Source organism: Panthera leo, chromosome D1, assembly GCF_018350215.1.
Source record: "Panthera leo isolate Ple1 chromosome D1, P.leo_Ple1_pat1.1, whole genome shotgun sequence".
NCBI lineage: Eukaryota > Metazoa > Chordata > Mammalia > Carnivora > Felidae > Panthera > Panthera leo.
In genome coordinates this window covers 55,483,863-55,603,354 of record NC_056688.1, presented here as the reverse complement: position 1 = coordinate 55,603,354, position 119,492 = coordinate 55,483,863, and the positions used below count along the sequence as shown (strand labels likewise).

At 38.4% G+C, this 119,492-nt stretch overlaps 1 protein-coding gene and 1 long non-coding RNA gene across 12 annotated transcripts; one reads left to right on the top strand and one right to left on the bottom strand.

The window, feature by feature from the left end:
• Positions 1-20,857: 20,857 nt before the first annotated feature.
• On the bottom strand, positions 20,858-27,171 carry LOC122200911. Its single transcript, XR_006193985.1, has 3 exons — positions 26,783-27,171; positions 23,011-23,135; positions 20,858-21,677 (listed from the first exon to the last, which is right to left on the bottom strand). It is a non-coding gene; the product is annotated as an uncharacterized LOC122200911 (long non-coding RNA).
• Positions 27,172-27,341: 170 nt separating this feature from the next.
• On the top strand, positions 27,342-114,449 carry EMSY (EMSY transcriptional repressor, BRCA2 interacting). Of its 11 annotated transcripts, none has more exons than XM_042903868.1 (22): positions 27,344-27,635; positions 29,365-29,473; positions 35,394-35,493; positions 37,084-37,158; positions 38,520-38,561; positions 42,094-42,269; positions 43,869-44,018; positions 46,665-46,924; positions 55,650-55,926; positions 67,020-67,274; positions 78,486-78,635; positions 81,206-81,376; positions 87,912-88,048; positions 90,443-90,616; positions 92,442-92,640; positions 98,814-98,978; positions 100,685-100,840; positions 101,889-101,930; positions 104,336-104,535; positions 106,422-106,985; positions 107,964-108,464; positions 112,390-114,449. In XM_042903868.1, the coding sequence occupies exons 2-22, from the start codon at positions 29,404-29,406 to the stop codon at positions 112,582-112,584; spliced, it is 4,059 nt and encodes a 1,352-aa protein (XP_042759802.1). In that variant the 5' UTR covers positions 27,344-27,635; positions 29,365-29,403; the 3' UTR covers positions 112,585-114,449. The 11 variants fall into 11 exon arrangements, with proteins under 11 accessions (XP_042759811.1, XP_042759809.1, XP_042759802.1 ...); XM_042903867.1 differs by having other exon boundaries at positions 27,346-27,635; positions 43,866-44,018; XM_042903870.1 differs by having other exon boundaries at positions 27,353-27,635; positions 43,866-44,018; positions 104,384-104,535.
• Positions 114,450-119,492: the final 5,043 nt, after the last annotated feature.

Below are 119,492 nucleotides of genomic sequence, written 5' to 3'. Positions count from 1 at the left end.
AGTTAGCTCTGTCAGGAAGCGGAAGAAACAGCACTCCAGACTGAGGGAACAGCACAGGCAAATGCATGGAATTCTGAAAGGAAGGGTGGTCTAGGCGTCACAATGAAATCAAGTGAGGTATGGGATGTGAGCATGAACAAAAGAAAAATCACTGGGTCCCGGCTCTGAAACCCAGTCATGGACATTGCTGTTTCACTGTTCTCTTTGTTGGCTAGGTCACCTTGGCCTCTGTCCCTCAATCAGAGCGAAATCCCATACTAGCCCTTCCTCCAGCGAGGCTGAGCCTAACCCCCAGCCAGGAGAGCCAACGGCGAAGGAACAGGGAACCACAACAGCCATCAGATGCAAAGAGGCTGGGGCTGGAAAATGCTGGTCACAGCCACACTTCCCCAACTCAGGGGAAAGTTCTACCCGGGATGTAGCAACGACACCAACATCTGGAGCGTGATGGCAAAGCCCCAAAGCCCCTTGGCATGGTCACGTGCTAAGTTTCTCTCCTCTCCTCCTTCGTCCAGAAGAAGCCAGCATCTTCTTTTATGAGTGCTGCCGTCAGAATGGCTTGGAAGGCTTGGAGCTGCAGCTGGACTTAAGGCATGGCCATGGGCCCACCCCAGGGGCTCATATTTTCTCAGTCTTTCCATTTTTCATTGTAGATTGGTTTTTATTGTGCAAATAATATAGTGATAAGAACGGAAACCCCAAAAATAAGAGAACGGGGAAGGAACACCTGCTCACAGGTTATCTTTTTCCATTTCTCCTTGCCCTTTCCTGCTGATGTCTGTTCGTGTGAATGTGTGGGTTTTGTTTTGGTTTGGGTTTTTTTGGCTGCTTTCATCGCTGATACAATTACATATTCTATTTTTTATTGCTCAGAACTGTATCGTACAGCTTTTTCCATTTTGCTACTTATTGCCAACTCCTGGTGTCCACACAGGCTTGGCCCAGTTTCCCCAAGACTGAAGAAAGATGCCTGGGGCATGAATAAGGGATGCCCCATACATAACATTATCAGCATCGACAACTGGCATCATGGTGCAGAGGAAAAATATTGACTGCCGTGTCATCACATAGAAATTGACTGCAGTCTCAAAGCCAGGTGGCCTGAGCAGATCACTGCATCTCTCTGAGCCTCAGGTCCTTGCCTGAAAAATAAGGATTGTACTTAATACCACCTCATAGGACTGCTGGGAGCATGTAATGGGATACCAAAAGGGAAATGCCCAATCAATGGTAGCTCCCCTTCCTGAACGTTTGCTGGGGCTGACCTAGGGTCCACTCTGCTTTCACCCTTCCTCTCTTGACCACATTGGACCTTCTCCCCTTCCCTGAGCCCACCAGGCCTCCTGCACTAGCCCATCTAAATTCAGACAGACATACCGTATTTCTTATGCATTGGACAAATACACCATCTTTTACTTAAGCATTCTCCTTTGATGGGAACATTGGTTGTTTTCCAATTTTTCACTGTTTCCATAATTATGCAACAAACACCTTAATGAGTATTGCTCACTTGATCCTTTATAAAAAGTGATCCGTTGGGAACAATCCCCAGGAATCAGGATCACTAGGACAGAGGTTAGAGTCATTTTAATGGTTTCTTTTTTTTTTTTAATTTTTTTTTAACGTTTATTTATTTTTGAGACAGAGAGAGAGACAGAGCATGAACGGGGGAGGGTCAGAGAGAGGGAGACACAGAATCTGAAACAGGCTCCAGGTTCTGAGCCATCAGCCCAGAGCCCGACGCGGGGCTTGAACTCACGGACCGCGAGATCGTGACCTGAGGTGAAGTCGGACACTTAACCGACTGAGCCACCCAGGCGCCCCTCATTTTAATGGTTTCTGATACGCATTTCCAAATTATTTTTCAGAAGGTTTGTACCTATTATTTTGCCACCAACTCGAGGGAGAGGACCACTTGGACTACATTATAGGTTGTTGGGCTCTTCAAAAACTGTTGGTCCTGCTTTATTTCCCACTATTTTCTCCCCCAACATCTCTCCCATACTGCAGTTACACGGGACAACTCATTATTTTCACCCCCAAAATTATATCCCCATGCCTTTGTACTTTCTATTATTCTCTATCACCCTGGCCAGAGAATATTCTTCCCTTAACATGCCCTCTCACCATAGAGCTCACCCTTTATGGAACTGGGAGCTTTCATACTATCTTCAAGACCCAGCTTAAATACCCCTTTGTCCGTGAACTAATTCCAATTCTCCCACGCAGAGTTAGTCACTCCTGCTGGAGGGACCTTTGGCATCCAAGTGCTCACCAAGAAAGTCATTCTCTAACCCCAGCTACATGCCCAAATCTGTATGATTCTCTCTCTCCCCCTTTCACTCTCTGCACCAGGCAGTTACCAGCTTATGCGAATTGATAATCTAATCATACTGCTGGATCCACTTATCTCTCTCTCATTGCCATCACCATTGGCCATAACCTCTCATCAGGATTCCTGCAATAGTCTCCTAAAATAAAATAATAATAATAAAAGAGTAATATGTACATGGTTCAAAAGTCAAAATTTCTTGGACCATCTGGGTAGCTCAGTTGATTAAGTGTCTGACTTTGGCTCAGGTCATGATCTCACGGCTCTTGAGTTTGAGCCCCACGTTGGGCTCTGTGCTGACAGCTCGGAGCCTGGAGCAGGCTTGAGATTCTGTGTCTCCCTCTCTGCCCCTCCCCCGCTCACACCCTGTCTCTCTCTCTCTCTCTCTCTCAAAAATAAACTTAAAAAAAATTAAAATAATAAAGAAGTCAAAATTTCTCCAAGGCTTGTAAGTAGATTCCTGTCCCATCTGTCCCCACCCCAAGCCCTGCTCCTCACACTCAACTAGCCACTTTCACTTCTTCCAGCTTTTGGTATTTATTTTCATTCTCCAAATAATCCTCCAACAGCCTATACTGCCGTTTTGTGATTTTTTTTAAGTTTATTTATTTTAAGAGAAAGAGAGAGAGAGCGTGAGCAGGGGAGCGGCAGAGAGAGAAGAGAGAGAATCCCAAGCAGGCTCTGTGCTGTCAGTGAGGCATCCAACATGGGGCTCTATCCCACAAACCGTGAGATCATGACCTGAGTTGAAACCAAGAGTCAGACACTCAACTGACTGAGCCACCCAGGAGTCCCTGTTTTGTGATTTTTAAGTTCAGACATTACCTACTGACTTTGAGAAATGGAAGATTTCTCTAATACGACCTCCCTGCCCCATCTTCTGATATAATTGTATCAGTTTTGGGTTAAATCATTATATGGTGCTTACATATTATGACCAGAAGTACCATTAAAAATATTTGCCCACTTCCAGGACTGTTGTTTCTCCTGGTGAGGTCAGAGCCTGCTGGGGGAAGGCAGAACACTTGGGGAAGGGGCTGATGTGGGGGAGGTGATGCAGGCCAGCCATTGGCTGGAAGCCTGGTGTCTCTGGATGGTTCCCATATAGGGCTGGCTCCCTGGGCCCAGGGAGGTATAGCAAGCAAGGCTGAGGTCAACCTTTGGGGGAGCCAAAGGCAATGCCCAGGAGGGGCTGGAGGCTGCTGGTTGGCACAAGTACTCACTGATCCAAAGAGATGCTGGCCTTTCCAGCAGGTTTCTGGAGCCCCTGGCTATGCCATATATTGTCTCTTTAGTTGCTCGATCCTGGGAAGGTTCAGGAAGTTCTAAGCTGGGGAGCTAGGGCAATTGGAACTGTAGCAATGGGGTACTCAGGGAGCTTGGGGGTAGTTACTATTTATTAACCAGTATAGAAAAATGACAACAACCCATAAAGTCTAATATAACTAATACAGCCCTGTTGGTCCTGATTATGACTATGTAAATATCATTCACAGCCAGGTAATGTAGGGCTTGGTGATTATATTTCCATTTTTGTTAACATTTTAGTTTTTCCTAGAGTTTCCTCATTGTTTTCTTTTGCTTAGTTTCAATGTACTTATCACTAAATCATCTCCCAAACTCTTTGATAGAATAATATGATCACCAAAGCCATCAAATAATCTCTTAATTCCAGCTTTATCTCAGGCACTGTGCTAAGCACTGGGGACTCAACCGTGAACAAGATAAGACATGGTCCCTGCTTCCATTGAGTTTATAGTCTAGCAAGGGATCAGATATAAGTAATTATAGCTGCTTTAAGTGTCACAATGGGAGAAGAATGGATTCTAACTCTCATCCAGTTAGAGACAGGAAAGATCAGACCTGAAAACTTGATAGAAACTATTCACTCAGGCAGCATACATTTACTGAAGTTTTCTTACATGCCAGGACATGTTCTAAATTCTGAGAACACAGCACCAAACAATACAGACAAGGCCTCTCCCTTCCTTGAGCTTACATTCTAGTGAGGCAAGACAGATACTAAACACAGAAGATACTTTTCAACAGAAACAAGACCTATAAAACAAACAGGGTGGCTTGATGGGGAATGACTAGGGCAGGAGGTCAGGGAGATTAAGATATTTTAGGCAGATTGACAAGGTCACCAAACATCTCTCTGAGAAGGTGACATCTGATCTGATATCTATAGTCAACTATGTGAAAAGCAAGGAAAGACATGTTCCAGGCAGAGGGAACAGTATCTGCAAGATTGGAGGGGGAGAAAGAGCATAAAGTTTCAGAGCAGAATTGAAAGGAGTTCCATATTGGGGGCGTCTGGGTGGCTCAGTTCGTTAAGCATCCAACTTTGGCTCAGGTCATGATCTCACAATTCATGGGTTCAAGCCCCACATGGGGCTCTGTACTGACAGCTCAGAGCCTGGAGCCTGCTTTGGATTCTGTGTCTCTGTCTCTCTCCCTTTCCCCCACTCACGCTCTGTCCCTTTCTGTCTCTCAAAAATAAATAAATATTAAAAAAAAAGAAAAAGAAAGTAGTTCCGTATGGCTGGAACATACAGGGCAAGGGACAGTTGCTAGAAATAAGAGAATGGATGTAAGCTACAGAATGGGAGCCCTACCACCCTTAATAATATTATTGTTGATAAAAATCCCCACTCTTCAGTGATTTGTCTATCTTAAGATACATTCCCACATTCTTTGCTCTTTGTAGTATTATAGGACATAAGGAAACTTGAAAATTACATTTTTAAAGACTCTTTTGCCAGATGGAAAGTGTGGCAGGAGACTGAAGGATGTGTGGTGGGAAGAAGCTGTTGCTTTGTCTTGCTTTTTGGTGGTGTGTCCAACAGCAGCACCAAGCACAGGCTCTTGGGTTCCTTCTCAGAAGTAGCACCCCTAACAGATCAGTACCTACTGTGGGCTGGCCTTTACCCAGGGTAGCAGCACCTTTGTAACCTCCTTTTTTGTCTTCTAACTCTTCTAAGCCTTTTTTTTCTTGGGCTACTCCCATCTGCCCAACATCTCTGTAAACAATTGTCTGATTTAAATCCCTTTCTTCTTGAAATGATCCAGAGTAGGGGGCACCTGGGTCACTCAGTCAGTTGAGCGTCCGACTCTTGATCTCCGCTCAGGTCATGATCTCATGGTTCCTGAGATTGAGCCCTGCATTGGGCTCTGTGCTGAGTGTGGAGCCTGCTTGGTATTCTCTCTCTCTGCCCCCTCTCCTCCCCCTCTCCTCTTTCAGAATAAATAAATAAACTTAAAAAAAAAAAAAAGAGAAAGATCTAGAGTAGTGCTGTCCTATAGAATGTTCTGTGATGACAGAAATGTCCTAACATGCTGGCCAAAACAGTGCCTTCTAACCATATGTGGCTACTGAGCTCTCGAAATGTGGCTAGTGTGACTAAGGAACTGACTTTTTAATTATGTTTAATTTTAATAATTTAAATGTAAATAGCCATGTGTGGTTAACGGCTACTGTACCAAACAGTACATATCTAAAATCATCTGTTTTTCATATCATGGGACACTGACTGATACAGTAGTTGATATGGAAAGTAACTGTGGGAAACTGATCCTCAAAGAGAGAACCCTAGGACCGTTATATGACCTGATTGCCTGGAATTCAGCAGTGACCTCAATGCCAGTAGAAAATAGGATACCGTGTCAGGGAAGAGCCCCAACCTCATGGAAGATGGCAAAGAGTAACAGGACTCCAGGTTGCCTTGCCACACTCTATAGGTGCTGAAAGTAGACAACAAGATTCAGCAGACTGGAGAAAGACAGTTTATTTCACAGCACCACCAACAGCAGGGGCAACACCATGGTACGGCTGGTCTCCTAGCCCTCAAGTCCCATGGGGGCAATGCAACAGGCCCAGATGGCAGCTATGTAATGTGGTTACAACCCATGTAATGTGGTGGCACCATAGCTGAGGAATCCTGAGCCAAGGGCTCAGAACCTTTTATAACAAGCAGTCAACAGGCCAGTCTCCTTCTCCTGGGGAGTGAATAGTTATACACTAGTCATGCTGTGATCACCTTGACCTACTTGATTGTCTTTGAGACTAGTTATAGAAATGACTCCGGGTCAGGGCATGGTTAAGACTTATAGTTTGGCACACTCAACAAGGGCACTTGGAGTCTCTGGTGGACTGCCTCTCCCAATAACTAGTAATCCATGGAATGCAACAGCAAAAGGCAAAAGAGTTACTTAGAAAGTATCACCTGTGGATGCCTGGGATGGTATGTTTATCAAAAAGCAAGTCTTTGGGGGATCAAGTTGCTGCTGAAATGGACTGTTATGGTAGGAAGTTTGACTACAAAGATTCTGAGAGGGATTGGCTGCTTCTGACTGCACTGGAGGACTTATTGGAAGAAAATGACAAGTTCAGAATTCGAAACTCTCAAGTTCTATGCACAGTCCAAGAATCTGAGAGTTTCTACTATAGCTCTAAAATATTTTTTAAACCTATTATAGCTTCAGGACTAATATAATTGAACATCACACCCAAGCTTTGATACTGTTGCGGCAGAATTATAATGTTAGTAGGATTCACAAGTTCCTAAATTTCTTAGATGAAAGTTAAGGCATGAATGGGGAAAAATGGGACCCTGGAACTTGGAATAGAGACACTTGGTTTGACACAGACAAACAGGAGAATCTGAATGCCTAAATCTTTGAGATGCAGACAAATAAAAGAAGCCTATGGGTCTTTTTTCTATCTACCTAATTTCTTGGGGAAACATGGAAGTATCATCAAGGTTTTTTTTTTTTAAAAAAAACCTCACATACAGAAGTGTGTGTGTGTGTGTGTGTGTGTGTGTGTGTGTGGGTGTTGACAGAGAAAGAGAGGGAGAGCAGAGAGCAAGCACATATGTGTGTAAAGGCACCTGTACCCAACTAAGCCCATTCGGCACCTCCATGTTTGAAGACAGAATATAAAAATTCAAAGCTCTTTCCAAGTCAAATGAATCTAGGGTCCCTATGTCCTCCAAATCACTTTGACTCCATGTCCAGCCCTGCCTGTTAGTATACTAAAGGCAGAGAAGGTCCATGTAGAAACACAAAATTCTCAATCATAAATCTGACAGCCTTAGATGCATTCATAGTCTCTTGCCAAGTCCAATTCCAATCTTCGTCTTGGGGGCCTACATTTCCCTCTACCATTTGTCCCACACTTTTATTGTTTGTTTATTGAAATGCTCCACTTGCTGGAAGTCTCCCAAAGAAGTAAGTCATCATGCGGTTTTGTTGTGATTGGGATTTGGGGGGTACAGAGGGAGGGATGGTGAATGATTCTGTGGTGCTGTTTGGAACTCCACACAACACCCATGGCAACTTCACTGGAAACGGCAGAACTTCCCTCCATTGATAAGACTTCAGTGTAGTGATAATGCTTTAACACTCTATATATCTGAAGCTAGAGCAGTGAATACATTGGGGGACCCTGCTCTCTACTCACGGTCTTATAATCTAGTGGTAAAGATAAAGTAAAAGACAGTTATAATCCAGCAACAACAGAAATGCAATGGAAGAAATAAGTGCTTTGGAAGTGCAGTGGAAGAAATAATGGGCTTCAGGATCAATTGAGCTATGGGTAAGAGGTAGAGAAAGAGGAGATACTTTCCTGAACCCATCCTGAAGGGTGAGGAGGGGTTTCCAGGCAAGGATGGGAGTGGGCCTGGCATTGATCCTGGCAGAGGAAGTAGCATGTTTAAAGGCTTGGCGGGGGGAGGGGGGGAGAGACAGTGTGGTCTGTACAGACACAATGGGTCATTCCAAGTGACCAGTGAACAGAACTCGAAGGGAAGGTGACTAAAGATGAGGCTGCGGAGGAGAGCAGGGCCACCTGTTCTGAAAGAGTTTCAAGTGCATGAATGGCATGGTCAACTTTCTTGATGAGAAATGTCATTCTGGAGGGTGACCTGGGGACAGAGAGATCAGTTAGGAGGCTTCTGCATCATTCCAAGAGATGTTGCGGGTCTAAAACAGGGTGGCAATAGTAGGAAGAGAGGAGTATGTCACAATTTCAGGGTTATTTAAAAGGTAGAACGGACAGACCTTATTAGCCCATTAGACATGAGGAGGGAGAGAGATGGAAAGGTCAAGGGTGAGCTCAGCTTTATGGCACGGCTAGCTGGATGTGCTCCTAAGTATGGACCAATGAGAGGTTCAAGCATGTGCTCTAGGAACTCAGAGGCTAGAGAGACTACGGTGGGAAAGTATGTGGGAGGTGTGGTCAGTGAGGGTCTCTGATTTCAGAGATGTTAAATGAGCAGATTGAGAAAGAAAGAGGGGTCAGTGGAAGAGTACGGAGTTTTGGAACCAGAGATACATGGGTTCAAATCCCTGCTCTGTCACTAACTTGTTGTGTAATTTGGACCAAGTTCTTATCCTCTGAACCTCAGTATCATCATGTGTAAAGATTAGGATAAGGCTAATTTCTATTTCTTTGGGAAAAACTTAATTTGTAAAAGTGTTAGCATTGGATCTATGTTAATTACCACTGTCTTGTTCAAGTGCCTATGTACATGAATTCACCCTCTATAATCAACCAGCAAATAGTTGCTAGGTAACTACAAGAACACAGCCACCATTTACTGAGGGTTGCTCAATTTGATAAGCATTGTGTATAGTCATCATCTAACTGAATCCTTAATATAACTCTATGAAGTAGATATTATATTATCATCCCTACTTTACAGGTGAGGAAAATGATATTCAAAGAGAGATAAAGAGCTTTGCTTAAGGTCACACTACAAATAAGTGGCAGAGCTCGATGGGAACCTGGATCTTACAAAGCGATAGTCCCAGGTGCTGTGGAGAAGGAAAAGAGGCTATAGATGGTTCATACCCATCAATCTCCCATCCTAAGCTGAGGACTCAAAGGCCAAGAAGTGACATCTTCTTTTGGATGAGTTGTTGGTCTTAGGCCATCAAATCCCTGCAGCAGGGGAGGTGAGATTGTGTCTAATGCCCTCTAGGGGCAAGAGCACCAGGAGAGTGGGCCCTCTAGCAGGAATCCTTGTCTTACTGGGTCTCCTGAAACCAAGGAACTATTGGGTGGTGGCAACTGTGTCCTGATGGATTATTAGGGTCTGGCAAATTGATACTCACAACCACAACTATAGAGCATTAAGTATGAACTGCTTCTAGTGCTCATGCTTTTGACCTTTTCAGGCTGAGGTTAATCTTAGGAAACTTTGGTCTTTGTTGAAGACCTCAAACTGCTGCCCAGTATTTTGGCAATAATCATTACAACTATAATAAATAGTCATCATTTACTAAGCACCTAAGACTTTACCTATGTCATTTCATTTCATTGTATAACCATCCAACAAATTAGATAATCCTATTCCAATTTTACAGATGAGGAAATTGGGGCTCTAAGAGATATGTGATTTGAGGAAGTTCACATAGCTAGTAAGAGTTAATAATAACAATAGCTAACATATATTTAATGCTTACTATGTGCTAGATTCCATGTTGCAGCAGACTCTGTTGGTTACACACTCAACAACCATCCCATCTTTCTGCTCACAGAATCCTAATTTTGTTCAGATACCCATCCCTCAAGAAAAAGGACTCTATCTCCAGTGTGACTGTCCAAGACGATCATTGCAGTCTATTCTATTTTGTCTGTGATTGGATTAAATCACTTGTGACCCAGCTCCTGCAGGTTTATGGAGTTGGGCTTGCGAATCAGCTCCAGCCAAAGATGTGGGAGGGTCATCAGTGAGCATATGTAAAGTGAGGGAAGAGACAGTGTGTTCTGTGATAACACCAGGGAAATATTTTCTCATTGTTAAAAAAACACAAGAGAAAGTGTCTGGATGTGATGCCTGGAACTGTGGCAGCCATCTTAGGATCACGAGGAAAGCCAGCCTAGGAGAGCCTACAAGCTAAGGTTAGAAGAGCATAAAGACAGAATGAATTTAGGCACTTAATGAATTAACCAATCTTGAAACTTCCCTACTTCTGGACTTCTTGTTATATGAGATAATACATTTTCCTTATTATTTCAGATAATACATTTCCTTATATTAACAAATCAGTTCTTATTTGTTACTAACAGCTGAAGACATTCTAGCTGATACACATGCATTTTATTATTTAATTGTTTAAAAAAATCAATGAGGATGGTGTTACTGTCCCTATTTTACATACTAGAAAGTGAACTCATCGAGAAGTTGGGTAATTTGTCTAAAGTCACAGAGACAGGAAATGGCAGAAAAGTATTTGAACCTAGTTCTGTGTAACTCCAAAGCCAAAGTTCTTAACCACATCATACTAAGCAAGACAATGAAAATGGAAGCTAGTATGGCTGGTTCCAAAGATCATATCTTTCCTCCACAATTTTTTTTTTTTTTGAGTGAGAGAGAGAGAAAACATGAGAGCAAGTGAGCGAGTGCAAGTGGGGGAGGGGCAGAAGGAGAGAGGGAGAGAATCCTAAGCAGGCTGCACACTCAGTACAGAGCCTGACACAGGGCTCGATATGAGATCATGCCCCTGAGATCACGACTTGAGCCAAAATCAAGAGTTGGACACTTAACCAACTGAGCCACTCAGGTGCCCCTCCACATTTCTGGAATGAAATTCTCAGAAACTGGACTCCATGACGTATGGCATTTAAAAAATGATGGCCTCCATTAGGATGAGGAGGGGCAGCCACAGGATGCACAGAAGGATTGTTGCAAGTGAGAAGGGCCCAGGCACATGGGTTGGTTTGACCTGGGTCCCTATTACTAGAGACTGGGGCTTCTCTAGGGCTTGAGAAGATCTGTTGAAATGGACAGTCTGGCTCCCAGTGAGACACAAAGCTGGTGCTTTTATACATGAAATCCCTCTCTTGGCCCAGGTGTTTATTTCCAGAGGGATGGACCTAATCACTGTCCAACTGCCCCAGTGGAAAATTACTTGGTACTAGCCCCTGGCAGAGATGTCAAGAAGAAATTCCTATCATCAAATTCAGGACTGAGAAAAATGACAGCTAAGATCCATTCCTTTGCTGAAGAGTCTAGGATTCCATGAGAGGTACCAGGAGGCTCTTTTCTGAATCTACAAATTCAATTCAATCTACGCAATCAATTCAAATAAGTATTTCTGAGTATATTACATGTACCAGGCCCTGTCTAGGACATGGTGATATAGAGGAACATACATAACCCCTGCCATCTAATCTCAGGGTTTTTTTTTAATTTTTTTTTAACGTTTATTTATTTTTGAGACAGAGACAGAGCATGAACAGGGGAGGGGCAGAGAGAGAGGGAGACACAGAATCTGAAACAGGCTGCAGGCTCTGAGCAGTCAGCACAGAGCCCGATGCAGGGCTTGAACTCACGGGCTGTGAGATCATGACCTGAGCCGAAGTCGGACGCTTAACCGACCAAGCCACCCAGGCACCCCTCTAATCTCAGTTTAAGCAAGAAGGCTGAGGCATGGGACCATGTAATTAAAATAAGGAGACTATGCCCAGAGTTTAACAAGAAAAACAATGTGTGATAGGAACCTCAAGCAAGAAGAGGTGATATGTGACTGGAGCCATTAGGAACATTGAAGGTGGCCTTGAGATGAGATCTGTAGAATGGGTAGGCTTTGGGCAGGTGGAAATGATCAGGGAGGAAGGAAGAGAAGAACAAAGGCAAGAAAACTCTGTGTCTGCAGAGAAAGGCAAGTATCATTCTGGCTGGAGTATTTGGTGTTTATAGTGGGAGACAGGCCTAGAAAAAGCATTTAGGGGCTTCCTGGGAAAGGTCCAAAATGCCAGGGCAGGTGACTTGGTTTGAATTTGGTGGGAAATGAGGAGCCAATGGAAGCTTTTCATCAGAAATATAACATACTTAGCATTATGCTTTAATGTACGTGAATTCAGCAGGTAGGTACATGCAGAATCGATGTGGGAAAAGATGGGGAATGGGGATCCAATGTGAAGACTTCGGGGATCCCTTCTCTCCGATCACCTAGTGAAGGCACTGCTTTCTGACTAGCAGAGCCCAAATGTCTAGCATACTGCAAAAAAGGCAGCTTCAATGGCTTGCAAAGAAACTTACACCTCACTCTGAAGGCTCCTGCCTGGCTCGAGACTCCCGCATGTCATGGTGTACATAGCCAAGGCGCTGACAGAGCCAGAGGACAGGGATCAGTTACACGGAGGGGGGGTGGGGGGGTGGGAGGAGGTAAGACTGCCAGAGTCGAGCTGCAGAGAATCATCAGTGAAAACAAGAGACCCCAAAGGAGCCCAAGGCAGCCTCTTCTCACTCAGCCAGCTGCAAGGAGCTCAGACCTCGAAGCAGGATTTCTAGGCTCTGGGAAGGCTGGAGGCCTTAGCTACGGTGCAGTGCTATCTATCCTATGATGTGAGAACCAAGGGGGTTTCTAAAGTAACTCTCTTACTGAGAAGCTGGGCCAGTTCTGCACCATTACTGGGAGCACCTTGGTCTTTTGGCTCTGGATCTGGAAGGGAGGGTTGCACTGCATTTTCTCCATGTTGTGACTGGCTGTGGAGAACTCCTGCCATTAGCTGCTCTGGGGACACGGACAAGCCCTTTTCTGAGTCCTCTCAATTTCTTTCTACTTGATTCATCACCTATTTGAGGCTCTGAGAGTCAGCGTTGGCGTCCCTTCGACAAACCAGACATGTGCATGTCTCCTACACCTTCTTTAAGACTAACGCCCCTGGCACATTCCTTCTTGATGGTCTGTGAACACTGCAAGGCTTTATGAAAAGTAAGGCGGCCCCATGAAGTCATCACTCTTTATGGAGCAAACCTTGCAGGTAACATAAATGAGTGAAGGGGACTAAGTTTAAGTGAAAGGTGCAGTCCTACAACAGATACATTTGTTTCTTCACGTCCACAAGAAACATGCTATCCCCAATTTTTGGAATGCCTGCCTCTTGTGTCTAAACGCCACTTCCCCACTTTTCACAGAGACCCAGGTACCAAGAAATATTTCTCTCCTTAAAGAAAAACAAGAGTGTAAGTATGATGACAAAATAGTGTGGCGGAGACAAGTAAGTTACAAAGCACATATGGTGGGGCCCCTGGTTGGCTCAGTTGGTGGCACGTGCAACTTTTGGTCTCGGAGTTGTGAGTTTAAGCCCCACATTGGACCTAGAGCTTACTTTATAAATAAATAAATAAATAAATAAATAAATAAATAAATAATCGATCCACTCTTTAAACAACAGCAAAAAGCACGTATGGCATCTAACAAGGATGAAGAACTCTCAGCTCATAAGAGAGGGAGAGCTCAGTATGGCCAGATCTTCTGAGTTTTCAACAGAAATGGGAGATCCAGAATTTCACGTGAAAGCTCCTAACTTTACAATGTTGGCTCATTTCCCTCTACTTCCCAACTGTGCTTGCATACTTTTCCACCACCAACCCACCTGCAGCCTCCCGGACCCTGTCTCCCCTGTCTTCACACCTCTGCTTGGCTCTGTCTGCAAAACATGTCCTCCCTTTCTCTGCCTGGCAATCTCCTTTATTATTATTATTATTATTATTATTATTATTATTATTATTTTAATGTTTATTTATTTTTGAGAGCAAAGAGAGAGGGCGAGCATGAACGGGAGAGGGGCAGAGAGAGAGAAGGAGACACAGAATCCAAAGCAGGCTCCAGGCTCTGAGCTGTCAGCACAGAGCCTGACGTGGGGCTTCAACTCTCGAACCATGAGACCACGACCTAAGGGGAAGTCGGATGAACTGACTGAGCCACCCAGGTGCCCCCTGCCTGGGAATCTCTTAAACAATTTCTCAAACTCAGATCAATGTAGATTTCCTTGCCTTTGTAAGATTAGGTGCTCTTCCTCTCTACGCTCTCACAGTACCCTGAACATACTTCAACAGACCTCTTACCACACTGTCCTGGAACTGCTGGTTTCCTTGTCTTTTGTTCACCAGGCTGAGAACTCCCTGAGGGCAGGGACTTTCGTGGTCTCTGACCTAAGACCCTCAGGGAGGAGGGTGGGAAATATGCCAAGAAAGGGAAAATAGTTTAATCAAAGGGAAAATAAAAATTCAAGCAAGATAGAGAGCCAGGGGCTCGAACATTTAAAGTAATAGGTCCAAGAGGTGATAGCAGATGATAAAGAGAAGACAAGCCCAAGACCCCGGAAGAAGGATGATTACAATAGGTTGGAAAGTGGAATGGTTTAAGATAGAAGCTATAGATGAGGTAAGGGTGTCTGGAGACTTTTTATAGAGGGTACTGAGCGTACCTCTATACAGAGGTGGGTCTCACTCCTGTAATGTCTTAGTATTGGGCTCCACCGTTAGCTTGATAGTCTGGGGAGTTTCTCTTCTCCATCTCAAGGATTCATCAGACTCAGCCAGCATCTATTGAGCATCTTATTCTGTGTCAGGCACTGTTAGATACCATAACTATAAAACAGAATCAGATATGATCCCTGTGCTCAAGCTTGTAGTCTGGTGGAAGAAATGGATACATAAATAGATAATGACGAGAAAAGGCGTTAAAGGATACCACCGAGAGAAGCACAGGGGCTACAGTAGCACAGAGGAAGGACTCCTAATCCATTAAGGTCCGGAAATGGTGATTTACCTGAGGTCATACAGCTAGTTTGGAGCAGACCCAGGATTAGAACCTAGGCCTGTCAGACTTAAAAGCCCACTCGTTCTCCATTGTAGGAAATTGGGAGGAGACAGAAATGACTTCATGGCGATGGAGGAAATTTATGTGTGTCAGTTTGGTTAAGTTGCCAATTGCATGGTTGTAGGTTACAGTTGGTTTAAAAAGAAAGTTGCTTGAGATTTGGAAAGCAGAAGTGAATCAGCAGCCATTGATCACTGAAGTCATGGACAGACGTGGAGGGGCCAGCGGGTTCCAGCTTGTCTTCACTCTCCTCCACTCCACACCCAGCTCTTCCTAACTGCTAACTCTGCTGGCCAGTCGAAGCTTTAAGCCCACCACCAGCCATCCGGCTGTGGACTCACAGCCTTCTCCTGTAGGCTTCTCCCATCGGCTCCTCCTTCACAGCTCCGAATCAGCTGGTACGCTTGGCTTTTGGGATCGACTGGTTGGTGACTCCATTGAATGTCCTCCCTTTTCAGAGCTGCACTGCTCCAATCCCTCCCACGATTGTATAAATTCTAATTTCTATAATAAATCTCCTATCCCACAACCCCTAGCACCTCTGCTTCTTTAGTTGAATGCTGACTGATAGAGCGCGCTTTTCCCAAAGGTGAAAATAATTGAGTGGAGCGAAGAGACTGAGTTTAGAAATCTAGCTTCACTAGTATCTCCGTAACTCCAGTGCCCCCTTGCACTTAGTAGTTCAGTAAATATTCACTGAATTGAATTTTTAGGTTGCTTCCAGTTCTTTATTAGTACGTATATCACTGCAAAGATCAGTTTCTGGGGAAGAAGATTTTTTTTTTAATTTTGTTTTTTTCTTCTTTTTAACTCTTTCCCTAAGATCGGTGTAAGATATGGAGTCATTTATGGCTCAGGTTCTTAAGTTCCTTCCCAGGACAATATCTGTTGTGTTGGCTACATGTGTTCTTCATCTCCTGGGGTACAATAGATTTTCCTCTGGCTTCGATTTCCCTCTCTCTCCTTCACCTTCTGTCCCTTGCAAAAACAGAGAAAAACCTCACTCTTGTGCATTTTCTCCAAAGAAAGTATTTCACACCCTAATCAAATCAGTGAAAAAAGATATATTGGGTTACCCTTATGGGAATACTCTTCTGGCTTGGCTGCGTTGGGAGTGGGGGAAACAAAGACATCTGGAAATGGAGGCTCTGCTCACTTGGGCTGGACAGACAGCAATCAACTTTGAACCACTTAATTGCAGGGGAATTTCCTCCTTGCTACTTAGACCATTCAGCACTTGTTGGGAGAAGACATGTTACATGCTCACTTTGCCTCCTGGAAAGCTGGGTTAAATGTTGTTTCAATTAGACAACCACGTATGGAATGTCCGTCCTAAACTAGTCCCTATGCTAGTTTCTGGAGATACTGCTCTTGAGGTGTTTTCAGCCAGAGTGGGAAAGAAACACAATGAGTAATAGCACAAGTCAGCCCATAATAAGTGCTAGAAAAGAGGCATTAAGCAAAGCACTATGGGACAGAGGAGGTAGCAATTATATCTGAGGATAGAATTGGTGGTGGGGCGAGAGGAAGAAGTGTAAAAGAATGTATAGGCAGAGGGAGGCAACGTCTTTTAAGCACAGAGCTGGGTTTCACAGAGGAAGGTGGATGAATGGAAAGAGCTAACACTCAGTCACCGTCTATCCAGTGCTGGTCACTGAGCTAGGCCCTGTACTTATGTTATCACATTAACCTTTCCCCAAACCCATCTAGAGGAAACAGGTAACTTGCTCAAGAACTTGAAAGAGGTAGACTTGGGATTCAAACCCAGATCTTTTTAACATCCAGGAACATTCCATGCTCCCATCTGTGTGTGGAAAATTATTTTTAAAAGACATTTAAGATGGACTATAACGAATGACAGTTTTAATAAGCTTCAAAAAGCTGGGGTGTGGAAGAAGAGATGGCATAAAAGCATTCCGGACAGAGGAAGAATGGGAGGAGAACAGCCCCAGGGCAGGACGTGAAGGTGCAAGGTTTGTCTGGGGAAGATTAGGCAATATGGAGTGACTGTGGGAAGACACTGCCACATGGCCACACCGCTGTCTTCTCAGGTTCAACATGTCATTCAGTAATTTAGTCAACAGTGCTGGGAATTCAGAAATCAACCTCTGTCCTTGCTCTCAAGAAGTCTCCAATCAGTCTGGTGAGATTAAGTGCTTTCACCACAGACTGCCTTCTACACTTCAGTTCAGGATGTGTGTGTGTGTGTGTGTGTGTGTGTGTGTGTGTGTGTGTGTGTACGGGCACATACTCACACAAGCATCATTTGGACCATTTCCTTCCCACAATCGTTTCTCAACAAATACATTGCCCAGGCTCTCAGTAAGCATGCGTTCGTTTATTACCTCTGCCCTTAGCAAGGCTTGGATTTGAACCGCTGGCTTTGACGTGATAAATTTAAAGCTCATAGCATCACAGCAAGTACCCTTTCAACCCAAGAGAGACCTGGTCTTCTCTAGTTCTCTTAGAAAATAATGATTAATCCTAGGGTTACAAGGAAAAAATCTTCATTGGAACTGACAAGAAAGCATACACCTTCTACCATTTCTCTGCAGACTTCACAAGTGCTCAACACTTCTTGGAAGAGAATGTGGCTCCCAAGCCTTTCGTTCAGCTGGCTGGAGCAGAGTTTTAAAAAATGCATCTCATCTCTGGCGAATCACAGCAAAATGTCATAAACAGCTGGAAACTCTCTGAGGTGAAGACAAGTTGAATATTATGTTTGAATTTATAGCCCCCTCCCCCATGATAGTTGATTTCCATTTCCGACAGGGTTATTATTTCCATCTTTATGAAATATCTTGGATCTCACCTTGGATAATTACTGATTATCATCAGCTCCTCACCTGAGGTGCCTTAGCATTTGGGTGAACCTGAAAAGACTTTTTTTCCCCAAAAATGAACTAGGGAAAACTCAGTGTGTGAGATTGTGTCTTTATTTCTATTTTCATTTGCAATTCCCTTTGGTTTTCTAATGATCAAGTCATCAATCAGTGTCAAATCATACAGAGCACAGACAGTATTTTTGCCACTTGGGTTCCAACGTGGATTAAATGGCAACAACTTGTGTCATTAGGTCTGGTGCTCTCTCATGAGGTACTGTGGCAACCACAGACCCCAAAACTTTGAGGGTATATGTAAGATCTCAGCAGACATCTAAGGTTTTTAGCCAAAGGTATACATTATAATCTTCTGAAATTTGATAGAGCTAAGTTAGTCCAACAAGCACTTCTAGTTGAGCACCACTAAGAGTCTAACATCCCTCATTTCACTCCTTGAGGCCATTCTATGTGCCCCTTTATACTTCCAAGCTTTGCTTATTGCCTCTGCTGTGATACCCTTGATACTCCTGCCCCACTTCTCTGCCTGGTAATGCCTGTTCACTCCAGAGGCCAGTCCAAATGCTAACTCTGCTATGAACCCTTCTGTGATGACAACATTTTTCTCCTTGATCCATAGCATCTTCTTAAACACCTTTATGAATATCGTGTGTTATCATGTTCCCCTATGGTATATACAGCTATCTGCATGTGTCTAACCTCCCCACTCAACTGTAAGCTCCAGGAGGATGATGGTGGAACCTTATGCATCTTCTTATCCCAAAGCCCGGCATGGGGCCCAACACTCATTCAAAGAATAAATGAGGAGGCTGACACCCAAAAGAAGTAGACCGTACACTGGTCCATTTAATTTAGCCAGATCTGGGCGTCCTCGGTATTTATTGACTAAGTTGCTTACAAAAAAAAGATACGCAAGCATGTGCAAGGCAAGGAACTAAAGGGCCATAATGTTAGTTTTTAATATCCTTTTAAAAATATCACTTTCCCAGCAAGTGACAATAGCTGCTTTAATTTGAATTAGTAATGAAAGGCTGCATATCAACTTGAACTTGAGGATGTGTTTTCAGGAAAGCGGGCAAAAGTCCAAATCTTTTTATTTTTCAATTTTTAGACACAGAGATAGAGACAGAGGGAGAAAACAGGGGAGAGGGGGAGGGGGGAAGGGAGGGGGAGAGAGAGAGAGAGAGAGAGAGAGAGAATTTTAAGAATGTTCCATGCTCAGCGCAGAGCCCAATGCAGGGCTTGATCCCACAACCCTGGGATTGTGACCTGAGCCAAAACAGTCAGACGCTCAACCAACTGAGCCACCCAGGTACCCCCAAAATCCAAATCTTAATTGATTGGTTCAATCAGTATAGGAAATGTTAGCCTGAAAATCGTGAGACCTGCCCTTGGTTCCTGTGTGACTTTGTGTAAGTTACTTTGACTCTCTGGGTCTCAGATATCTCTGCTGTAAAATGGGAGATTAAACTGAATACCTCTGAGATTTCTTCTAACTCTAATGTTTTATGACCTTTACCAGAATCATTAGCCAACTGATGTAAAAGTTTATTTAGTTCTACTCCATAGTACTTATGAGAAGGGACTATTCTTAAGATACTAAGTTTTACAAAGTGCGTTAATAAATCATAACAATAATATAAATACCAAAAAGGAAACTTGAAAAATAAAGGAAAAAAAATCATCCATAGTTCTACCACTCTAGGGGTAGAACTTACTCTAGTAAGTTACTGTTTTGGCATGTTTTCTTCCAATTTTTTTTCATATTTATATATGTCCTTTTACATAAAGGTATGTATATACACATATGTATGTGATTTTTCCACTTATCATAAACATATTCCTTAATGTTAACTACTCGGAATTTTCATTTTTTTAAAAAGTTTTATTTATTAAGTGATCTCTACACCCAACATGGGGCTCGAACTCACAACCCTGAGATTTAGAGTCACATGCTTTACCAACTGATCCAGTCAGGTGCCCCTGTAATTTTCATTTTAAATTACATTTAGTCTGTGTAGATATGTGGGGTATGTAAATACTTTTCTATTGTAAGATGATTAGGTTGTCAATTTTTTGATAGCATTGAAATTAAAATTTCTGTAAATATAACTTTTCTCATATTTTAGATTATTCCCACAAATGGGAATCCTGTATCAAAGAGTATGAACATTTTTATGACTCACACAGTGCCCTGGCTTATTTTAGTAAGCATCTGATTTTGCTGTGTAACATTCTTTCACTGACCTCTGACAACAGTACCCTAATTTTCCTAAGGGAAGCCAAGCTCACCCCCACCCTCACTCCATGTACTTTGGAATAATTGACTTTACCACTCAGCTTCCTCCTTTCCAGAGAGTGACATGTGGATAAGGCAAATCAGGGCATTACATTCTCCTGGCCACAGTTTAGGGATGGGCACATGCCCCAGATGGAGACAACAGCAACAGGGTGAGACTTTTAATAAGATCGTCGGAAGAGATAGCATGTGCCTCTTTTCTGCTGGGGCCATAAGCAGGAAGGATGATATAAGCCTGGAACTGCTGGGAGCCAACACACAGAACATGAGAACGAAGGCAACACAGTAGAAAACAGCTGAGGGATGGAGAGATATTCTAGATTCAGTAATGCCTGTAGCCAGAACTACTCTAGGACTTAAAGTGAACCCCACATTTTCATTATTCCTTAAATCATTTCATTCATCCATCCATCCATCCATCCATCCATGCCCACACACCCACACATTCCTAACTGGTACAAATAGGATTTTTAAAAATCCTTTTTACTGGCATTTTTTAAGTAATAAATTTTATTTTTTAGAGCACTTTTAGGTTCAAACTGTATAAAAAGTTCCCACATACCTCCAGTCCTACCCAGCCCCATGCCTCTCATATATGATCTATCAACATCCCACACCAGAGTAGTACATTTGTTACAAGTGATGAACCTACACTGATGTGTCATTATCACCTAATGTCTAAAGGTTACGTAAGTGTTCACCCCTGGTGGTGTACATTCTATGGGTTTTGACAAATGTATAATGATGTGTATCCACCATTACGGCACCTTTGTACTTTTTATTGAGGTATAAACTACATAAAGGATACAATCTTACACGTATAGCTTGATAACCTTTTACTTAGGCCTATCTATTCATGTAACCCCTACCCAGATCAAGATCTAGAACATTCATAGTTCCACGGTTCCTACCTGCTCCAAGTAGTTGCTCCTCTAAAGTTATTTACTATCCAGACTTCTAGCACTATAGATTACTTTTGCTGCTTTTGAACTTTATATAAATGGAATCTCACAGTTTGACTGCAGCCTCTTAGCCTCTTGGCAGCCTGATTCTGCTATCACAATGGGAAGAGACTGGGGGTTTGGGGAGGAAGGAATGAATATGTTTTGCCATGTGAGAGAGAGATGAATTGTGACTAGGAGTGACTACGGCAGATGATGTTTTTCAAAAATGACCACAGCAGTATTTCTGGTTCCATGTGTTCTTTCAGAACTCTACCACTCTTCTGTTAGGTTCCCCTTGAACCTGGGTGGGCTTGACTGTTCCAATCAAGAGTATTGCAGAAATAATGGCATGGCTTCCATAGTTTGATGACAAAAACTTCCAGTTTTCTTTTGTCTCTTTTCTCTCTAGTCACTTGCCTTGGAATCTGGCCACATGTTGTAAGGAAGCATAGGCCACATGGAGATGCCACACACTGATGTTTCTGCTGATAATCCCAGCAAAGATTCCAGGCAACATCAATTGCTGGTCATATGAATGAATGAGACCTCAGATGATTCCAGATTTTAGCCATCAAGCTGTCCCAGTGGACTCCAGAGGAGTAGAGATGAACTGTGTTCTTAAGCCCTACCAATTTGAAGATCTGTGAGCAAAAATAAATTGTATAAGCTATAGCAATGCTTTGTTATGCAACCACAAATAACCAGAACTCTGTAATATCTGTGTGTTCCTGGGAAGAGTCTTGTGATATTTGACACTGCACAAATTATTTTTCTCTCTAGGCCCTGGTTTCCTCAGCTATGAAATGGACAATTACTATACCATGGGAATGTTGTGAAGTTTAAACGAGATAATGCACACAGGTGCTTTTTATAATGAAATTTCAATAAATGCTACCTAATATTATTTCAGCTTACTTCCATCAAGTTGTCCTAGATTTGCTGCTTTGTATAAATTCCTAAAACCTGATTTTGTACACACACACACACACACACACGGATAGGCACACTGCAACTTTACAGCTTCCACACTGCTCTCTCCCATCACTTATGTTGTAAGGATGCTCAAGCAGCCTTATAGGGAGGTCCACAGAGTAAGAAACAGACCTCTTCCCTCACTAACTTGCCAACCATGTGAACAAGCTACAGTAAAACCTTGGATTGTAAGTTGTTCTGCAAGTGTTCTGCAAGATGAGCAAACATTTCTAATAAATTTTAAGTTGATAAACAAGTGATGTCTTGCAATACGAGCAGTACATGACACTGAATGTCACATGCATCACATGATCACAACTGAGGCAATGATTCTTCTCTCTCTCTCTGCAGGATTGTGGGTTATCGTCTCCCATGCTTGGATGCTCAGTCTCAGGTCATGGTGTTTGGCAGAAATCAGTGATTTTTCAGAACGTTGGAAGGTGCCCACAACTGGTACTGGTGTATTTTTTGTCACTTCAAAGCACCTATGGACAGTCCTTTGCCTTTCTGTACACGAGTAAGCTTAAGAATGCTTCGCTTCATTCTAGGTCAGGCTGCCTGCAGATATAGACCCTTTCCTCTGCTGCCTTATTGCCAATTACATTATACGACAAGAGTTTATTAATATTTTACTGTAATCAACATCCAGGTGAGTGTATACAATGGCCCCCAGGCAGAAAAAGATTCCATTGAGCCAAGACATAGCAGTGATTCTGCCAGTGATACTGAAAGTCGTCCTACACAATAATCCTCCTCTCTCGTCTCCCTGACACCAGCCACAAAGGTTTTCAAAGGTAAGTGCAGGTTTTTATTTTTCTTTATTATTTCGTTTTATATAACAGTATTGTAATCATTTTTATATGGATATTTTTCGGTTATAGAACGAATCATCCGAGTTTCCATTATTTCTTATGGGGGAAATTTGCTTAGATATACAAGTGCTTTGGATTAGAAGCACATTTCTGGAATGAATTATGCTCGCAAACCACGTTTTTACTGTACCTAGGAAGCTGATCCTTTAGCCCCAGTCTTCAGATGATAGCTGTCCTAGCTGACATCATGAATGCAACCTCTTAGAGATTCCAAGCCAGAATCAGCTAACTTGATTCCCACAGAAACTGCAACACCTGTATGAAATTAAAACAACAACAACCACAACCACCAAAACCTTATTTTGTTTCAAAGCCAAGGTTTGGGATAATTTCTTATGTACCAATAGTTAACTAATAGCTACATCAACATGGGGAGGATTATAGGGGAGAAACTGATCCAAGGTAGAGGGCTGTTTTAGGGTCTATGTGGAATGACAGAGACAGCTGAATGAACTTGGAAGTGCCAATGAGACAGAGTTTGAATGATCACAGGGCCCTGCGTAGAAAGAGAAGAAAACAGAGCTAGAGGAGGGAACAAACCTGGAACTGATAGACTGTAAACTGTAGATTTCACTGAAGTTGAAGAACAGGTTTGGTGAGGGTAAAGGAGTAAAAAAACTCTGGAATAAAAGAAGGTCTTGTTTAGAAGGTGGAATTACCTTAGTTACTGATTTCAGAGGTGGAATAGTTCTGGAGAACAAAGCACAGGATCAAAGAAATGGGTGGTTGAATGGCAGTGCTGGGGGAAGGTTTTTAAAATCTTTCTGGTGAGGACAAGGGCAGAAGGGACAATAGGGCAACACAAGCTGATGATAGCAGACTTAAAAAGCTTCTCCCTAAAAAAAAATCCCATCATCCCTAGAGAGATGGAATGACAGTTGAATGGAGTTTGCAGGGTTTGAAAGCCTCACTGCAAGGGTAGCCGGTCTGGAAGTTGGTAGTTACGAGGTGAGGAGAATACCATCCTTTCCTTCTGGTTCAAGATATTGAAGATGGGGATAGAAGGAAGAACTCCATTTGCAAGGGCTTCAAGAGAAACAGTTAATTTTAGGACAATATCAGATTTTTGGCAAGATAAACAAGTGATGGCAGTGCTCTAGGAAAATATTAGGTATGCAAGGAAATTTCTTTGCATTGACATGGGTTTGCTTGTAAAAAAGCTGGAACTTTACTACTCTATTGGCAACTGGGAACCACTGCAAAGTCTTATACCGGCGACTGACATGGTGAGCTTTGAATTTTTGTAAGCTCACCCTGACAGCAGTGGCAGTATGATAGACATACTAGGCAAGGAGTGTGGAGAGGTGCTTTTGGAAGAACAGGGCTGGGAAAAAGTCCACTCCACACAGGCGATGAGGCCTCACCATCATCCCACTAAAACAATGGGGCCAGCTATTTAGGAAGTAGAGACTACAGCGTTTAATGGACAATGAGGGACAGGAGTTGTCAGTTGACGAGGCAGTGTCCAGATCTTTCACCTCCTTTCTGAGCTGTTCAAAGCACTTCTGATCTTCTGATAGATTATTTTGATGATAATGTTGAAATCCACCTTCTCCAATATAGCACTACAAAATTTGAATGGTGGATGGATGGTAGGCCCCTTGAAGAAGTTTGTTTCGAGAAACCTGCTTGGTCAATAGTGGAATAAAGTTTGAGACAGATATTGTACTCCAATACATCTCCCCAGACTAGAGGTAGTTATGTCTAGTAGGACAATAAGTCTTGGTTTTTCTTTTGTGGAATTGGAGGATGGCTCTCATTTTATTTATCACACATTTCGTGGACTCAAAGTGCAAAGTGCCTTAACTTGAAATCATGGCTCTGCTACTAACTAGTGTGTTGTCTTGGGGAAACTACTTAATGGTCTCTGTGCCTCAGTTTCTTCATCCGTAAAATGGTAATAGTATTCTCAAAAGGGTTTTGTGGAGACTAAACAAGTTAATGTATAAAACAGTATCTGGAACAGAGAAAGCCCTGGATAAGTATTAGCTATTATTTTTATGTGCTAGGTACTAGAGTGCAAAGATCTCTCCTTGAAGAGCCCATTGTCTAGTCAGAAAGATTTTCAAACAAATGACCATAAATCAAATGTTCTGAATTTTGTAATACAATGTGTAGAAGCAGAGGCAGGAATGCCTGTCTTAGAAGGAAAAGTCAGAGGCAGGATAAGCTTCTTGAGGGTGAAGTATGACTCTGACCCTTAAGGAAGAGAATTTAATATTGAGAATATTCGGGAATATGGAGCAATCAGAGAATACAGGGAAGGCAGATTCTGGTCACAAAATACAAATATAGTTAGGAAGAAAGGGAGGATGTGGGGGGATTGAGAGTTTGTTAGAAATATAGAATCCTAGGGGCGCCTGGGTGGCTCAGTCGGTTAAGCGTCCAACTTCGGCTCAGGTCATGATCTCACGGTTCGTGGGTTCGAGCCCCGCGTCAGGCTCTGTGCTGACAGCTCAGAGCCTGGAGCCTGTTTCAGATTCTGTGTCTCCTTCTCTCTGTGACCCTCCCCCGTTCATGCTCTGTCTCTCTCTGTCTCAAAAATAAATAAACATTAAAAAAAAAAAATTTTAAGAAATATAGAATCCTAGAACCTATCCAGAAACACTCAAGGAAAATTTGCATTTTAACAAGATCCTCAGGGGTTCCTACTGAACATGAAAGTTTGAGAACCACTAGTCTAGAGCATACACTGGAGCCAAGCTGCTTATGTTTAAGTCCTGGCTTCACCATTTATTTATCATGTGTGACTCCAAGCAAGCTATTTAACCTCCTTTCTCTGCCTCAGTTTTCTCATTTGTAATTAGACATAATAGTTTCTACCTCGTAAAATTTTAAGGCCTAAATGAATTAGTATGTGAGACGCTTACAGCAATACTTAACATTAAGTAAGCATAGGAGTAAGCTAGAATTCTTGACTTATATGCTACTTATTGTGGTCAGTGCCAGTTTTATAAGCAGCTTGGCTTTCCATTTCCACTCCATTACCTGTCACCTTGACATTTATTGTATAGAAGACACTTGGAAGTCAGAGGACCTGGGGTTAAAAAGCCCAGCTCCCTTCAATTCCTAGCTTTGTGAAATTGGGTGAGTTCTCCAATTTCTGTGTTTTCCTCATTCATAGTGTGTGTGTGGGGGGGGGGGGGGGTAAGGAAGATCTAAACTATATCTACCTCAGATACTATAAGGCTCAAATCAAAGAAAGTATGTTAAACAACAAAATATTTTAAAGTTTCTTTTACCATCTTTCCAAAAGTTAAGTCATTGACCTGAAAACAGGTGACCTAAATTTACTGGGAAATAGATGGAAGAGAACGCATTACAAGATAAGGGAGGGAGAAGAGGGCCTGGAGGTTATCTGTCCCACTTCATGACTTTCTGGAGGGGCAGGCTTGGGTTTCAACAATAACAATTTTCTGGGACCTTACAGAGTGTTTTTAGCTAATGAGTAAACAGTAGTAAGAAACTTAAATGCTGTTATTTATTTTCTCTTCCTAATCTACTGCTCCATTCAAGGATATGACCAGTCTCACACGTTTGCACAAAGGTTGGCAATCCACAAATAACTCTTCCCCACGTTGTGTATCACAATATCCCCATAGGGTGGTATCAACCCCATTTTACAAGAAAACTTTGTCAATACCAGAAAGCATATTAAAAACCCCCTTTGACTTGGGCATTTTTACCAGCTCCGAGATTTCCAAAAGTACACAATTTAGGAGGAAGGGCAATCACAACACTTGATTGACTCTTCAACAATACCAAGCACTGGTTTCGGTTTTATGGCCGCGAGTAATTACACACTGGGCCCCCTTTCTCATACGTGTAATAGGGGCAACAATACCTTCGTCCCACAATTGTTCTGTGATTAAATAAGAACAAAGGCTGAAGGATGAACCTACCACGTCGTAGGGCCTCTAACAAATACCTTCTCCTTCTTGCCTTTGACAGCTAAAGCACGAGATATCACTATCATTCCCACTTCACACGTGGAGAGAGACCCGAAGTGAAGAACGCTCGGGTTCCACTCCTCCACTGGCAACTCGGCAACCGCCAGCCTGGGCTCTGGCAATCGCAACGTCCGCTATGTCGGTTCTCGTAGCGTGGATTCTCTCTCCTTGACTCGCGTCTGGTGGGGGCTGTGGAGGCCGCTGACAATTGCTCCCATGACTCTGAGGAATCCGATCCTAATCCTCAACAGCGCTTCAGGGACAAAGCTGCTTTCCTACCGTCCCTAACCTCGCCTAGAGTAAAGGTCGCGGCAAAACCCCAGCTCCAGCTACCGACGCCATCTTGGCCTCTACGTGTGACGCCACACGTAGCAGAGAGCGCAGCCGATTGGTTGGGAGACGGCAGCTGGAGGAGAGGCGCGCGAAGCCGGAGAAGGAGGGTATGGAGGTGAAGCCAGGGAAACTACAATCCCGGCCTTCCTTGCGCCTGCGACAGCATACCGACAGCGAAAGAGGAGGGAGTTGGGTCGGGACCACAACTCCCAGCACCTCCCGCGATGTCTCTTCTTTCCTTTCAAAACGCGGAGGAAAAGAGGGACTGGGAGAATGGAAGCCTTCTGGAGCCTGTTCTCCGAAAGGCGGGAAAGGCGAACTACACCTCCCGACTGGCAGCGCGCGGCTGCGCCTGCGCCCTGATGCCTGTCGCCATCTTGCCCCTTCTGAGGCACCGCAAACAAACCCAATTCCTGGTGTTCCCTAGTCTTGGCGGAGGAGCCTTTTAGATGAGCCCCGAAAGGCCGGGCAGGTGGGTGACTCTCGGACAGGGTGCCGGGAAGAGCTGGCAGGTTAGCCGGGCTGGAGGAGCGCCGGGCCAAGCATTTGGTCCCCGGCTTGGGGCGCCCAGCCCCATCCTCCGTTGTCTCCTAACGGGATCGTGGGGCTCCCTGAGGTGGGCTGAGGGGGACTTTGGCAGGCCTGGTGCTGGGATCCTGGGGGTCCAGCTCTGGGCGCCTCCCGGTGAGTCTCGGTCGTCTGCCTGGCTGTCCGCGCGCCTAGTTTCTCTCCGTTGTCCTCTCCGCTGAGGAGGGAGCGAGGCGCTGATGCCGACCGTGGCCCCTGACACCCGCTACTGGTCCTGAAGGGCTTGGGTAGTGGGCTTGACATTGGGGTTGGCGCTGAGCGGCACCGGTGAGGAGAGTGGGCGGGCTGCTCTTGTTGTGGTGCTGTGAGAGAGTGCGTGTTTGGGGAGGGGGCGGGGCGGGCTTGCCTCCTTGACACTTGAGTGGGGGAAGGATTACACGAGATCCCGGCTGCCGGAGCGGGCTCCCGCTACTGCTGCTTAGATTTCCAGTGCGCTGCGTCCCCGCGGTGGGGTGCGCTGGCGGGGACGCGTCGGGATGCCGTGACGTGGTGCTTGTTCGGGCGGTCGCCGGCCGCCTCCAAGATCCTGTCGGGAGGCGGGGACTGGCTTGTGGAGGGAGCGGATTCCTTTGGCTCTGCCCCTTCTTCCTCCTCCCCACCCCTTTTCTTTATGTCATCCTGCCGGCTGGGGCGCGCAGTCCAGTTCTCCTAGCTCTGGGTTGGTTCGTAGCTGAGAGGACTATGGGAAGTCGGGGGGGGGGGGGGGCGGTCAACTCCGGGCGCAGAGTTGGAGTTAGCAGCCCCAGTGCCTGGAACGGGATATAGCAGTTATTACGGTTCGGTGCCTGACTCAACTGGGGAGCTCGCTCGCTCATTCATTCATTCATTCACTCACTCACTCACTCACTCATTCATTCTGCTCTCCTCTGTCTTCATTCACCTTACTTAACCAATATTTACAGTGGATCTGCTGTGTGCTAAGCAGGTATTGTTCAAGCCCTCAGCGCTAAGTTGTCTTTTTATCCTCTGAACCAGGCAATTCCCAGTACAAAGTAAATTCCTGACATCTGAAATTTTGGTAAATGATTGTCGAAGGACTACTGGGTGTAAATTCATCGTTCATTGTTCAGACTTGAGAAGACCGTTTTTGAAGTTCCATTAGCCCTTGTAACGAGCTGGCAGCTTTATGTATTTTCTCTCTTGTAAGTCTCGAATGAGAAAGCCAGCAGAAATCAAGTGACTTGCCCAAATCAGGTAGTAGCACCTATTTATTAAACAACATGCCAGCCACTGTGGTAAGAACTTCACATACTGTCCTTTAATCCTCATGACGAATTGGATGATAATACCTTTGTTTTCCAGATGGGGAAAACTTTTGCTCAGATAGGCCCCTTCACCCAGGATCGCACAGCCAGCGAGTTGAAGGCTAGAACTAGAACCTAGAGGTGTCTGACCCTAAAGCCTGTGCTCTTTCCACTGTCTTATGCCGGAATAATAAGCTCCGGAATGGCTGTTTAGTTCTTCATTTGTCAAAAGTTGAAAACTGTGGTGGTGAAATAGGATTGTTCTTACTGGTTTTACTTCTTAGGGTGTGGATCTCCAGGCAAGTGGCCTTTTGAATGTACTTTGTTAATTTGATTTTTGTTTTGTTTTGTTTTGTTTTGTTTTGTTAGGGAAGACAAGCTCTTTGGGGCTACCAAAAAGAAGCAGCAATGCCTGTTGTGTGGCCAACCCTTTTGGATCTCAGCAGGGATGAATGCAAAAGGATTCTTCGAAAATTGGGTACGGTTTTCATTTTTGATGTTTTATGACTTTCTATGATACTTTTCTCTTTCTTTCTTTTTTTTTTTTTTTTTTTTTTTTTGTCATGGCTGTTTGCCTGGATGTCCTATCTCATGCTGCGTTAGAAATTTTTTGGAGGTGCATTCCCCATCTTACTCGTTATTTCCCCAGTGCCTAGCATAGTGCTCTGTACTTAGTAGGTGCATGAACCATAATAATAAAAATAGTAGCTAAGAGTTCTCGAGGGGTACTGGGCTGTTGTGAGATTTTTACTCTTTCAGCATCTCATTTAATCCTCACTCAAATGGAAAAGGTAGGTTTTTTGTTTTTTTTTTTTTGTCTGTTTCCATTTTACAGATGACAGAACTGAAGCTTAGAGCCCAAGGTGATGCTGGAGTCAGGATTGTAACCCAGGGAATATGACTCCAATATCACTTTAGCATACTTTTAACCTTCATGAATATATGTGTGAATTACATACTGTTTCTAAATTCTAAGTAAATGTTAGCTATGCTGACTTCTCTAAATTATATTTTACTGTCAGTAATAAGACATTCTTTGTATTTATAATTAATTATTTTGAGCTTTTTTTCCTTTAGAGCAGCCTTTCTCAACTAGCATTTTAGGGAGAGAATTAAATACTAATGCTGAACCTAATCCATTGTATGTAATGAACTAACTTACGCATTTAGAATTGTAATCGTTATGTACTGTTCTTGGGAAAATTGAGAAAAAGAGTTACTCGAATTATTTTCTGTATTCTGTGGTTCAGATGAGGATCCTTGGCTGAGAACTGCCGCCTTAGCCTGTAAGGTCCAAGAAGGACCTTGTCGTCTTCTTTACCACTATCGTTGCAGGCTAGCACATAGTAGACGTTCATCAAATGAAAAAATTATTTGAAAAAAGAACATTAAATATTTGGAAGTGGATATGAGTTATTTGGATATCTGTAATTTTGAAGGGTAAAGTGTGGGCTTTGATTTCAGAGAGACCTGGGGTCTTTGTCTTGTCACTGATGACCCGCAAGATCAATTTATTTAATCTCCATCAATCTGTCGACATTTTTGTAAAAGAAGCATAATAATATCTGCCTCATAGATTTGTTATGTGGATTAGTTGTATATAAAAGGGGCCTATCACAGTGCTTGACATCTGAGGGTATAGTGTTTTAGAGCAGTTGCTTTCAGACGTTAATGTAGTTGCAGGTGAATCTTCAAAGGAAATTTTTGTTGGGAATTCCTATATGTAAATCTGAATCATAGCTGCCCTGGCGCTGCCTCCTAGTAACATTTACCGTTTTTATTTTTCCTCAGAGCACTACGAGGATTTCTCTTATTTTAAACTACCTTTTTGCATTGTATTTTAGCATGTTTAGAGAGTTTTTTGAGGCAATCATTCTTTTATCACATTTTTCCTTTAACCTTACATCCAACTTTTAGTACTAATTTGAGGATGATTTTCTACACACTTACATGCAATTGCTATAATTTGCTAGCTACCATTTATAAAGTTGGACTTGTATTAATTTCATAGCTAAAATAATTGCGGAGGAACAGATCCCAAGTATAGTAGACTGCTTTAGAGTTTTTGGGCTTTTGGGGCCTTGAGTCAAGAGATTATGTTTAAATATAAAAATGGTAACCTTTAAGTCTAAATTTATCTTTAACTTTAGCCGAGGCTGTGTGGGTACTGTTGCTAGAGAGCTGTTTCTGTACAAAAGAAAACAGCCTTCCTGCAGAGTAATGTCGTCTTCAATGACCCTTCACTTTGGGAGGTGAGCCTTGGTAGTGATTTGCAGAAAGACTTCCTCCCCACCCGTTGGCCTATTATCATAACAATGAAACCTTTGAATTGCCTTCAAATAGTAGCTCTAGGTCCAAAGTTTAGAGAAAGTACTGTATTTAGGAATTAACTTAAAATATTTTAAGAATTAGGTTTGTCCTTCCAAAAACAGTTATAAATCATATAACATAAAATGTTAAACATTGAGATTTTACTTAAATAAAAAGAAACTGGGATAGAGAATTTTTTTATGATACGTTGAACAGACCAGTAATAGATAAATGCTTCCTTCCCTCCTTCTAGCCTGCTTTTCCTCTGCCTTATTTTTTTGAAAACCATTCCTGAGCTACAACTCCAACTTGGGGCTTTACGGACTATGTTGTTTATGACTGATTTGTTTAAATGGAATGGGTTGAGGACTTTATAAAAGTGGTTTGGCGAATCTTTTTGTTTTCTGTGGTGTTTGCATATATTTATGTATCATTAGAGTTAGCACTACAGTAGAATGGCACCAAAAATAATGCCAGAAATTCAACTAAGTTTGATATTTGTCAGGATCTGAGGATACCCATCAAAGTGGAAATCAAATGTGAAGGAGGTTGGGAAGCCAGTGAAGGTTCTTTACAATGAGTGAATTTCTGGAGGAGGGAGGAAGTGCCTCGAATCGTGTACCTATGGTAACTGTTGTCTGAGTCCCAGTTTTGTGTGAGGTTGCCACCTCATACTTTTGTCTATGATTTTTTAGTTAGACTTGGAATGACATTTGAAATGTCAAAAATCTTTGCCACATTTCTTTAGTTAATTTCACTCTTTTTGAAGTAGTATCTTGATCACCATAAACTGCATAGGCCAAAAGTGAACTTTTTCTTTGTCCTCATGCCACCTCCTCTCTCTGACCTCTCCATTTCTTTGTATGGTATTGCCCTTCTAAATATCTTGCAGACTGTAAAACTTGGTTCCTTTCCTTCTGCTGTTATTTCCACATTCAGTCAATTACAGAGTCCTATCAAATAAAAGCATTTTAGCCTGGAATTAGAGGCTTAGTCTGGCCCCAGACTACTTTTCCATTTTTATCTTTCTTTATTCCTGTATCTGTATCTCTTGTTGGATTTTAATTGCCTTGAAGATAGGCACTTTGTTTTATTTATATAATCATTCTCATGGTACCTTGTAATAGTAGTCATGTGCAATTAATAGTTTGGTTTGAATTAATGACTGTCCGAGTACAGACATGTTTTTACTTTCCCTAGAGTAAAACTCTGAAAATGGTCACTGACTGTTATTGGAAGTTTGATGTCTATATGAGATATTATTGGCTTTTACTCTTCCTATTCCTTTTGCACATTTGCATTTTTTCTCCTCTGCTTGCTTAGAGCACACTTCTGATTAAAGCTTATGCTTCTAGATCAGATGATGTGTTTCCCCTCTGTGCTTTTACCACTGTATTATAAACTGTATCATAATTGTCTGATGACTTGTTTCACTGTAGCTTTATTCTAAGGTTAACTCCTTGAAGGTAGAATTTAGCATACTATCTGATATCTATAATAGGACTCAGTACTGATTTGTTGAATAAAATATTCCATAAATGAGGCATAAGCTTTTAGTATAGTGATTTCTTAGTTGGTTATCCCCAGTGCCTTTCTGAACTCGACTTTGGGTCATGATAAAAGCTGAAATACACGTTTCCTGTGACTAAGTATTTTCTTCACTTCTCCAGAATGGGAAAGCTTTTTCCTTCCAGAGAGACCCCATGAAACATCTACATAGTATTCAGCATAGATTGAATATACAGGGTGTTTACACATGGGATAATTCAGTTGGACCAGACATTTCTGTTTAATATAGTCAACTCACTTACTCTACTATATAAAGGTCTTTTTTTGATTGTCAGAACTATGAATAACATGAACTGAATGAGGCTATTAGTTTATTATTGGTGTAGTACTTAGGATGCAGATACGCATGCCTTTATTATTTGGGTGTCCGGCATTAGGAAGTAGCAAATACTAACTAGTAGCAACTTGAATTGAGTAAGAAGATAAATGTAGTTTGGACACTTATTTCCCATCATTCAGTTTTGCTCAGGTATACTCGTCTCATAGTTTAAGACAACTATTTTATTATTATTTTTGATGCTATGGATGCTGGGGGTTTTTCTTTTATTTTGTGTGTGTGTGTTTATTTATTTTTGAGAGACAGAGAACAAGCGTGAGCAGGGGAGGGGTGAAGGTGGGGGACAAAGGATCTGAAGCAGGCTGTGCACTGACAGTAGAGAGAGCTCAATACAGGGCTTGAACTCACAAACTGCAAGATCATGACCTGAGCCAAAGTCGACACTTAACACACTTAACCGATTGAGTGAATTCTGAATTCTGTCATGTGGTTGTATTCAGCTGGTAGCTTAGATAGTTGACTGGGCTCAGCTGAGATGGCTGGGCCTGTCTCTCCATGTGGCTTTTCATCCTGGGCTTCTTTGCATCTTGGTTATCTCAAGGTAGCAAGGCCCTGTGGGCAAATGCGTATTGAGCTTCTGTTTGCATCAGGTATGCTGATGTTCCACTGGCCAAGGCAAGGCACATGCCAAGCCCAGAGTCAGTGTGGGAGGGGACTACACAAAGTAGTACAACTTCCATGGAGTGTGCTGGGAGGCAGGCATGGCTTATTGGGAGCCAATGAGGAGTTTTTGGTTGTATATCTTATTTTGTCTTTTTAAAAAAATTTTTTTTAACATTCAGTTTTTGAGAGAGTTAGAGAGACAGAGCATGAGCAGGGAAGGGACAGAGAGAGAGGGAGACAGAATCTGAAGCAGGCTCCAGGCTCTGAGCTGTCAGTACAGAGCCCGATGTGGGGCTCGAACTCACAAACCGTGAGATCATGACCCAAGCCGAAGTCGGATGCTCAACCAACTGAGCCACCCAGGTGCCCCATATTTTTTTTTTTTTTCATGTTTGTTTATTTTTGAGAGAGGGAGAGAGAGATAGAGCAGGGGAGGGGCAGAGAGAGAAGGGAGACATAGAATCTGAAGCAGGCTCCAGGCTCTGAGCTGTCAGCACAGATCCTGATGCGGGGCTTGAACCCACGAATTGTGAGATCATGACCTGAGCTGAAGTCAGATGCTTAACTGATTGAGCCACCCAGGCGCCCTTGTCTTTTTTTTTTTTTTTTTTAATTTGTATATTTTGAGACAGAGACAGAGGAAGAGTAGGGGAAGGGGCAGAGAGAGAAAATCCCAAGCAGGCACCATTCCCAGTTTAAGGCTTGATCTCACAACCTTGAGATCACAGCTTGAGGACCAGGAGATCATGACCTGAGATGATATCAAGAGTCTAACCAGTGTCAGAGATTGACAGTTTCATTTCATAATGGTTGTTGTTGTGGAAAAATAGTGAAACGAAACTGTCTGGCATTAGGGTTCAGTGTATTATATCCTTGTTGCTATAAGAGCAACTCATGTTTCCTAACTTGCCTTAGTCATTTTGATGGTAGGTGCAGAGGATCTTAGATCTGGAAGATAACTTCAGAGTCTCTTCTAGATAAAGAAATTGAGGTTCAGAGATGAGAAGAGACTTGTCCAAGGTCACAAAACTAGTGAGTGAGTGGTAGTGCTGGAGCCAGAATCTGGTCATTTGACTCTTGTTCTAGGAGTTTTTCTACTGGACAGTGCTCATGGTATTCTCAACCCCAGGAGGGAGGTAGAATGTAGTTTGAATTTCAGGCAGGCCTAAGGAATTGTTTTAAGGATTGGTCAGTATAGGTACCTGTCGGTAAAGCTAAAAATTTATCTTATCAGCCTTACATCACTTGGAGCCTATTCCTAATTGTTGGTAGCATCTGAGTTAAGTGTTCTTCAGTGATAATGTGCAAGATAGTATTTACCATTGGATTTTTCTACCTAAGCATTTTATATATGTGACTTCTGTGAGATAATAACAACAGCAAAAAAATATACAAACATTATAAAAGCCACATTTTAATCTACGTTCTTAGATAGGATTTTTGAGAGGAATTTTTAAAATTTTGCATATTGATTTTTTTTTATTGATTTCTAGGTTTTTTGCCCTGAAGTTTCACTATATGTAGCCATAGTTTTAAAATATTGAAGGCCTATCTTGTTAAAATAATTTTCTTCTTCTAGAATTGGAGGCATATGCTGGAGTTATCAGTGCACTTCGGGCACAGGGGGATCTCACCAAGGAAAAGAAAGATCTTCTTGGAGAACTCTCAAAAGTTCTTAGGTAAATTATCATAAAAATTTGTGAGACATGACTCTAGAAATTTCATTTTGAGGGGTTTTAGTACTTTTTACTCTCAAGTTGAAGACAGAGGTATTCAAGTTTTTGGTGCTTAGGTATCCCATCCCAGTTGTGGAGGCTTTGTTACAGAGAGTTATATAATTTATCATTTATTCTATAATCAGAAAGGGTTTAAGGCAGACAGTTTTAGGTTTGGGTCACCTGGGAAGGGGAGGTAGTTTTGACCTGGGTGAAGGAAAGAAGGGTTGGTAGCAACAAGATCTGAAGACCTAGAGTGGCCCAGTGACATTTGTTGGGAGGGAAGAAGGAGACTTCTTAGTTGTTGTCTTAATTTAGAGAAATGGGTGGTTTTATATAGTCATAGCCCTAAGGATAGTTTACCCCCTAGCTTCCTGCTAGAATGGCACTTTAAATTTGTTAAAAAGTTCTAGTGAATGGAATTCTTAGATACCTTGTCTTGATCCATTCTGACATCTTGAGCTTTTTCAGAAAGTACTCTGTTTTAATGGAAGTTACCTTTCTACATATAAAACCATTTTGTTCTATTCTTTTTTTAAATGAAAATAGGGAAGAGGCTTTTCCTATATTTAGTTGCCATTAATTTAGGGATTTAAATTTAATTTAAGTGAAATCCTTAATCTTACTGTCTTCATGTTTAACAATTTATATATTTTCTGTTTGTTGTTTATATTTCCTCGTAAATCTGCTTTCTAGCCCTTTAAATATTTTAACCCATGTTATGGATTTAGTTTAAGCAGCAAAGATTACAATTGAAGAGTGATACTCATTTTATTGAGTATTTATGAATGGAATAGGGATAACCTTTTTTTCACTTGTTTAGTGTTAACCTTACATGTATTTAATCAGGGTCAATATAAGCGCATTTTTACCGTAATGGTAATGTGAGGTAGAAGACATACAGGTGAAGTGTTGAGTAATAAGGGAGTAATGTCCTGGTGTCAAATTTCATAGCATATAGCCACCAGAAAAAGATAGCTTATCCTGCCACTTTTGTTTCTTTATTATATTCACTGAACATAAAATTCACTGAATATATTCACTGAACATAGCATATAGCCACTGGAAAAAGATAGCTTATCCTGCCACTTTTGTTTCTTTATTATATTTACTAAACATAAAATTATAGACTCTTAAGCTTTAGAAAAGACTTCAGAAGACTTTCTTCCAAGTGCCAGAATCCTCTTAGTAACCACGATTAGGGGTCATTCAATGGCTGTTTGCGTATTTAGGTAACAGGAACCTCTGCTAATCTTGAACATGGTCTGACATTTCTGAGTTTTGGAAGTAATGACTTGATATCAAGCTGATTTGTCTTCCTATGATTCCTAATTTGCAACTAATCCTGCAGTTACACCGAATCATTATGAACCCTTCTTTGTGATTTTAATTAAAGCATCTGAAGGTGTATATTAGGCCCCTGTCTATATCTTTTCACAAATCAATCTTGTCCCCCCTCTTCCCCAAGCAGAATGTTGACTTAGAACATTAATAAAAGTATAGAAAAGAGCTGCCTGCTTGGCAGAGTTCTATAATGGCTATTTTTTTTCATAGCATCTCAACAGAGCGCCACCGTGCTGAAGTTCGGAGAGCAGTAAACGATGAACGGTTAACAACAATTGCACATAAGTAAGCCATTAGTCATACAACCCCTGATTTTTTATTACGTAGTATAACATAGTTTTGAAACAGTCTTCCGATTGTATAGCAGATTCCTGAGTCTTTTATCTTAATAGTAATTATTTCTGTACTCAGGGATCCTGACCATAGAGGTGTTACCTGTTTATTCACTTGGTTATGTTTTTGCATTTGGTCAGGCAAGCTTTAAGTACTGAGGTCAAATCCCACTACAGTGTAATCTCTGCATAACTAAAGGCCACCACAGTTCAGCAGATGATTCACTTAACTTGAAGCAAAGTTCAATAATAAAGTAGTATGCTCCCCTAATTCAGCAGCCCCTTAGAGGTTCTTTGTAATGGTATTTGGTATGTATATTGCTTTGTAAATAGGCATTATAAATTTTTTTATAACTGACTAATATTTCATGTATTTTGAGATTCAGAAAAAAGATTGTAAAAATTTATGTTCTGCATTTTTTAAGAATTATGAATGTATCTTACTTAGTTTACGTTAAAAAGCCAACAAAATAAAGTTATAAACAATTCTTATCAAAATTGTTTTCAGATCATTGTAACGATTTGATAGATGGGGTGGAGGGTGGTAGAGGACGAAGGGCAGGGATCAAACATTAGGAGAGTGCCTATGGAGACAGTGCCTCCTACAGAATAGAGAGGAGCAGAAATTATCCTTTAAATGTTTATGCAGGATGACAGGAACATTTCAAAAAATAAGATACATTAGAGTATAACTCATTTGTTTTTTATTTTTATGTCTTAATGTGAAATAAAACTAAAGGAAAAAATTCAGTGCATTTCCATAATGTGATAAATGGTATGTTTAAACCAATTGGCAGTATTTGAATTGGCCCTATAGATCCATTAGCTTCATGTTGTGCTTTACCGTTCCTCATTTTATTTAACTTATAAAATGGGGTGCTACCTTTTTAACTGTGTAGTTTGAAGGATTAGGTATTTGAATTTAGAGATTTTTCAGTGGTAGGTTTGTATGCACTGTAGAAGTTTGGAATTTTTCCACTATAGACGTTAAGTATTTAGTTGTCAGGCCAACATGGTTGAAACATTCAAATATTAATGTGTTCCTTCTTTAATTTGCTCTAAGCTTTTGAATTGGGATGCTCTCAAAATAATAACTGAGCCTAGATTCTAGTTTGAGAAGGTAATAGGATGCTTATGTGCTAGATAATAAAGTAGTAAACAATCGCTTACATTCAGAGGCACTTAGAGGCAAAGCTAGTACTTTAAAAGCATTGGAACAGTATTGTGGGACAATTAGTTGTAAGTTGATGCATCAGTTTCATACTTAAAGGATAACATTTATTTAGTCTCCTTTTCCTTTTTTCCCCTTTAAAGAATGAATTTATCCTTATATTTGGGTGAAAGACCAAGTTACAGGTATGCAAATAGGTTATTATTATTTCAGGCTTTTTCTTGTATTTATTTCAAAATTGAAGCTCTCAATTATTCACGGGCACATGTTCCCATTTACGAATTAACCGTGCCCTCTGCTTTCCCTTCTCTTCCCTTCCTCCCCCTCCTAATACTGCCCACCTTTTAGCCATTTTGCTGCTTGGGAGTACCTCTAGCCAGAGGGTGGGAAGGGAGAGGAGGTGAAAATTGTAATTAGTCATTTTACTACTTGTTAGTTATCCTGAAAATGGTTTGGTGGAGGAATTTACAAGTATGCCAAAGTATTTTTGGATAATATGTGGATTTCTTTAATCTGTTTGACCTCTCCCTTTCCCTCCTCTCTCTATTAGCATGGATAATTGAGAGTTGGCTTTTATCTGCCTGTTTCCTTTTTTTCTCTCCTTTCTGATTTCTTTAATACATGAATTTAATTTTCTGAAGAGTTTCCTTCAGCGTATAATTTTAAGCTTCTTAGGTCTTTCCATACTCCTGTTTTAATATTTTATGCCATGGTTTTAGTTTGACTAGGTGTCGTATTTTACTTGTTGAGCCCAAGGGTCGGGGAGTGTGGATTGGTGAGGAAGGCATAGATTCCTTATTCTCGACATCTCCTCTGCCCTCTTTCCCTCAGAAGTAGCACCAGAACCTAGATCCAAAGATTATTTATAGGAAGTCTTCATACCCTGAGCCTGAAAAAAGCAACTGGAGCCCAAGAGGGATGCATCTGAACTGACTGCATTCCCTTTCTCCTCTCCCATCCCTCCCCCACTCCAAACAGCAGCTTAGGCCAGAAGGAATGTGGTTGAAAGGTGAAGAGAAAGCCGAGAAGACTGAGCACAAAGGAAGTGGAAACAAAAGGAGCAGGGTGTCTGGGATCAAAGAAAAGCCTTGCTTATGGCTCCAAGTATAACACGCGTTTATTATTTGGCACCATATCATTTATTAAGTTTGGTACTCTAATCCAGTTTTGAAACATGTCAGAATGTTACAATAGCAAAGCCTGGAGTGTCAAGGGGCTCCAAAATTTTTAATTGCGCCATTCTTGCCAGCATTGTCTCTAGTGTTGGAAAAAAGTGGCTGTCTGGAATTACTGTTCTCTTAAACTCCTTCCCCATAAGCCAAAAACATTCATAGGATACTTTGTGAATTTCTGTATGAGAGTAAGGAGTTTTTGTTGGTGCCCTACACACCACAGGATGTGAGGGCCAAGGTAGTTTCATTAGTATCATGTTAGATTTCTCAGGAAAGGAGCTAGAGCAAGGTTTCTACCCTCCCTTGCCATACTTAATATAAATAGAGAAGTGATCCTTACGTTGAAACTTAGGAATTCCAGGGAAATCCTGGAGTGAGAGTTTTACAAAAATCTGTAAAATTCAGTTTAAATGATTTGTGCAACTAATGCATATTCACACCCTCATTACTAAGCAAATAGGAATTTTTAATCTAATTCTAACATAATTTTTCACTCAAAAAAAAGTTTGAGCATGTTGGCATGAGTAGAAATTTGGAAGATTTCTAGATTTTTAAAAAAATTGCAGTTGTATCTTTTGCACTGCAAATTCTGTCTTTTCAATAGCAAATATTCATGTGTTTCAAATTACTAATCTTCCAAATTTCTGCCACCATTTAAACAATGCACCAGGTAAGTGTAGACATTATTTGTGTGTAAACTCACCAAGCAAATTTACTGGTGATATTCTAATAAAATGATACCAAAAGAGGAGTAAGCCAAGAAAATGCTAAATAGTTCTTAGAATTTTTCCTTTGACAGTCAGTGTCGCCCATTTCGGTTTCTCTTGTTTATACCATTCTCTGTTTCAGAACTACTGTCAAATTGGAGATTATGCAAACAATAAGTTGCATTATATAACAAATTTGTGGAGTTAATTGGGATCTTAGGAATTCCTCTTTCCCTTGTTTTATTAGGTAGGATTATGTTAAACAACTTGCAGATTTCTTGTAGTAGTAACCCAACTAGATTCATCAACTACTAGAGATTCCTTTCTGAACTGAATGTAAATCTTTCTCAAGTTGTAATTTATTTGTTCCATTTGGTGAAGGTTGGTAGTAATTAGACAACAGTGCTCAATTAGTATAAGTCAAAGCAAATGTTAGGCATAAAACCCTTTTGAAAAATTGTGTACCTTCTACTTGTTGTATGGCAAGTAATGTCAGTAGTGTGATGTATGCTTGTTGAAGGAAACGTTTAGTGGCTGTGTGACCTTAGGGAAGTTATTTAACCTCTCAGTGACTCAATTTCCCCATCCACAAAATGGAGATAATAATTGCCAATTTATTGAGAGAATTATATGAGTTAATGCATAGAAAATGTTTAAAACAATGCCTGACATAGAGTAAGTGCTTAGTTGATGTTAACTACCACCACTACCACCACCACCACCATCATCATCATCATCATTATCATCATCATCATCCCATTATGGGCTTTTGTGTATGCTGTCTAAACATGAAGAATCAGTGGACATTCAGACTCTTAAGCCCTAGATTGGGTTATAGAATCTTTGGTTTGGAAAAGGTGCAGAAATATTTCTGACTTAGTAAAGAGATTGATTAATTGATTCTGGGTGAATTTTAAACCTTGACACTAATCACTAGGAGAAGTGACACGACTACTTTTTGTGGAGTCAAATCAAGAGAAGTGACACAACTGTCCTTTCGTATTTCAACCATATTTAAATTGGATTCCTGGGATAAAATTTGCTCAAGAAGTTTAGAGTGGAGAAACAGAATAGTGTCTGCTTAGGGGTATAGTTCAATGGCCTCAAATACTTCTTAGAGTGAAGAGTTGTATAAGTAAAATTAAAATAGTGACAGGTTTCTTCCAGTAACCTCAGATCTAGTCTGTTTTTTAACAGGAAGCATACTAATATAACACATTGTCAGTGATACATGCAGTGATATATATATAGATATATATCTATATATCTATATATATATGTATATATGCACATAGTCCTTTTCTATCCCTCCATACTTGGTCTCCCTCGTTTACTGCCTCAGTTTCCCTTGTTTGAAAGCCTTAGAACCTCTGGCCATGCAGGCAGTTAGATAATTTTGCAAAGGTTCAGTGAATTCTATCCTTAATTGTTAAGGAAAATCTGATTTTAAAAATAAATTAGTACGTTTTACCTTTTTAGTTGAATTACAAAATTAAGTTCTAAAAGTTAGATACACTAGTTTTCGTTAGCAATACCAGATTTAAACTAATGAAAATGATGTCAGTATTTAGAAGGCATAGGAAAATTTTTCATAGTTTCATTTGTGTTCATTCTAAGATTCAGATAATAGAATAAAATGTGTAAAAACTTAAATGTATGTGAAATCCCTTGAATTCTGATAATTATCCATAATTTTGATTTTGCTTGCTTAAAGTTAAGCCTCTCCTATTCACTCAGGATACTTTTGATAATTTCAAAACTTATATTTGCTTGAGAAAATAGTTGATTCATTTTTAGTGATTGAGAACCCTTGTAGCAGCGTTTTCTTTTTTGTTTAGTATGTCTGGACCTAATAGCTCTTCAGAATGGTCCATTGAAGGTCGTCGATTGGTCCCACTGATGCCCCGGTTGGTTCCCCAAACCGCCTTCACTGTAACAGCTAATGCTGTTGCCAATGCAGCTATCCAGCACAATGCATCTCTTCCAGTGCCTGCAGAAACAGGAAGCAAGGAAGGTGAGTAGAAAACTATTTCTGTGTGTAGAGAAGACTTTTCTCAGATTCTTCAAGAACAATTGTCTTGATTTTCATCTGTTTTTAATCCCACTGTGTGAAGCTTGAAAAACATAGCGAGCAACTCTTATTCTGAAACTAGAAACTGCCAAGTTTTTAGTCTCAGCCAAAAAAAAATCTCTTGTTTGTTCAAAATGTGAATTATATTAATAACAAAATTGCAAAAAGCCTTCTTGGAATGAATTCTTGATATCCGTGTGTCTTGTTAGAAGTGGATAAAAGAGCTTGATGGGTGACATGGAAAATAAATGATAGAAGTCATTTACCTGCTGGAGAAAGATGCCTAACTGATTACTTCGAAAATAAAACGCTGTTTTTTATCTTCGGGAATCAATGCTATATGGTGCTTCTCAGTTCTAGTCAAGGGTTCTAAATCCTTTAGGGATTGCCTGGCAGATGGAGAAGAATTTCTCATTGTTACTTAATCTAGTAATTGGCACATGCTGTAAAAATTCTTGAATTCTCTTGAAGTCACCAAGAGTAATATTAAATTCAAGAGTGCATATTGATTCTAGTAGCTTAGTTGTGTGTTGCTTGAAAATAACCCTGAATATGCAGTTGTCAGATTACTTTGGGGAATTGTCTTTTCTTGACTGGCAGTGGGTTTTGGAGTGGATAAGACACTCTTCATGCATGCCAGGCTCTGTTTTAGGCTGAAGGAAGCTATATTTAGAGAGAGACAGGTATTAATATGCAACCTGGGCCTGTGTTGAGTTTGTTTCCTTTGTTGTAGGAGGGGTATCTTTCTTTTCTTCCCACTTTTACTTTTTCTATCCACCTACTTTGTGGTAGAGTGAAAAGAATATAGGATTTCCAGTAGTCAAATCTGTGTTGGAGTCCTAGTTAGCCATTTCCTAGTTGTGTGATGTCCAGCAACTCTGTGAACCTTAAGGTCGCTCCTCTTTAAAATGAGCATGTGTTGTGAGAATTAGTGATAATATATGGAAAGGATTTAGCATAGTGCATGGAACTCAGTAAATGGTGCCTATGAACTATTCTTGCTTGTTGTTGTTATTCAAGAAATTGGCATATGATGTCATTATTGAGTTAGTGTTGCACTGCTTCAATGGCAAGGGTCTAGTAAGTTGTTTTACAATAAAGTAATCTTGCCGTGGTTCCCCCCAGTAGCCAAGTTGGAAATTGCTATGGTTAGGGAAAAATTATCCATCACTCCATCATTGGTGCTGCTATCACTATTAAAAGGGAATACAAGTATTTGCCTTTTGTCTAACTCCTTCCATGAATAAAAAATTATTTTTATTTTTCTCAGTATAGTTTTAAACTTGATTTCTTTGTAACTGTGCTCTTCTCCATTGGCAATGTCACCTGTAGACAGCTATTAAATACTTGAGGAAAACCCAGTGAAATGATGATTTTCAGGAAAGGTTATTATACCTTTTAATTTAATGGACCTAATGGCCTCTAACTTCTGATCACATGAAAATGTTAAAATTGGCCTGCAGTAAAAAAATAATTTTTCTGTATATGCGTGGACAGTTTTGGTGAAAGTTAACAGCAAACTTTTTTATCGTTCTTCAGTAGTGGTTTGCTATTCCTACACAAGTACCACGTCAACCCCAACCTCTACCCCTGTTCCAAGTGGCAGCATAGCAACGGTTAAGTCTCCAAGACCTGCCAGTCCTGCCTCCAATGTAGTTGTCTTGCCAAGTGGAAGTACTGTTTATGTCAAAAGTAAGTGATATTCTCAGTGTTATCAGGGCCATCTTGGCTAAATGCTGCAACATAGGCTCTGATTAGATCTTCCTTCCTGGATTAAATCATCGGTCCACTGGCTATTAGCAGTGGTTAGTTTTTGAAGGTTCTAAAGAATTCCTTTCTTTACACGTGACTAGTATTTATTGCTTTTTAATCAGTTCTGGGGGTTGAGAAATTACTTCTTTTTTGTTCTCTGTGGGAAATCTGCCTTGAACTGTCTTTCAAGAATTCACTTGTTTTTGATTGTCATGGAATAGAAATGGGAATGGAAACTGACAAAATGTACTTAGGTGATTTATTCAGTGTTTACTCCTATAATTGTAATCTTTGTAATGTTGTTTTAAAAATTGTTTATATAACATATCATCCAACTGTTAGATTCAGTGATACATTCTAGAGAGCCCATCTTTTATATTTCTAGTTAACTATAAGTTTTTGAAGTTTATTTGCAGTTTTTAACCTTGCGGTTCTATTCTGTGGAGCAGTTTAATGACCAGGTCATTTTTTGGTTTTAATGCCTGTTATTCCAATATTATTTTTGTTTTTGTTTTATCAACTGGAGATTATTAATATTTGATTTTCATTTTTCTCAATATAGTTATAAACTTGATTTCTTTGTAACTTTTAGATGTAGAGTTTGCTGTTTTAGGAATGGTTTTAGGTCATTGTCAACCTTGTTTAAATTAAAGTCTAAAAATTGAAGGTGTGAGTTCTATTTTATTACCAATTCCATGAGTCATGCTGTACACTTTTTTTTTTTTTATGTCTGCTCTCTAGAGATTTCCTATGTATGTTGCAAGGTTTTACATTTCTCACTTAATTTTTTTTAAAAAGTCTACAAAAACAGTTGAGGCTTTAGTTCATTAAAGAAAAAGCCAAAATCTGAAACTATTAAGGTTATCTCACTTAATTTTTTTAAAAAGTCTACAAAAACAGTTGAGACTTTAGTTCATAAAGAAAAAGCTAAAAATCTGAAACTATTAAGGTTATATCTGATTTCTGCAGATTTAGCCAAGGTGACTGTAAGAGATCTATTTTTTTTAATTATTCTTTTTTTTAAGTTTATTTATTTATTTTTGATAATCTCTACACCCAATGTGGGGCTCGAACTCATGACCCTGAGATCAAGAGTCACATGCTCTTCTGACTGAGCCAGCCAGGTGACCCAAGAGCTGTTTTTTGATCATTTTTTAAAACATGGAAAGTGGGGGCTCCTGGCTGGCTCAGTTGGGTAAGCCTCCGACTTCAGCTCAGGTCATGATCTTATAGATCTCTGCCCCTCTGCCCGTCCACCACTCATGTGTTCACGTGCTCTCTCTCTCTCTTAAAAATAAATAATTAAACATTAAAAAAAAAAAAAGTGAATCTCAAACACGAAGAAACCTTTTCACATAATATACAGTTTCAAATAATAGGAAGTTTATTGCTTTATTTTGAGAAGTCACACAAACAACATTAGTTTGAGATAGAATTATTCATTAATCTATTTTCATATGTGCAAGGCAGTGTACTAGGGAAACAAACCAATAAGTCTTAGTCATTGCCCTCTGGAAGCACCTTAATTAAGGGGAGATGTGCAGGCTGATTGGCCACATTGCCATGGGGTAAGTGAAACAGAAGGATGTGGATTAGCTTTACTTAGAGGAGTAAGGGAAAGAAAGCTTCACTGAGGAGATGGTTTGCAGGATGATAATTGTAGGATGATGAAGAGGTCATTGATGGTAGGTGGTATAATAGTAGACCAATAATGTATAGAGACTCTAAACTGACTATCCAGACTCTGGATAGAACGTGGTAAGGTGGCTTTGGGGAATGATGAGCAGTTTGGTGTATGAGGATTATAGGAGGGCACAGGGTTGGGTGGAACAGGGTGTAGTTGACCCTTAGACAGTGTGGGGCTTAGGGGCACTGACTCCCTATGCAGTTGAAAGTCTGCATGTAACTTGACTTCCCAAAAACTTAACTACTAATAGTTTATTGTGGGCCAGAAGTCTTACTGACAACATAAACAGTCAACTAACATGTATTTTGTATATGTATTATAGTTTTCTTACAATATAGTAAGTTGGACAAAGAAAATGTTACTGAGAAAATGTTATGGAGGAAAAGAGAAAAATTTACACTACTGTTATTGTATTTATTGAAAAAAATTCCACATATTAGTGGACCTGCACAGTTCAAACCTGTGTTTGAAGGTCAACTGTATTGTGTTCTTAGAAAGATACAGAACCTTGAATGATGTAGTGATGATTTAAGTGCCTCATCTTGTAGGGAGATAAAAACTATTTAAGGATTTAAGGTAAGGCATTGGCACAATTAGATGTGAGATTCTATAACTGGCAGTAGGATGGAGGGTAGAAGTGGAGTGATTGGAAGCAAGGACACTATTTAGGAGCTTGCTAAAATATAGGCAGGAGATAAGAAGGCCTGATAGAGCCACAGGGTTAAAGAAAGGAGGAAAGGCATTCAGAGAAAACTTCTGAGGGAAGATTGATAGGACTTAATGTTTGGGCATGAGGCAGAGGGAGAAGTCAAGGATGACTGATGACACAGATTTAAAATGAAGTATAAAATGCGAGGTTAGACTGTGATCTAAAAATAAAAATTTTCATTGCCTTTCAGGTGTTAGCTGTTCAGATGAAGATGAAAAACCCAGAAAACGAAGGCGAACAAATTCTTCTAGCTCGTCCCCCGTTGTCCTAAAGGAAGTTCCAAAGGCTGTTGTTCCGGTCTCAAAGACGATCACTGTGCCTGTGAGTGGCAGTCCCAAGATGAGCAACATCATGCAGAGCATTGCCAACTCCTTACCGCCCCACATGTCTCCTGTGAAAATAACCTTCACCAAACCATCAACACAGACGACAAACACAACAACACAGAAGGTATGTGGGGGAGGGAGTGTCTGTCTGCCAATTGCTGTTTCCATCTCTTTCAGGCAGTATGATTCAGATTTAACAAACATGTTCTGAGTGCTTACTATGTGCTTGGCATTATGCTGGGAATGTTCAGGTCTCTTACTTTAATTCTGCACAGAAAACTTTGGGATAGGCATTATTATTTCACTTTTTGTAGATGAGGCTCAGCGATGTCAAATGACTTGTCTAATATGACACAGCAGCTCTCATACTTCTAAGTCTTTTGTTTTATTTTATTATTATAATGCCATATGGAGAAAATTAAAATATAAGATTTTTTAACCTGTGTTTGGATAATTTTACCGTTAGGAACTCAGTTTTTTCTTTGCCAGAGTAACAAAGTTGTCAGAATTGGGCGTTTCATAGAAGAAGGGAAGGATATGATTACGTGATTATTGTTGCTTTCTTTTTTTATTCTTTGTATGCTAAGATTAGTTCTTTCCTAAACTCTTCTCAGTATGTTCAGATCATCAGAATTCTCAGTTTTATGTTACTAGAACCCTCTCACTTTCCACACTGACCTGGATGCTGACGGCACTTTAGGCTTGTTGCACACCTGGGATTCCCCTTCACCATCATTCTGATCTTCCTCCTTCGTTTATTTATGCATTTGCTGGAATATCCTCTGGTAGCTTCTTGGTATATGGGTGGATGGAAGGTAAATTTTTTGAGACCTTGCATTGGTGGACTGAAAAGTTCTTTATTTTACTCTCCCACTTTCTTGATCACTTAAAGCATTTTTTAGGCTGGAGGTAATTTTTCCTGAGAATTTTGAAGATACTGCTCCATTGGCTGTTGGCTTCAGTACTGTTTTTGAGAAGCTCCAATGCCATTCTAATATCCTCTTTTTTCTCTTTGAAAACTCTTGGTAACTTTCAGGGTTCTGAAATTTCAAGGTAATTTTCCTCAGTGTGAGTCTTTATTTTATCCATTGGGTTGCACATTCAGTGGTCGCTTTCACTCTAGATACTCATGTCCTTCAGTTCTGGGAAATTTCTTGAATTATTTCCTAGGTTTTTCTATGTTCTCTCTTTGTGGATCAACTATTCAGGATGTTGAAACTGCCTGGATTGATCCTTTAGCTTTCCTATCTTTTCTCATTCCCATTTTTCATTTTTTTTTTCCTGCTGTAATATACTATTTAAAAAGTCCTGGATTTGGGGGCACTTGGGTGGCTCAGTTGGTTGAGCGTCCAACTTCAGCTTAGGTCATGATCTCACAGTTATGAGTTCAAGCCCTGTGTTGGGCTCACTGCTGTCAATGCAGAGCCTGCTTCGGATCCTCTGTCCCCCTCTGTCTCTGCCCCTTCCCCACTTGTGCTCTCTCTCAAAAATGAATAAACATTTTTAAAAAAATAAATAAAAGCCTGGATTTTGGAACTAGACTTTCTGAGTTTGAATCCCAGTTTTTGCCACTTACTAGTTTTGTGACTGTGGAAAACTAAATTCTGGAATTAAGTTTTCTCATTTGAAAAATAGGGAAAACAATATAGGGTTTTGGGGTGTAAATAAGATAATAAATGTAAAACTGTTAGAATAGAGCCTAGCACATAGTAAATGCTCTGTAAGTATTATTTTCTTTATCCTTTAATGTTATCCTTCACTACTTCTCTGGATTTGTCAATTTTGTGGTCATACTTTAAATTTCTAGTAGCTCTTATTCTCTGGAAGTTCCTTTTTTTTTTTTTTTTTTTTTTAAATAGCATCCTATTCTTTCATAAAATCACTATATTCTGATGATATTCATGACTTTTTTCTTGATGTTTTATTCTTTCATGTTTTCTCTCTTACCTGTAAGTTTATTTATTTGTTTTGATCTCTGTTTCATTTCAGAAATAAATGCTGGCTGTCTTCTTGTATATGATCGTGGGCGCTAAAAATTGACAGAAAGCTGTATGTGTAGGGTGGGGCATGTTGGCTGGTGATTTTCATTGTAGGTTGAGCTAGCTCGGCTGTTGTGTTGAGAAAAACCCACTACCCTTTTACTTCTATCAGTTATCACTCTCAGTAGGGCATTTTCATGGACTAGTCAGATTTCCTCAGAGAAGAATTTTCCAGTCTCCTTTCTAGAGTAGTAGTAAGCCAGTCTGCCAGGATTTGGGGAGTAAATGGAGGGACTGGGCTGGATAGTCTCACCATTCAGTATATAGACTTTACGAACCCCTCTGTTTGTAGCACAGCACTCACCCCCCACCCTCTACCCCCCAGCCCAGTATTCTAAGATCCCCTTGGATTGAATCTCTCCCTCAAGAGAGTAAATTCCTAGTCTTCCTTTAGGATGGGGGAGGATAGCTGTGGATCTAAATGCTGCCTAAATAGATTTTCAACTAATTTTCCTCTCTCTAGTGCCACTTTTATTCCCACGTAAAACGTATCTCGTGCTCTGGGGCGCTTGGGTGGCTCAATCAGTTAAGTCTCCAACTCTTGATCTCAGCTAGGGCATTGATCATCTCAGGGTCATGAGTTCAAGCCCCGCGTTGGGTTGGGCTCCACAGTGGGCGTGAAGTCTACTTTAAAAAAAAAAAAAAAGACTTACCTGCTCTCTATTCCTTAATCTTTCTGGGATTCTCTAGTTTCCACCTTTGAGAGTTTATTTGATTGATTACTCCTTGTCTGTTTTCTAGTTTACAAAACTTCACAGCTGTTATTTTCTTTCTATTTTGACCTTATAGGTTTATGTGCCTCTTCCCCTTTTAAAAAATCTCTCCATAATGCCTTAGAGGCATTTTGGGGAAGGAATGGAAGTACATTCTTGTCTTCAGCAGGTGATCTTTACCACTTTTGAATCTTTAGATTCATGGTAACTTCCATTTAAAGAACCTCCTTGAATTTTCCTGGAAAGATATCATTACATAATATATGAAAAATTATTTTTTTAGTGAACTAGAAGTGATAGTGAGCTGATCTGTGGAATATAATTCTATTTTCAGTTTTAGGATGAAGCATTATGGTATAGTGTTAAAATCAAGCAAGGATTTTTGTAGTCAAAGAGGCCTGGATTGGAACCCCGGCTCTTCCAGTATGACCTGAGATAAATTAGTCTTTCTAAATCTGTTTTCCCATCTGTAAGATGAGAATAATGCCAATCTTAAAAAGTTATTGTAAGGATTAAATGAGACTGGGTATTTTATTTTATTTTATTTTTTAAAGTTTATTTATTTATTTCGAGAGAGCATGAGTCAGGGAGGGCGGAGAGAGAGAGGAAAAGAGAGAAAATCCCAAGCAGGCTCTGTACTGCCAGTGCAGAACCTGATGCAGAGCTTGAATCTACAAACCGTGAAATCATAACCTGAGTTGAAACCAAGAATCGGATGCTTAACTGACTGAGCCACCCAGGTGCCCTGAGACTGTATACTTTAAAGTGCAGTAATAGGTATATACTCAAAAAAATTAGGTTCCTTCCCTTGCCAGTATTTTATGTAAAGCAGTGTTTTATTTATTTGCACTGTTGAGAATGAGCTCTTCCAAAAAGTGAATTCATCAGTTAACTGAAGCTTATTCCTTAATATATAGAAATTGACTATTTTTGATAACTTTGTGAATGTTAACACTGAACATACTTTTTGCATTTGTATATGAGGACTCCAAGGTAATCCTTCTGAGTATCACTTTTCATACAATATTATAATATAGTTATTGCTTTCTGGGTTAGCCCTGTATTAAGTGTTACCAGCCTGCTATACTCTATGAGATTATAAGTCTACTTATTATAATTTTTTACTGCCTTTTTTTTCTGGGACTTATTTTATCAGTAATTCTTCTATCTTCTCCCTTCTTATCTATTCTTTTGATTTGGTATTTGGGAAATAGTGTAGCAGAGTTATAGCTAAAATGGCACCCATTTCCCATCCATGTCTTTCTGTTCCCTTACTCTATTTTATTTTTGTTATACTTATAACTAGTTAACATCATATTACATATTTGTTCATTTTCTATTTCTCGTTAACATCATATTACATATTTGTTCATTTTCTGTTTCTTCCATAGAGTAGATGTTGTTGAGGGTAGGGACTTTATCTTGTTCATCACTGTATTCCCTAGTATTTAGAATAGTTTATGAAATATAGAAGGTCTTAATTTATGTTTGTTGAATGAATGAATGAAAAAATGAATAAATAGATCTGGCTCTGCTACCTTTCTTGAGCCTCAGTTTCTTAAAAAACAAAGAATAGAACTTACTTCCTAGAGTTATCAGGATAATTACATGAGATGATTCATGGAAAGTACTTAACATAGTGTATATGATGAATGCTTAGTAAATGTCACCTAACATTACTAACTTTCCAATCTTCTTTGGTAGACATATATAAAAATACTTGTAAAAGATGGAAGGCTCACCAGTAAGTAAAGTTGGCAATTTTTTTTTTGTTTAATGACTTTCTCATTATTTTTGTTTTTGCTTCTGAATTGCCAAGTGAGAATGGATAGTTGAGGTCATCAGACATATGATGCTTGTTAGAGGGCATATTTATCTCCAAAGTCCTGTATAAACCATACCATGAGATTCCAAGCTCAGAACCTTAGATTTGTTCTACTGTACCTAAAAAATAAGCATTTAAAACAAATTAAATTAAAAATAAGACTCATTCATTCCACAAATGTTTACTGAGTATCTACTATGTTCTGGAGGCAAAACTCTACTCTTTTACTTCATGTATACTCAATGCTGTTTAGTTTTGTTGCTTTTTGGACAAGCTGCGTGTGGTAGCACTAAGAGATATTCTTTGTGATTTTGGGTTTTTTTTTTCCTTTTCCTTCTGCTGGGTAATTGGATTTCTTTGAAATCTCTGTAAGGCTGTTTTCATTATTGCATTCACCTTGGATTTCTCATAAATCCTGTGTAAGTCAACTTAGGAATTATTTTAGGTAAAGTGACTTTTATATTAAATATAATTACTTATGAATTTGTGGACTTGATTCAAATTCAAATAGGTCATATATTTTCAGGATAGACAAATTTCCACCTATGTTAATGTGGTGCCTTCATTTTAAGTATAACATTGGTACAGCACTTATATAAACAAAGCAACAGAATATAGCTTTATGCTTTCACGTGCTTGATTGATATTTTTCATTTTATCCTTAGGGTGCAAGTCCCAGCACTCTTAAGGAGTTTTTGTGAGTGCTAGAAGGTCAGTAATTTGAATTATGGCCTGAATAAACACTGTTTGGTTCACTTGGTTTCAAAATCCCTTTATTTCCCCTGTTGTAATAAGTAACTTTAAAAGTACAAGTAAATTTTCATTAAGGTGGATCTTTAATTTTGGATAACCCCTTTTCAGATCAGAAATTAACATTCAGACTGAAATCTCAAAATATGTTTTATCATTTGTATCTATAACCTAAAACATGCTCTTAAAGACTTCTAGATTTATTTTGCTGAAATTTTGTCTTAATGTTGGAAGCCTACATGCATACTCTAATTTTAAAATGGGAAATATTTGACACAAGGGTGAATACTTCCCCTTCCCTTATCCATGACAGACATTGCTAATTGACTGTGGCATACTTTCCTGCCAAGCCTTGGTGAATCCTTATCTGTGACACAGAGTCCTTATAAACGCTGTTCCAGAAAGCTACTACTATTAGTTCAGAACTGGCAAATGTGAATCCTGATTGCCATTACCACTACAATTGGTTTGACTGTGGTAGTAGCTGTGAGTTCTTTGGATTCTTCGGGGTATCAGAATTTGAGGAAAAGCTATGTAACATTTTTTTCATGAAACAAAAATAGAGTACATTACAATATACTTCCAGATTGAATTGATCTATAATACCTTTACTAATATCTTTTTAACATTTATTAAGTAGTAATAGTAAGCTAATAACTACTGCTTGCTGACCGCCAAATATTGACCACCTGCTATGTGCCTAGCACTATGTTAGATGCTTCACATCATTATCTCGTTCAATCCTTGTAATGATTTGCAAGGTAGGTATTATTATCCCTATTTTATAGATGAAAATTGGAGCCTAGAGATTTTAACATGTCCAGGGGCCTGCCATTTGTCAGTGGCCGCAGCAGGATTAAGCTCAGGCTCATCTGATTCTTAAACTTCTGGACTTTTTACCATATTGGTCTACTTCTTCTCAGTGTATGTGGTGGTTTATGATTGTTTTCATAATAATGCTATATAGGTATTTGCTGATCAAGTCTATGGAGAAGTATCCTAGTCAACTGTGTATAGGTGTTTGCTTGTCAAGACTTAGATATATCTCTCTTGACTTGTCAAATAATTAACAAACTGCTAATGTAGTTACATCTTATAATTCTCTGTGATACTACAAATACATAATGATGATATAGTCAAAGCTTCTTTGATATGTAGGTACTGAGTACGGACATACTCAGTAAATTTTGACTGATTTAACATTGGGCCTTCTTTAGGATTAATAGGAAAATAAAAGAGAATTTCTCCCTTAATTTCTTTAGATTTTTTAAAACAATTTTCTGCCCCAGGTAGGTAGAGGTAATTTTGGTGAAAGAAGAAAAAGACACTCTGCTCTGTTTTGGGTATCACCATACCACCATTATAGTCCCCCAGAATAAAACTGTGATACTATAGATTTGTAAATGATTTTTGTGTCCTCAACTGTAAAATGGGGATAATAATAGCATCCATGTCATAGGATTTGGGGGAGATTTAAATTAGCTAGTGCACATTAGCTCTAGGAGTTCATCTTGATTTCGTTAGTTTCCTTAGGCCTACCATTTCCCTACGTCAACAAGTCCTGTTGACTACCTCTGAAAATAATCTGAATGCGATCACTTCTCTTTATTTTTGCTACTAACACCCCAGTCCAAGCAGCCTCTATTATTCCTAGTCTACCGCAGTAGTTTCTTTACTAGTCTCACTGCTTCCATTCTTGCTGGAATAGCATAGCAGCTAGAATGATCTTTTAAAATATAAATCAAATTTTGTTGTTTCCCCACTTAAAATTCTCCTATGGCTTCCTATTGTACTTAATATAATATTTAAATCCTTTACTATGGCTTATAAATTTGATCTGGCCCCTACTTCCTTTGCCAGCCCCTCCTTGCTCTATATGCTTTTTGTTACATTGGCTTTCTTTCTGTTTTTGAATACATCAAGCTGATTCTCCTTTGCTCCATCCTGTTCTTTCTCATCTGAAGTGCTTTGCCTCCCTATGTCTTAAACTTTTCCAGGCATACAGGCTAACCTTGAAGTCTCTTTCCTGCCTCTTTTTTCCCCTCCATTTCCTGTATCAAGCTATATGAGCAAATCCTGTTGGTTTTACCTTTAAATATATTTAGAATCTGTTTCCTTTTCACCACCTCTGCAGCCAGTGATCCTCTCTTCTTGGTTTAAACCAGGAATGTCCTTATTTGTCTTCCTGTTTCTACTCCCTCTTCCCTACTGTACTTTTCATCTAGCAGATAGAGTAATAATTCTTTTTGAAAAATATTTTTGAGAACTGTTTTAGATTTACAGAAAAATTGAGAGGATAGTACAGAGAGTTCTCATATACACTGCACTCAGTTTCTACTACTCTTAACATTTTATATTAGCATGGTACATTAGTTATCATTAATGAACTAGTATTGATGCATTAAGATTAACTAAAGTCCATGGTTCACTCAGATTTCTTTACCTATTGTCTTTTTTTTCTTCCAGGATACCACGGTACATTTACTTGTCATGTCTTCTTAGGTTCCTCTTGGCTGTGAAAGTTTCTCAGACTTCTCTTGTTTGGCAGTCTTGAAGAATATTGGTCAAATATTTTGTAGGATGCCCCACGACTGGAATTTGTCTGATGTTTTTCTCATGATTAGACTAGGGTTTTGGGTTTTCGGAAGGGAGACTATAGAGATAAAGTGCCATTTTCATCATAATCTACCAAGGGTATATAGTATCAACAGGAGCTTACATCCTCTAGTCCCCCATGACTTCCTTGATTCTATCTCCTGCTACTTTCTCTGTCATAAATTCTAATCCTGTTCATGAGGTCCTTGGAGTTTATTGACTATACCAAGCTGGCTTATGCCTCAGGGCCATTTTATTTGCTGCTTTCTGTGCCATTGGATGCACTTCCTCAAGGGGGCAACATTGTTCACGCTCCTTCTAGTTTCTGCTCAAATATTACCTTATCAGAGAGATTTTATTGAACACTTTATAAAAAGCAACACAGTGCTCCCAATATTCTTTCTTTCCCACCCTGCTTTATTGTCTCTTCCATTTTCTACGTGACATATATTTACTTTTCTAATTTGTTTATTGTTTCCCTCCCTACTTGTTAGAATTTAGCTTCATGAAAGTATGAGCTTTGTCTGTTTTGTTCATTCCACTATCCCCAGCATCTAGAACCATGCCTGGCACATAGTAGATGCTCAACAAATATTTATAAAGGAATGATTATCCAAATTACTTTCTAGAAAGATTGTGCCCATTATACTCCCTAAGTAGTATATTGAAATGCTTATTTCACCATATCTTTACAGCATTGAACGTTGTTTTTAAAAATATTTCGTTGGTAAAATTGTTTTTTCTTTTAAATACATTTTGATGATTACTAGTAAAGAAAAGCTTTCATGTATTTTTAGTTGTAGATTTCTCTGTGATGAATTGTTTCTTCGTATTTCATAAGCTATTTTTGAATTATGTGTAACTATGGGCCTAGATACATTAGCAGTATAGTAGGTTCATGAAAATAACTTATTTTTCCTTCCTTAGGTTATCATAGTGACCACATCACCAAGTTCAACCTTCGTGCCCAACATTCTCTCCAAATCCCATAACTATGCAGCAGTCACTAAGCTTGTACCGACATCAGTCATTGCTTCCACAACCCAGAAGCCACCAGTGGTTATAACTGCTTCACAGTCCTCCCTGGTCAGTAGTAGCAGCAGTGGCAGCAGCAGTTCTACACCATCACCTATTCCTAGTACAGTTGCAGTAACAGCTGTGGTTTCTTCCACGCCATCAGTGGTCATGTCAACAGTAGCACAAGGTGAGTGGTGATCCACCATGTAATTCTGTCCCTGTGGTATATATGGGAATTTTGAAGAAAACCGTGTGAGTGTATTTTTCTGCTTTGGTATGAAGGTCCCTGCTTTTATATCAGAAATTTACCACTCCTCTTCCCTTAGTTTGAGAATGTCAAGATAGTTGCTTACTATTTTCTTTTAGTAACATGCTTACTCCAAGATATTTTTATTCACATGCATAGTACCTAGTCACCTAGGCAATTAACATTCACAAAATGTAGGTTAACTCTGTCACAACAGATTTCAAAGGCATAATAAGCAAATATCTTGAATAGAATGAAGGTTTTATTTGTTATTTATTTTAAAAGAGTTTTGTTATTTTTTGAGTAATGTCTACAACCAACGTGGGGCTTAGACTTAGAACCCTGAGATCAAGAGTCACATGCTGTACTGACTGAGCCAGCCAGGTGCCTCTAATGAAATTTTTAAAAGAAGAACTTGAAATTGCAATATTGACCTTTGAGTACTGTAGGGGTTAGAGGCACAGTTTTGTACTGTATTACAGCGGAATAAGCTAGAGAACAGAAAATGTTACTCAGGAAATCATAAGGAAAAGAAAATACATTTATCATATTATATTGTATTTATCGAAAAAAATCTATGCGTATATGGACCCAATGCGGTTCAAACCTCTGTTGTTTAAGTCAACCATATTTTACTCAAGGTTTTTCAGAGGAACATTACGAGTAAGTTACCCAGTGATAAGAAGCAGGAGGAAGAGGATGATTTCAGGGACATGGCATTCACCTTTTCTCCAGTCTCCTAAATTTTTCTCTATTGGTGGATGCTGGGAGATATTAAGGGGAACTAAGACTGAACTGAAGGACCATTGCTGCTTAATAATAGCAGAGGAAAGGAAATGTAGAAATCTCAATTCCATGTTAGCCTAAATAAGTTTGGCTCTCTTTCATATCCTTGTATTTCTCCCTATGAAAGGCAAATAGCACACTATTTGTAACTATAGTTACATGATTCTTTTGAGCCTTTGAGATATTTAACTTACTTATTAGTGCTAAAAAGTTGTCGTTTTCTTTTAAAAAAGATAAATGTTAGTGGAAGTGGTAATATACAGACTGGAGTTGTCATTCAAACTATAGGGCTTCTGTAGGGCTTCTGTAGCAGCTTCTCTGTGTGTACCTGGGAAACAAGGGCATTCAGTGTCTGCTTCTGTTGGAGACTGGAGACAGGAGACAGGCTGTTTTAGAGTTGATGTATCTGTCTCTGGTTATTCTTGTAGAGGCAGCTGGTGGTGGAGTGGGTAAGAGTTTTAGTAGCAGTAACTTGGCGGGTGATTCCATGTTTATAAGTATAGAGGTGGTTCCAAAGGTAGGGAGTAGGGGGGTTGTGTATGATTGGCTTATGCTCTGGGAAGGAAAAGGAACTCCTTAATATTTATAATATGGGAATTCTGAAAATTCTTCTGATTAGAATGGTTATTTTGAGTTTGCTATCTGGAAGAAAGGAACATTTAAAACATTTTTTATTATGGAAAATTCCAATCACATTGAAGTAGAGAGACTAGTAAAATGAACCTGCATGTGCCCATTGCCCAGCTTCAGAGATGGGCAGAATATGGTCAGTCTTGTTTCACCTGAATCCACTGTTTTTCTTCATACACCCTTGACCTGGAATGTTTGGAAGCAGATCCCAGATATTACATAAATTCAGCTATAAATTCTACTGATGTATCCCTAAAAAAAGATCACAACTCACAGTGCTACTGTCACCTAGAATTTTTAACAGTTATTTCTTGATATAATAAAATATTCAATTCCTCTCCTAATTTCCTTATGTCATAAAAATTTTTTTTAAGTTCATTTATTCATTTTAAGAGAGACAGAGAAAGAAAGACAGAAGACAGACAGCATGAGCAGGGGAGGGGCAGAGAGAAAGGGAGACAGAGAATCCCAAGCAGGCTCTGTACTGTCAGTACAGAGCCCGATACAGGACTCGAACTCATGAACTGTGAGATCATGACCTCAGCTGAAATCAAGAGTTGGATGCTTAACCAACTGAGCCACCCAAGCGCTCCCCCCCCCAAATTTTAATTGGGATCCAAACAGGGTCCACATATTGATTGATATGGTTATGTCTTCTTTAACTTAATAAGTCTCTCTTTTTTTTTTTTTCCTTTGCAATTCATTTGTTGAAGAAATCGGTCATTTTTCCTGAGAGTTTCCCATAGTCTGGATTTTGCTGATGTTTATCCCCATGATATGGTTCAAAAAGTTTTCCTGTTCCATGTATTTCTATAAAACTAGTAGTTAATCCAGAAGCTTGATCAGATTTGTCTGATTGTTTTGGGAGATGGGGGATTAAACATTTTATAAGTGGTATTGTGTACTTCCTGTTGTATCCCTTTAGGAGGCACGTAATGTCTGATTTCTTTCTATAACGATATTAACATTGATCAGTAGGTATAAGTATTACCAACTGTTTATTAAAACAGCTATTGATAGTCTTTGCCTCAGTCATTATTTTATTGGTATTTGCAAAATGTATTTTATCTTTATTTTCTTCATTTATTAGGTGGAATTCTTAAAGAAGAACTTTGCCTTATTACCATTGGTTACTCTGAGTATAGTTCACATAGGAAAAGCAGGATAAATGCCTGAGTATTTCCTTCTGTTTTTTGTTTTCAGATGAGTAGGTTCGGTGATCAGTGAAATTTTTTTTCTCCATGTTAAGATTTTTCATGTCTATTAATCTATTACAGATATTCTTTTTTTTAAGACTTATTTATTTTTGAGAGAGAGTGAGCATGAGCAAGTGAGGGGAAGAGAGAGGGGGAGACAGAGAATCCAAAGCAAGCTTCTTACTGTCAGCACAAAGCCCAACATGGGGCTCAAACCCACGAACCACAAGATCATGACCTTACCGAAGTCAGATGCTCCACCGACTGAGCCACTCAGGCACCTCAGTTGCAGATATTAAATTTTGGTGCTCAAATTTTCCCATCATTACAGTGGGAATTTCTTCAAGTTGGTTCCTAAATTCTTTTGACACAACCACAGTAGTCCTTAATAGCCCTTATTTTGTGATATGACAAGATGTTCTGGGTTCATCTTCTACATTTTCTGCCCCAGATTTGGAATTACACATTTTTTAAGGAGCCCTCATTTCTTAGTGAGAAATGGTGTTTAGATACCATAGTCTGGGCACCATGGGGATGATCATTGCTACTGGATTGGTCATTATTTCTAAATCTTTTCTGTGGACAGAACTAGAGTCCTTTTTTTAAGGAGGAAATACATCATCAGTTTATACTGATATTATCAATTCCAATTTAGAATTAAGGATTTTTAACTTCTTTGTTTTTGTTTGTATAATTGTATCTTTTTTCTCCTTTTACTGAAAATCCTGGTTTCTGACAGTAAAGTAATATATTTGATTTATCCTGTAATATATAATAGTTTCAGAATAACAAAATCAATATGACTAACAATACAATCATTGAACAGAATTTAAGATTATTATGGTTCTTTTGGTTCTTAGGATATCCTCACTAAGGATATATAGTCAAATTAGTGTATTTTAAAGTCACTTGAAATGACTTTTTTCCTTATACTTAACCTCTAATTTAATATACGGTTAGGTTAATTTGTTTCATTTTGTTTTGTTTTTACTGATTGCAATTTAAAATATTTTTCCGTAATTTATAATTGCATAGAAGTTTATGTTCCAGAGTCAAATCCACAAAAGAAGGTGTGTTTTTAGAAATCTGTCTGTTATTTATGGTTCTTACACCCTGTTTTGTCCTTCCCTGATTGGTAACCTTTTTTTCCTTTGGTTAGTTTTTTATATATTCTTCCATTTTTTAAATATGTAAGCAAATTTGTATATATCATATTCCCTCTTTGTTTGATAAAAGGTAACATATATATATAGACACCTGGACACTTTAGTGTTGGGAGAGAGAATTTTTATTTGGTAGTTATAAGTCTGGTGCTGGTAATACCAAAAAAGGTGGTAGTTAAAATATGCCTTATGTGTATAGAATGAAGTAGTTTATTTTAGATGACTGTTTCATATTTGATTCCTCCCCTTTTTTCTCCTGTAGATTGCATAGCTTTTTTTTTTTTTTGCTATCTCTTAAATCTATATGATTTATGTCTCTTAAATCTTGTTCCTCTTAAGGCAAAGTAGGCTATTGTTTATTACACAGGTTGATTACTGTGACCTTTCTACCTTTTATTCTACCTATTTTTCAGTTAAATCCTATTGCCATTGTCTTCTCTCATATTTTGGTGAGAGAAATTTTCTTTTGTCTCATTCTTCTCCTCATATTCTTTTGTGGACTTCATGAATTATTTACCCAATACTGTGTCTGTCTTCCACTGACCTTTTATTTTCTGTCTTTGACCCCACTTTAACCTAAATAACATATTGTTTTCAATTGTATCCACTAAATACTGCTCTTCTCTTCACTGTATTTATTTTCTTTAGACTCATCCTGAATGCAGATCCTGTTTTCCATTTCTGTTTCATGAAACCCTTTCCTTAGGAAATCCCTCAACCCCGTCAATTCAAATGTGGTCCTCGTTTATCATTTAAATTTTTTAAAACCTAAAAGTATTAATGGATTAAATGATTTTAGTGAACAAAGGTCCATCAGTAATCCTACCACTCTATCACAATAGCACTTTCCATTTTATGTATTTATTAATGCCTTTTTACCTATTTGAATAATATTTTTCATTTATTTGGAATAAAAAACCTGTATTCCATTTGGAATCATACATTTTTCCATATAACATTCTTCTATTTTTCTAAACTATCCTAATTTTTTTCAATACTATTTAATATTTCTATTACTATTACAGTTTATTAAATTATTCTCTTAATGTTGGATATTTAGAGTATTTCCAGATTTTGATGTTAGAGATCTACCTGTAGCCTTTTTACCTATACACCTTTGTGAATTTAATTGAACCCTCTCTTTTATTAGAACCAGCTTTCAGGAGCAGGATTACCAAATCAGAAGGTTGCAGTTTGTTGTTTTTTTTTTTTACAGAGGTTGCTAAGTGTTATATTTTAGCTCCCTGAACTATATCTTCTTGGAATAGTTCACTAGTATGTGTCCACTATTAAGTTTTTGTTCCTCCTGTTTATAAAAAATGGGGGCGAGGGAGTATAACTTCTAAGATTAAACAAATTTTTGAATGGCATACTATTTAACTAGCCAGTTGTTTAATACCTTTTTTCCCCCTTTAATCTCTATAAGACAAAACACAGGTAATATTCCTACAGTTATGTATCTTCTTTCCCCTTCACTTATATGACTTTGGTATTTTGATGTGTTTTGGGCTTCACTTTCTTTGGGGCTCATGTTAAGACTCTTAAGAATTTCATGTTTATTCAGAATTACCAGTGTGGCCTGAACTATATTTAATTCCTCCAAATGTGGACTGTTATGTCAGTGGTATTCACAGCAGTCTATATTCTTTCGCATTCAGATGTTTAATAAATTTTACAGAGCCCTGGATTATTAATATATAAATTGAATTACAAAATTTGATAAGTAATTAAATTACTTTACATAAATCTGACTGAGTGGTTTTTAAAAGAAGAAAATTTATTATCTCATAAAAGTAAAAGTCCAGAAGCAGAGAAATTCCAGTTAGGTTATATCAAGAAATTTCTTTTCACCTTTCTTCTCTTCTTTCCTTGGTGTATCAACTTTTTTCTCAGGTAGCTCATATCGTGGTTGCAGCATGAGTGCAGCAATTCTATGTACCACATGCATATACAAAAACCAGCAAAGGAATAAGAGACAGTCCCCTTTTGTGAGTCTCTCTTAGGAAAGAGAAAACCTTTCCCAGAAGATTCCCTTCATGTCTTTTTGGCCACAACTGTCATACACCTAGCCTAAAGTAATCCCTGGTGAGAGGAATGGGGCCATCATGACTGACTTATTAGATCAATTAGAAATTGCCCTTTAGAGCTGGCATGGGGCCAGCCTTCCATAAAAATACATTCCAGTGGCCAGGAAGGTAGATCCTTTTGAGAGGAGAAATAGGTTTTTGTTAGAAAAGAGGAAGGAGGAGGAAAAAAAATTAATCAGACAACCAAGCATGTATATTGCATTAGATTATTTAATAAATGATTTTAGAACAATTAGTTTTTCACTTGGTCTTATGTTGCACACATCAATAAGATTAAATTGGTTCATAGAAGTGTTCAAATAATCTTTTATCTTTTTTTTTTTTTTTGGTCTGCTTATAATATCACTTACTGAGAGAGGAGTGTAAATATCTCCAGCTATAATTGTGGCCTTGTGCATTTCTCTTTTTAACACTGTCATTTTTTATTTTTTGTATTTTGAGCTGCTATTAGGTAGATGCATGCACATTTAGGATTGTTGTTCTTTTTTTTTTTTTTAATGTTTATTTAAAGAAACATTTGAGAGAGAGTGAGCAGGGTAGGGGCAGAGAGAGAAGGGGACAGAGGATCTGAAGCAGGCTCTGCACTGACAGCAGCGAGCCCAAAGTGGAGCCTGAACTCACAAACTGTGAGATCATGACCTGAGCCAAAGCCAGCTGCTCAACTGACAGAGCCACCCAGGCGCCCCAGGATTGTTGTCTTTCTTAAAAAAAATTTTTATTATTGAAGTGTAGTTGACTTTGGTATCTTGATGAAATGACCTCCTTTTTATTATAAAGCATTGCTCTTTTTCTCTGGTAATACCTCTTGTTTTGATGTCTACCTTTTCTGTAGCCACTCCAGGTTTCTTATAATTAGTGTTTGCACAATATATCTTTTCTCATCCATTTACTTTTAACCCATCTGCCCTTTGCATTTAAAATGCATCTCTTGGAGTGCCTGGGTTGGCTCAGCTGGTTAAGTGTCCTACTCTTGATTTCAGTTCAGGTTGTGATCTCACACTTGGTGGGATCCAGCCATGCATCGGGCTCTGCTGACAGTGTGGAGCTTGCTTGGAATTCTCTCCCTCTCTCTCTCTCTGCTCCTGTCCTGCTCACACACACTCTCTTGTGCTCTCTCTCGCTCTCTCTCAAAATTAAACATATAAAAAATAAAATGCATCTCATGAACATTGTATAGTTGTCTTTTTTTAAATCCAATTTGGCCATCTCTGCCTTTTAATTGAATTATTTAGTCCATTTACATTTAATGTAATTATCAATATGATTGAGTTCAAGTCTACTATCTTGGTAATTGTTTTTTATTCATCCTCTGTTCTTTGTTTCCTTTTCCCTTTTTTCTCATCTTTTAGATTTGTTGATTTTTTTTTAAAAAAGGATTTCATTTTATGTCTTCTGTTGGCTTCTTAAATAAACATGTGTGTATATTTACTTTTTTTTTTTTTATTTTTTTTTTTTCAACGTTTTTTATTTTATTTTTGGGACAGAGAGAGACAGAGCATGAACGGGGGAGGGTCAGAGAGAGAGGGAGACACAGAATCGGAAACAGGCTCCAGGCTCCGAGCCATCAGCCCAGAGCCTGACACGGGGCTCGAACTCACGGACCGCGAGATCGTGACCTGGCTGAAGTCGGACGCTTAACCGACTGCGCCACCCAGGCGCCCCATACTTTTTTTAATATATAATTTTTAAATAGTTTCTCTAGAGTTGGGTCTCAACCTCCACATATGGACATTTTGGACCAGATAATTCTTTGCTATGAAAGGCTGACCTGTACATTAGAGGATGTTTAACAGCATTTCTGACCTCTGCTTACTAGATACTAAGCACACCCCCTGTCATGACAGTGAAAAGTGTCTTTAGTAATTGCCAGCTTTGGGGGGAGGAGGGGGCAGGCTGCCTTTAGTTGAGAACTGAGCTCTAGAGCTTACAATATGGATTTTTAATTTATAACAGCCTGTCTTCAGGTAATATACCACTTCCCATATTGTATTAGAATCTTAGAATAGTATACTTTTTTTTCTCTCTCAGACTGTGCTATGGTTGTCCTACATTTAAATTCTATATGTTATAAGCCCCAGATTGCATTGTTGACTATTTTTGCTTTAAACAATTTTCTTTTAAAGAAATTACATACAAGGAGTAAAAAGTCTTTTATATTTAGCAAGCTCGTCTTGTACTTTTCCTACTCTAGCCCTGGCTGAGCCATTTTTCCAAGGAACCGTGATTCCTCTTCATGGAAAGTGATAATTAGAAGCTAAAATCTCGGTGCTAGATATGCTACTACTATGTTGTGTGTGTGTGCAAGTATGGGCATGCGTGTATGTGTACACGTGCAAAAGCACCTGTGTGTACATTTATATTCACACTCACATGTTTACATCTATATTTATTTCTATATATGGAAAACTGTGGGCTCATATTGCTATGTCTAATTTTAATTAAACAACTGTAGTTTTCTCCATTCCCTTCTTTGATAGTGAAAAACCTAATTTCCATTATCTTTCATATATGTACTTATTTTGTCACTTCCCCAGTATGCAACCAGTCTGTCATTGCTGTTACTGCCCCCACCTCTATGCTTTTGCATATGCCTTCCTATCTTCACTCAGGCTCTGACATTCTGCAAAGTCCTGCATCACCACACCTGTTCTGACACCCTGCCCATGTCACCCTTTTGCATGGATGCCACTCTCACCCTACTCAACTGACACCTAAGGCAGGCTGACACCTATGGCAGGCTGCCTTCCCATCCAGAAGACCTTTTCACTTAGTTTGGGTTCTGACCTTACCTTAGCCACCCCTTCCTGTGGACATTCTGCTCAAGCTTTGAGACAGACTATTAGGTGGCTCACACTCATGGAACCCCTCTGTATCTTACTTGGGCTCTAAAGCTATATGCATGGTATCCCCTGAGTTTCCCCAGCATTGACACCCTCCTCATCTTATTGACTTCCATGCTAGTCCAGTTTCTGCAATGGGCTCTGACATTTCATGCTAAGCCACTCTTCTGCTTAGCTGCGTTGTACCAGCTGATGGCTTTAGCACTGAATTGTTTGGGAAGCAATGACAAAATGAAGAGAATTTTCTACTTGTTAAAACAAAAATAGCATTTATTACAGTTTGTAATGATAAATCTGTATAATCATTTGATTATCTTCTCTTGTAACCTTTCTGAAGGTAGGGACTGTTTCATGGATACAATTTAGTTTCCCGAAGATCTACCATAACGTATATGCTCAGTAAGTTTTTACTGAATGAACACATACTCAGAGAGTTTAAGTACTTTAATCAGATCATATAGCTTTTAATGTGTTTGTGAGTTGAAGGTACAATGTGAACATAATTCTCTGATTCTAAAGTTATCCTGACTACTTTTATACCAGATACTTTTACCATAAAAAACTATATGGAGAACATAGGGAGTTTCTCATGTGCACAATTTACCACAGTTAATACAAGAGTTCATTATAAATTCAATATAAAGGTTAGAGCTTTTAAAAATAGTATCTATCACTCGTATAAAACATTATGCTCCTTGAGTCATAAAATGTTGGTGCTGAATGGGGCTCCAGAGATAATCTAGTTCAGCACAACTAAGCAGTATAACACACATATGTCACCAAAATATTAGTATTTGGGGATGGATAGGGTTGAGTGAGGTGGGAGAATGTGTAAGTAATGTGGTTAAGCCCTCCAGGGGATTCTAATTACACCTTTTGCCTGTCAGTCCTCAATCTGTGATTTTACCTGATATGCACAGCAACAGTCTCCTGCTTGGAGACTTGTAGGGCAATTCAACAAATGGGGGAAGCTGAGGTCCTAGGAGTCAGAATCACTTTTCAAAGTATCTTTTCTGTCTTTATCATTCTCCACAAGCATTTTACATAAGAATGTGGTATTTAAAATTTTTTCTGTAATACAAAGTAATTGTCATGTTGGGGGTGTGAAAGAAGAAGGTGTGAAATAGCCTAAGAATTTGATAATTCGGCTATTTATGAGTTTCATTTCATTCCAGCAGTGCTCAAAAAGTTGATATGATGAGTTATATTCCAAGTCATTAGGAAAATTAATTCATTTACAGATAAAAGTCCTGTTGAGTTGTTGAAGAATTATAAGAAAATTACTGATTACTGGTACTCCTTACCTATGCATACTGCTAATATTAGCATTACACTAAGAAGCAATGTCTTACTACCTTATATCAATCAGAATTTTGTTGCTGTGTTAAGAAATCTACCCCTGAAATCATTGTTGTGCTATACGCTAACTTGGATGTAAATTAAAAAAAAAAAAAAAAAATTAAATAATAAATAAATAAATGTGGAAAAAAAAGAATTTTTTTTCTGTGGATGTATTGAGTATGCCCACTTGTAATTTTCAGATTATTTAATGACAGATCTCAAGAAATGACTTTAATTTATAGATTATCAGAAATGAGACCTAGAAAAACTACTTTATCATGCTGAAAAGTTCAAAAGATGAATGTTTCAGTGTGAGAGATTTTCTCATGTCTTGTTTAAATTGACTTACCAGAACTTGAAAAGTAATATTTAAAAAGAATGTATTACAAATAAAATTCAAAACTTAGTTTGATTTATTCTTTTATTATTCACATTAAGAACCTGTATTTTCTAACAGAAAATTTCCTGAGAGACATGTGTGAATATCCTTCCTGATACTGTGTTTCTTTCATTCTAACTGTCCACCAAGGGAAATCAGTTTTTTTGAGTGTGAGAGCAATCATGCCTCCCTTGCAAGGTTTGAGGACTGTACAGCGAATATATAAAATACCATATATTATATATGACATTTAATAGGTGCTTAATAAGTCATTGTTTTTATCGATTTACCTAATATAAGAAGTATCTTAGTGGCGCCTGGGTGGCTCGGTCGGTTGAGGGTCCGACTTCAGCTCAGGTCATGATCTCACAGTTCGTGAGTTCGAGCCCCGCGTCGGACTCTGTGCTGACAGCTCAGAGCCTGGAGCCTGATTCAGATTCTGTGTCTCCTCTTCTCTGTCCCTCCCCCTTGCTCATGCTCTGTCTCTCTCTCAAAAATAAATAAACATTAAAAAAAATTTTTTTTAAATGTATTAAAAAAATTTAAAAAAAGAAGTATCTTTAAGTATGTTTTACTGTTAAATAAGTTCTTTTCCCCTTACTCTTCTACAGGCGTATCTACATCAGCGATCAAAATGGCATCGACCAGACTTCCTTCCCCCAAAAGTTTAGTGGGTGCCCCAACTCAGATTCTTGCACAGTTTCCTAAACAGCATCAACAGTCTCCTAAGCAGCAGTTACATCAAGTGCAGCAACAGACCCAGCAGCAGGTGGCCCAGCCTGCTCCAGTATCTCATCAGCAACAGCCTCAGCAGTCTCCTTTGCCACCTGGTATCAAGCCTACCATTCAAATCAAACAGGAGTCAGGTAACTGGAAAATGTTTACAATATGTAATTCTTCCCCAATCGCTACTTCTCTGAAGACTGCTCATTTACATGGATATAGTTTCCTCAAGCCCCAGAATTTTAATTCTAAAATATATTTTGAGAGCCTCCTGTTGGAAATACACATGTAGAAAGAACTGGAGCTTGGGAATAGAAATGAGAAAAAAAGCAGTTTGCTCAGCCGTAGCAGTTATTTCCCCTGGACTCTCCAGGGAGATAAAGAAGCTGAGGAAACAACCCAGTTTTTAGAATTATACTCTGGATGCATTGGGATTATAGAAAGTAGGCAGTTGAAAAATTAGTCTGGAGAGTTCTGTGTTAGAATGCCATTTTATGAATTTGGCATAAAATTGTACAAGCAGAGGTGCTGAGATTGTAGGACATTGTGTACAGAGAAGTTTGTGGTTTGTGGAATAACAGTTTAGCAGTTTACTGAAAGCATCTCCAGGGCAGTGGGAACTCAGAAGTAAGAATCAATTATTTGAAGTTATTGAATCATAAAAGTATTGAATAAAAAGGCAGGTAGGGTGGAGGCTCAAACACAGGTAAATTAAAAAGACTGTTAATAGGTACATCTTTAAGAAATGAAAGTGGATGTTTTTTTTTCCTCCAATGAATCTGGACTTTATTTGGTGGTAGAAGAAGCATTTGGAAGATGCCAACATTTTCAGCTTTGTTTTGGTTTTTGATGGGAATATTTTATTACTAGTTTTTGAGATATAATTGACATACAACATTGTATTACTTATAGATATACAACATAATGATTTTTTTTTTTTTAATTTTTTTTAATGTTTATTTATTTTTGAGACAGAGAGAGACAGAGCATGAACGGGGGAGGGTCAGAGAGAGAGGGAGACACAGAATCTGAAACAGGCTCCAGGCTCTGAGCTGTCAGCACAGAGCCCGACGCGGGGCTCGAACTCATAGACCACGAGATCATGACCTGAGCCGAAGTCGGACGCTCAACCGACTGAGCCACCCAGGCACCCCCATAATGATTTATTTATATATTTCAAAGTGTTTACAATGAATTTAGTTAACATCCATTATCAAACATAGTTACGTATTTTTTTCTTGTGATGAGAACTTTTAAGATTTATTCTCTAAGCATCTTTCAAATACAGTACAGTTACTATGGTATAGTTACTGCAGTAACTATAGTATTGTTAACTGCAGTCACCATACAGTATGTTACATCCTCAGGATTTATTTGCCTTATAACTGGAAACTTAGACCTTTTGACTACATTTTGGCCAACTTTCCACCCCCTGCCTCTGGCAATCACCAATATTCTTTATATGTATGAATCCATTTTTTAAAAAAAAAAGATTCTACATATAAGTAAGATCATGCAGTGTGTGTCTTTCTGTGTCTTATTTCACTTAGCATAATGCCCTCAAAGTCCATCCATGTTGTTGCAAGTGGCGGGATTTTCTTTTTTTTTAAGTTTTTAAAGAGGTTTTATTTTATTTTTTTTTATTTTAAAGTGTATTTATTTATTCTGAGAGAGAGAGAAAAAGAGAGATAGCAGGGAGAGGCACAGAGAGAGGGAGAGAGAATCCCAAGCAGGTTCCTCACTGTCAGCATAGAGCCCGACAAGGGGCTCAATCTCATGAACAACGATGTCATGACCTGAGCTGAAATCAAGAGTCAGACGCTTAACTGAGCCACCCAGGTGCCCTTTTTAAGTTTTTATTTTAACTCCAGTTAGTTAGCATACAGTGTGATATTAGTTTCAGGTCTACAATATGGTGATTCTGCAGTTCCATACATCACCCAGTGCTTACCACAGCAAGTGTGCTCTTTAATCTCCAACATCTATTTAACCCATCCACCTACCCTCCCTCCGCTGTGGTAACCATCAGTTTTGTTCTCTATAATGAACAGTCTGTTTCTTAGTTTATCTTTTTCCCTTTATTGATTTGTTTCTTAAATTCCACATTTCAGTGAAATCATACAGCATTTATCTTTCTCCGACTAACTTATTTTGTTTAGCATTATATTTCCTAGCTCCATCCATGTTGTAAATGCAAGAGTTCATTCTTCTTTATGGCTGGATAATATTCCTGTGTGTGTGTTTGTGGGTGGGTGTGTGGGTGTGTGTGTGTGTGTTTGTACACTTCCTTCATCCATTCATGTATCAGTGGACACTTGGGCTGCTTCCACAGTTATGGAAAATAATACTGCAGGAAACATGGGAGGGAGTGCATGTATCCTTTTACCGTTAGGATTTTGTATTCTTTGGTTAAAAACCCCCAATAGTGTGATTACTAGACCCTAGGGTTCTTTTTTTTATTTTCTTCTTTTAATTTTTTAGTTCTTTTTTTAATTTTTTGAGGAACTCGCATACTGTTTTCCACAGTGGCTGCACCAGTTTGCATTCCTACCAGTAGTGCACAAAAGTTCTTTTTTCCACATCCTCATCAACAGTTGGTGTTTCTTGTGTTTTTAGTTTAGCCATTCTGACAGGCATGAGGTGATACCTCATTGTAGTGAGGAGATATTTCATTTCCCTGATGATAAGTGACGATGAGCATCTTTTCATGTATCTGTTGGCTGTCTGGATATCTTTGGAGAAGTGTTCATGTCTTCTGCCCATTTTTTAATTGGATTATTTGATTTTTGGGTACTGAGTTTTAGAACTTCTTTATATATTTTGGATATTAACCCTTTATCAGATATGTCATTTGCAGATATCTTCTCTCATTCTGTAGGCTGCCTTTTAGTTTGGTTGTTTCCTTCACTGTGCAGAAGCTTTTTAATTTGATGTAGTCCCCAAGTTTATTTTTGCTTTTGTTTCCGTTGCCTCAGGAGACCTATCTAGAAAAAAGTTGCTACAGCTGATGTCAAAGAAGTTGCTGCCTATGTTCCCTTCTAGGGTTTTTATGGTTTCAGTTGTCACATTTAGGTCCTCAATTTGTTTCAATTTATTTTTGTGTATGATTTAAGAATGTGGTCCAGTTTTATTCTTTTGCATGTTCCTGTCCAGTTTTCCCAATACCATTTGAGGAAGAGACTTTTTTCTCATTGGATATTCTTTCCTTCTTTGCCAAAGATTGATTGGCCATATAATTGTGGGTTTATTTTGGAGTTTTCTATTCTGTTCCATTGATCTATGTGTCTCTATTGTGCCAGTACTATACTGTTTTCATAACTACAGTTTTGTAATATAACTTGAGTTATGAATTCATTGTGAAGCCTCTGGCTTTGCTTTTTTCCTTTTCAAGACTACTTTGGCTATTAGGAATCTTTTGTGGTTCTATACAAATTTTAGGATTGTTCTAGTTCTGTGAAAAATGCTGTTGGTATTTTGATAGGGATTGCATTAAATGTGCAGATTGCTATGAGTAGTAAAGACATTTTAGCAGTATTTGTTCTTTCAATCCATGAGCATGGAATGTCTTTCCATTTCTTTGTGTCTTCAGTTTCTTTCATCAGTGTTTTATGTTTGCAGAGTGTAGGTCTTTCACCTCTTTGGGTAGGTTTGTTGCTAGTTATCTTACTGTTTTTGGTGAAATTATAAATGAGATTGTTCTGTTAATTTCTTTTTCTGCAGCTTCATTATTGGTATTTAGAAATGCAACAGATTTTTATAAACTGATTTTGTATCCTGTGACTGTACTGAATTTGTTTATCAGTTCTAGCTGTTGTTTTGGTGCAGTTTTTCAGAGGGTCATGTCACCTGCACATAATGAAAGTTTGACTTCTTTCTTACCGATTTAGATACCTTTTATTTCTTTTTGTTGTCTAATTGCTGTGGCTACGACTTCCAGTATTATGTTGAATAAAAGTGGGGAGAGTGGACATCCTTGTCTTGTTCCTGACCTTACAGGGAAAGCTTTCAATTTTTCCCCACTGAGGATGATGTTCGCTGTGGGTTTTTCACATAATGGCCTTTATTATGCTGAGGGCTTTTATCATGAATGGATGGTGTGCTTTTTCTGCGTCTTTGAGATGATTATATGGTTCTTATCCTTTCTCTTATTGATGTGATGCATCACATTGATTTGCGAATGTTGAATTACTCTGGCATCCCAGGGAATAAATCCCACTTGATGGTGGTGAATGACTTTTTTAATGTATTGTTGGATTCAGTTTGCTAGTATTTTGTTGAGGATTTTTGCATCCATGTTCATCAGAATTTTTTTTCTGGTGTCTTTGCCTGGTTTTGGTATCAGGGTAATGCTTATCTTATTCCAAAAGTGAATTTGTAATCATCTCTTTGAATAGGAGTGGTGGGAGATACTAAAAAATTTCTGGGGAGCAAGGTATGGTTAATTATACAAAATCTAGTATGGCTAATAAAAGCTGTAAGATATTATATATTACATTGTTTGGATTCTCTTACTTCACGTAAAAATGCTTTTAATATAAAAGCTTTTCTAGAGTGACTCAAACCTTAGTCTTTTAACCCTATTTTCCCTGTGAGTCTTCAGTTCCTCAGTTGTGGAGTCTTATGCCATGACTGCTTTAAGAAATCTAACCAACATAGTTATAGGAGGAATGTGTTATTAACAAAATCCCAATAATAGCTCTGGGTTGTTCACTCATAATAGATTTTGATTCAGTCCAGTTTGTTAATTTTTCCTTTTATGGATTATGTTTTTGGTATCAACTCAAAGAACTTTGCCTAGTTCTAGGTTTTAACATTTATCTATTTTTTTCTCTAAGAGTTACATAGTTTTATTTTTTATATTTAAATCATGATCTATTTTAAGTTAATTTTTGTATAAAGTGTGGAGTTTAGATAAGGTTATTTTTTTGCCTGTGGGTATAATTGCTTTAGCACCCTTTGTTGAAAAGGCTATCAAAACTCTTGTTTTGCAAAGCGTCTTTGTTAGAAATCAGTTTGGCATGTGTGTAGGTTTATTTCTAGGTACTCCATTTGTTCCATTGATCTTTGTGTTTATCTCTGTTAGTACCATACTGTCTTGATTACTATAGCTATATAGTAAGCTGTAACGTATATAGAGTGATTTCTTCCACTTTATCTTTCTATTTCAAAATTATTCTAGCTATGCTAGTTTTATTGCCTTTCTATATAAATTTAAGATTAAATGTTCCTGTGTGTACTAAAACCTTACTGGGATTTTCCTAGAAATTCCATTAAACCTGTAGATCAGTTTGGGAAGAATTGAAATCGTGTTGAGTTGTCCAGTTCATGAACAGTGTGTCTCTCCATTTCTTTAGGTGTTCTTTCACTTCTTTCATCAGTGTTTTACAGTACAGTACAAATTTTGTACGTGTTTTGTTTTATACTTAAGTATTTCATCTTCTCAGTGTTGTTTTATTTTCATTTCTCATATCGAGCATGAATTTGAACAACTGTATGTTTCAACTATTTATATGTTTTTGTGTACAGTCTGTATTCATTCATTCATACCACTACTGTGGTATTTTTCTTATCAATTTCTGGGAATTTTATTAGGGTAATTAGCAAGACTTTTGTGTGTTTCATGACTTGCAGAGATTCTCTTCCAAGTTTGTCTGTCTGTTGACTTTATTTGTGGGGACTTCTGCTGTGTAGATCTTTTTTGTTTCTATATAGTTGAATTTATCTGTGTAATCTTTACCGCTTCTAGATTTTTAGTCACAGGTCACATTTTTCATATTTAAATATTTTGGAATTTATCCTAGTATGAGGTATTTATAATACAATGTATTGGTAGTCTTGGGAAGTTGGTCTGTAGTTTTATTTTTGCGTTCAGTCTTTATTAGGCTTTAGTTTAATGTTATGTGTGCTTTCAAGAAAGAATGATAATGTTTTCCTTTTTAAAAATACTCTAGAATTTTTAAAAGCAGCTTTATTGAGATATAATTCACATACCATTGAAATAACCCATTCAGAGTAAGGTATTTTAGTATAGTCAAAGATATGTGTGACCATCACTACAGTTGATTTTAGAACAGTTTCATCACTTCGAAAAGAAACTCTGTAACCTTTAGCTATCATTCATTACTCCTAAGGCAACCTCTCCAGCTCTAAACAACCACTAATCTACTATCTCTAGATTTCTGTATTCTAGATTTTCATATAAATGGTCTCCTATAATGTGTGGCCTCTTGTGACTGGTTTATTTCACTTAACAATGTTTTCAAGATTCACACGTGTATTAGTACTTTATTCCTTTTTATGGCCAAATAATATTTCCCGTTTTGTTTATCCATTTGTCCATTGATGTACATTTGGATTTTTTCCGCCTGTTGGCTGTTAAGAATAATTCTGTGGAAAACATTCGTGTATAAGTTTTTAGGTATTCAATTCTCTTGTGTATATACCTTGGAGAGGGATTGCCCGGTTGTATGGTAACTCTATGTATAATTGTTTGAGAAGCTACAGACTGTTTCCCAAAATGACTACACCATTTTACATTTCCACCATTAGTGTATGAGGGTTTCAATTTCTCTGCATCCTTTCCAATACTTGTTATTCTCTGACTTTAAGATTCTAGCCCTCTTAGTTTGTGTGAAGTGGTATTTCATTGTGGCTTTGATTCGCATTTCTTTGATGACTAATAATGTCAAGCATCTTTTCCTGTGCATATTGACCCTTTATCCTCCTTGAAGGAAGGAAGGAAGGAAAGAAAGAAAGAAAAAAGAAAGAAAATGGAAGGGAGGGAGGAAAGAAAGAAAGAAAGATTTACATCCTTTGCCCACTTTTTTTTTTTAATGTTTATGTATTTTGAGAGAGAGAGAAAACACGTGTGTGCGCATGTCAGGGAGGGGTAAGAGAGAGCGAGAGAGAAAATCCCAACCAGGCTCCACATTGTCAGCACAGAGCCTGACAGAGGGCTTCATCCCACAAACCTTGAGATCATGACCCGAGCTGAAATCAAGAGTCAGACACTCAACTAGCAGAGCCATCCAGGCGCCCCTCTTTGCCCACTTTTAAATTGAGTTATTTGTCTTTTTATCATTGAGTTGTAAAGAGTTTTTTTTCAGTTTATATATATTAGATATTAAATCCTTGTTATATATATGATTTGCAAATATTTCCTGCCATTGTTTTTTGTTGTCTTTTCACTTTCTTGATGATTGTCCTGTGAAGTACAACTTCTTTAAGTATTTAAAATTTTTCTTTTTATGTTTTTATTTTTGAGAGAGAGACACACAGTGAGAGCGGGAGAGGGGCAGAGAGAGACGGACACAGAATCTGAAGCAGGCTCCAGGCTCTAAGCTGTCAGCTGGTCAGCACAGAGCCCGACGCGGGGCTCAAACTCACAGACTGCAAGATCATAACCTGAGCCGAAGTCGGACGCCCAACCCGACTGAGCCACCCAGGCACCCCTTTTTTTTAAGTATTTACAAAAATTTTTTTTAAATGTTTATTTATTTTTGAGAGAGACAGAGCATGAGCGGGAGAGGGTCAGAGAGAGAGGGAGACACAGAATCTGAAGCAGGCTCCAGGCTCTGAGCTGTCAGCACAGAGCGCGACACACGGTTCCAACTCAGGAGCTGTGAGATCATGACCTGAGCTGAAGTTGGACGCTTAACCAACTGAGCCACTCAGGGGTCCCTGAAGCACGAGTTTTTAATTTTGGTGAGGTCCACTTTATTTTTAATGTTGTTTGTGCTTTTGGTGTCGTATTTAAGAATCTTTTACCAAACTTTGATCATAAAGATTTATCTCTATATCTTTTTCTAAGTGTTTGATAGTTTAACCTCTTAACTTTAGGTCTTTGATCCATTTTGAGTCAATTTTGTTATGATGTAAGGTAAGCCTCCCATTTTCATTCTTTAGCATATGGCTATCCATTTGTTTCAGTACCATTTGTTGAAAAGACCATCCCCCATTGAATGGTTCTGGCACCCATTTGAAAATCAGTTGACCGCTGTGTAGGTTTTTTCTGTACTTTCAATTCTGTTCCATTAATTTGTATGTCTTTGCATATGCCAATCACACTGTTTTGGTTACTATTGATTTGTAATAAGTTTTGAAACCAGGAAGTGTCATTACTATTATTTTGTTCTATTTTTTAAAGATTGTTTTGACTATTTGGGTCCCTTATAATTCCACATGAATTTTGGAATTCAGCTTATCAGTTTCTATAAAGAAGTCCAATGAGATTCTGATAGGGATTGCATTGAATGTATAGGTCAGTTTAGGAGTATTACCATCTTAATGATGTGTTAAATCTTTTGATCCATGGACACGAGATGTTTTCCCATTTATTTAGACCTTCTCTATTTCAACAATGTTATGTGCTTTCTAGAGTATAAACTTGGCACTTCTTTTGTTAAAATTATTCCTAAGCATTTTTTTTAAGCTATTGTAAATGGAATTGTTAATTTCATTTTTTGGATTGTTCATTGGTAATTTATATAAATGCAACTGACTTTTCTGTTGATTTGATATCCTGCACCTTTGCTGAACTCATTATTTAGTTCTAATAGTTGTAGGTAAATTTCTTAGGATTTGCTATATAAACGATCATGCCATCTACATAGAGATGATTGCTGCTGTTATAGTCTGGATGCCTTGTATTTCTTTTTCTTCTTAATTTCTCTCATTAGAGCCTCTAGTAAAATAGCTTTCAAGAGTGGACATCATTGTTTTGTTTCTTTTTCTTCCTTTTTATAAGGAACTTTGGCAACAAATTCTCTCCATTTTTGTTTATCTGGTAAAGACTTTATTTTGACTGCATTTCTGAAAGATAGCTTTGCTGATTATTGGATTCTTGTTTGTTTTTTTGTTGTTGTTTAATGTTTATTTTGAGGGAGAGAGAGAAAGTGCACAAGGCGGGGGGGGGGGCGGGCATTGAGAGAGAGAGAGAGAGAGAGGGACAGAGGGACAGAGGGACAGAGGGACAGAGGGAGAGGATCCCAAACAGAATCCATGCTTAGCACAGAGACCAGTGAGGGGCTTGATCTCATGAATCGTGAGATCATGACCTGAGCTGAAATCAAGAGTTAGCCACTCAACGAACTGAGCCACCCAGGCACTCCTGATTGTGGCTTCTTTGAAGGAATAGTTTCGCAGGTCTACTTTTAGTATTTGTTCTGACCATAGGAGGGTTCCTCTCAGCTTATTTATGTCTCAGTTCTCTCCTGTAAGCTGTCTGGCCTATTATCTAGGTTGTATTTTTATTAAATCCAGAAATCTTCTTCCAGTTGCCTTTCATCACATCCTCTACAGTTCTCGAGAGCTTGAACTTCTCCATGCTCTATTGCAAGTGAAATCAGTTCCTTTGGGAAGAGATTACAAACTGTTAATTACCTGTTTCTACCCTCAGGTAGCTCTGGAGCTCTGGGGGTAATAAGGTCAATGGCAAGCCTCTCTGAATGACACCCCTGCTCTAGAAGCTGAGCACTCAATGAAGGCAAGAGTGGGAGGCTGGGCAGGAGCCTGTTATCCTCTTGGCTTGCTTCTCCTGCTGGTGGAACCACCACCTCACAAGGCAGGGCAATTGTGATCAGGACTCCAGTTTTCTCAGTGGCATTGTGTCCAAGGTATAGCCTTTGTTCCACAAATTGGGGGATTGTCAGAAGAAGGGAACACCCATCTCTTGACATCACTTGCCTGGGACTTAGCAATATGTACCTGGGGCCAGGATGAGGTAAGCTGGAGTCCTGCTGCTCCTCAGAAGAAAGCCCTCCAACAGGGAGCTTCAGTGAAAGGAAACTGTGTTCTGCAGTCAAGGCAAGTCAAGTTCTCTCCTCTGGAGAGGAGTCTTTGCCTCACTCGTAGTGGGTAACAAGGAACGGATCTGGTTTAAAAACCACAGATCTCTCCTTTCTTACTGAATTTTTCTACATGTTGAATAGATGTTTCTTCTTTTGTCCTTGAGACTGTTTCCAGAGCTTTTCATTGGTTATCATTTTACTGGTTCCATTAGGTGAGCAGATTAGCAGAGCTAATCTAGTTTTAGGTGTACAATGTAATGATTTGATATATGTATATATTATAAAATATTATCCCAACAAATTGAGTTAACATGTAATTTTTTTTTTTTTTTTTCCTGAGGATGAGAACTTTGAAGAGGAATGGTTTTAAATACATTGTAATTACCTTCTTTTTACAGGACTGTAGAATTGTCTTGTGAAATTGTCTGGGCCTCCTGCTATTTATTGGTGAAGGGGAAGGAGTTCCTAAAAATTTATTTTAAGGAAATTTGTCTGTTTAGATACTTGTCTTTTCTGAGGTCCATTTTGATAAACAGTATTTTTCTAGAAAATTATCTGTTTGATCTAAATTTTCAACTTATTTACATAGGACTAAGCCATGTAATCTCTAATGATTCCATTGTGTTTTTTCTGTTATTTTGGGGAGCTTCTTTTTATGTGTCTTAAGCATTATTGTAATTCACTTATAGGGTAATACTATAAAAAATTTTTTCCATGCAGCTTCACTGGTTATGATTTATTATAATAAATAATAGTTTCTTTATCTCTACAATAATACTAGTTTATTGAATTCTTGCTATGTATTAGGCACTTTATAATTTTGATTTATTTACTGATATTGTCTTTATAGATGAAAATATTGAGTTATAGAGACTAAATAATTTGCCCCCAGTTATTCCTAGGTGTCATAATTTTAGCTTCTTAATTGACTACAAGAAATTTAAAATTATTTAAGGTTGTTAAATGAACAGATTTGTTTGCTTTCTAATGTCTCAATCACCATCCATAAAGTAATATAATTTTTATTTGCCAGTGCAATACACTGTTATGTAGATTATTTCAGTGAAGTTTAGCAGGGCAAAAGTGTTACCAGAATTTCCTCAAACAGTTATTTGTACTTAAATTTGTAGTTTGCATGAGAGATTCATTTTATTTTTTATTTTATTGTTTTTGAAAGATTTCTTGTCAATGGGTATTTTACATTTGGAAAGTGAATGTAACAATTATAACATTTAAATAAAAATTTTGAAAAATGTAAAAAAATCCACATCACTACACTAATTGGGTTTGAAAACTCTTTATATGACATAATCATAGACAAAAGAAAAAAACTTTTTTTTTAAAGAAGTTGTTAATAGCTTCTGTAATACCTTAATTATATTCTTGAATGAGAAATTAGGAAAGATGGGAATTTGAGGACTACAAATTGAGAGTTTCATCGTTATGGAAAAAGCTTCTCTTTTGGCAAGACTGAGTGACTGTGTGTAACTGCTGCCCTCTTGGGTTGGTATAAGGAATATGTTTTCGAAAATAATTGTACTGAGATTTCCCTTTCTTCTTTCAAAGGTGTTAAAATCATCACACAACAAGTTCAGCCAAGTAAAATCTTACCTAAGCCAGTGACAGCAACTCTGCCCACCAGTAGCAATTCCCCTATTATGGTGGTTAGCAGTAATGGTGCAATTATGACAACTAAACTGGTAACCACTCCTACTGGTAAGTTTGCTTGAGCATTAGTCCATTCATTCATCATACGTTCATTGAGTAATTTCTTTGTAGCAACAACGTGCTACACTGGGGATATAGAGATAATGAGACCATTCTTTAAGAGCTTTTCTTGACTCCCCTTTTCCCCCCAATGAAAATTAGCTCTCTCTTATTATTGTCATGGTCCTCTGTTCTTTTCCTTTATAGCACATACTACAGTTTCTAAGTACTTCACTACTCGTTTGTTGATTTGTTTACTTAATTAGACCATGAGATCCATGATAAGGGACCATCTCTGTTTTATTCACCGTATATAGAGAGAGCTGGTCTTGGAGTATGTGTTTAGTCAGGATTTGTTGAGGGAATGGAAACACGGTCTCCTAGCCCACAAGGATCTCACTTACTCTTAAGAAGTTGAGAGTCTATTACATTGCCATGTAGTAAACATTGCTCAGACTGAGAGAAGCACAAGATGCCGTGTTGCTCAGATATGGGAGCAACCAGGCTATGCCCAAGGAAGTGACAGTGTAGGACATTTTAGATAGTACCATCCTTTGTGTTCTTGAGCAGGTTACTAATCCCTGTAATCTTTTCCATGGTCTATTTAAATGGGACAACAATACCTGTACCATAGGTTATTATAAGAATGAGAGGATATCAGGTATGTAAAGTCCCCAGCAGAGTGCTCAATAGTAATTACTATTAATTTACATTAGAATTGGTCATTACTGTTATTTTAAATTTGTGTAACTCTTACCAGATTTTTTTGAGAGGAGCCAATATTTAGATGATAGAATCTAAAGAGTGTAAAATGGTATCTGTCTCAAGTTTATAAAGATACCATTTATGGGCCAGGATGTAAAGGTTTGTATAGACATTACCCTTCATTTCCCTTAGACTTTAATATCTCCACTTTTAGCAGCAAAACAGACTTATGTTAAGAAACTTGCCCAAAGTCACACAGCCAATAAAAGGCAGATCTGGGGTTTGAACTCAGTCAGATCTGTTTGACTCTCAGATGTGCTTTTTTTTTTTTTTTTTTTTAATTGTGGTATATAGAGAACATGCATGAGATTTACCATTTTAAATGAATGGTTCATGGCATTCATTGCATTCACATTATTTTGTAACCATCCTCACCATCTGGCTCCAGAACCTTTTCATCTTCCCAAACTGAAACTACCCATTAAACAGTAACTCTCCATCTCCCCTCCACCCACTCCCCCCTCATCCCAACAACGATTCTACTTGCTGTCTCTACAAAGCCTTGGCTTAAAAAACACTATTCTTGCATTACATTTATCATACTTCCCCCAAAACTTTTTCCCATTTGGTATAAAGGTAGTAGTGTTATATATGTATGATTCTTTCCATTAGCGAAAGGTAGTGAAAAATAATAATGTGTCTGTCTGTGCCTTTGTATCTACGTTAGAAAAAGTATTCCTATTTTTAGGGAAAAAGCTTAAATGGAAAATTTTTTGTTATTATAATTCAACTGATTCACCTTACATTTGTAGCATGTTTACTTTGCACTAGATTTTTTTTTGGATGCAGATGTATGTTTATAAGGAATTTAAACTAATTCTACCTAACATTCTTCCCCTCTGCCTTTTTTGGGTAGTGATTGTATTTAAAAATTTTTAAATGTCTTGCTAAAAAGCATTTTTGTGGGGTGGGGTTTGTTGAGAATGGTTATCACAATGACCATTATTATGAAACTTTTTTTTCTGTTGAAGATGTTAGTCTCAGTCATCTTCATTCTCCCCCAGACTAGTAGTTCTTTGCTTAGGAATAGTAGTTCTGAGTTACTGTATTTGTAGGAAACTACAATGGGCTCATCTGGTTAGTTTTTAATTCCTGTTTGGGAAAAGAAAAAAGTCCTTGGAATAGTGGGAAAGAGTGTAAAATCCTTTGAGAGACATGAAGAAAAATACTCTAATGGGTCAGTTAGAGTTGAGGAAATATGTAAATAGTGAACTTTTTAGACTAAAAGAAATATTCCTGGCAACTCTTGGCAGCTTGAACTTTAATCTCTAGTAAAATGATGGAATAACTCTTTAAAAGATGGAAATATATTTAGAGAGTAGCAGAGTACAAAATAGTAAAAGTTTATAAAATTTTAAGCAAACAATACTGCCTTATTTGCTGAGTGCTGACATTGGGTTTGGCACTGAGACAGTATGAAACAGATGCAGAGACCTTAAAATCTATAACAGAAATATCTAAAACGCTCTGGCAGGAAAGATGATTAAATTTAAGTTTCTTTTGGCATAAAACTAGTGGAAGAAGGGTAGTGGAAGAAAGGAATAGAGTTAGTTATATTTTTTCTTGGGGTTAGTAATTTGATGCGACACATCACAAAATTTTATGTGTAAAGTTAATTCAAATTGACTTGGCTGTAGTTCCTGCTATGTGCATTGAAAATTGGCTATAAATTGTTACTTAATGTCTTGACACCTTGAAATTCCATTTTCAAGTTAAAGCAATATAGATTACATTGAATTGTAGTTAAACTGTGTAAATTGTCATTCTTCTATAAGTAATGACAAGTTTTTCTTTTGACTTTTCCCTTTTTATAGGCACACAGGCAACCTATACCCGGCCAACAGTGAGCCCATCCATAGGTCGGATGGCTGCAACCCCAGGAGCTGCAACCTATGTGAAAACTACCAGTGGTAGCATCATTACAGTAGTACCCAAATCATTAGCTACCTTGGGGGGCAAGATAATTAGCAGTAATATAGTTTCTGGTAGGTATATCTGAAATATGTTGAAGGTATAGGTAACAGTAAGAGGAAAAACCATATTTCACTGTTCAAGGATTCTGTCTGATCTCAGTTTTCTGCTTAGAAATCTGGAGCTGTGTTTTTAGTCGTGATGTTTAGTGTTTAAGTATAGTTTTTATTTCTAATATTAAATCTTCACACATTAAGCTTTTGATAGTTTTAAAACAGAAAGAACATTTAATTGTTTTCAATCAGAATAGAAATACTATGATTTGCATTTGCATAGGGATTTTTCATTTACAAAGTGTTCTCCCATTTGTCACTCCTTTCCAAACTGATAAATCCGAAAAGTTGGTTTCACCTGCACTTTACAGATACAGACAGATTTTAAGTTTAGAGAGATGAAATTGACCTCTTCAAGACCACACAAGCTACATAGTGGACGAAAGAACTAGGGTTTATTCATCTAAATATGTTTGAGGGAACCATATCTCATCATTTCAATTACTAATGTCACTTTAGCTTATTAAAAATAAAAATATTTCAATGCTTTTCTTTTCACCATTATATTGATAGTTTACTTTTAAAAAACAATTTACCCAGATAGTGAAAGCTAATATTTATTAGTATTCAGAAACCTTACCTGGTTTTTATCAGCTCATTAATTCCTGGAGTATTTGGGTTGTAGACTCTGAAGTAGAATGTTAACATAGCATCTGTTTTCATTATTATTTTTTAATTAAAATGATGTAAATAATCTCTCATCAAGTAAGCCCTTGTGGACTTTGTCTGCCATTTTTGTAGACTAGCCATATTTTGTATGCCCCAGGTGAGTTGTTCTAACAGTTTAAAGTGAAGGGATTGACGTTCCTGGCAGTATACGATATTGCTGATAATTGAGGGAGTGAAAAAAAGAAAAAAAAAGCCACAAAAACAAAGCAGGGCATGGTATTGGCATAACGCACTATATTTAAAGCTGCTAATTTTGGCTCTATTTTTTAGTGTAAGTGAGAAAATCCAACGTTTGCCAAACTGAGGAGGGTGAAACCAGTAGGGAAAGAATCATATTCTAGCTTTAAGAGGATTTTTTTAAATAATACAGTGAAAATTCAAATTATGATTTATTATGACAGTATCTTAAATGGTATAGAGCACATTCTCTAAAACATTTTTCAAAAAGTGATCATTTTTCATTGGTGTGTAACTTTTTATGACCGTAATGGTTTTTCTTTACTCATATATGAATTCATAATAACCTTACAGCTTGAAGGAATGTCTAGATATCATGAGGCTGCTGTTTTCAGACCTTCTTTAGGATTTAGTGGCTTTTGTACCAGGTTAGAGCAGCACAAGAAAGCACATTTTCCTAGAGAGGTGGTGAGATATATACCCTGTACATGTATACATTTTATCCACATTTGCATGTAAATATTAAGCAACTCCTGGTTAGTTGGTATTTCAAGTACATTGGGTATACATGAGAAGAGTTCTTAAACTTTTCTGCACCATAGGATATACTTGGCACACAGTTCAAACAGTGTTGTTCATTGCATCGAGCTTGTTTTGTGTCTATCTCTGCTTCACTGTTTGACCCTTTTATTTTAAGGAATTTCTCATTTCTGACTGCTCTAAACTGATCCTTATGTTACATAGCAATATTCTTTATAAAGATAGTTCTCTTATTTTATAATATTTTGTTATTCCATGATTGTGGGATTACAGGTTAGTTCATAGTAGTTTTCAGTCCCTGCTTGTCTATTCTTAGTAAGCTGGTAAACCTAGTTGGATGAGTTTAGATAATTCATAATTAAAGGCTGGATTCTAGAATCTATGCCTACCCCACTCCCCTACCCCCTGAACAAAAATGAAATGGTTTTCTTAAAATATACCCAGACATCTACCTGTAAGAATAGAAGGCTTTAAAAAGAAAAAAATGATACTTTCCTCTCATTGTGGGTAATTGGAAAATACAGAAAGATACAAAGAAAATTAAAAACCCACAATTTTTACCATCCAGAGAAATATGTTAAAATATGTGTATATATTTCTGTTCATTCCTTTTTCTATTCATTTATTTTGGTTATAAATGTGTGTATATATGTCATATATATGTTTTTAAAATTATATTGAGATCTAATATAATCAGCTTTTGCCTTTTTTTCATGGGATAGGATTATTTTCCTATTCTTTTAAATGGATCTTGACACCTCCTCTGCCCCCACTTAATGGCTGCACAGGGTTTCCTTATCTGATGCACCATATTTAGCCATTTTCTCATTGTTGAATGTTTTAGATTGCTTCTAATTTTTTTGTCATTATAAATAATCCTGCGATGAGCATCATTATACATAAATTATTATGTGAAGTCCTTACTTCCTTTCCTCTGGAAAGCAAGGTCATGCTTCCAGAGTGCTTTCTAGAAAGGTCAAGTTTTTCTTTTCATCAGAATAAGCAATTAAATGGAAGATATGAACTATTTTTTCAGTTATTTAACTCCTTCATGTCAGATACTTATGTGTAAATATAGATAGGCTTTTCAGATATGTAAGTTTTTTTGTGAGTTTTGTTGAGGGTTGGTTGGTAAAGGAACCATGCCTATGTTATGTAGAAGATTGGATCCTTTGGAGATGAACTCATTAGGACATTGAGTCCTTGACTCTAAGGACATTATGAGAACCTTTGGCAATGGCAAGACTTGATTTTTATTCTTCTTTTGATCTTTAGTACAATGTTCAGGCAAGGAGCTAGTGTTTATATATCTTTTGCATTCGTTCGTTCGTTTGCTCATTCTTTGAGCAAAGCAACATAAACCATTACCCAGGAGACCAAATTGTCAGGGTGATGTAAAAAAAATCTCTGAATAGTAAAATCTGGGCCATTAAATTAGTTTCTTTAAGCGATCCTACCATACTGCTCACATTTTTACAGGAATTGTATTTTTAAATAGAAATCCCTGGAACACATCCAGTATCATAGTCCATGATCCAAATGTGACTTAAGAGTAATTTGCACCCATTGTATCTTAAGTCTTTATAAGTGGAGACTGTATAGACAGTGGGTTCTCTGATAGTCTATGAGCCAAATTCTGGGCCGGGTGCTGTGATACATGGGGGATGCACATGAGATGCATTCTCTGCCCTATGGAATGCTAAACAAATGAATTTTTATACATTCTGTTGTGATGTGAGAACTGTAGTTGGACTACTGTGAAAGTGTAGAGGAAGACCTTTTTAAAAAAATGAATAACTATAACATAGTTATCAATTGAAATATAGAAATATGTGCACTGGAACTTTAGATTTTTATAACTTGATAATTCTAGTTATAAACTTTTCCATTTTAAAATGACACTGTATTTGCTTTTCCTTATGTTATGCCTTTTTCTTCTGTTTTCTAACATCCTCCCCCCTCATTTTGTTAAAGCTGGTAAACTTGGTTTGCAACTGTCTCATAAATTGATAGATCCCTGCAATGGAAAGGATTAGATGGTGACTTAGATACAAATGTAATTCACTTGTTAAGCAAGTTTTGCCAAAAAAAGTGGTCCTTGTACTTTGGTTAAAGCTTGGCTAACATTTCCTTGAGATAGCTTTTTTTTTTTTTCCAAGTTTATTTATTTTTGAGAGAGACAGAGACAGAGCATGAGTGGAGGCGGGGTGGAGAGAGAGAGGGAGACATAGAATCTGAAGCAGGCTCCAGGCTCTGAGCTGTCAGCACAGATCTTGATGTGAGGCTCAAACCTGGGAACTGAGAGATCTTGACCTAGGCTGAAGTTGGATGCTTAACCAACTGAGCCACCCAGGGGCACTTCTTGAGATAGTTTTTAATGCTTACTTTCTAAAAACCCTTTCTTTTATTAACCAAATATATATATGTATATACATATGTATACATGTATATATATATATATACATATGTATACATGTATATATGTATATACATATATATATATGTATATATATATATATATATTTTTTTTTTTTTTAATCTTTATTTAGTTTTGAGAGAGAAAGAGAGACAGAGTGCAAGCAGGGGAGGGACAGAGAGAGAGGGAGACATGGAATCTGAAGCATGCTCCAGGCTCTGAGCTGTCAGCACAGAGGGGCTCGAAACCACAAAATGTGAAATCATGGCCCGAGCCGAAGTCAGATGCTTAACTGAGTGAGCCACCCAGGCACCCCTTATTAACCAAGTATTTAATGAGGCTGTATTATTGAAGGAGTCATCACAATCAATCATGTATGAGGGATTGGAGTTAATTAAGAGTTGAAGTTGATAGATGTGAATAATGGGCAGTGTGGTTTTTGTGGCTCTTAACAGCTTACTGTTCAGAAACTACAGATATAGGGAAAAACATTCGTGAAGCTAGTGTGTGGATGAAAGTGCGTTTTTATGTAACCTGACTGTGTTGCCTTGGACTGACAAGACATCAGATGATGGCAAATATATTAAAATGATATATGAAGTAATAAAATTGCCAAAAATTGACTAGAATATTCTTATTCTTGGTGCAGTCTCATTACTAAAACTCTAGTAAGGAATGGTAAATTTTTCCAGTAGAAAAGAATAAAATTTTGTTTAACTTTTCTTCTTGGGAACGTATTAATCAGTCATGTTTTTAATGAGTACCTGTTATGTGCTTAGTCATTTGATAAATGATGTGCAAGCCTATAGAAGAACAATGTGACTTGCCTGTTTTCACGGGCAGAGGAAATCACAGGCACAGAGGTAGCATTGCAACTCATACGCTCAAGTACCAATGTGGAAACCAACATACTGAAGGAGAGGTATATATTGGATAATCCTGCAAATTAAAGTCTGACAGAACCTGGAAACCTAAGAGGAATTTGGGCTCTGTGTGACAGATAATAGGAAGCCATAGTGAAGAAGTTACTTGTTAGACTAGTGTGTGGCATGTATTGTAGGGTAAGAGTTGGAACAAATAAGATCAAATTTTTATTTATTTATTTATTTATTTATTTATTTATTTATTTATTTATTTATTTTCAATATATGAAATTTATTGTCAAATTGGTTTCCATACAACACCCAGTGCTCATCCCAAAAGGTGCCCTCCTCAATACCCATCACCCACCCTCTCCTCCCTCCCACCCCCCCATCAACCCTCAGTTTGTTCTCAGTTTTTAAGAGTCTCTTATGCTTTGGCTCTCTCCCACTCTAACCTCTTTTTTTTTTTTTTTTCTTCCTTCCCCTCCTCCATGGGTTAAGATCAAATTTTTAGATTAAGGGTCAGTTCATACAGGATTTTGAAACCTAAGAGGGAAAGTTAGAACTAGATAAAATAGGGATTAGGAAGGCTTTTTGCTTTTCACTTTTTTGAGTAATCTCTATACCCAGCGTGGAGCTTGAATTTACACCCCCTGAGATCAAGAGTCACCTGCTCTGCCGGCTGAGCCAGCCAGTGGCCCTAGGAAGGTTTTTGACCAATTTGACCAATGTTCTGGGTTCTTGACATGACAAAAAAATTTTTTCAGGATGTTTGATATAACAGGAGCTTCAGATCTATTTGTATGAAACTTGCAATAGGGAGAAAATACGGGAAACTAAAAGAGATGAGGGTCTATTGAGTCAACATCAATAACATTTTGAAAGAAGACATGTGTTGGTGACAGATTGAGTTCATTCACATACTCGACTGAACAACTATTACTGAATAATTGCCATACAGTATGTGCTAAGCACTGAGGAATTAGTGATACAAAAAGATAGAGTGTAGAGCGCAAGGGGCTTTTGTTTTCTTGGGTGATACAGGGAAGACAAGGCAAGATTTGTACCAGGATTTCCAGCCATGCTAGTCAGAAGAATATAGGGTACAAATTTGATAGGTATAAAAGAAGCAGATTGTGGAAGGATGTGGGGAAGAGGGCATGATAATATGTTTGGCTCAGTAGATACAGGTCTATGAAATAGATCTTAATTGTTGAAAATATAAATTTTTTTGTATAAATATACACATTGGGATATCATCCTCAGACTCTTCAGAGTGCTGCAGATAACAAGAGCACATGTTTAATCTGTGACTTGGTCTTTGAGTGTTTATTTTTTTTGATCACACAAATATAAATGGCTTATTCTCATAAATTTTCTCAAGAGTCTAATGTTATGTGAATTTTGATAAGTATTTACCTCTCTCTTTATATTCTTTTAGAAGAGTTTTCCCATCACACCAGTCAAAAATAGATATAATACTGGGTTTGGGGAAGTATTTGTCAAAGAATACAGATTTAGATTTCAGTTAACTAGTTAGGGGAGGAATATTGATGGGGAAAATGATAGTGATATTTTTAGATTCTGATTTTGGTGTGTAGGTTTTCAAATTCCAAAAAGATGACCGCTGTAAAAGTCAATTCTTAACACTCTCTCATTCTAGGACAACTTGTGCTTATTGTTCCGAGCCTTCATTTTCATCCTCATGACAGCCTTCATGTCATCTCGGGATGACACGGACTACGTGTGTTAATTGTGTACAACATAAACAGAAATAACCAAATATCACTAGTCCTTAACTCAGGCCTCCTTTTCTCCCCCCTTCTCTAAGGAACGACTACCAAAATCACTACAATCCCAATGACTTCCAAGCCCAATGTGATTGTTGTGCAAAAGACTACAGGAAAAGGAACGACCATTCAAGGCCTCCCGGGCAAAAACGTTGTCACAACATTGCTAAATGCTGGAGTAAGTAAGAGCTTGTACTGCAGACTCAGCAGTCCACTGAGGATTTTAAAAACCAGCTATACAAATATTTGCCTAAGGACTTCAGAACCCCACAATAGCCTGTATGCTTGATTTACCACTACTGTGATGTAATAACTGTTAAAGCACCACTAACTGATGCCATTTTTCACAGTAATTCCTAAAACACGTTGCTCATAACTGGGTTGCTTATGACCATGATTTAGATGCTTAGCTTGGTCCAAATGGAAGATTCCACTGCCTTAACTACAGGGAGACCTCTGTTAGAGGACAATTTTACTCCTGCCTCTGGCCAGTAGACATAAGCCTAGTATGGGCCTCGGCTGGGCCAAGTGAGATATTTAGGATTAAGAAAATTAATTGAGAGGGTTTTACTTTCATTTTACCTCTTTGAGCTAGTTAAAAAAAATAGCACATAACAGATTAATTTATAGTTCTGAAGGCAATTGTACAGAGGTTTGGAGTTAGACAAACCTGGGCTTTGTCTCTTATATTGTAGTTTGACTTTTGGCAAATTTATTCAACCTCTCTCATCCTTAATTTCCTCATTGGTAAATTGGTGATTATGATCTTTACCAGTGAGTTTGTTCAGTAACTGGGAGCTGTTTTGAAAGTGCTTAGGACAGTGCCTGGCACATAGGATGTCACCAATAAATAGTAATTGTTATTACTTGTGGTGCTTAACTATTTAGGCTTGGTAATGTCCCTACTTTGCTAGAAAAAAGAATGTTGTACTTCATTGCAGATCTCTGGTAGTTTCCTAGGCATCACAGTCTTTAAAATGTTGGCATTAGATAGTTCCATCATGTTGGAAAACATAGATTGTTCCTAGTGTGAGTTCACATGGTAAGCCAGTAGTAAAGCCTGGATTAGAATTCAGATTTTCAGAACCCTTTTATAGTTTGTTTGGCAACTTCCTAGAATTTGATATATAAGATGGGATGCCATGTACTCTTAAGTCCTGTGGTCACAAACATTGAAGAGTTGTGTATGAATCCTAGCTGCCACATAATATCTAAGAGCAACATTTGACACAGGAAATGATAGTAAAACAAGCAGATCAGAGCATAAGACTACACATATGTATATGCTCCTCTACTCAACAGCTTGCTCACCTGGGCATGTCCACACACATACATCAGAAGAGATTTTTTTAAAAACAGCCTGCTAGTTGGTTTTGATAGGCTTTGAATGGGTCATTATAGTTGGACCAAGCCCATCAAGCTGTTTAATATATAGGCACAGCCACTTGAAAACTAGTGGCTGTTGGCAAATGAATTAGAGCTCCTCCCAAAGAAGCTGCTGTGAAGGGTGTGTGCGTATTAAAATAAGTAATAATATGATTGACAGGCACTTTATATTTTCCTTAGATTTTTATAGCAGATAGTTAAACTTGTGATTTTTATAATCATATTTAGTTCTAAATTGAGTGATTACCTTTGGCCAGCTCACCTGGGTGCTTTGTTTTTATGGCTACTAAGTTGGATGGCCACACATTTAGATGATGATGACTGAAAGTTACAAACTAAAAAGGTGAACCTTTTTCCTTTCAGTTTTATGGATTTTAACTTGTAAAATTTTAATAATTTAGTAAAATCACTGTCTTTGAATTTAATTTAAGAAAGCTCAAGTATTGATTCTATAAATGACCAGAAGATGGTACTTAAGAATAAAGCAGACAAAAGTACAAAAAATGGTGAAAAGTTAATGGGCTTAAACTACCTAGTTAATAGACTAAAGTGATATTAGTAATATGCTAATAGTAAAATGTGGGAAATGCACTGTTGCTGTTTTTTTTTAATTTTCCCATATAACCTCAGAAAGATTGTTAATATGTGCTAATTCCCTCTCTTGCCCATGCTTTTACACATGGACATTCTGCTATTTAGCCTTATGATTTTGTATTTGGGGAGCTTAGTTTATTTATATGTGTACGTTTAGCTACTGGTATAATGCACAGTAATTTTTTGTTACATGAGTGTTTATTTCGGGTAAATTAGAAAATGAAGATAATGTTGGGGTGAGGGAGACCTATAATCTCTATAATTATTCTTTTATAATTTCCTGACTACTCTAATGTATGTATTCTATGAATGGAATGGTGTAGTAAGTATTCCCGTGTGAGATAATTTTTAAAATTCACTCATCAGGAAATGATTAATGCCTTCTTTGGACAGAAAATTGGGCAGAGGACTTCTAGGACCATCTCAACTAAGTCTAGGATTTGTGATCACCTGGAAACATTGTACTTTGCTGTTTAATTTACATTCCTGTTCCTATCATCCTGGTAAAACCTCTCTGCGATTTTTCAGTAAAAGGACAGTTTTTATCATTGAAATACATAGAAATCTCATATATTCACTGACTTTAATTTAGGGAGAAAAGACTATTCAGACGGTACCAACAGGAGCAAAGCCAGCTATTATCACTGCTACGAGACCCATCACCAAAATGATTGTAACTCAGCCAAAAGGAATAGGTTCCACAGTTCAACCAGCAGCTAAAATCATCCCGACAAAAATTGTTTATGGGCAGCAAGGGAAAACACAGGTATGCTGTAAGATATGATGAATTTTCTTGGCTCTGGTATATTTCAAACTTCTAAAATTCCGTGTTAGAAATTTGAATGAAAAGATCAGTAATCTTTAAAAAAATAAGATTGTTAAAAGTTATGACCAAATGTGTGTAATTGTCTGTTTTCAAAATGTGTGTTTTTCTCTTCAGTATTTTTTGGGGGGTGGTGGGTATCTAAATATTTGTGCCATGTCATAAGCAAAGATTGGAGAAAAAAACTCCCTTAGAATAAAATTTGCTTAGAATAAAATTTGCAAATATTGTTATTTGAGAAGTAGGTGTTTGAGAGAGAGTGGTAGTTGTTTGGAATCTCTCAAAGAAAAGTATTTTTTATAAGTTAATGTGGCCTTTGAAAGCACTTTATTTACTTATAAAATTTATTTTACTTGAAACCTAAATAATGAAGAAGCTAGAGAACTGCTCAATTGTCAAGCAATAGAAGATAAGGGAATTTTTCTGGAAATTTGCCTAGAAAATTGAGGCTCAGGATTTAATCTTACATTGCCAGGGTACTATTTATTTTGTGAGAATATCAAAGGAAGTAATGTCAGCTTTGGTTGAGAAATGGTATCCTAGAATTTTTGTAAAAGGTATTAATTTGCTTTTAGAATGCATTCCCTCAGAATCATAGTCAAATAGTTTGCATATCTAAACAAATAAGTTTTGTGATTAGAAATAAGTCCAAATTGCCTTTAAGTTTCAACTGTAACAATTTTCATTTGCTCCATCATCTAAGTCATAGTATAATCCATGTTTTCATTCTTGAATTCTTGAATGAGTGACTTAATAAGAGTCTGGAAAGGTTTAGAATCTTACATATGGAGAATAAAAATAATTGTGGTGAGTTAACATTTTCATTCCAGGCACCCAATTGAAGTCAACTCCTAGAGTTCAAATTTTGAAGTAGAATAGTTCAGTTTGAAATTTTTCTCCCATTTTATTTGTTTTAGTGTCTGTGGTTTTGACCTTTGCCAGGAGTTGATCTGTTGTACCGTATTGCTTCTAATGATAGTTGTGTAAGTCAGTGTTTCTCCTGAGATTTCTTCAAAGATGACTTATGTCCCAACCATATTTACTTTGCACAGGTGTCTCAATTAGGAATTTCATTTGGTTGCTAATGAAAAGAAACCTGAAGAATGGTGGTTTAAACAAACTAGGGTTTTGTTTTTATTATGTTAATAAATATTCAGGGGGTGCCTGGGTGGCTCACTTGGTTAAGTTCCCGACTTCTGCTCAGGTCACGATTTTATGGTTCATGGGTTCGAGCCCCACATCGGGCTGTCTGCTGTCAGTACAGAGCCCAAATGATTGGGCTTCGGATCCTCTGTCCCCCTCTCTCTCTGCCCCTGCCCTGCTCGTGCGCTGTCTGTCTGTCTGCCTCTCACTCTTTCTCTCAAAAAAATAAAATAAATGTTCAGAAGGAAGAAATTCTGGACTGTTATTGTGCCATTGGGAATCTAGGCATCTGAAATCCATGGTGGGTGGCTGGCTGTCATTCTAGTGTATAGCCAACAGACTGTAAATGACTTCTGAAGTCATTATAGACAAGAAAAAACAGGGACAGAGCCTCTTGTCAGAATTATGGCTGTTGCATTCTGGCATGTACCATTTAAAATGTTGTATGTGGCTTGACTGTAATTTGTTCATAGATGGAATTAGTCTTTGATAAACAATGCTGTGCCCAAAGCATAATTAATGTACAGAATGCTGTTTCCCATGTCGGGAAAATATTAGTTCATGACTAGAAGTTTTAAATAGTGCTCTAAAATTTAAACTGGGTATATTTCTGCTTTTCTTCTAGGTTCTTATTAAACCCAAACCAGTGACATTTCAAGCCACAGTTGTTAGTGAACAAACAAGGCAGCTGGTCACAGAAACATTACAGCAAGCATCTAGGGTAGCAGAAGCTGGTAATTCATCTATTCAAGAGGGAAAGGAAGACCCACAGAGTTATACAGATAGTAGTTCCTCTTCTACAGAGTCCTCCCAAAGTTCCCAAGGTAAGATCCATTTTACTCCTGACTTATCGTAATTATTACCGACATAGTACCCTAGTTCCGAAATAGTTGCATATAGGGATTTCAAACAAACGTGTGCTTTGACTTGTGGAGTCTTTTGATTTACTTTCTTTTGTTTGATACGTAATCAGTGAGCTGAAGTTTTGTTTTTGGTAAGGCTTACTGTTATGTTCATGATGGCATGGCATGATGTTCATCCAAAGTTACCAAATAATTGGTAAACTTTAGATGATGATTTTGACAGGTAGGTATTATCAAACTGGCTAGTGCTGTGATTCTTTTTGTTTCCTTCTGGGTAAGAAGAAGTATGCAGGAAAGTAAATGTATCTTTTGAATGGTTATTGTTGAACCTTGAGAAAGAATCAGAGTGGCCAGAGGTGGGCCATGAGTGGGCTATAAATAGAGTGACCATACATTGCCGTTTGCATAGCACAAGTCCTCGTTTATATCTGTTCTAGCCTAATTATTAATAGCATGCCTTTCCACTCTCACAGGTTTCCTAATTTAGATGATACTGTATGGTTGTCCTAATTATAAGAAAGGAGCTATGAAGCCAGACTCCAGAGTAGGGAAGCTCTTTATCCTCAGTGCTATCTTAGTTATGTTGTTCATCTAGGAAGTCTCTTGAAATAAATTTTTAATCATAAGCTTTGAGACCTGCAAATCTCATACTCATGTCTATCAGTTACCTTAACTGCCCTTATTGTCAGGTGGTGGGTGTATTTATGCCTATGCTTGCTTGTATGCTCGGATGCATCTAATAAGCAAAGCTGTTTATCTTCCCCTGGTCATCGCTCTCTCACTCCATTCCCTCTCCTCACTTCCCCATTATTCTCTCAGGAGTGCTTTCTAGGTATCTTCATTTTTCTACTGCAGATTCTTCATATTATACACTTTTATTATTTTAATTCTTTAAAGGAGTCTTCCCAGATTAGTGGGAAATTCAGATTGCTTACATGGTTCATATTGCTGATTATTCCCTTAATCCATTACTTCAATTATTTGACAGTTACTTATTAGTCTATACTACATACTAAGCATTGTGCTAGACCCTGTAAACATTGAGTAAAATATAGTTCTTGTTAAAATCTAGAGTAGGGGATTAAAAAATACACGTGCATAACTTCAGTAGTAGTTTAATAAGTTTATTAGTAACAAACAAAAATGCCGAAGGCTAAAAATTCACATTCCAGTGAGAAAAGGATAAGAAAGCTTCACAAAAGAGATAGCATTTGAAATGGTCTTTGAAAACTCATCAATTAAAAATAAATAAAAACGTTGATTTTAACAAACTATATGGCACTCATTTTACAAAGTAGATAGTTTTCTTCAGCATGTTATCAATGATAGTAATATTTTCTGAATCAATTTACTGAGATTTAGTTTATCATTCTATACTGATTATAAATTAGTCTCTGTACTAGTCACCATGGAGTGATGCTTATTATCTATTTCATTCTATCTTTATTTCTTAATGATTTGATATTTACAGATTCCATTCTTACTTCAACACATCAGCTGCATTTCCCTCTTTTATTTTTAAGCCTCTGGTTCCTTGAATAATACTAGCCATTTTTTCCCTTGAGAAATATTTTTATAGAGAGCAGGTAAAATATTTAGCTCATGAGTTGGTGCTAAGAGGGGAACATGAACAGTAGATGTTTTTATATCCATAATCTAGGGTTCTCCTTTGAATTTGCTAGTCTTTATCTGAGGGAGCTATGAGCCAATCATTACTTCCCAAACATGCCATTTCATTAGGCAGTCTTCAGTTTTCATTCTAAGAATGGGACAAAAGTTTGGCTATTTTTGGAAGTAATTCCATCTAAGGTTTTCTGCTGTTCAGTCTGTTATTATACATGGTTTCATGTATTTTTATTTGTTCTGTATCATCACATATTTTTTCTTTTAAAAATATTCTGTAATATGGAAAAATTTCAGTTCAGAATAGGTATATCTAATATAGTTGACTATAAAGCCAGTTATTATAATCTACATTCCTCCCCCCTCCCCACCCCCCTGCTACTGTCTTTAGTGCATTCTCACAAAGACCAGGAGCTGGGAATATATATGCTATGATTTAAAGTGAAAGAAAAGGATAAAGATTTTGGTCAGTCTAAGATCATGCTGGTTTTCAAACTATACGAGGATCAAACCTAATGGAAATGTAAGCACTACATAGCAGTTCATTTTTCCTTTATATTGCTTTTGTGGTTTTTGCCCCTCCCCTGCTTTGGTAACTTTTTCTTTTAATGTAATATCAGACTTACAAAAATGTTGTAAGAAGAGTTAAAAAGAACTGTGATTTTTTTTTTTTTTTAAGATTTTTTTTTTAATGTTTATTTTTGAGAGAGAGAGCACGCAAGCAGGGGAGGGTCAGAAAGAGGACAGAGGATGCAAAATGGGCTCTGCACTGACACTAGGGAGCCTCATGTGGGGCTTGAACTCACGAACCGTGAGATCATGACCTGAGCCGAAGTCGGAGGCTCAACCGACTGAGCCACCCAGGCGCCCCAAGGTGCCCCAAGATTTTGTTTTAAAGTAATCTCTACACCTGACGTGGGGCTTGAACTCATGACCCCAAGATCGTGCCCCCCAGATTTTAAAAAAAGAAAGAAAAATTTAAAGATTATTTATATTTTGTTTATTTCCAGAAGGTTTTAAGGTGGATTGGGTAGAATACAAGATTATATGAAGTAAAATGAAAGAGAACAAGGAGAGAAAACCAAGAGTAGGGATTTAAGATGGATTTAAGGTATGAGGTAAATACGGAAATGCATCCTGTATACTATATAAAAGACATCACTTTAAAAAATGCATAAGACATCACTTTAAGGAGGTCACAAATTTGTTTCTAGGGTGATTTTTCCAGAAGCTTTATGATCTCAGTAGATTACGGTGAGGGTGGGGAATAAATCCAGGTTAGGCAAAACATACTTACTACAGAACTTTTCAGAGCCGTTATGTGCTAATATATATTGTGAAAAATGAAGAGTGGTGTATATAATGTAAAACACTCCCCAACTTTTTTGACCATAGAACCTTTTGCAGAACATCTTGAGGAACTAATGTTCTCTGAAACATTTTGAGTGATGCTGTCTAGGCAGTTACGTACTGTGAAGGCCTTGGGTTTTAGGACAGTACTTCAGAGGGAAGGTATATATTATATCATAGAAGGGACATAGACATCTTAGGTTTAGTTTAGAAGGGATGATTTAGATGCGTAAGGCATCTGGGAATCATTTTATATGAGGAATGGTCAGTGGAAACAGGACATTTCTCATGGAGAAGAGAAGATGAGGATTGGGTTGGGGACATGGGGGTTGTCAGTTTTCCTGAGAACTGTGACGTGGAAGAGGGAAAAGAATTGATCTTTGTGGATACGTGGACAGAAACTAGAACCACTGGGTAGACAGGAAGACCTGTTTTCCATTTCATATAAGAAAATTTTCTCATTGTCATAACTGCAGAAATGGAAGGAAACTATATTAGAAAGTAGTGAGTTCTCTGGTGTGGCAGTTTCTTTTTTTTAATGTTTTTATTTATTTTTGAGACAGAGAGAGACAGAGCATGAGCAGGGAAGGGGCAGAAAGAGAGGGAGACACAGAATCCGAAGCAGGCTCCAGGCTCTGAGCTGTCAGCACAGAGCCCAATGCGGGGCTCGAACTCACAGAGTGTGAGATCATGACCTGAGCTGAAGTCGGACGCTCAACAGACTGAGCCACCCAGGTGCCCCTGGTGTGGCAATTTCTTGATTGGTGGGGGATATGTGAAGATTTTAGTATAGGATTGGTGATAGCATTAAGTGAACTGTTAGATCCCTGCTAGCTGAGAGGTCTTACTATTCTATGAAAGTGTGTTATAGGCCTTTTATGGTAAAGTCACAGGAGGCATTCTTCCACAGAGATGCCTGATCTGCCTCTGCATATAACAGTACAGTGTGTATTTCTGGTACCTAACAGGCAGTAGATGTCCAGGAAATATTTGTTAAATGACCCATGGGGAAAGACATGTGAGGGTTAGCGGGCCACCATCCTCATAATCGAATGGTACTGTGAGATCAGGCTCTTGGTGTCTCGGTTATTGCACCCTGACCTCAGCATCAGACTCAATAGGCAGTAGATTTATCTAGTCTAAGAAGAAGCCAAGAGTAGAGAGGAAAATCACTCAAGGAATGGTTTTCACATCTAGGTTCACACACTCATTCTTTGTCTCAGCTGTTGAAGTTGCCGCAGTGATACTGTGTGATGATTGGCTCTTCTCTGGGTGTGGGCAGAAAGAGTGAACCATCTCCCCAGTCCCTCCCCACAGGATAATGTTATGTGCGTTGATGTCTCTGACAGGTGCTCCCATGTGGAAATTTGTTTTCCTTTCTCAGTCTATTTCTACCTTATCTCTCTACAGATGCAATCCTTGCTTTCTCTTGGATTTTCAGTGAATGTTACAGTATTGGGTTGCAGTCATTCCGTGCCTGTAGGTTCTCTCACCTAGCCAAGGAATACTTACATTGCCATGAGAATTTCTTAAATTTGAGAACGTAGGTTTTATAAAAAGAATGATTCCCTAATAAAATTAGTTCTTTTAGGTGTAAGTTCTATTGTCTACTTAGAATGAGTAAAGAAAAATTGTTATGTGCATCACATGACATTTGGCATTATAGGATAGTGTCCTTCAGTCTTCTAGAATTTGGGGGGAGGGTATACCTCCCTGGTGTGGCATATATTCTACTCAGTGTTTGAGGGGCAGAGAATACAGTTTGTTAATGGTAATTAAAAATTCCAGTGCTATTGTATATTGATTTGTTTTCTTTGGGAAGGCTTTTTTCTTTTTAAGAGTCATTTTGCCTTCCCCAATCTGTTTGGACAACTTTGTGGTTTTCAAAAATATAAGGTTCAAAGAAGGTTGAACTTCTGTTGAATTTATTCTCGTTTATATGAATTTTTTTCATTCTTCTATGATGCTTTCACTGACTAATCCAATTCAAAGCAGTCTTTTTCTTTCTATATATTTGTCTTGTTTGCCCTAGTCATTTGATTTTTCCCAAGAATACAAAGCTATATGTATGTTTGTTTTAGGTCTCCTCCATTGTAATCTAAACTTGGCGGTGGGGATTGTGCCTCTATATCCTCCATAATTTTTGTCCTGTATGGTGTCCTGGACAAAGGAGTTTAGGAGCTTAATAATAGTCTAGTCCAACCTGATTATTCTGCAGATGGAAAACTCAATAATTTGTTGCTTCGTTTGATGCACATTTAGTATTTACTTGCCTACCTTTAGCATAAATATAATAAGCCTTGAATTAGGGCCTTAATTTATTTTCAAACTAACACAACATCTCAGAATCGAGAACTTTTAGGACACAGCAACAATAACATTTCTGTTGTCCTTCATAGTTTATGAAGCTCTTTTACATATATTATTTCATTATATCCTCAGAAGTCCTGTGAGGTAGATAGGTAATTTTATCATTGCCAACTTAGAAATAATGACACTAAAACCCAAGGACTCAACTTGCGAATAATAGATAGAGCTGGGGCTGTAACCTAAGACTTTGAACTCTGATGTTATACGTGTGCTATTATATCATCCTGATTCTAGATCATCTATCCATTCTTGTTATTGGCGGACAGGATTTCTTTTCTGTAGTTCAGCCATCCAAAAATAAGTAATGTTGACTGGATGCTCAGGTTGTAATACAAAACACATTTTCAGATGCATTGGGGAAAATAAAGACTCCTACAGCATTTTGTTCTTACTATACACAAACATACATCTACTTAGACAAATGCACACCTATTTATTATAGCAGTTATCACATTGAATTGTAATTTGTCTTTTTACATGTCTGTCTCCCCAACCAGATTGTGTGCTTCTTGAGCATCCCCTGAGTACTCTGTAAGCTCCTTTATATCCTCAATGCCAAATATAGACTCCTGCATATAGGTGCCCAGTTTGTTGAATCAGTGAATGAATGGATGAGTAAGTGAATACAGACATGAAAGATATGCCCTGTGGGGGCTTACAGTCTTCTTGGGGAGATAAAGCATGAAGTTTACAATAAATACAAAGATTTAAAAAAAAAAAAAAAAACAAATTGTTTTTTTTAAGAGAAACTTTGTTTATAGGGTTTTTTTTTTTTAACTAATATAAAACAGATTCCCAGCCTGTAGTTCATGTAATTGCTTCCCGGCGTCAGGATTGGTCAGAACATGAGATTGCAATGGAGACTAGCCCCACCATAATTTATCAGGATGTATCCAGTGAATCACAATCAGCTACTTCAACAATCAAAGCTCTATTAGAACTCCAACAGACAACAGGTATGAATTCACATGCTCAATTGAATGAAGCATGTTTTCTCTAGAGATGGGTTGTGCTAAAATACTACCACTGTTATATTTTCTTTGTTATTATTTGAGCACATTTCCCCCCTCTGGACTGGTCTATAATCATTGCTGCAGTCTGTTTACTTGTCAGTTCAATAAGATGTGCACAGGAGTACTAAAGGATAGACTAGTTAGGGAGGAAAAAAAATGGCAGAGCCCTTTCTTTTCTGTCTCCTGCTTGAAATGGGCAATCCTGTTGCCTCTTTCACCAGAAGGGAGTAGTTTCTATCATTTCTAAGCACAAGGATAGATGTGGCATAGATGTCAGTTCCATTTGAGAAGAGTAGGAGGCAGATTGAAGGGCCCCTGCCATCCTCCTTGATATTGGTGGGGCAATTTTGTGGTCATAAAACACCATTGATGGCCCTTGCTAGCATTCTAATTGGTTTTATCTTTATATTTTCATTGTATCATTTAACCACTTGAGCTTCCATGCAAAGCTGCCCTCATTTAACAAGATCCCACTAGTATTTCTAGTTACTAAATATCTTCAATAAACTAGGCAAAACCCATGTTAGTTATTACTGACTTTTCTATTACAATCAGTCAAAGATTGTTAGAGTATTTAAGGGACCTTAGCAATGATCTCATCCAAGCCTTTCATTTTATGCATAAGTAAACTGAGATCCAGAGAAGTTACCCAATTGGTTAGTGGCAGAGTTAGACTCCATGTCTTTTGATTCCTAATTCAGTGTCCTCTCTACTTGTGGGGTGACTGTGGTATTATTTTGGTTTGGTTTTGCTTTCTTTGTTTAAATGATTATCTTGATTTTGTCACTTTATATGCTTCGTGGGAATAATCTGAATGATCACTCAGTGGACTTAATTACTGGTAACTAACTATTTGTTGTAACATCCACCTTACACTAGCCAAAGAATATGAGCACTTAGTATCTTTGGTTAATCTTTCTATTGGTGTTACTTTTGGCCTTAGGCCTTTCCTTAGTTTCTTGTTTTTGACATACTCAGCCATTTCCATTAATGTCTCACAGAGGGTGAAAACCGAGTAAGTAGATTTTATAGAAAAAATGACAAGATAGAAAGTAAATTTATCCATGGAACCCATTCTTGATCCCAGACCACTCCATAAAACATTTTTGTAGGAACAGAGAGGTCATTTTTTCCTAACACTGAAGATTTTTGTTCTTTAACAGTCATTGAATACTTGGTAACATTTCTTTGGGGATTATCTTAAATTTTTAATAGATCAAATTAAACTAGTCATTGTATTGTCTGTTCTGGGTAGGTATGATCTAGAGCAAATCATGCTGTATACTGCCTATTCACCCTTTGTTTTCAGGTTGGTAAACTCCAGAATACCAGGAACTACCTTGAAGAAGGGTAAAGGAAATGTTCTAAAAGGAGTGTGTACAAGGGAAACCGATTTTTTAGCCTAGTCATAATGGGGGATTTTAGTCTGATTGCATATGTCCTTCTTGCTAGGCTGCTGGTAATGGTTGCATAAGTTGTGCCCATACAACCATATAGAGCAGTCTGCTTTTTTCATTTCAATTCACTGTCTCCTTAGTCACCGCCAGTCGTGGCACCCCAGAGGTCTGGCTCGTTATTCCCATGGACAACTCTGGTTTTGATACTTGTTTGTAACAAAAGTTAACTTTTCCCCTGCCTTTTCTATGCAGTAAAGGAAAAATTGGAATCGAAACCAAGACAACCCACTATTGACTTGAGTCAGATGGCAGTGCCTATTCAGATGACCCAGGAAAAGAGACATTCTCCTGAGAGTCCATCCATTGCTGTGGTAGAGTCAGAACTAGTTGCTGAATACATCACTACTGGTAGGTGTCCTCTTAAAAAGTAGTATTAAGGTAGGAGAGCTACCTTTCTGGATTTGATGGGATGGTTGTTTGGGGGAGAATATAGTTTTTATATTTCTAGATCTTTTTCCAGTTTGCTCTGAAAGCAAATTTTCATTGTCCTTGGGACTTAACCCTGTCTTTAATGACTAGGGAAGAAAACCAATCAGTTGTTACAAACTGGCAGCTAATAAAAAATTGCAAGTTGGCCATAAATAACGTCTGTGAATACAGGGTGACAGTTGTAGAGAGAGGATAAAATCCCTTTTACAGAAGAATAAATATTTTGATGCATCTAAATTTTTTAGTTTTGGTGGAGGGGAGAGGGGAGGGGAGATGGGTCAAGGGAGAAAGGAGGTATAAAATCCAATACCTTTTTTGATGTAAAGAAAAAAAATGTGGGAAACTTTAAGTCCCTGTAAATACTTAGGAGTCCTGGTGGAAGGCAAATTAGGCATTTGTTTCAAATGTGGTCTGGCAGCAAAACACTAATGAGAGTTTTGGATGGCATAGATAGAAAAGTGGAACAGGAAGGATAATAGATCCTTTCTCTCGTGTTCTGGCGAGACCACACCTGGAATACTGCCTTCTGTTTTGGACACTTCGTTACCTTGAGATTTGAAATAGTTCAGAGAATAGTAATGCGAATAATTAGGGGTTAGGAGAAATGACTTACAAGGCAATATATAAAGAATGCCTGTCTTGAGTTTTCTTAAGCAGTAATTAAAAGAGAACATAAAGTTACAGATACTTAAAGGATGTAAATACCAAAGCAGAAGAGGGACTGTATGGTATCATTTTTGGAGATATTTTTAAGACTAACGGGTTAAAATTGCCAAAAGGGAAAATCCAGTTAAAGACTGTGGAAAGCCATCTAGCATCTTTCTTCAGAGATATTTAGCAAAAAGCTAAATAAAGCAGAGGGCAGTATGTTGGGGAAATCAGTATTAACTTCTGGGGATAGACTAGATTATCAGTTGGTAAATAGAAGAAAAGACCTATGATTTCTTCCCTTACTTATCCTTTTCAGAACGCACTGATGAGGGGACAGAGGTTGCTTTTCCCCTTCTAGGTAAGTGGTGTGCATCCATTTGTAGCATAACTGAAGGTAAAATATTGTTGTTTTGGGGGGAACCAGTTAAATGGATGCGCTCTACTCTGATCTGGTAGAGGAAAGGTAAGCTCCGCTCAGTGAAAAGGAGACTTTCCTTTTGCAGGAGAGTGGGATCCTTTCTCAGAAGTGAGCAGTTTGACATTGGAAAAAATAAAAGTTGTTTACAGAAATAAATGACTGTTTTATCCTGTTCTTATGGCCCAGTTAAGGTCAATTCAGCTGTTTTCTGAATGTTCACTCTGTGACCTCCTTCCATGATCTTCTCCCCATCATATCCTCAGCCACATTAAGCATTTTCTTTGACTTCGAACCCAGCTCCCTAGCCCTGACCTCTTGTATTATCCGGGAGTGGGTATTAGTCTTCTCTGACGTTTCTGCATGCTGGGGAATTACTGTGAAGAGATTTGTAGTATCTTGAGTGAGGATTATTTTTAAATGATTTTAGTTGATCATCTGTTAAATCCATTTCATTTCTTAATAAGATTCTAATGTCATAATTATGAAGATGGGTATGGACAGCAGAAATGTTCCATATAATCTGATAATTTCATGAGAAATTATCTTTATTTATTATTGTTTCAAGTGTCATTCATTTCTGATGATGCTTCCATCAGTAAAAAACTTTATGAATTTGCTTGTTCAATTTTAATATTATGTGATTTGTTTTTCTCCTACTCAGTCACATGATAAATGATTTCAGCAGTAGTTGTTTTAATGTCAACACTGACACCCTTTTTTTCCGTTTGGTTGAGCACATACGGAAGATTTGGTTAACTCATATAATTTAAAATGTACATATAAAGCATACTGTGAAACGCAGTAAGATACTGCATCACATTTTTACCGGTGATGCTGCCTGGAATCTCTTATATCACATGTAGGCGTGTGTATAAGCAACAGTAGAAAAACTGTGTTTGAGAATATAGATAGAATGAGTTAAAAAATAAATAAAGCTTATTTATATTTCACTGGGTAGTTTTAGTTCTGTACTCATAAGACCTAAGTAGCACTTTGACATTGATTTCTGTAGTGATCATCTTACCCTTGGACATTCCACTATGATTTTTCTAAACCTGGAACCACTTGAATATGGAGCTACTTGAAATTGCAGATCAAGATATATGAGCACTGGAATCATGGGTTATTGAGAAGATTTTTATATTCTCAAAAACCTTAGCTAATTTTACAGATTTATTGTACTCTGTTCTTGTTTCAGAAAGTTTGTTTCCCAGTAACCATAAGCATTTCTAAAGCTCTGTAGACTAAGAGGTGGTGAATGTTTTACTGTTTAAAAAGTTGAAGTTGAGGCTGGTAAAAGATGATGGATTGGCACCAATGTCGATGTATCATTTTACATCTATCTATCAATATAAACATAAGTATATAGTTTACCCCACTTGCCCTATGTACCAGAGAAGGACCTTTGTACCTTTGTAAGAGAATAAGAAATGGGGTTGTTTTCCTTACTGAATTCTCACCCATTTATGTCACATGAGCTAAATTGCAGAAGATGAAAGAAGAGCGATTTTTCTGTTCTTTTGTTAACTTTATATTGTGATAGTTAACATTTAATACTTAATAATTTAATTAAATTTATATTTTAATACTTAACATTTTCAGCTTGTTACTTCATTTGATCCTCTTCTAGGTAGAAAAAATTTATTATCCCATTAAACAAACAAAAGCAAAACCTCTGAGTTTTAGAGGTTAATGGAATTTTGTTTTGTTTTTTTAGAGGTTCATAGAATTTGAGTGACCTCTTCAAGTTCGCATAGCTGTTTGGTGGCAGAGTGGGACAGAATCCAGGTGTGACTCTTGGTCCGGTTCTTTCTGCAGTATCATTTTGACCTCTCATATCTTTAGGAACTGTAAGGCTGCAAGACAGTGTCTACTTCATGTAAAAGAACGAATGTTTCTGGGTTTTGTATTGCATTTGGAACTGGGACCAAGAAATTAAAATACCATCTTAGTAACTTAAGTATTATCTTAGTATCCTTAAAGATACTAGTCTGGGATTTGATTCCAGAAATTCATCATTGTTTTTGTTACCTTAATGGGGTGAAGGTTCTTGGAGAAAGTAAGTGCGGTTCACAGGAGGATGTAACTTTAAGGGGTTTGTTCCTCCTTTGTGATGACAGTTTTCAAAGTGCTTCCACATTTCTCATCTCATCCTTATAATAGCTCTGTTATTCCCATTTTACAGATGAGAACACAGAGTCTCAGAGAAGATAAGTGACTTTCTCAGAGTCACACAGCTCATAGATGGGCAGACTCTGGTCTTCTGCCTCCTAGTTCACAGTACCACACTTTCTCTCTGTGACGCAATCTCACAGACATTTGTTTAAAATGACTACTGGTTACAGATGCTGTGGTGATTTCTGGAGAAATATCATCACCTCCTCTATTTTCAGTCAGCCATCGCTCCCAGCCCCAACAGCCCTCCCAGCCCCAGCGGACCCTGCTCCAGCATGTGGCTCAGTCACAGACCGCAACACAGACTTCGGTGGTGGTGAAGTCCATCCCGGCATCTTCCCCTGGAGCGATCACCCACATTATGCAGCAGGTTGTATCTCTTCTTTCTCTCCCTACCTTCTATAACTGCTCCTTTTTGAAATAAGGTTTAGTTTCATCTATTGTAAGAAAGGAAATAACTGAATTGAAGAAGAGTATTTGTGTCGTTCTTTCATCTGTGAGGACTGAGGAGAGGGAATGAATTGAGAGTCTCAACACTGGAAAGTAATTAAGAAACAATATTCTTGGATCTTCTGCAAACTTGGAACATTTCAAAAGGGTGGCACTTTCTAGATGAATCTGTGACTTCAAAAGTGGCCACTGTTTCTATATATTTATTGTTACAGAAGAATTTATCATGTAGGTGAGATTTTTGTAAATGAAATAGAAGTTGGCTTCTTTAGCTGTTTGTTGCTTGGGTTTTTGCTTTTATGATGAATTCTCATGGGGAAACATTACAAATAAGTAGGTATAAATATCTGACTTTTATTATATGTGACCAATAAAATAGGAGGAAGAGACCCAATGGGAAGGGGAAAGAGTTAATATAAAACAGAAAGTCTGGTACCAAGGGTAATGGGGATAAGCTAATTTTATGTCAGCTACTGTGCTTTGAGCTTTAAATACATTCATTTGTTTAAATCTCACTGTGATCCAGTAAGGTGGGTATATTATCCCTCTTACAAATGAGGAAACTCTGTTCACAGAAGTTAAGTAAAAATAAGTAACTTACTCTGGGTGGCAGAGCTAGGATTTAAACCCAAAGCATCCTGCCTCTATACAAAGTGATTATCATAGATACCAGATTTAAGCGTGACGTATCATTAGTTGTCACATAAATCACCATCAGTTTGACTGGTAGCAGTTGATCCTAATTGTAAGCACATTAACCTGAAAGGCAATAAAGAAATTGTTGAATTAAAAACCTGTATGTGCAAGGTCGTTCTGAGATAAGGGAGGGTTTCAGTGGAACCTCAAAAAGTTTTAAAGTTTAGAATGAAGGAATAACGTGACGAGGAAGTGGGAAGGATGAGGTTGGGGTGGATTTTGTGTCATTGAGGGAAGCCAGGTGGCCAGAGGTTTAAGTGGGTACCAGATCTCAGCCTGGAGTCTAGCCCTCACCTGGCCAGTCCTGACATTGACCTTTTTCAAGGCACCCAGAGAGGTCAAACAGACTGGCCCTCACCATGTCGCTCAAGATCAATACCTCCTCCCCTCGCTGTTAAAACTGACACGGGAGAGTCTCCTTTTCCGCTGACAGGAGTGCTCTTGTTCCTCCCTGGTCTCCTTCCCTCCTGGCAGCCGAGCCTCTGGGAAACTGTTGCCTGCTGGGCCCGGAATATGACCAAAGGGGCGAGGAGGACTAGTACAGAGGGTGGTTCACACGGGTTTGGTGAAGCCCGATGAACCGTTTTCACTCTGACCGGAGAGGCCCTCTGTGGGGACCCGGACGGGCATGTCCCTCAGACAGCGACTCTGACTTACTGGACAGCATGGCCAAAGTGGGCTTCTCTGAACTTTGACTTTTCTCTGGACACCTCATACCTGGGTGGCTGTGTTCTTTCTTTGGGTGGCTCAGTATCGCTGATGACCAGGCTAGACAGCTGTGTCCTGAGTGAGGGAGCCTGTTCTTTTTCTGTGTTGGGCTGTGCTTGCAGGGTAACCTTATTCCTCTTACCTATAAATTCTGGGTCCACTTTTCTTATAGAAAAGAGTAGACCAGTTGTTGCAGTACTTAATTTCTAAGAGTTGAAATTACAAGATTCTCAATTTAAAGCCCCCTTTAGATTTAGAAAACTTGAGGTCTCATGGTCTTTTTAAGCTCTTTCTTCTGAAAATTTTTGAATGAATCTCATAACCAAGTCTTTTCCAGTTTGAGGAAAATGTAGCAATGTAGGTGCCTTTACTTTATTCTTACTTTGTGCCTTTTTTACTCAGGCATTAAGCAGTCACACTGCTTTTACCAAACACAGCGAGGAACTTGGAACTGAGGAGGGCGAGGTTGAAGAGATGGACACTTTAGACCCTCAGACAGGTCTGTTTTACCGATCTGCCCTGACTCAGTCACAGTCAGCTAAGCAGCAGAAACTTAGCCAGCCCCAGCTGGAACAGACTCAGCTGCAAGTGAAAACTCTGCAGTGCTTCCAGACTAAACAGAAGCAGACCATCCACCTGCAGGCAGACCAGCTCCAGCACAAACTCCCGCAAATGCCCCAGCTTTCCATCAGGCATCAGAAACTCACCCCTCTCCAGCAAGAACAAGCACAGCCCAAGCCAGATGTACAGCACACACAGCATCCCATGGTGGCCAAAGACAGGCAGCTTCCTACCTTAATGGCACAGCCCCCGCAAACTGTAGTACAGGTGCTTGCAGTGAAAACCACGCAGCAGCTCCCTAAACTGCAGCAGGCTCCGAACCAACCAAAAATCTACGTGCAACCCCAAACCCCCCAGAGCCAAATGCCGCTCCCAGCCTCATCAGAGAAACAGCCGGCAAGCCAGGTAACGGAATATTGGTAGCATGCAAAGTTAAGCTTCTCTGTTGATGGAAAAAATGAGAACGTTACGATCCTATCGTGATTAACAGTGCTTTCTCCTGGCAAGAGGAAACTCAAAAGCCTCATTTATGCTGGTATTACTTTACCCCATCAGAAGGTTGACATTAGGGAAGAAATGCACGCATTAATATAGGAAGGACAAATAAAGCGTAGCACTCAGAACTTGATTTTCTAGGCAGTTTTTAAATGAAATCACTTCAGCATTGATCAGCAGCACGTAGAAGCGAGATCCCTAAATTATTTGTATTTTTTAGGTACAAAATTTTTTTTCCTATGCTCGTAAACTCTTTTATCTGTGGTAGTAATGCTAAGTAAACTACACAGTCTTTTAAGGAGCTTCATTGAACATCTTCCTTTGCAGTTTACATCATCACTCTCTAGTTAATAAATTTATCTTCTAGATTTATCTTCTAGATTGCAGAGGAATTATCTGTATATTCGAAAGAAAAATTATATTAGGGAAAACCAGTGGCTTTAGAGTAATGTATATATGTGTGTATATATTATAAATACATGTATAGAGAATATATTTGTAAGATGTCTTTGAAGCAAAAAAAGTCGAAAAACCCTGCTTTTTATTTTTAAAAGCTGAAGATGATACAAATAATTTGAGAATGGGTTGAAGGTATACTGTATGGGGATATAAATCCCAAAGGGAAGCAAGGCTGCTGCGACTTTTTTTTCCTTTATGTTATGAACCTTGGCTGGCTTGACAGAGGTTCTTTCAACCCCTTCTCTTTCCCTAGGTTTCTTAAAAATAACCAGATACTTTCCCATCCAGCCCTTGTATTAAAACACCAAGCTTCAAAACGTCCTCCTAGTATACCGCACAAATGTTTCTTTTGCCATATTATCTGGGGTGTTTGATAGGTTTTCTCAAAGAGATGTAGCTGTAACACACACAACCCCAATTTGTTTTCAGGTGGAGCAGCCAATTATAACCCAAGGATCCTCTGTTACAAAGATAACTTTTGAGGGGCGCCAGCCTCCCACAGTTACAAAGATAACTGGTGGCAGTTCTGTGCCTAAGCTGACATCACCAGTTACAAGCATATCTCCCATTCAGGCTTCTGAGAAGACAGCTGTGTCAGACATTTTGAAAATGTCTTTGATGGAAGCTCAGATTGATACAAATGTAGAGCATATGGTAGTGGATCCCCCAAAGAAGGCTCTTGCCACTAGTATGCTCACTGGTGAAGCAGGATCATTACCCTCCACCCACGTGGTGGTGGCAGGGATGGCGAATTCCACTCCCCAGCAACAGAAATGTAGAGAGTCCTGTTCAAGTCCATCTGCTGTTGGCCCTCCCTTAACGACAAGGAAAATCGATGCACCAGGAGTGCCTACAACAGGCCAGTTCATGCGTATTCAGAATGTAGGCCAAAAGAAAGCTGAAGAGAGCCCAGCAGAAATTATCATCCAGGTAAGAATTGGAAGGAACATGAGAAACATTGGGCATCTTGGGGGTTGTGGGTTTGGCATGTTTGGGAATGTCACAGGAAGAGTTAAGCCAAGGTGGCAAAAGACAAAGTGATTATTTTTGAGATGGCATTTGACAAATTTGGTTTAATACCTATTACAAATATAAAAATTTATATTTTCTGGTAGAGAATCCTAGAAAATCGGTGGATGTTATCACGGCACACCTTAGAGACAATCAAGAGCCCTAAGCCCATATGTCAGCTTGGTTATTATAGATTCAAAACATACTTGCCAGTGTTAACTCAGTAAAGTCAGCCCAGAAAATCAGCAACTTGATGGGGTCAAACTTTGGGCTCCCCGGTCTTTGCTCAAAAACTCCTGAGATATAACTGGATTGTATTTTATCTCAAGTTAATTTTAGGGATCCTTTTCTTTGAAAAACACACTTCTTTATCTTGATACAGATTTATGGTTTTCGGGACAATAAAACTTTAATTAACTGCAGTATCTGGAGAAACATGTTGTAAGAAAATGTTTCTGTATGATTTAATTTTATATTTAAGTTGGGATTAGCCATAAAGTTTTGCTTTTTTATTTCAATCATTGTTACTGAGAAATCTTGTTATGGTTACTGTCCTGCCTTGGTAAGTGAATGTAATGAATTATGCATTGGCAATAGGTCTTCCTATGCCTCACATTCCCTTCATTCTAAAACTCATCTGTCATCATGCATAATAGATCAAGACTGAAGAATTATTGAGTCCAGACTAGCCCTTAGAAGTTGTGTTTTACTTCCTTTTCTCTTTGTTAGGGTATCGGGTTGTTTTCTTGCCATAAATTCACTGTTGTGTGACTTGGAAGTTTCTGTGGCAAACTTTCCCTTTGCCGTGATGCCAGGCTATGAGAGAATGCAAACCGACCAATATTCATCCAAATATGATATAAATATAGGGGGGAAATGCTTAAAGGCAAAAAGAACTGGCCGTTGAATTATTAAATGATTTGTTCCTCCTGTAAAAACCGTTGTTAGCGAATTAAGTAATTCTTTTTTTTTGTTTGTTTGTTTATTTATTTATTTTGAGGGGGTGGGGAGGGGCAGAAAGAAAGGGAGAGACAGAATCCCAAGCAGGCTCTATGCTGTCAGCGTGGAGCCTGACTCGGGGCTGCATCTCAAGAACCATGAGATCATGACCTGGGCTGAAATCAAGAGTCAGACACTTCGCTCGCTGAGCCACCCAGGCACACCTTAAGGAATTCTTGACAAAGGATTTGTTGGGTTTTTTTCCCCTGAAGAAGTTAGAGTGTGGTGGAAAAGGAAGGAGTTCCTAGCTTCCCCACTCACTGTTTAACTTTGGGCAGGGCTGCTTAACCCTGCTGTGCCTCAGTTTCCTCATCAGTAAAACGGAAATAAGGAATGCCTATTCTACATCACTGATGGAAGGATTACACCAAAGTGAGATGAAGCGCCTAGCACAGTACCTGGCTCTTAGTGATTGCCCCATACATGGTAGTTATTTATTACTATTTCTGCTAAAATTTTCTGTGGCTCCTGAGGGTTTAAATTAGAATACTCACTAAGTCGGAAATTATTTGGGATTGCTTATTTGGAAATGATTTTCTGCACTTTATGAACACGGCTAAAAATATACTTCATGTATCAAGGATGGTACCTAATGAGTAGGCTCTCTGCAGAATATGCCAACTAACTTTTAGCATATACCATGTGCTAGGTAGCTTTGTCAGAGAGAAGGGGACAGTGGTATAGTGGTTAAGAATCAAGCTTTTGGAGTCAAAAATACCTGGATTTGAATCTCACCTTTGCTCCCCCTTACCAGCATTGTGGTTTGGAGTCAACCTCTGTATTTCAATTTCATTGCCTATGAAATGGAAACAATATCAATTACCTCACAAGGTTGTTTTGAGGATCAAGTGGGAAAATGTATATAATGCAGCTTGTTAAGTGTCTGCTATAGAGGAATACTCCGTAAAGATAGCTCCTGTTACTATAATCATCATTAATATATTGTTAGACTATTTTCAGATCTTACTAATTATACTTAGCTTTGACCTGAAGTATTGATTTTACTGTTTCGGTAAAATAGTACGGGGATGAATGAAAAGTCTGCAGAAGTGCTTTGATCCCTTGAAAAATGTTTTATAAAAATTCAACATGTTTAATAATAAGTGCTTTGAGTGAAAAGCATTGTTCTTTGTAGACATGTAATCTGTATTTCATTCATTTGTTCATTCAGTCATTCATTCATGCCACATGTATTATTTAACCTCTGTGTTCTAGGCACTGTGCTAGGTGCAGAGACTAGAGGAATAAATAAGATGAATGTATCTTCTGTTCTGAAGGAGTCTGAATGTGTGGAATTAATAGAATTTTAGAATCTTGAGGATCTTTAGAGTGTATCTTCTCTATCTCCTTTTACACGAGGTTAAACTAAAACTCAGTGAGGTGAAGTGACTTATTCAGAGGTCCACAGCAAGTCTGAACCAAAGCTGAACTAAAATCCAGGTTTCCTGACCCCCCTGGGACTTGAACACAAGGGTCAGCTATATGGGACAGAGTGAGGAAAAACAAATAACACAAAACTCCACTATCCTAGATTCAGTGCCTTGACATCTTGCAATATTTTCTTGACAATGTTAAAATTAAATTTACATCCCCCCTCAAAAGAAGATTGTTTTGGTCAGGTATATTTTTCAAATGATGATATTCAATTTTGCTCTGGGACTTTTAATGTTAAAGATAGGTTATTCATTTGGCAAATGTTTATTGAGCATCTAATGCATGACAGCCCTGTTCAGAGCTCTGGGCATCTAACAATGTAAAAAGATAATCAAGATATGTGCTCTGATACACATTCTCATGGAGTTTACGTTCTAAAAGCGAGAAGAAAGATTAACAAACACAGTAAATGCAATGAAGAAAAATTAACAATGTAATAGAGGGGGGGTGGGACCTACCCAGTGATCTGGTTGCATGGTCATAGAAGGAAGGCTTCTCAAAGCCTTTTACCCTAAGCATTGGAGCTAAGATGCAGATGAGAAGATGGAACCAGCCATGGAGAGACTTGGAAGAAAAGTACTCCAGGAAGAGGGGAAGAGCTAGTGGGAAGGCCCAGGGTACAAGTGAGTTTGGCATATGCCTGGAGCCACGATCAGAAGTTTGATATTATATAGCAAGTACGACAGGAAACGATTGTAGAACTTTAAGCAGGGGTATGATATAAACAGGTAGACCTTTTAAAAAGGTAATAAAGTTGAGAAAGAAGAACCTAACAAGGCAATATGGCCATAATATGTGTTTGTCTACTGGTGTTTTTATTGTTTAAAAGACAGTATTGTCCTCTCTCATTTTCAAGAAAGTATTACTATGTGACCCAGATAAATAACTTCCTTTTGAACTAGTAGAGGGTTACCGAAGGTTTTAAAATTTTTTGTGGTGTCAGCAAATTAATTCTTCATCTTGCAGATAATGAGTGAAATCTGACTACATTTACATTTAAAATTTGCTTAATGGTCGAGTGAAAATGTCCTTTAATGTCTGTCTCTTGAATTAGGCACAGACTTCAGCCTCCTTTACTAGAAGTGGTGCCATCAAGAAGTGGAAAGATCACTTTAAATTGTACAAAACTTGGATTTGAATCCTGGCACTTTAACCTTGACCAACTGTGTGACCTCAATTAAGTCACTTACCCTCTTAGTTTCCTCATTTGTAAATGGGAATACTATTTTCCTTATAGTGTTCTTGAAGGAATTTAGTAGAATATTGTATGTGAGAGCACCCAGCACAGTGCCTGATGTGAAGTAGTTGTCCAGTAAATGTCAGTTTCCTCTTATCCTTCCTTAGTGATGTTGGGGACATCCTTCTGGTTCTTTTTCTTACCGTAAAGCCTCTCTCCTGTCTTCTCTTCCAGGCCATTCCCCAGTATGCTATTCCTTGTCACTCTAGTTCCAACGTGGTTGTAGAGCCCAGTGGGCTTCTTGAGCTCAACAACTTCACTAGCCAGCAGTTGGATGACGATGAGACGGCAATGGAGCAAGACATAGACAGTAGCACAGAAGATGGAACCGAGCCCAGCCCCTCTCAGAGTTCTGCTGAACGGTCCTAAGTGTTTTGGACACAGGAGTGCACTTTAAAACCTACTTGGTTACCAAGTGTCCAGGGAAGCCCTTGATTTTTGATGTCTAAAGAGAGCACTTTGCCCATGCTTAGGCTGTGGACCCCAAAATAGCAGTGTTTCAACGAAACTCCTGCAGGAGCAGCGTTTTAAAACAAGATAAAACTCACAGGGGAATGTACTTTTAAAAAAAAAAAGGAAAGCAAAAAAAAAAAAAAAGGAAAGATGCACATCTACAGTGACGTGTAAGACCTGATATTTCTCTGTTGGACCACGGCTGATGGAAAAGTTTGTCGTGCAGTGGAAAGAGACTTTTCCTGTGAATGTTCCTCAACTGGTTTCTACTGAGCAAAACACCATCAGAAAAGGAGAATGTGAATAGTTCATATTTTGAAACGGTGTGTCAGGAACAGGTTTTTTAAAAAATCTTGTATGTTTTTGCAAATCCCTGGAAGTGTTGAATTGATTAACATTTTACATTTGCTCAGTTTATAGTTTATAAAATAACTAGAAAAATACTGGCATTAAAGAATCCTTGTTTAGATGGTGGAAATCAGATCCCTAACCAGTGGGAAAGTGCTTTTTGGATGGCTTGTACATTCTCACCAATTGTATGCTAATTTATTGTGTCGTTGTTCCTTTGTGCTCAAGGCAGCACACTTGCCTTCTATTTATTTAAATGTAAACATTTCAAAGCAGGCCGTATTCTTTCTGACAGATTTCCTGTAAACCAGGATTGCCTGCCCTTTCCACCTCCCACTCTGCCCAGCACCTTTAAGAAAACTTAAAGAGAAATTAAGAGAAAATGTTTAATTGTGAAGGAGAGGAAAAGAAACATTTTCTGGCCCAAAGGAAGCTTTTGTTCAGTTATGTTCAGGAGAAATTATTCATACGATGCTATCTTAACACTGAAATTGCACATCCATGTTGGACTGAGACTTTGAAAATAACTTTTACATAGTTTCGTTTAACCCCCCCTTGAAATGTATAAAAATTCATTTACAGTTTTAAATGTAATGTTTTTAAGCATTCTGCCTTTTAGGACACAGTTTGTTTAAGCAATATGTTTGGGTCTTGTGATCACTGTCTGTCACAAGTAGAGCAAGGGGTAAGAGGGTGGGGAGGGTAACAGTTTTGACAAGTTGTGGCAAAGGAAGCAATTCTTTTTGTTTTTAAAAAAATGTAAATAGAGAAGTTTTTAACGGTTTTATATAGATTTCACTATAAATAAGCATTTTAAGACTGACAAATGTTGAACTGTACATACATATATCAGCATAACTGCCCAATTTTTTGGTGCTGAAGTACTGTAAGTAGAATTCATCAACAGACTCCTAATTTTTGCATCTATATCTAGGAAAAAAAACTGTGATACTGTAGTTAATAAATTCCCACTAGAGTGACACTGAAGATTTAAACACAAGCATTCATAAGATGCACTGATCTCTGGTAGTTGTCATTATTTCTCCTAAGCGGTAACGACTTACCCATAGATGGAGCTGTTGGATTTTATTTTCTTGTACAAATTCATGTTTAAAAGACTTGTGATTGTTTCTAGTTAAGTAATTTTTTTAACCTCTCCAGTCATAGGCTTCTTTGAAAATATGATTACACTATGAACTCTCACCAAAAAGATACACATGCCAACATACCTGTTAGATTTTGCATACAATTTTAGGGGTTCATGGGCCCCTAAGCCTATCCATGTATTCAAGGTTAAGCCCTCTGTTATGGTCAGTCCATTACTTACAGATGTAAGTTTTTATAAAATAAAATATCTTTTAAATATTCATGGATCAGGTAACAGGAGCAAACTTGAATAAAGTTATTATGTTCTACTTCTACATATTCTGGCAGCATAGCATACCTGTGTCCCTTTGAGAATTTAGCCTTAATATGTTTCAGCAACTGGCATAGCAGATAAAACGTCCACAGTCTATACTTAAAAAAAAACAAACAAACAAAAAAAACAAAACCCACAAATTATCAAGTGAGGGATTTAACTTTTTTTTCTTTAAAAGGGATTAGTTTAAAGGAGAGCATGAATTCTTCTGTTTATTCAGCAAATATTAATTAAGCATCTACTGTGTGTCAGGTGCTGTTCTAAGCACCAGGGATCCCATAGTAAATAAACAGAAAATCCTACCCTTATGGAGTTTACAAACAGAGCTTCTTGCTGATGGAATGGGTGCAAGGGCCAAAGGCAGGAGGAAACACGAGCCACTCTTGGGTTTCTTGATTAAGTGGATGCGTGGTGATGCCATATTTGGATCTCCAGGTATCCTTTTCCTGAAAGTCTCAGCATTCTATCTATTGGTATTACCTATGTTTAAGCCCACAAATTAAATGTAATTTTAAGTCAATCCTTGTGAAGGATATCAGAGATTATGCTGCAAATGCTACAAAATTATTAGGATCCTAACAACTATTACAGGCAGTGATAAGAAAAATCCATTTGGTTTAAAGCAAACTTTGATAGATGCTTTGTATTGCAGATGCAGTTTGTGGTGAACTTAGAGAACTTAAAAACCCACTTTACTGAAGTCAATTCACACGCCATACAATTCACCCATTTAAAGTGTACAGTTCGGTGGTTTTCACTGTAGTTGGGCAGCCATCACTACAGCCAAGTTTAGAACATTTGCATAACCCTGAAGAACCCTGTACTCTTAGCTATTACCCCGGAAATCCGCCCCACCGCCTTAGCCCTAGGCAACCACTAAACTCCATTCTTTATGGATTCATTCTGTCTTTATGGATTCATTCGCCTCTTCTGGACATTTCATATAAATAGAATCCTATAATATGTGGTCTTCTGTTACTGGCTTCTTTCACTTAGCATAGTATTTTCAAGGTTGTAACATGTTTCAGTCCTTCATTCCTTTTTATGGCTCAGTAATATTTCATTGCATGGAGAGGCTACATTTTATTTATCCATTCATTAGTTGATAGACGTTTGGGTTGTTCCTACTTTTTGACTATTATGAATAGTACCCCTGTGAGCGTTTGTGTATGGTTTTTACATCTGTTTTCAGTTCTCTTTGATATGTATCTAGGAGTGTAATTGCTGGGGCATACAGTCACTATGTTTAATGATTTGAGAAACTACCAAACTCTTTTCTACAGGGATTGCAATTTTACAGCAATATAGGAGAGTCCCAATTTCTCTACATCCTCCTCAATGCTTGCTATTATTTGTTTTTTGTTTTTTTTAATTATAAACTACCTAGTGGTACCTCCTTGTGGTTCTGATTTACATTTCACTGATGGCTGATGGCAATCTTTTCATGTGCTCATTGGCCACTCATAGATCTTTGGAGAAATGTCCTTTGCCCATTTTTAAATGGAATTCTTTTCTATTTTATTATTTAAATTGAAAACTTTTCAAATATAGGAAAGAATATCACTCTTGAGAGAAAAGTAACCTGTTCTCTGGTAATTAATTCATCACCCTTAAAATCTTAATCAGGTTTTACTTCTTCATCTCTAATGTAACGAAGTGCTTAACTCTTAAAACTGCATAGAATTTTATCATGTTCTTTTAAATAACATTTCTTTCTGAGGCTCTCTCAATGGCCTGCTAGAATAGGAGACATAGTACAAGGAAGTAGTGGCTAAGTGGTCTGGATTTGGGACCCAGGCTCCTCTGTTAATGGATCGTATGAACTTTACCATTCCCCATGATACAAAGTGAGTGTTTCTGACCCCCATGGGATCATTGTGAAGACTGGATGAAATAGTGCCTGTAAAAATGCCAGGCACAGAGTTAGGGGCTCTATTTTTTTAAGTCTAGTATTTATATCATTCCCTCTACATACATAGGCAACTGAGGGCTCAGAGACAAATGAAGCATCCAAACTCACAGATTAACTGCTAATGGGTATCATGCTCATCCGCAAGTTGCTATTTTCCATACAGGAGTATGTTTTTGCCACCAAACACAGGATTGGCCTTTGGAAAGATGGGGGAGCTTGGCATTGGCCTATAACCTGATCTCTGCCAATCTTAGGTGCCTTCACACAGGTGCTCACACACAGGATTATTTTTTGAGTTCAATTATGTGTCACAAATCCCAGATAACAGGAAGTAGAGTGACAAAGCACCATATAAGCAAGGCCTTTCCAAGAAAAGAGTGCGAAAACAGTCTGCTGACTCTGCTTACAGGTTTATAAGCCTTTAAGTGAGGCTTGATGACCTACCTATATATTGAAAAAAGGATTGAAATGCCATAGGATCAGATTTGTGCTTGTGTGAAGTCTTGCTCTGCTTTCTTCCCTCCTCTTTGCTCACATGTACACACTGTAATGGAACATGGTGCTTACTTTTAAAAAACAAGAAAAATAAGCCTAGGTTTGAATCCTGACAAGCCATGTGAATTGGGCAAGCTCTAAGAGGCTTTGGATAGCACAAGACAGATGATTTATAATGCTATGTTATCTAATTCCTACCTTTTTAAAAAGAGTTTTTTTAAGGTTATTTATTTTGAGAGGTAGAGAGCGAGTGCCAGCAGGAGAGGGTCAGAGAGAGAGAATCCCAAGCAGGCTCCACATTGTCAGCACAGAGCCCAGTGTGGGGCTCAAACTCATGAACCAAGAGATCATGCCCTGAGTTGAAACCGAGACTCCAATGCTTAACCAACTGAACCACCCAGGTGCCCCTATCTAATTCCCACTTTTTTTTTTTTAATTTTTTTTTTTAACGTTTATTTATTTTTGAGACAGAGAGAGACAGAACATGAATGGGGGAGGGGCAGAGAGAGAGGGAGACACAGAATCCGAAGCAGGCTCCAGGCTCTGAGCTGTCAGCACAGAGCCCGACGCGGGGCTCGAACTCATGGACCGTGAGATCATGACCTGAGCCGAAGTCAGACGCTTAACCGACCAAGCCACCCAGGCGCCCCTCTAATTCCCACTTTTAAAAAAACTAATAGATAAGCAAATTCCTCCCCCCCACCCCTCCCCGCCTCCCCCAGCCCCGCCATGGGTTTTTCTGGTGTCCTTTTTCTTTTCCTTCCAACAAATAGTTACTGGGTACTTTCTACGTGCAGACACTGGGGATATAACTGTCAGCCAGGGAAAGAAGCCCCTATGCTCATGGAGCTTCAGCCTAGTAAGAGATATATTAATCAAAGATTACAACTAAATGTATTCATTGCTAAGTGCTATGATGGAGAAATAAGTAGTGCCATGATCGTACATACATAGGGAGGTTTTGCTCAGGAATTTTTTGCTCGGATAGGAAGAGAATGTAACTAGGCAAAAAGGACGGGGGACAGCTGTCCAGGCAGAAGGGCAGCAGGTATGAAAGCCCTGTGATAGGGAGGGACTTGGTAAGATGGATTTGAGTAGGCCAGTGTGGCAGCAACACAGCCAGAGGAGGCAGCAAGCACGGTGGGAGCAGAAAGTAGAGACTGAACTAGATGTGGATCTTCCACCTTGTGATCAATGTTTGAGGTTTTATTCTTAAATATATATTTTTTCGGTTTTTTTTTCAAACGTTTTAATTCATTTTTGAGAGACAGAGCATGAGCAGGGGAGGGGCAGAGAGAGAGGGAGACAGAATCCGAAGCAGGCTCCAGGCTCTGAGCTGTCAGCACAGAGCCCGACATGGGGCTCCAACTCCGAACTGTGAGATCATGACCTGGGCCGAAGTCGGATGCTTAACCTACTGACCACCCAGACGCGCCTGAGGTTTTATTCTTAGAACAATGAGAAGTCATTGAAAAGTTTTAAGCCACTGGACCTGAATGTACATGAATTAATACATTTCCAAAATATTGGAGGTATGTTGGCCTATTAGAACAGAAAAATGTGTTTAACATTTCCTTTTTTGATGCCAATCTCCTCTCCTTATGTCCTTTTCCCAAACATCTTCACTGGTTCCCTAATACTGCGGTATGAATCGCATTCAAGGGTCTTAGCCGAAGCTTCAACCTACATTTCTAGATTTATAACCCATTTCACTGCCCTGACCTACTGCATGTCTCCCCCACCACGCACACAGTTTATGCTCTGCATTTAGAAAGCTCATTCATTCCTCAAAGCCCAGTTTGAAAACCACCTCCTTCATCAGGACTGCTCAGATCTGTTCAAGAGAAACTCATCCCACCTCACTGCTGCATTCCTCTAGCATTTGGGTACAAACACATGTTTACTTAACATTAATTATCTACTGTGAATTCTTTGTAGTTTCTCACAATGCGCCTCTCAAGAGAGAGTATCCTTGAAATGCAGTATTCTGAGGAGTCCTAAATTCTTTCAGCCTAAAGTAAGAGGTGCTGAGATTTCTGTTTTTTTCTCTTATGCCCTTGAACATCAAGGCTTAGTAGTCAAATTTGCCAGAGTTTAGTGAGGTTGTCGATAATCTTGGTAAGATTCACTCTCATATTCAAGACAGTAGCATCCTATTTGGTTCTCCACAGAATCAACTGCTATCTCCTTGCATGGTAGAGTTCACCAGGGTCTATAATTTATGCTCTTGCTTTGACCTCCACTATATGTGGATTAATTAATTAAGTCATTGGATAAATATTAAGCAGCTATTTTGACCCAGGCACTGTTCTAGCTACGAGGGATATAGCAGTGAACAAAATAATGGAAAAATAAAACAACCTGTGATATGAACCATACGTTCTAAGTGGACAATAACTACAAATTAAAAATAAATGGTATCTTAGTGATAATTAAGACTAAAAAACAGTGGGGAAGGAGAATATGAAGTTCTAGTTCTCAGTGAGAAGGTGAATTAGAAAAAAAAACTGCAGGAAGTGAGGGGGTCAGCCAGACTGATGTCTACAGAAAGTGTTCAAAGTGGAAGGGACAGCAAGTACAAAGGCCCTGAGATCTGTGCCTGGCATATTCAAAGAACAGTGAAGAGAATAGTGAGATAGGGTCAGAGTG

Bases quoted from the DNA above. Each gene is read 5' to 3' on its own strand.
- EMSY (XM_042903867.1), top strand. From the start codon at position 29,404: ATGCCTGTTGTGTGGCCAACCCTTTTGGATCTCAGCAGGGATGAATGC. The intron at 42,270-43,865 runs GTGAGTAGAAAA...ATCGTTCTTCAG, and splicing joins AGAAACAGGAAGCAAGGAAG to TAGTGGTTTGCTATTCCTAC. The intron at 104,536-106,421 runs GTTGTATCTCTT...TTTTTTACTCAG, and splicing joins TCACCCACATTATGCAGCAG to GCATTAAGCAGTCACACTGC.